General features: G+C 43.9%; 1 pseudogene; it reads left to right on the top strand.

Annotated features, from left to right (window-relative positions):
- The first annotated feature begins 50,919 nt into the window (after positions 1 to 50,919).
- On the top strand, positions 50,920 to 134,443 carry LOC142859201 (glyceraldehyde-3-phosphate dehydrogenase-like; annotated as a pseudogene).
- The last annotated feature ends 9,736 nt before the right edge of the window (positions 134,444 to 144,179 follow it).

The raw sequence follows: 144,179 nt of genomic DNA, 5'->3' as shown, positions 1-144,179 counted from the left end.
TTTGTTGCTATTGTGAAGGGTGATGTTTCTTTAATTTCTTTCTTATCCTCTTTGTTGTTTGTATATAGGAGGACTACTTTTTTTTTAGAGTTAATCTTGTTTCTAGCTACTTTTCTGAAGGTGTTTATCAGATGTACGAGTTCCCTGGTAGAATTTTGGGGGTCACTTATGTATACTATCATATCATCTGCAAATAGTAGGAATCTGACTTCTTCCTTTCCAATTCATATCCCCTTGATCACCTTTAGTTGTCTTACTGATCTAGCTAGATTCTCAAGTACTATATTGAACAGATATGGAGAGAGTGGATACCCTTGTCTTATTCCTGATTTTAGTGGAATTGTTTTGAGTTTCTCTCTATTTAATTTGATGTTGGCTGTTGGCTTGCTATATATTGACTTTGTTATGTTTAGGTATGTTCCTTGTATCCCTGATCTCTCCAGGATTTTTATCATGAAGGGGTATTGGATTTTGACGAAGGCTTTTCAGCATCTAATGAGATGATCATGTGGGTTTTTTTCCCTTCAGTTTGTTTATGTGGTGGATTACATTGACACATTTTCATATGTTGAGCCATCCCTGCATCTCTAGAATGAAGCCTCTTGATCATGGTGGATGATCTTTTTGATGTCTTCTTGGATTCTGTTCGTGACTATTTTATTTAGTATTTTTGCATCAGTGGTCATGAAGAAGATTGGTCTGTAATTCTCTCCTTGTTTAGTTTTTGTGTGGTTTGGGTATCAGGGTGACTGTGATTTTATAAAATTTTGGCAATGTTCCTTTGTAGTAATATGGGCGGCGGGGCTGCGGGGTTGAGTCCCCAAAACCCCAGCCGCCTGCCCGGCTAGCTTTTGCCCCGAAATAATTACACAGACACTGTATTCATTTAAACACTGCTCTGGCCCATTTCTACCTAGCCTCTTCTAGGCTAACTCTCGCTCCTGGACTAGCCCATTTCTTATCATCTGTTTAGCACCGGTCTTACCGGGAAGATTCTAGCCTAAGTCCATCCTGGGTCGGAGCTTCATAGCGTGCGTCTTCCCTGGAGCAGGTAGCATGGTGTCTCTGCTTGCGTCTGCTCTGGAGAGCAGAGCTGTGGAGTCTGACCTCACTTCCTCTTCCTCCCAGCGTTCTGTTCTGTTTACTCCACCCACCTAAGGGTGGGCCTATCCAATGGGCCTAGCAGTTTCTTTATTGCTTAGCCAATGAAATCAACAGATTGATATAACACTCCCACATCACTTCCCCTTTTTCTGTTTAAACAAAAAAAGGAAGGCTTTAACCTTAACATAGCAAAATTACATATAACAAAACAGTTATCAAGTAAAAGTTATATCAGAAACATTTATACATATAACAAAATTGACCGTAAATCTCTATCAATAAAGCAAAATCTATACTAATGCAAATTATTCATGTCTATATCATATCCCCCTTTAAATGTAAAAGAACGTTTATAAACATTTTTTGGGAATATGGGCGTAGTTATTTCTCTCCAAACTGCTTCCTGCTGAATGGGGGCATCGTTAATTAGGTCTTTCATGGTATAACCTGTGTGCTAGTTTCATCTCAGTTGGCAGTTGAGCAAAGCAATTTTCTGAAGATGTTCACAGCAACCCTTCAGGAGGACGTGGTCCATCATACCAAATCGGAATAGAAGAAATCCATAGAGTCTCATCCTCTGTGAAAACAAAAGAAGAATCTCTTTTCCAAAGTATCATATACTTAGATCCAAATTCTGAAATCATACCCTCATGATATCCGTTCTGGTTCCACTTGGCAGCCCATATAATGAAATGTCTCTCTGTACTTAGCTCCTTCACAGTCAAAAATTTTAAAGAAAACACAATGTACATAACCCTGGTACTCAGAGGGCCACTACAGCTCCAACCCTGAAAAATTTTTGTTTTGGTTTCATTTTTAAATTCTGCTTTGCTTTGTGGAGAGGTTGAAAAGGCAGAGGTCGGAAGTGAGTGAGGGATGGGAGGGTGGAACTGGGGTGCATGGGGTGAAGTCCACGGAGAATCAATAAAAAGGTTTTTTGTTGTTTTTTTTTGTTTTTGTTTTTACAAAAGAAGGGAAGAAAGGATTGTAAGAGCTAGTGGAGTCAAGGACACCACAAGAAAATCCACAGAATCAGCTAACCCGGATGCACGGGGGCTCACAGGGACTGAGGCGACAACCAGGGAGCCTGAGGGAACTGACTGACGTCGGCACGCTGCATGTGTGTTATAGATGTGTAGCTTGGTCTTCCTGTGGGACTCCTAACAATGGGAGCAGGGAATGTCTCTGACTCTTTGGCTGGCTCTTGGGAACATATTCCTCATACTGGGTTGGCTTGCCCAGTCTTAATATAAGGCTAGGTACTTAGTCTTACTATAACTTGATATGCCATGTTTTGTTGATACAAGAGGCCTGCCCTTTCCTGAACAGAAATGGAGGAGAAGTGGATTGAGGGTGGGAACAAAGGGGGATTAAGGTAAGGAACGGGGGGGGGGAGACAAGGGAGGGGAAACTGACTGGGATGTGAAATAAATAAATAAATAAATTAAAAAAAATAAAATGAAAATGTTTTCCAAGGTGGCAGGCACTTTAGTGCTAACTTAGCCATCTGGCATCTAGTTTGGTGCATATAGAATGTTCTACATAGCTCTTTGTCTTAGCCCTTTGTTCCAACTCCATTTATTAAATGATCTTTATTTTTAAAAAAAGAGTGTAAGATCCCCCATTTTCAGAGGCTGGAGGTCCAAGATGAAGGATCACCTGGGGCAAATTTCCTTTGAAATGTGTAGGGGAATTTTTCTTATTTTCAGATAACGTCTTGTTCACAGACTTTATGGATTACAGCTTCAACATGGGGTGGAAGTGAGTGTTGATGTTACAGTTCAACACGTCCCAGTGACCATCTTGCCTGATATCTGGATCAGGTCTCTTCTGTTCCAGCCAACTGTCAGAAGAGTGTTTTGAGGATGCGGTGATTGGCTAAATGCAGAGACAGCTCGCTCATTCAGCAAAGACATGGACTTAGGAGACTCTGGGAACACAGCTTGTAGTAGTAAGAGCGGCGGGGCTGCGTCCCCGGCACCTGGCCGCCCGCATGGCTAGCTTTACCCAAAATAATTACACGGAAACTGTATTCTTTTAAACACCGCTTGGCCCATTATATCTAGCCTTTTCTCGGCTAACTCTCGCACCTGGACTAGCCCATTTTTAATAGTGTGTGTAGCCCACGAGCTGGCTTACCAGGAAAGATCTTAACCTGCATCTGTCTGGAGTGGGAGAATCATAGCGACTCACTGATTCAGCTTTCTTTCTCCCAGCATTCTGTTCTGTTTACTCCACCCACCTATGTTCTAACCAATGAGGGCCAAGCAGTTTCTTTATTGCTTAACCAATGAAATCAACAGATTGATATATGACACTCCCACATCACTTCCCCTTTTTCTGTTTAAACAAAAAAAGAAGGCTTTAACTTTAACATAGCAAAATTACATATAACAAAACAGTTATCAAGTAAAAATTATAATATTTATATCTATTTTATCTTTTATCATAACTAAGAAAAACTATAACTATAACTAACCATTCTTCAACCCCATCAAAGACTCCAGAAGGATATAATATTACCTAAGCAAACAAGAAATCCAAACTCTAGAAATGACAGAGACATCTCGCTGCCTGGACAGTCACCCAAAGTTACTCTGCATCGTTGGGGCATGCATCTTTGGCCTACAGGTCCATAGTTTCCAGCAGACATTTCCATGAAGCAGGAAGTTCCAAAGACAGTTCAGTCACTATCTGTTGTGTCCTGCAGAATGTCTTGCAGACTCCTTCATGAATCAGGAACCCCAAAAGATCATCTCACCTTTAGGCAAGTTCAGTAGTCCTCTCTCTGCGGGTTCTCTGTGTCCAGTTTATGCAATAGTCCAGGCAAGAGCAGTTTCTTGCCCAAATGGCTATCAAACTCCATAAGGATCCTCTTTGATGCCCATCTTCCTCTTGAAGTAGCTGGTGCTGCCAGGAGCAGACGTGTCTCTTTGTCATGAAAAGCCCTAAGTTATTAAAACATTTAAAATGCCATATTCTGCAGTCTTTGAAAGATATGAAGAATGTCTATCTAACTGAAATGTATCTTTATATATCTAGAAAATCTAACTAACATGACTACAAGCTTTACTATTATCGATAATTATCCATTAGCAACCTATATTTCCTATTATACATTACATTTTAAATGAACTACACAATTGCAATTCCTTAATCAATATCAGAAATACATATACATATAACAAAATTGACCTTAAAATCCATACCAATGCAAATTATTCATACCTATATCATTTCCCCCTTTAAATGTAAAAGAACATTTATAAACAAGATTTTGGGAACATGGGCACAGTTTTTTCTCTCCAAACTGCTTCCTGCTGAATGGGGGCGCTGTTAATCAGATCATTTAGGGTGTAACCTGTGTGCCAGGTTTATCTCGGTTTATCTCAGTTGGCAGTTGAGTGAAGTAATTTTTGAGGGTGTTCACAGGAACTTTTCGGGAGGTCGTGGTCTATCATACCATATCGGGATAGATGCAATCCACAGGGTCTGGTCCTCTGTGAAAACAAAAGAAGACCCTCTCCAAAGCATCATATTCTTAGACCCAAATTTTGAAATCGTAATACCATTATATCCATTCTGGTTTAGCTTGGCAGCCCATGTAATGAAATGTCTCTCTGTACTTAGCTCCTTCACAGTCAAAAATTTTAAAGAAAACACAATGTACATAATCCAGACTCTCTGAATTTTCTATTTTTACGTGGCTTATTTTTCTTTATTTCTTTTAATCTCTTAACTATCTGTACTCTGTCTCTTTAAAGACTTTACCCTTTTTTTAAAGACATTAAATTTATTCTTTATATTCTTTTTCTTCTCTCTCCCAAGGCTACGTACATTTATCCAACACTGTGACTCATTTAGTGGTCTGAATCTGTCCTAATGTGAATCTGCAATTTTTTACTATCCAGGAGCACTTTTGATTTGCGCCTTTAAATCACTAAGTGCTTAAGAATCTAAACTGTGACAATTCCTAGGTCAAAAACAGGTACTGCCTGCTGGCCCCGCCCAGTCCAACATGGCAGAGCCGCTCATGCCTCTGAATCTTGCACATTGCACCACTAGCATGGCGGAGCTGCTTGTGCCTCTGAGCTGCGGCAAGCAATGTCCCCCTTTTAGGCACACAGCAGTCTAGTTGCCATCAAACAAATCGTAGCACTTTACTCCAAATGCTCCATTCAAAAGCTCTGTCTTCCACAGGAGCCAGGCAGAGATCGCAATGGCGGCACAGCCCAGAAAGCCGGCATTTTAAAACAGCCAGTTTTTTCCTGCTGCTGAGTCAGGAAAATTTCAAAATGGAGCATGTACCATTTTGTGCTAGCTCTGGGGCCGCCAGGTAGGAGCAGCACTCAGCACTTTAATTCTGAGACTGAGCGTGCAGCACAGAAATTCTTTTCATCCAAGTTACAGCCAAATCTGACACGAGGAGCATTGCGCAGTCTGAAAACACGCCATGCCCTTCCGCCTGCCTAAGCCTGATTCTGCAGTCTGCCCAGGTGCAGGCGGGGAGCACTGAGCCATTGGCAAGGTCTCAGAGCACTCTCCTTCTGATCCCGAGTGGGAACACAAACATCCAGTCCCATAAAATCCATTGAAATGCTTTAAAGCCAGCGTTCACAATGGCAGCACAGCCCCAAGAAGCCGCACTTTAAAATGACGCAGCATTTTTTCTGCTGATGATGCCGAATCAGGAAATCTCTCTACAGCATGCTACCAACTAACAGCCAAAAGCTGTGTTAAACTCTGTTTTTTTTTATTTATTTTTTATGTAATTTTATTGATAAAAGGAGAATAAAGAAAAGAAAGAGAAAAAAAAACAAATTTCCACCTCCTCCCAGCCTCCCATTTCCCTCCCCCTCCTCCCATTCTTCTCCCCCTCCTCCCACCCCTCTCCACTTCCCCCCACTTTTCTCCCGCTCCCTCTCCAGTCCAAAGAGCAGTCAGGGTTCCCTGCCCTGTGGTAAGTCCTAGGTCCTCCCCACTCCGTGCATATCTAGGAAGGTGAACATCCAAACTGGCTAGGCTCCCACCAAGCCAGCACATTGCATTGGATCAAAACCGCGTGCCATTGTCCTTGGCGTCTCATCAGCCCTCATTGTTCGTCATGTTCAGAGAGTCCAGTTTTATCCCATGCTTTTTTTGGTAACAGTCCAGCTGGCCTTGGTGAGCTCCCAGTAGATCAGCTCCACTGTCTCAGTGGGTGGGTGCACCCCTCGTGGTCCCGACGTCTTTGCTCATGTTCTCCCTCCTTCTGCTCCTCCTTGGGTCATTGGGAGCTCTATCCAGTGTTCCAGTGTGGGTCTCTGTCTCTGTCTCCATCCATTGCCAGATGAAAGTTCTAGGATGATATGCATGATATTCGTCAGTATTGCTCTAGGATAGGGTCATTTCAGGTTCCCTATCCTCATCTGCCCAAGGAACTAACTGGGGGCCTCAGCTTGGGCACCTGGGATCCCCTCTAGGGTCAAGTCTCCTGCCCATCCTAAAGTGGGTCCTTTAACTAAGAAATGGGGTTCCGTGCTCCCCTATCCAACCTTCCTTTATCCCGATCCTCCTGTTTCCCCAAGTCCCCCCTCCTTTCCTTCTACCTTTTCTCTCCCCATCTCCCCTTACCCCCATCCCACCCCACCCCCAACATCCCACTTTTCTCCCCGGCAATTTTGTATACTTCCCTTATCCAAGAGGATAACTACATGTTTTTCCTTGGGTTCACCTTCTTACTTAGCTTCTTTAGATTTGCCTATTGTAGACTCCGTGGCCCCTATTTATGGCTAGAAACCAATTATGAGTGAGTACATCCCATGTTCATCTTTTTGGGTCTGGGATACCTCACTCAGGATAGTGTTTTCTATTTCCATCCATTTGCATGCAAAATTCGAGAAGTCATTGTTTTTTACCGCAGCGTAGTACTCTAATGTGTATATATTCCATACTTTCTTCATCCATTCTTCCATTGAAGGGCATCTAGGTTGTTTCCAGGTCTGGCTATTACAAATAATACTGCTATGAACATAGTTGAACAAATGCTTTTGACATATGATAGAGCATCTCTTGGGTAAATTCCCAAGAGTGGTATTGCTGGGTCGAGGGGTAGGTTGATCCCGAATTTCCTGAGAAACCGAAACACTGACTTCCACAGTGGTTGCACAAGATTGCATTCCCACCAGCAATGGATGAGTGTACCCCTTCCTCCACAGCCTCTCCAGCAAAGGCTATCCTTGGTGTTTTTGACTTTAGCCATTCTGACAGGTGTAAGATGATATCTCAAAGTTGTTTTGATTTGCATTTCCCTGATCGCTAAGGAGGTTGAGCATGACCTTAAGTGTCTTTTGGCCATTTGAACTTCTTCTGTTGAGAATTCTCTGTTCAGTTCAGTGCCCCATTTTTTAATTGGGTTAATTAGCATTTTAAAGTCTAGTTTATTGAGTTCTCTATATATTTTGGAGATCAGACCTTTGTCTGTTGTGGGGTTGGTGAAGATCTTCTCCCAGTCAGTAGGTTGCCTTCGTGTCTTAGTGACAGTGTCCTTTGCTTTACAGAAGCTTCTCAGTTTTAGTAGGTCCCATTTATTCAATGTTGCCCTTAATGTCTGTGCTTCTGGGGTTATACCTAAGAAGCGATCACCTGTGCCCATCTGTTGTAGGGTATTTCCCACTTTCTCTTCTATCAGGTTCAGTGTGTTCGGACTGATATTGAGGTCTTTAATCCATTTGGACTTGAGTTTTGTGCACGGTGATAGATATGGGTCTATTTTCATTCTTCTACAGGTTGACATCCAGTTGTGCCAGCACCATTTGTTGAAGATGCTTTCTTTCTTCCATTGTATACTTTTAGCTCCTTTATCGAAAATGAGGTGTTCATAGGTTTGTGGGATTAAATCCGGGTCTTCTATACGATTCCATTGGTCGACTTCTCTGTTTTTATGCCAGTACCACCCTGTTTTCATTACTGTAGCTCTGTAATAGAGTTTGAAGTCAGGGATGGTAATGCCTCCAGACAATCCTTTATTGTATAGGATTGTTTTGGCTATCCTGGGTTTTTTGTTTTTCCATATAAAGTTGATTATTGTCCTCTCCAGATCTGTGAAGAATTTTGATGGGATCTTGATGGGGATTGCATTGAATCTATAAATTGCCTTTGGTAGAATTGCCATTTTTACTATTTGATCCTCCCAATCCAAGAGCAAGGGATGTCCATCCATTTTTTGGTATCCTCCTCAATTTCTTTCTTCAATGCCTTAAAGTTCTTATCAAATAGATCTTTCACTTCCTTGGTTAGATTTACCCCAAGATATTTTATGCTGTTTGTGGCTATCGTGAATGGAGAAGCTTCTCTGATTTCCCTCTCTGCTTCCATATCCTTTGTGTATAAGAGGGCGACTGATTTTTTGGAGTTGATCTTGTATCCTGCCACATTACTAAAGGTGTTTATTAGCTGTAAAAGTTCTATGGTGGAGTTTTGGGGGTCGCTTATGTACACTATCATATCATCTGCGAATAACGAAAGTTTATCTTCTTCCTTTCCAATTCGAATCCCCTTGATCCCATTATGTTGTCTTATTGCTATTGCTAGAACTTCAAGCACTATATTGAAGAGGTATGGCGAGAGTGGACAGCCCTGTCGTGTTCCTGAGTTAAGCGGGATGGCTTTGAGTTTCTCTCCGTTTAATTTGATGTTAGCTGTTGGTTTGCTGTATATAGCTTTTATTATATTTAGGTATGACCCTTGTATCCCTAACCTCTCCAAGACTTTTAACATAAATGGATGTTGAATTTTGCCAAATGCTTTTTCAGCATCTAATGAAATGATCATATGGTTTTTTTCTTTCAGTTTGTTTATATGCTGGATTACATTGATAGATTTTCGTATGTTGAACCAGCCCTGCATCTCAGGAATGAAGCCTACTTGATCATAATGGATAATTTTTCGGATGTGTTCTTGGATTCGGTTTGCCAGTATTTTGTTGAGGATTTTTGCGTCGATATTCATGAGTGAGATCGGCCTGTAATTCTCTTTCCTGGTTGAGTCTTTGTGTGGTTTTGGTATCAGAGTAACTGTAGCTTCATAAAAGGAATTTGGTAGTGACCCTTCTGTTTCTATATTGTGGAATACATTGAGGAGAATAGGAATTAGGTCTTCTTGGAAGTTCTGGTAGAATTCCGCATTGAACCCATCTGGTCCTGGGCTTTTTTTGGTAGGGAGGTTTTTGATAACCTCTTCTAATTCTTCGCGACTTACAGGTCTGTTTAGATTGTTCACCTGGTCCTGGTTTAATTTTGGTAAATGGTATTTATCTAAAAAAGTGTCCATTTCTTTTACATTTTCCAGTTTAGTGGCATACAGGCTTTTGTAGTAAGATCTAATGACTCTCTGAATTTCCTCTGTGTTTGTGGTTATGTCCCCCTTTTCATTACTGATCTTATTAATTTGCGTGTTCTCTCTCTGCCGTTTGATTAGTTTGGATAGGGGTTTATCAATCTTGTTGATTTTCTCCAGAAATCAGCTTTTTCTTTCATTGATTCTTTGGACTGTTTTCTGTGTTTCTATTTTGTTGATTTCAACCCTCAGTTTGATTATTTCCAATCTTCTACTCCTCCTAGGTGAGTCTGCTTCTTTTTTTTCTAGAGCTTTCAGGTGGGCTGTTAAGTCTCCAATATGTGCTTTCTCTGTTTTCTTTAAGTGGGCACTTAGTGCGATGAACTTTCCTCTTAGCACTGCTTTCATAGTGTCCCATAAGTTTGAGTATGTTGTTTCTTTATTTTCATTGAATTCAAGGAAGACTTTAATTTCTTTCTTTATTTCTTCCTTAATCCAGGTGTGGTTCAGTAGTTGACTGTTCAGTTTCCATGAGTTTGTAGGCTTTCTGGGGGTAGCATTGTTGTTGAATTCTAACTTTAATCCATGGTGATCTGATAAGACGCAGGTGGTTACTAATATTTTTTTGTAACTGTGTAAGTTAGCTTTGCTACCGAGTATGTGGTCAATTTTCGAGAAGGTTCCATGAGCTGCAGAGAAGAAGGTATATTCTTTCCTGTTCGGGTGGAATAATCTATAGATGTCTGTTAAGTCCATTTGCTTCATTACCTCCATTAATTCTCTAATTTCTCTGTTAGGTTTCTGTTTGATTGACCTGTCCATTGGTGAGAGAGGAGTGTTGAAGTCTCCTACTATTAGTGTGTGTGGTTTGATGGCTGCCTTGAGTTTTAGTAATGTTTCTTTTACATACGTGGGTGCTTTTATATTAGGGGCGTAGATATTCAGAATTGAGACTTCATCCTGATGAATTGTTCCTGTTATGAGTATAAAATGTCCCTCTCCATCTCTTCTGATTGATTTAAGTTTGAAGTCCACTTTGTTAGAAATTAGTATGGCCACACCTGCTTGTTTCTTAGGCCCATTTGCTTGATAGGCCTTTTCCAAGCCCTTTACTCTGAGTAGGTGCCTGTCTTTGTGGTTAAGGTGTGTTTCTTGTAGACAGCAGAATGTTGGATCCTGTTTTCGAATCCAATCCCTTAGTCTGTGCCTTTTTATAGGTGAGTTGAGCCCATTGACATTAAGTGATATTAATGACCAGTGGTTGCTAACTCCGGTCACTTTTTTAGTAGTAGGGTTTGTGTGTTTCCCTTCTTTGAGATGCGCTGGTGAAAGGTCTCTAGATGACTGAGTTATTGTGGGCATTGTTGGACTCCTTGGTTAGTGATTTTCCTTCTATAATTTTCTTTAAGGCTGGATTTGTGGCTACGTATTGTTTAAATTTGTTTTTATCCTGGAAAATTTTGTTTTCTCCATTTATAGTGAACGAAAGCTTGGCTGGATATAGTAGTCTGGGCTTGCATCCATGATCTCTTAGTTTTTGCAGTACATCTATCCAGGACCTTCTGGCTTTCATGGTTTCCATAGAGAAGTCAGGTGTAAGTCTGATAGGTTTACCTTTATAAGTAACTTGGCCTTTTTCCTTTGCGGCTCTTAATATTCTTTCTTTATTCTGTATATTTTGTGTTTTGATTATTATATGGCGAGGGGATGTTTTCTTTTGATCCAGCCTATTTGGTGTTCTATATGCTTCTTGAACCTTCATAGGTACCTCTTTCTTCAGGTTGGGAAAGTTTTCTTCTATAATTTTATTAAGTATATTTTCTGTACCGTTGAGCTGCACTTCTTCTCCTTCTTCTACTCCAATTATTCGTAGGTTTGGTCTTTTTATTGTGTCCCAAATTTCCTGAATGTTTTGTGATGAGAATCTGTTGGTTTTGCTGTTTTCTTTGATCAGTGTGTTTATTTTCTCTATGGTATCTTGAGTGTCTGATATTCTCTCTTCTATCTCTTGTAATCTGTTGTTAGTACCTGTCTCTGTCATTCCTGTTCATTTACCCAGATTTTCCATCTCCATTCTTCCCTCGGTTTGTGCTTTCTTCATTGCTTCCATTTCATTCTTCATGTCTTGAACCGCTTCCCTAACCTGTTTGATTGCTTTTTCTTGTTTCTCTTGGTTTTCTTGCGTGTCTTTGAGCGATTTATTCATTTCCTCTACCTTTTTGTTTGTAATCTCTAATTGTTTATGGCAGTTTTTCACCTCCTGTTTAAGGTCCTCTATTATTTTCATATAGTTAACTTTTGAGTCGATTTCTTCTATTTCTTCAGGAGTAGGGTGTACAATTCTTCTTATTTCGGGATCCCTGGTTTCTGGTGGTGTCATGTTGCCTTTCAGGTTGTTGGAGGAATTCTTGTATTGGCGCCTTCCCATCTCTTCCTTCAAATGGAGCCAGGAGAGGCCTGGTCTCTTGGTCCAGTCTTTGCTGTGATTGACTCTCTGGGTATATCTCTTCAGTGTAGAAGTAGGAACCGTTCCCGCCCCTGGATAGCACACACTCACCTGTCCTGATGGGATTCCTCAGCAACTAAACAGGGCCGCCAGTAGCCCAATGATCCAGGGCCAACAGGATGAATGGAGCAAGGGGGGGATGGTATCCAGGAGCGCGCAGGAAGCCTGGCGCCAGAGCTGAAGGTGCCCGGCTCCCTTACAGGGGACCCTAAGGTCTGCCCGGTAGGCAGGCACTCACCGCTCTGGGTGGGTCGCCTTAGTTTAGGAGCTTAAAACTGTACTTGAGCACTGGTCCTAGCATACAGCAGGGCCGGGTTGGGGAGGGGTGCTGGGGGGGCTGGATCGTGGGAAAGAAAGACAGCCCTGCAGAAGGAGCTGGGGGAGGGGGTTTGTGCTCTCTTCCGGGACAGTCCGCCCCTGGATAGCACACACTCACCCGTCCTGATGAGATTCCTCAGCAACTAAGCAGGGCCGCCAGTAGCCCAATGATCCAGGGCTAACAGGATGAATGGAGCAAGGGGGGGATGGTATCCAGGAGCGCGCAGGAAGCCTGGCGCCAGAGCTGAAGGTGCCCGGCTCCCTTACAGGGGACCCTGAGGTCTGCCCGGTAGGCAGGCACTCACCGCTCTGGGTGGGTCGCCTTAGTTTAGGAGCTTAAAACTGTACTTGAGCACTGGTCCTAGCATACAGCAGGGCCGGGTTGGGGAGGGGTGCTGGGGGGGCTGGATCGTGGGAAAGAAAGACAGCCCTGCAGAAGGAGCTGGGGGAGGGGGTTTGTGCTCTCTTCCGGGACAGTCCGCCCCTGGATAGCACACACTCACCCATCCTGATGAGATTCCTCAGCAACCTAAACTCTGTTTTTTTCTCTGATTAAAATTAAGCTCTTTCAGGTTTTACGTGGAGTTCATTACCACACTGGGCAGCACTCTGTAGTAGTAAGAGCGGCGGGGCTGCATCTCCGGCACCTGGCTGCCCGCACGGCTAGCTTTACCCAAAATAATTACACGGAAACTGTATTCTTTTAAACACTGCTTGGCCCATTATATCTAGCCTTTTCTCAGCTAACTCTCGCACCTGGACTAGCCCATTTTTAATAGTGTGTGTAGCCCACGAGCTGGCTTACCAGGAAAGATCTTAACCTGTGTCTGTCTGGAGGGGGAGAATCATGGCGACTCACTGATTCAGCTTTCTTTCTCCCAGCATTCTGTTCTGTTTACTCCACCCATCTATGTTCTAACCAATGAGGGCCAAGCAGTTTCTTTATTGCTTAACCAATGAAATCAACAGATTGATATATGACACTCCCACATCAACAGCTCCTAGAACATGCTTCAGATACACTCCCACTTGGGGCATAAACACAAGGCTGGAAAACTCTGCTCAAAACCCCCTTTACCTCTTGCCCAGATACAGTAGAAAAGCAAGGCCATTTTGATCCAGCTGTTCATCACAAAATCTTTCTCTCCTCATTGTAAGATCCCTTCCAGATATCTCTCTCCATTCTTCAGCCACACACTAAGTCATGTGACCACAGCCCATAGAGATACTCTGCAATCACGAAACAAGAACTGGATCTCTGCCTTAGCAGAAAAGACCCAGCCTCTCCATTAGGTCCCGGTCCCACAAACTCCAGTGGTGCCAGGGACAACATCATTCCTGAGACATGTCACCAACCAGTTCTGACTCCTTTGGATTCTGCCCAAGGCTCACAGCATGGACTGCCACCCTTCTTAGACTGCCACTGTAGACAGGGGCAGAATTGGAAGTTCTCATGTGACCTCTCAGGAATCCTTTGTTCAGTGTGACTTCTGGAACTTCTACCTGCTGGGAAGTTGTGCCGCATGTCATCTTGTGCTCAATTCACAGGGGGGTGCACTGACTTCCCAGCTCTATTCAGGTTTTGTCATTAATTGAAGGACCAACTGTGCCTGCAACCTTTGACTAGTGTGACGTCCCCGTTTTTTATTTGGCTATAGACTTTAATGATGATATAGCCCCTGCAGGATCTCTGTACACTGCCTGCAACCTTTGACTAGTGTGACGTCCCCTTTTTTTATTTGGCTATAGACTTTAATGATGATATAGCCCCTGCAGGATCTCTGTACACTGCCTGCAACCTTTGACTAGTGTGACGTCCCCTTTTTTTATTTGGCTATAGACTTTAATGATGATATAGCCCCTACAGGATCTCTGTACACTGCCCTCAACTCCCACCCTCATGTCTACTGCTGAATACTTTTGCTTCCCTGTGTATCTGGGTTAGGATACTCTTTTGAAATATGAGCTCTTATTTCAACAACTGGGCCACAAGATCCAAGTCCCACGGCCTTAACTGCCTAGCCACACAGACTGGCCTCCCTGTTGGTAGGGCACCCTTGATAGCCTGCCAGCTATGGGTTTTTCCTCCTTGGTCTGATATTGATATATTGCTTGACTGTGGGCTAGGAGGTTTAATCATAACAATTGTGAGTGGGGCAGACCCTGTGAACACACGCTATGTTACAGGAAATTCAATGACATTTGAAAGTAAACCTGGACACTTCAGCTAGCTGGGAAGTGCTCACGGGGACACACCTTCCCCTGAGGGTCCCTCAGGTCTCGCCTGCTTTCCCAAACATGATCCCAGTGAAAACAAGCCTGCAGTCTGGCTTTAGGGTCTTCACCTAACGAGAGGCAAGCAGAGTTGGAGACAACATTGATCTGGTTTGTTCAGGGTTGAAAGGCAAGACTAATGACCTCATTTCCTAACTCCAAGCTCTATTCAGACCCTCCAGCTTGCTGTCTGGCACAGTTCTAACATACGTATGTGTGTGTTATTCTTTCAGGAGAGGAGGACATTTACACGTGCCTAAGAAGGTCACCTGGCTTAGTCCTCAGGTTCCCTGGCTCCCTGACTGTTTCATCCTCATCTTGGTAGAAATTCACTTGGCTTTCTTCTTTCTCGTTATGTATTTGTTATGCTAGAGGAGGAGGGAGGGGAGAGAGGGAAGGAGGCAGATGAAGAATTAACTTCAGACTCTGCCAGTCCTTTGTCTCAAGCATCGCCCAGAGATCAAACTCCTCTGTCCCCCTCTGCTCCCCTTTGATGCCTGCTTGTCTGCAAGGATGCGTCGTTCCAGTTGCTGCTCTAAAGACCCCAGGTCATGTCCGTCCCTCTCTTAGTGAGAGGATGGACTTCGAGGGAAGCAGCCCACCAACGTCCCTTCCTTCCTTTAGCTTGTTTGTGTTTGCATAATCCGTTTTTGGCAGTAATTGTCCTATATATGAAAATATGAGACCTTATGTTGACAGCTGGCAGTGTCTTTGATATTGGAGGATGTCATTTGGAGAAGAGGGAGCTGAGACAGATCGGAAGCAGCTGTTCTGGGCAGCAGCAGCCTGGGATCTCAGCTGTGGGGGTCTGAGGGTGAGGGTGAGGGTGGGGTGTGGGCTTGGGTTTCTCTGTTTCTGCTTTGTGTTTGGCCTGGACATCATTAGGCTCCAGGTGCTGCACATGTTTAGTTATAACCAGGAGTTCCCTGCACTGAAAAACAGGAAGAAGGTAGAGCAGAGATGTGAGGAGGAAAAGAAAGACAGGAGAAGTGCTCAAACGGGAGGTAACAGGAAGTGGAAGCAGTGAGCCTGGGAGGGAAACCTGGGAGAGAAGGCAGATGGGGCTGAGGGATGGCTCAGCTGGTGGAGTGCTTGAGTTTGGGTCCCTAGCCACATATAAAGACAGACATAGTGTGTGCTGCAATCACAGAGCCAGGAACAGGAGGGCACTTTGGGCTTCAGTCTAGCTGAATCAGCTCCAGGTTTAATGAAGACCTTGCCTCAAAAAACAAAGTGTAGCATGAGAGAGGACATCTCACATCAACCTCTGCTTTCAACACACATGCACACATGTACACAACACAAGCAGGTACTCACAAACACATGCACACACATGTTCACACATGTACACAACACAAGTAGGTATGCACATGCACACACACATACATGCACACATGTACACAACACAAGAAGGTACTCACAAACACATGCACACACATGTTCACACATGTACACAACACAAGTAGGTATGCACATGCACACACACATACATGCACACATGTACACAACACAAGCAGGTACTCACAAACACATGCACACACATATTCACACATGTACACAACACAAGTAGGTATGCACATGCACACACACATACATGCACACATGTACACAACACAAGAAGGTACTCACAAACACATGCACACACATGCTCACACATGTACACAACACAAGTAGGTATGCACATGCACACACACATACATGCACACATGTACACAACACAAGCAGGTACTCACAAACACATGCACACACATATTCACACATGTACACAACACAAACAGGTATGTACATGCACACACACATACATGCACACATGTACACAACACAAGCAGGTACTCACAAACACATACATACATGCATGTACACATGTACACAAACAGGTGTGTGCTTGCACACACATGTACACAACACAAGCAAGTACTCACAAACACATACATACATGCATGTACACGTGTACACAAACAGGTATATACATGCACACACATATACATGCACACAAACACACAGAAGACAGAAGAACGTGGTGTTTGGCAAAGGGGCTGATTGCCCATGTCGGGCCCTATCTGAGATCTTCACATTTTCTAGCCGCTCGCGTTTTTGCTGGTCAGAATTTCATGGATGACCACTGCCTTAGAGAAGGGGATCTTAGGCATATCCCTGTCCTAGCAAACTGCAGACAGCAACCCTTATAGGCCCTTTCATCTTGTGTCTAGACCAAGGTGAGAAATGCCAGCCGCTCCAGCTGGCCTGCTCTGTGGTGGCCTATCCGTGTTCACACTCATGGGAAACATGACTCTTGGTTTTTCTTGGGGTTCCAGGACAGCCAGTGACCGAGACTGACTGAGGTGCTGTCCGGGCTAGAGCTGCCCTGGGCGTCTCCTGCTTTTTCTCCTCCCCCCTTCCCAGCTCAGCGTTCTCCTTGCCATCAACACCACCACGACATCCTATTTATTTACCTATTTTTGAGACAAGGTCTAGCTATATGGTCCAGAAAACCCTGTGACTCGCTCTCTAGCACAAACTGATCTTGAAGTCACACGAGTCTTCTGTCCTTCATTTCCTAAGTACTGGGTCACAGCACATGCCACACGCCCAACCAGTTCTAACCCTCAGAAAAACCAGCTGTCTGTGGGAGAAGCAGGCACATGCCTTTCCTTCTGGTGTAGATCCAGCCCAGAAACCCCAAGAGAACTCCTGCAGTGAGAAGCCCTGAAGTACAATTGGATACAGAGGTAGAACTGGAGAACCATCATTCTTGGGACCTGCTCAAGTCTAGTTAAACTCGGGTTTACTAAGCCAGGGCAGGTTCAGCCAGCCTTTGAGCTCAGGGGAAAATTAGCTCTGGGTACTGTGAAAAGGCCTTGGGGTCTACTACCTTCTCCAGCAGCCCTCTTATGGAATGGGGATGGCTTCCCTGGGAAGTCCCCTTTGGCCCTGCAACTGGCTTTTAGCTTTCCTAGGAAGGCAAGTGTCGCATGGTTCCATCAGAGGACACTCACAGGGACAGACACTTTGAAGCTCTCTGCTTTCCTTGGTGTGTGTGGGTGCATCTGAGGTGCAGAGGAACACTTCACAGAGAGGATTTCCTGCTGGGGAAGATTTCCCATCTTATAAATCGTGCAGCTATCAGGTTTTAATACAGCCACTTCTATTTTGCGCTGCAGTCTCCCAGAGTCTAAACTACTTGCTCTAAGGATTCAAGGGATTCAATGCCTTGTCAATTTTGCCAGATTACTAAAAGAGAAACCCATTTTTAGTACAGCTAGTAACCACTTTCCTTCAGCTTAACACACACTTTCTTTCCTTTCTCAGTTTCATAGATACATAATTACTTTAAAGAGGAAATGTGTGTGGTGTGTGTGCATGAGTGTGTGTGTGTGCGCACGCACGCATGTGTGTGTGTGCAGATTGAGCCCATGTGCATGCCAAATATGTATTTTACCACCGAACTATCCCAGTCCCTAAAGAACTATTTTATATTTATATTTAAATTTGTGCCTCTGGGTTAGCATGTTTGATGGATAAGGGCACTTACTGCTACATCTGACAACCTGAGTTGAGCTCACATGAGGAAAGGAGAAAAGCGCTTCCTGCTACTGAGCCTCTGGCTTCTACATATGCATCATGACATACACACCCTTCCCACTGTCTCAGGGAGACAATTGCTGCAATGAAACACCATGACGACCAACAGCAAGCAAGAATTTATTTGGCTTATACTTGTACATCCATAGGCCATTGCTGAAGGAGTCAGGGCAGGAACTCCAGCATGGCAGGAACCTGAAGGCAGGAGCTGATGCAGAGGTCACAGAGGGGTGCTATTCACTGGCCTGCTTCCTTATAGAAGCCAGGACCAGCATCCCAGGGATGGTCCCCACCTACAACAGGCTGTAAGTTTTCCCCATCAATCACTAGTTAGAAAAGTGCTCTATGGGTTTGTCTATAGCCCAATCTTCTGGAGGTATTTTCTCAATTGGAGTTCACTCTCATGATGTGGGATTCCCCTCTGTATGCTATGAATACCATTGCTTAATAAAACATTTGTCTTGGGCTTGGCAGGGCTGAAAAGAGGTAGGCAGAGAAAACTAAACTGAATGCTGGAAAAAAGAAGGAGGAGTCAGGAGACACCATGTAGCCACCAGAAGGGAAAGACTTGAGCTGGAACCTTGCTGGTAGGCCACGACCTCATGATAAAACATAAAATAATAGAAATGGGTTAGCCAAAGATATGAGAGCTAGCTAGCAATATGCTTAAGTAATTGACCAAGCAGTGATTTAAATAATATAGTTTCTGTGTGATTATTTCGGGGCTGAGCAGCCGGGAACAAACTAACAGCCTGCCCACTACAGTCTCAGACAACTACTCTAGCCTGAGTCCAGCTGATATGCAATTGGCCATCACACCAACCATAAATAAATGAGTAAACAAATAAATAAGTGTAAAAATTAATTTAAGATTTGAAAAATAGGGACTGGAGAGATGGCTCAGTCAGCAGTTAAGAGCACTGGCTGCTCTTCCAGTAGTCCTGAGTTCAATTCCTAGCAACCACATCTATAACAGGACCCGATGCCCTCTTCCGATGTACAGCTGTACATGCAGACAGAACAAACAATAGTTGTAAAGTACACAAATAAGTTTTAAAAGTATTTTAAAAATAAGTGTGTGCTTCTGATATCATGTCAGAGAGTCCCTTTGTTACAATGGCTTCCCTGCCTACATAACTGAACCCAAAGAGGGGGCTTTTTTCTAGACTCAGCTCTAGATAGCCAGTTCATAGATGCATACACATGACTGGTCCAAAGAGAAGAGTGGACAGAGAAATGCCCAGAGTATGTGAGATCCTGGGTTCCATCCCCAGCATTGAGGGAAAAAGGTGTGTGTGTGTGTGTGTGTGTGTGTGTGTGTGTGTGTGTGTGTGTGTGTGAACCTGGCCTGACATTTATCACAGTCACTGTTTTAAAGGGCAGAGTGTTGAATATCACCTTGGGAGGATTGAGGTATGACCTTATAAGCCATCCTCCTGGGAAGCTGCATAGCAACCCTTGCTCTGTTCCCGTGCCAAGTCTGCTGAGACTGCAGATGTGTGCCTCAGTTGTCCCTTTGGAGGCCGTGTGTGCTCAGAGTACTGCTATTGTGGTACACTGGTCTCACTCATCGTGGCTGCGAGATGATTAGGAGGAAAGGCTACATCTATTCCTCATTTCTCATCACGCCACCTTTCCTGCTGCCTAACTCATCCTTTAACTACAAAATCATCTTGCTTGCTCTTTGTTCCTGAGAATGACTGCTCTGTAGAACACAGGCCCTAAAATAGCTCTTATTCCTTTTTGCTCTTCCAAGCTCTGTGTGTGTGAAAATGAGTTCCAAAAATACAGTCCTTCTTAGTGTGCTATGTGACACCACAGGAACTAGATGTGATAACGTGTCCAGCAAATGATGCCTGTCGGATTCATTCGTCTGAACATGTCCTTTTCCTGCCAGCAACCAAAGGGAGGGGTTTAAGTCGCCAGTTTCCCTCCTTGCACTCAACACACCAGTTAGAGTCAGCATGGCCTTGGCAGATGTCAATTAGGAGTGTCAGCCACAGGAAAGCTCTGTGCGGCGGTGTGAAGAGCTGGTCAACCAATGAGAAGATGAGAATAGCATCTTAAAAACTGCGTACCAGCCCAGCATATCCACACAGCAGATGTCAGAGAATGAATCCCAGCAGATGTTTTGTGTCTAAATCCTTGACGTTCCACTAAGTTCATCTAAGACCCCAGTCCTTGTCGTCTTCTCCCGGGCCCCTCCACTTCTTCCTGATTCTCCAGGAGCCGGTCTTGCTGAATGAAATGACACAACTGTCAATGAGCTAGGGACCAGAGCCACCCTCCAGCTATAGCTCAAAATCAAATCAAATGTTTGCTGTGAAGCCAAAGCCTCTTAATGGTAGGGAGCATCTTCTTTACAACATAGTAGGTTTCATTTGTCAAGAGCTGTTTTTCATTGACATATTAGGAATATTTAAAAATCACATTTGGCTGTTTATCTATGTTGGGGGTTACTTGTGTTGGGGGTCACTTGTATTGGAAGTCACTTGTATTGGGGTCACGTATTGGAGGTCACTTGTGTTGGCGGGGTCACTTGTATTGGAGGTCATTTGGTTGGGGGTCACTTGTGTTGGGGATCACTTGCAGGAGTTGTTGTTTTTCCTTTTAGCCTATGGGTCCCAGGGATGGAACTCAGGTCATCAGGCTTGGGAACAAGGGACTTTACCCACTGAGCTGGCTCACCATCCCCACTGGATCCCCTCCCTACCACTAAATTTGAAAATCAAATTCAGCACCAATGAGGAAATAGCAGAGGTAAGTATCCCTCATCAGACCCACCTGTGGACTCCCAAGACAGCTGTATGATTCCTGGGCAGTGCCAACCTCTGTGCCCCCATCTCTGTCACACTGGGCCCCAAGCCTAGACGTGTTGACACTGTAGAGCTTGCTGCTGCTGCTGCTGCCGCCTGGCGTCAGCAGTGCTTCTCCGTACACGGCGCACAAAGCTGCAGATCATCAGGGCACCGGTTCCCAGCCCGACACACATGATAATGGAGCACTCCACAGCTTGCTCAGGGCTAACTCCAGAACATTGTCTCCAGCTAAGAGCTCCCTGGCATTGAAGCTGGAGGTGGGAAATAGGAATTGACAAAGTCCCGAGGAGGAAGAGGTGTGTGTGTGTGTGTGTGTGTGTGTGTGTGTGTGTGTGTGTGTGTGTGAGATAGAGAGAGAGAGAGAGAGAGAGAGAGAGAGAGAGAGAGAGAGAGAGAGAGAGAGAGAGAGAGAGAGAGGCTGAGCCTGTAATTGGCCATGAGCCTGGAAAAAGCAAGGGACCAGGACCAGGCAAAATATCTGACCTGAGGGGAATAAAATGTGGGCTGTGGGATCCCAGGAGGGATGCTAAGCTGAAAGAACAGACTCACCCTGCTGAAAATAAAAACTATTCTGAGTGAAAGAAGCCAATCACAGAAGAACTGTATGATCCCACAGACATGAGGGGCCTGAAACGTCACAGGAACACAGTGTTTCATTCTGAACAAGGGCATGACAATGGGTGCATTCATCACCTTGAAATGAAGGGGGCGCTATTGTCTCATGTGCAGGTTCAGTTTGACGAGCTTGTGAGTGAGGTTGGTGGTCACAGTGATGCCAATGCACTGTATCAGTATCATGGATCTACAAAAGTGTTAAATGGTAAATTTTCTGTTAGGCTAATTTTAGCAATACTTTTTAAAGTGCCTTAAAACAAAACTCTTCAAGTAATGTTCTTTTGAAAGCAGAATTTGGGGGCTGAGAAGATAATCAAGTTGCTAAGAATGGGTACTTTTCTTATAGTAGGACCTGAGTTTGGTTCCTAGCACCCGCATCAGACAACTCACAGCCACTTGTAAGCTCCAGGGGGCTTGGATGCCCCTGACTTCTGTGAGCACACACACACACACACACACACACACGCACGCACGCACGCACGCACGCACGCACGCACGCACGGGGAGAGAGAGAGAGACCTTTAAAAAATAAAAGGAGATTTGTTTTTTGTTTTTTTCCTCAGGCTCCCTTCTCCACATAGTACGTTAAGGCCTCGAAGTTTAGACAATGTCTGAGAATAATTATGTTCCCCAAGAGAGCAGCAAACCATAACCGGAAGGAGGCAGAGGGGGGACATGGACACGACAGTAGACAGGACAACTGGCCTCACAGCTGACACCTTTCCGACCTCAGCCTTGGGCAGGGGTTCCCGAACTTTGGAACTTTGGTACTCAACAGAATGCCTTGGGGGCGGGGGCTTGGTAAAACACAGAATTTTAAACAATGTCCCACTCAGTGCTGGTGCTCTGTTCAGCGCACATCACTGTCTCTGGGAACTGACGACTGACCGACCTTAACCCCCTTAGAGAATTAAAAGCGTAGCTGAGGAGTTGGCAGACTTCAGCAAGCCTCCGGAATGTTGTTGCCACTGCAGGTTGGTGCAAAAGTGCGCATGCTTCTAAGAGCCCTCCCTGCCCATTCTGATGAGCAGGTTCTCAGCCAACAGCTAATAAGCGCTGCCGGATGATGCATTAATTAGCCCAGTGGCTCTCGGTGTGGGGTGTGTGGGGTCACAGCCTACAGATGCATCACCACCACCTGGGTACTAATTAAAAGACCAAGTTCCCAGGCTCCACCCAGCCCTTCTGAGTCAGGTACTCTGAGGCTGAGACCTCACTATCTGGTGTTTAAGTCCTTTGGTTGTTCTGATCCACACTGACTTTGAACTAGGTCTTTTAACAATTGCTTAAGGAAATTTTCCATTAGTTTTCAATGGCTCAACCAGAGCTTCTGGACAACTGAATATGTGTTCTCACAATGTAGGCAACCAACTAGTGGAGAAAGAAATTTTTATTCTCTTTTGTTTTTCCTGTGTGTCACAGGAGTGCCATTGAGGAGAAAGAGAAAGGTCATTCCTTTAGCCTCAGGATTTGGGTAGCTGAGGCAGGAAGAATGCCAAAAGATCAGGCTAGCTACCGAGTGAGACTCTGTCTCATAAAACAAGAACCAAGTGGATGTGGTAACACATGCCTGGGACATGCAAATCTTTGCCATTTTGACATCAGCCTGATGCACATAGGTAATTCTAGTGTGTCCAAGGTTCCACAGCAAAACCATGTCTCAAAAATCCCAAACGAGCTAATCAACCAATGAAGCAAGCAACAAAAGCAAAAAACAAAACCTGCAGAGAAAGAATGACCAAACTCCAGCAGCGGAGCCATGGCCGATGGAGTGTCCAGTAGGTGGACCTTGCTTCAGCCTAAGGAATCACATGAGTGGTGGGTAGGGGCCTGGGAAGGCTTTTCTCAGGATGTGGTGAGTCCCTGTTAGACTACAAGTCTACAGGTCACAGGAGAACGGAGAAGGAACTAGCCAGAGTCAAGGACACCCAGGTACCTGAGGGAGAGCATCACTGTGAGCATTGTTACAAACTGCCCACCCGGAGCCGGCTCTCAGTGACGCTGAAGGAGTCATGCTGACTCTCAGGAGGATTTGAAATCTTCCGTCTAAAAACTACTGCACTGGATACAGTTGGTATTCTTTCTAATTCTAGGAGTGTTCAACAAGAGAACAGAAAGGCTAGTGTCTAGGGGTTGGAAATGGCAAAAAACAAGCAAACCAATCAAGCAACTTTCTTCCTCGGGTGTGGAGTTTACATTAAGTAACAGAGAGAAAAGCACAAAGGATGTCTGGGAAGCAGGACTCCAGCCCCTAACCCCATAGTCCTGAGGACACAGACTGCAGAGACCACAGTCCCCTTCTCTCTGCCATACACACAATGGGACCCACTAGAGCCAGGAGGATCTGACGGCTTCTCCTTTTGCCCCTGCAGTAGTGGCACAATTCATTCCAAAAGTGTTCTCGCTCCCTCTGGTCTCCTGCTCTGATGTCTGCCCCCCATTTGTGCCTCATGCTGGTTTGGCTTCTGTGTGAGTGTTGCCCAGTTGGAGCTGGGGATTGTTCATGCTTCTCCACGGTGTCAGACACCATCCTTCCACACTCAGCAACATCTCACATATTCGTCCTTTTCCTATGTCTTTTCTTTTCTTCATCCTTACCCTCTTCCTTATGTCTCTTTGTTATAACCTTCTACAGCTTAATAAGCCCTAAAATATACAGCCCCTAACAGTATCCCAACTTCCTTTTCTTAGATATTTTATTCAACTTGATTGTTTTGTTCAGAGTTGATCTAATAAATTTTTAAGGTGGGAGAGTTCACTATGTAGTTCTGACTGTTCTAGAACTCACTATGTAGACCAGGCTGGCCACAGAATCAGCAGCAGTCTGCCTGCCTCTGCCTCCCAAATGCTGGGATTAAAGGCTTGTGCCTCTAAGCTCAGCAAAGTTCATCTAATACTTAACCCTTATTCTAAATCACTGTCTTTTCAGCATATACCTAATACTTAATCCTTATTATTTACTAAAAAGTAGCATGCTGGTGGACTCTCTGATTCAGCTGAGGGCACCCATTAAAAGTAAACAGTTAAAACTGTAGCAGAAGGCTAGGGATGTGACCCAGTGGGTAGAGAGGTTGCCTAGTATACATAAAGGCACAGGGTTCCATTCCATGCTACACAGGCCGTCTCTGGGGGACTTGCCTTTATTCTCGGGGCAGAGGCAGGAGGGTCAGGAGTACAAGGTCATTCTTGGCTAATGAGTTCAGGAGGAGCCTGGGCTGCAGGAGCCCTTTTCTTCGAAAGGGTTTGCATTAAAGGAAGACAATGTCAGGACAATGAGTTATCAAGCACTCGGCAGACTAAAACAGCTGACTGAGAGTCTTAGCTAAAAACTACTCAACTCCCCTGCAGCTAGGGTTTCACACCCCAGTGTCCACAAAAGCACTTTGCACTGACACAGGCACTGTGCCCTCACACTTACAAAACAGACGTGATGGGAGCTTCCTTCATTACTAGATCGTCACTAAAACACAGCCAGCAAGAGGCAAATAGGTAAGAGAGTAACATACTCTTCACTTGGTTCAAAGAGACGGAAAGCCCAACTCCTTTTTTATTGTCACTTAATCCCCTGTGGATGAGTTGAGGAGCATTAGCTTCTGACTGAGCCTTTATTTTTTGAGGACCAAGCCCCAGTAAAGAAGAATGGGAAATAAGCTTCGGCTTGGGGCATTATCTGTGGTTTGGATTTGGGGTTATGCTTGAAGTTAGACATCCAAGCCAAAGCCGCCTAGAAGGGAAGATCTTGAAGTGAAAGGGGAACCAGGAAGGAAGCCCATGAACAAATATAGATATGAATAGCAGCTGAGAGAATAGGCCTCCACCCTGGGTGTAAGACAGCAGCTGACAGGGAGCCAGGACACAAGGCACAAGATCACACCCCAGAGCGGATCCCCAGAGACCACTTCAAGGGAGCCAGACCCAAGGGGGCCGACTCACTTAAGCATTTTTGTTTGAAGAAAGATACTCCTAGTGTTTGGAAGATGGCTCAGAATTGAAAGTACTTCCCCTGAAAACATGAGGACCGGAGTTCAGAATCTATGTACGCTAGGTGGCTGTGCTGACCTGATTATAATCCAGGCATTTGGGAGACAGAGACAGGGGAATCCTAGAGAAAGCTGGTGAGGTACAGTAGTCTAATCTGCAAGCTCCATTTTCAAGGGAAACACCCTGTCCCAGTATAGAAGATGGAGAGTATTTAAAAAGACATCTGCTGTGAACCTCTGGTCTCCACATGCATAGGCACCTACGCCCCTCACACACACACACACACACACACACACACACACACACACACACACACACACGAAGGTTTTAGGGTGATTCTTGTCCTTTTTTTTTGATGTATACCAAAAATTCATAGACAGTTTAAAAACCCTTTCCAAATTGTCTAGATTCTAGATCCAGAACATCTGGGTTCCACATACCAAGAAGCAAGTTTTCAAGATGAAACATAGTGGTTTAAACCCTGGCCCCAGAGCCATGAGTTCTGTACTAAAATCTTCTAACCTCAATTGTGGGAAGGCTTCTTAACATCCCTGAGCCTTATTTGATTTCTCTTCAGACAAATCTCATGTATTGCTTGCTGCATAGCCTTTAACTCGATACTATTGTTATTACAAAGAATGCCTTGGACTTCTGCTCATCCTGCCTCCAGCTTCCGAGTGCTAGGGTTACAGGCCTGTGCGGCCACCTGGGTTGCAATGAGCTCTGTGTTTTGTGCACACTAAGCGCGCACTCACCAACGGAGCTGCATGCCTATCCTTGAGCCTTAGTCAAAACCTGGAACACAGGAACCCAGATTGGATCTTTGAGCTTGTCTTAGGGTTTTATTGCTGTGAAGATACACCAGACCACAGCAACTCTTTAAAAAGAAAACATTTGATGGGGTTGCCTTACAAGTCAGAGGTTGTATCTCTTGTCATCAGGGGCAGGAAGTATGGTGGCATGCAGGCAGACATGGTACTGGAGAGGCAGCTGAGAGTTTTACAAATGGATCCAGAGACAGCAGGAAGTCACTGTCCCACTGGGTGTGGCTTGGGCATCTGAGACCTCAAAACCCACTCTCAGCAACACACTTCCTCCAACAAAGCCACACCTACTCAGCACAGCCACACACCTCCTAATAGTGCCACTCCCTATGGACTAAGCATTCAAACTCATGAGTCCATGGTTGTCATTCCTATAGGCAAGTGAGGACAGTGGTTAACACATTCTCAGTGAATGACTAGCTTATTTTGCTGTTTTCCTACTGAGGTACCTGGCTGAACTATCAATACACTGACGTATTGCTTCCTGGATGCTAGGATGAGACCTGCCACACGCCTGTGACAGAGTCTTTAGCATTTCCATGATGTCTCGGTCCACTTTCTAAGGCTTTAATAGGATACTTGGGTGGGGACAACTTTTAAGTAGAAACAACTTACTTGAGTGTGTGGTTCTAGAGGCTAGGAAGTCTGCTCCTTAGCATGGTGGAAGGAAGGAAACTGGAGAAGGGCAGAGCATGAAGGGGTGTCCTAAAGCACCCACTTCTATCTTACACTTATTATTTTGTGTGTGTTGTGTATATACACCTTTGCACGAGTTTACAGCTAGAGGAAGTGTCAGCCAGGTGTCCTGTTTAATCACTTTCCATCTTACTCCATTGAGCTTGAGTCTCTCATTGAGCCCGACTAGGCTGCCAGCCAGCAAGCTCAGCAATTGTTTCTCCCCCCCCACAGCACTGCGGTTAGACTGTGCCATCATTCCTGTCTCTTTAAATGGATGCTGGGGATTTGAACTTGGGTCCTCATGCTTGCACAGCAAGCTCTTACCTACTGAGCCATTTACCCAGTCGCTAGAACAAACCACTCTTTATTTATTTATTTATTTATTTATTTATTTATTTATTTATTTATTTATTTATTTTATTTTATTGAGAAAAAGAAAAAAAAGTTTCAGCCTCCTCCCAGGCTCCCATTTCCCTCCCCCTCCTCCCTCCCTTCTTCCCCACCTCCCACTCCTCTCCCCCTCCCTCTCAAGTCCAAAGAGCAGTCAGGGTTCCCTGCCCAGTGGAAAGTCCAAGGTCCTCCCCCCTCCGTCCATGTCTAGGAAGGTGAACATTCAAACTGGCTAGGCTCCCACAAAGTCAGTACATGCAGTAGGATCAAAACCCCGTTCCATTGTCCTTGGCTTCTCATCAGCCCTCATTGTTCGCCATGTTCAGAGAGTCCGGTTTTATCCCATGCTTTTTCAGTCACAGTCCAGCTGGCCTTGGTGAGCTCCCAATAGATCAGCTCCACTGTCTCAGTGGGTGGGTGCACCCCTCGTGGTCTTGACTTCCTTGCTCATCTCCCTCCTTCCACTCCTCATTGGGACCTTGGGAGCTCAGTCCAGTGCTCCAGTGTGGGTCTCTGTCTCTATCTCCATCCATCACCAGATGAAGTTTCTATGGTGATATGCAAGATATTCGTCAGTATTGCTATAGGATAGGGTCATTTCAGGTTCCCTATGCTCAGCTGCCCAAGGAACTAACTGGGGACTTCGGCTTGGGCTCCTGGGAGCCACTCTAGGTTCAAGTCTCTTGCCAACCCTAAGGTGGCTCCCTAAACTAAGATATGTGCTTCCCTGCTCCCCTATCCAACCTTCCTTTATCCCAATCATCCTGTTTCCCCAAGTTCCCCCCACCCTCCCCTTCTCCCTTTTCTCTCCCCATCTCCCCTTACCCCCATCGCACCCCACCCCCAAGATCCCAATTTTCTCCCCAGCAATTTTGTATACTTCCCATAGCCAGGAGGATAACTATATGTTTTTCCTTGGGTTCACCTTCTTATTTAGCTTCTTTAGGTTCACCAATTGTAGACTCCGTGACCCTTATTTATGGCTAGAAACCAATTACGAGTGAGTACATCCCTTGTTCATCTTTTTGGGTCTGGGTTACCTCACTCAGGATAGTGTTTTCTATTTCCATCCATTTGCTTGCAAAATTCGAGAAGTCATTGTTTTTTACCGCAGCGTAGTACTCTAATGTGCAGATATTCCACACTTTCTTCATCCATTCTTCCACTGAAGGGCATCTAGGTTGTTTCCAGGTTCTGGCTATTACAAATAATACTGCTATGAACATAGTTGAACAAATGCTTTTGTCATATGAACGGGCATCTCTTGGGTATATTCCCAAGAGTGGTATTGCTGGGTCCAGGGGTAGGTTGATCCCGAATTTCCTGAGAAACCGAAACACTGATTTCCAAAGTGTTTGCACAAGATTGCATTCCCAGCAGCAATGGATGAGGGTACTCCTTCCTCCACAGCCTCTCCAGCAAAGGCTATCATTGGTGTTTTTGATTTTAGCCATTCTGACAGGTGTAAGATGATATCTCAAAGTTGTTTTGATTTGCATTTCCCTGATTGCTAAGGAGGTTGAGCATGACCTTAAGTGTCTTTTGGCCATTTGAACTTCTTCTGTTGAGAATTCTCTGTTCAGTTCAGTGCCCCATTTTTTAATTGGGTTAATTAGCATTTTAAAGTCTAGTTTCTTGAGTTCTCTATAAATTTTGGAGATCAGACCTTTGTCTGTTGCGGGGTTGGTGAAGATCTTCTCCCAGTCAGTAGGTTGCCTTTTTGTCTTAGTGACAGTGTCCTTTGCTTTACAGAAGCTTCTCAGTTTTAGTAGGTCCCATTTATTCAATGTTGCCCTTAATGTCTGTGCTGCTGGGGTTATATGTAGGAAACAATCTCCTGTGCCCATGTGCTGTAGAGTACTTCCCACTTTCTCTTCTATCAGGTTCAGTGTGTTCGGACTGATATTGAGGTCTTTAATCCATTTGGACTTGAGTTTTGTGCATGGTGATAGATATGGGTCTATTTTCATTCTTCTACAGGTTGACATCCAGTTGTGCCAGCACCATTTGTTAAAGACGCTTTCTTTCTTCCATTGTATACTTTTAGCTCCTTTATCGAAAATAAGGTGTTCATAGGTTTGTGGGTTAAAATCCGGGTCTTCTATACGATTTCATTGGTTGACTTCTCTGTTTTTATGCCAGAACCACCCTGTTTTCATTACTGCAGCTCTGTAATAGAGTTTGAAGTCAGGGATGATAATGCCTCCAGCAGATCCTTTATTGTATAGGATTGTTTTGGCTATCCTGGGTTTTTTGTTTTTCCATATAAAGTTGATTATTGTCCTCTCCAGATCTGTGAAGAATTTTGATGGGATCTTGATGGGGATTGCATTGAATCTATAAATTGCCTTTGGTAGAATTGCCATTTTTACTATTTGATCCTCCCAATCCAAGAGCAAGGGATGTCCATCCATTTTTTGGTATCCTCCTCAATTTCTTTCTTCAATGCCTTAAAGTTCTTGTCAAATAGATCTTTCACTTCCTTGGTTAGATTTACCCCAAGATATTTTATGCTGTTTGTGGCTATCGTGAAAGGTGATGCTTTTCTGATTTCCCTCTCTGCTTCCTTATCCTTTGTGTATAGGAGGGCGACTGATTTTTTGGAGTTGATCTTGTATCCTGCCACATAACTAAAGTTGTTTATCAGCTGTAAAAGTTCTATGGTGGAGTTTTGGGGGTCGCTTATGTACACTATTATATCATCTGCGAATAACGAAAGTTTATCTTCTTCCTTTCCAATTCGAATCCCCTTGATCCCATTATGTTGTCTTATTGCTATTGCTAGAACTTCAAGCACTATATTGAAGAGGTATGGCGAGAGTGGACAGCCCTGTCGTGTTCCTGAGTTAAGCGGGATGGCTTTGAGTTTCTCTCCGTTTAATTTGATGTTAGCTGTTGGTTTGCTGTATATAGCTTTTATTATATTTAGGTATTATCCTTGTATCCCTAATCTCTCCAAGACTTTTATCATAAAGGGATGTTGTATTTTGTCAAATGTTTTTTCAGCATCTAATGAAATGATCATATGGTTTTTTTTTTCAGTTTATTTATATGATGGATTACATTGATAGATTTTCATATGTTGAACCAGCCCTGCATCTCTGGGATGAAGCCTACTTGATCATAATGGATAATTTTTCTAATGTGTTCTTGGATTCAGTTTGCCAGTATTTTGTTGAGGATTTTTGCATCGATATTTATGAGTGAGATTGGCTTGTGATTCTCTTCTTGGTTGAGTCTTTGTGTGGTTTTGGTATCAGAGTAACTGTAGCTTCATAAAAGGAATTTGGCAATGACTCTTCTGTTTCTATATCGTGAAATACATTAAGGAGTATAGGTATTAGGTCTTCTTGGAAGTTCTGGTAGAATTCCGCATTGAACCCATCCTGTCCTGGGCTTTTTTTGGTAGGGAGGTTTTTGATAACAGCTTCTAATTCTTCATTACTAACAGGTCTATTTAGATTGTTCACCTGGTCCTGGTTTAACTTTGGTATATGGTATTTATCTAAAAAAGTGTCCATTTCTTTTACATTTTCCAATTTTGTGTTATACAGGCTTTTGTAATAAGATCTAATGATTCTCTGAATTTCCTCTGTGTTTGTGGTTATGTCCCCCTTTTCATTTCTGATTTTATTAATTTGCATATTCTCTCTCTGCCGTTTGACTAGTTTGGATAGGGGTTTATTAATCTTGTTGATTTTCTCCAGGAATCAGCTTTTTCTTTCATTGATTCTTTGTATTGTTTTCTGTGTTTCTATTTTGTTGATTTCAGCCCTCAGTTTGATTATTTCCAGTCTTCTACTCCTCCTAGGTGAGTCTGCTTCTTTTTTTTCTAGAGCTTTCAGGTGGGCTGTTAAGTCTCCAATATGTGCTTTCTCTGTTTTCTTTAAGTGGGCACTTAGTGCTATGAACTTTCCTCTTAGGACTGCTTTCATAGTGTCCCATAAGTTTGAGTAGGTTGTTTCTTTATTATCATTGAATTCAAGGAAGACTTTAATTTCTTTCTTCATTTCTTCCTTGATCCAGGTGTGGTTCAGTAGTTGACTGTTCAGTTTCCATGAGTTTGTAGGCTTTCTGGGGGTAGCATTGTTGTTGAATTCTAACTTTAATCCATGGTGATCTGATAAGACACAGGAGGTTACGCATATTTTTTTGTAACTGTAGAAGTTTGCTTTGTTACCAAGTATGTGGTCAATTTTCGAGAAGGTTCCATGAGCTGCAGAGAAGAAGGTATATTCTTTCCTATTTGGGTGGAATGTTCTATAGATGTCTGTTAAGTCCATTTCATTCATTACCTCCATTAATTCTCTTATTTCTCTGTTGGGTTTCTGTCTGATTGACCTGTCCATTGGTGAGAGAGGAGTGTTGAAGTCTCCTACTATTAGTGTGTGCAGTTTGATGGCTGCCTTGAGTTTTAGTAATGTTTCTTTTACGTACATTGGTGCTTTTATATTAGGGGCATAGATATTCAGGATTGAGACTTCATCCTGGTGAATTGTTCCTGTTATGAGTATAAAATGTCTCTCTCCATCTCTTCTGATTGATTTAAGTTTGAAGTCAACTTTGTTAGAAATTAGTATGGCCACACCTGCTTGTTTCTTAGGTCCATTTGCTTGATAAACCTTTTCCCAGCCCTTTACTCTGAGTAGGTGCCTGTCTTTGTGGTTAAGGTGTGTTTCTTGTAAACAGCAGAATGTTGGATCCTGTTTTCGTATCCAATCTCTTAGCCTGTGCCTTTTTATATGTGAGTTGAGTCCATTGACATTAAGTGATATTAATGACCAGTGCTTGTTAACTCCGGTCACTTTTTTAGTAGTAGAGTTTGTGTGTTTCCCTTCTTTGATTTGCACTGGTGAAGGGTCTCTAGATGTCTGAGTTATTGTCGTCATTGTTGGACTCCTTGGTTTGTGATTTTCCTTCTATTACTTTCTGTAAGGCTGGATTTGTGGCTATGTATTGTTTAAATTTGTTTTTATCCTGGAAAATTTTGTTTTCTCCATTTATAGTGAACGAAAGCTTGGCTGATTATAGTAGTCTGGGCTTGCATCCATGGTCTCTTAGTTTCTGCAGTACATCTATCCAGGACCTTCTGGCTTTCATTGTTTCCATAGAGAAATCAGGTGTAAGTCTGATAGGATTACCTTTATAAGTAACTTGGCCTTTTTCCTTTGCAGCTCTTAATATTCTTTCTTTATTCTGTATATTTTGTGTTTTGATTATTATATGGCGAGGAGATTTTTTTTTTGGTCCAGTCTATTCAGTGTTCTGTATGCTTCTTGAACCTTCAAAGGAATATCTTTCTTTAGGTTGGGAAAGTTCTCTTCTATAATTTTATTAAATATATTATCTGGACCGTTGAGCTTTACTTCTTCTCCTTCTTCTATCCCAATTATTCTTAGGTTTGGTCTTTTTATTGTGTCCCAGATTTCCTGAATGTTTTGTGATGAGAATTTGTTGGTTTTGCTGTTTTCTTTGATCAGTGTCTTTATTTTCTCTATGGTATCTTCAGTGTCTGAAATTCTTTCTTCTATCTCTTATAATCTGTTGGTAGTACTTGTCTCTGTAGTTCCTGTTCGTTTGCCCAGATTTTCCATCTCCATCCTTCCCTCGGTTTGTGTTTTCTTCATTACTTCCATTTCATTCTTTTTTTTTTTTTTTTGGTTTTTCGAGACAGGGTTTCTCTGTGGTTTTGGAGCCTGTCCTGGAACTAGCTCTTGTAGACCAGGTTGGTCTCGAACTCACAGAAATCCGCCTGCCTCTGCCTCCCAAGTGCTGGGATTAAAGGTGTGCGCCACCACCGCCTGGCCATTCTTCAAGTCTTGAACCGCTTCCCTTATCTGTTTGATTGCTTTTTCTTGTTTCTCTTGGTTTTCTTGGGTATCTTTGAGCGATTTATTCATTTCCTCTACCTTTTTGTTTGTGATCTCTAATTGCTTATGGCAGTTTTTCTCCTCCTGTTTAAGGTCTTCTATTATTTTCATATAATTCACTTTTGAGTCGATTTCTTCTAATTCTTCTTGAGAAGGGTGTACAATTCTTCTTGTTTCGGGATCCCTGGATTCTTGTGATGTCATGTTGCCTTCAGGTTGTTGGAGAATTCTTGCATTGGCACCTTCCCATCTCTTCCTTCAAATGGAGCCAGGAGACTCCTGGTGTCTTGGTCCAGTCTTTGCTGTGACTGACTCTCTGGGTGTATCTCTTCATTGTAGAAGCAGGAACCATAGACCTCAGCACCGAAACATAGACGCCTGGTAGTCCAATGACCCGCGGACAAAAGGGAGAACTTGGAGGGCAGGGCGGTTACGAGTAGAACACAGAACACCCTGCTGCAAAAGCTGAAGGTACGCGTGCTCCCTTTCTGGGGTCCTTGAAGCCTGCCCTGTAGGCAGGCACTCATCGCTCTGGGTGGGCAGCCCCAGTGTAGGAGCAGAAAACTGTTCCCTATCAAAGGACCCAGCAGAAAACACAGGCTTGGGGGGGGTGTCGTGTGCAAGAAAGACAGCCCTGCAGAAGAAGCTGGGGGAGGGGGGACTGTGCTCTCTTCTGGGACAATCCGCCCCTGGATAGCACACACTCACCCGTCCAGATGGAACTCCACAGTATCTAAGCAGGGCTGCAGGGTAGCCCAATGATCTGGGGACAAAAGGAAAAACGGGGCAGGCAGGGGGAGATCCAGGAGAGCACAGGCACCCCTGGAGCACAAGCCTAAGGTGCCCAGGCTCCCTTACAGGGGTCCTTGAGGCCTGCCCGGTAGGCAGGCACTCACCGCTCTGGGTGGGTTGCCTTAGTGTAGGAGCTTAAAACTGTTTTTGAGCTTTGGTCCTAGCATACAGCAGGGCAGGGTTGGGGGGGAGGTGCTGGGGGGCTGGTTTGTGCGGAAGAAAGACAGCCTTGCAGCAGGAGCTGGGGGAGGGGGGGTTGTGCTCTCTTCCGGGACAGTCCGCCCCTGGATAGCACACACTCACCAGTCCAGATGGAAGTCCTCAGCACCTAAACATGGACGCCTGGTAGTCCAATGACCCGCGGACAAAAGGGAGAACTTGGGGGGCAGGGAGGGGATGAGTAGAACACAGGACACCCTGCCATCAAAGCTGGAGGTGCGCGTGCTCCCTTTCTGGGGTCCTTGAGGCCTGCCCTGTAGGCAGGCACTCACCGCTCTGGGTGGGCAGCCCCAGTGTAGGAGCAGAAAACTGTTCCCAAGCAAAAGACCCAGCAGAAAACGCAGGCTTGGGGGGGGGGGGTGCTCGAACAAACCACTCTTGAAGAATACAAATTCACTCCGTTAAGAAAGGCACTGATGCCCTCCTCTTAGTGCCCTAAGCAGCCCTCAGGCTCTACCTCCCAGCTCTGACACAATGCAGTGGAATTCCAGCATGAGCTCTGGAGGAGGCAAACTGTATTCCACCACAGTGCTCAGCAGGGTGGGAGAAATCCAGACGCTGCCATGGTGTCCAGGTGCAGCTCTTACAGCTTCTCGGGAAGCCGCAGCTCTTGTGTGATGTCATACAATGTGTTTTGTGTTTAGAAAGGATGATCTTAATAGAAGGGACAGAAGCGACTTTACATTTTGTGCTATTTGCAGCCTTAAGTTAGTTTTTTTTTTTTTTAAAGTTCATGACATCTAGGGTCCATTCTTCTCAAGGATCTGAGAAGTACAAGGAGAAGTGGTTAAGGCTGTTTCCGGTGGGCGTTCCAGGATATAAACTTCCCTTCGTCTTGTCCACGTTGTCCATTCTCGTGTGTTTGTTCCTTAGTCAACTGTCAGTTTCTCCCTGTCTTTCCATATATTTATAAAATTATTTCCCCTGTCCCTCTATAGAAACTTATGTGGCCAAGACTGGTCCCAAACTCCCTAAGTAGACGAGGGTGACTTTGAACTTCTGATCCTTCACCTCTAACTCCCAAGCTCTGGGACTAGAGGTGTGTGCTACCCTGCCTTATTTATTCGCTGCTAGGGATCAAATCCAGAGATGTGTTCATGCCAGGCAAGTACTGCCACTGAGCTGCCTCGCCAGCCCCTACTCTCTGTCTTGTTTCCGCACCAGGCTCTCCTCTTTTCTAGGACACTCTTTCCTCGTCTTTCCCATTTCTCATCCCTCTCAAATATTTCGTATTTGCCCCATGTCTTGCTCCTCTTTTTCTAACTGCCTCCGATGATGTCAGGAGACATGTGTGCTGCATGAGGAGGGGAGGACATTCTGTCTGTCCCCTCCACATGGACGTATGGGCTGAGAAGAGAACCACAAACACTTATCAAGACTGTCTCCCTGCCTCCAGATCCAGGTTAGTAGCACAGTATTCCTTGAGATGGCCCCTCCTGTCTTGGGATGGTCCTTCATCCACTGGAGCTTTTCTCTTCTAGAAACAGGCAGCAGAGCCAACACACATCCATTTATCTGAGACTTCCCTTGCTTTAACACTGAAAGTCCTACATTTTGGCATTCAAACCAGGAAGTCTGTGTCACACTGGAACAGTTGATCACCTTAAAACCAATAGACACAGTTTAAAGGTGAGGCATGGGTGGATCTGGGCTCAGAGAGTAAGAGTCAAGAGAAGAGATAAAGGGAGCTGAGGCCACTGATCCTGAAGCGGAGAGGCTGGGACAGGATGGACAGGGGCTGTTTTGGTGACAACCTTCACATGTGTTCACTGGGTGTGCTCCATCTCCCCCAGAGATCAGAGTCAGAGGAAATGGGTGTGCGACGAGTCTGAATTTACTCACAAAGCTGAATTTCCTGACAGTGAGTATTCTTAGACACCAGAATGAGTCTCTGAGACAGATCAGGCATTGTCCTTGAAGGTCTTCAAGCACAAGGAATTCCCAAGGGCTTTGAGAGTGTGGGTGTGACTCGACCTGGGAGCATGAACAAAACATGTAAGCGAGATCCCTTCCGACCCCAGAATTCTTTTTCTACCTCCCCAGACCTTTTGTGGATATGATTTTACTTCTTGCCCTTGTTTGTCTGCAGGTAGCCTTACCATGACCTAGACAAAAGTAGATTCATCATGGTTTCATGGGAAATCTGTCCAGTTTCTCTGCTTTCTATAAGGAAATCTCTCACTCAGAAAAGGTTACGTATGGCTGCTTTGATGAGAACAGTGTTAGAAATGCTAAACGGGGGTGTTGGGGATTCAGAGTCTGACTACTGCCACCCCACTTCTTCCTGCTAATTGTCCTGAGATTTCTTTAGGGAACCATGATTTAATCTGGTACCACATTTTACCCATGGAGAATTTTTGTCAAGGGTATTAAGCCTTGTTGAGTTTATTTTCCATTATGGAACTATCACTCATCCTGTGAAAGCTAGTTGTGGCTCCAGTGAATCATTGTGGTTAAAAGGAATGTGTATCGGTGTTGGGGCTGGTGTTAGTGTTTGTGTTGGTGCTGATGTTGGTGTTTGTGTTGGGGCTGGTGTTGGTGTTAGTGTTGGTGCTGGTGTTGGTGTTTGTGTTGGTGCTGGTGTTAGTGTTAGTGTTTGTGTTGGTGTTGGTGTTAGTGTTTGTGTTGGGGCTGGTGTTAGTGTTTGTGTTGGTGCTGGTGTTGGTGTTTGTGTTGGGGCTGGTGTTAGTGTTAGTGTTTGTGTTGGTGCTGATGTTGGTGTTTGTGTTGGGGCTGGTGTTAGTGTTTGTGTTGGTGCTGATGTTGGTGTTTGTGTTGGGGCTGGTGTTGGTGTTTGTGTTGGTGCTGATGTTGGTGTTTGTGTTGGGGCTGGTGTTAGTGTTTGTGTTGGTGCTGATGTTGGTGTTTGTGTTGGTGCTGATGTTGGTGTTTGTGTTGGGGCTGGTGTTGGTGTTTGTGTTGGTGCTGATGTTGGTGTTTGTGTTGGGGCTGGTGTTAGTGTTTGTGTTGGTGCTGATGTTGGTGTTTGTGTTGGGGCTGGTGTTGGTGTTAGTGTTTGTGTTGGTGCTGATGTTGGTGTTTGTGTTGGGGCTGGTGTTGGTGTTAGTGTTAGTGTTGGGGCTGATGTTGGTGTTTGTGTTGGTGCTGATGTTGGTGTTTGTGTTGGGGCTGGTGTTAGTGTTTGTGTTGGTGCTGATGTTGGTGTTTGTGTTGGTGCTGATGTTGGTGTTTGTGTTGGGGCTGGTGTTAGTGTTTGTGTTGGTGCTGATGTTGGTGTTTGTGTTGGGGCTGGTGTTGGTGTTTGTGTTGGGGCTGGTGTTGGTGTTTGTGTTGGGGCTGGTGTTGGTGTTTGTGTTGGGGCTGGTGTTGGTGTTTGTGTTGGTGCTGATGTTGGTGTTTGTGTTGGGGCTGGTGTTGGTGTTAGTGTTTGTGTTGGGGCTGGTGTTGGTGTTTGTGTTGGGGCTGGTGTTGGTGTTAGTGTTTGTGTTGGGGCTGATGTTGGTGTTTGTGTTGGGGCTGGTGTTAGTGTTTGTGTTGGTGCTGATGTTGGTGTTTGTGTTGGGGCTGGTGTTGGTGTTAGTGTTTGTGTTGGGGCTGGTGTTGGTGTTAGTGTTTGTGTTGGTGCTGGTGTTGGTGTTTGTGTTGGGGCTGGTGTTGGTGTTAGTGTTTGTGTTGGTGCTGGTGTTGGTGTTTGTGTTGGGGCTGGTGTTAGTGTTTGTCTTGGTGCTGATGTTGGTGTTGGCGCTGGTGTTGGTGTTAGTGTTTGTGTTGGTGCTGATGTTGGTGTTTGTGTTGGTGCTGATGTTGGTGTTTGTGTTGGGGCTGGTGTTGGTGTTAGTGTTGGTGCTGGTGTTGGTGTTTGTGTTGGTGCTGGTGTTAGTGTTAGTGATTGTGTTGGTGTTAGTGTTTGTGTTGGGGCTGGTGTTAGTGTTAGTGTTTGTGTTGGTGCTGGTGTTGGTGTTTGTGTTGGGGCTGGTGTTAGTGTTTGTGTTGGTGCTGATGTTGGTGTTTGTGTTGGGGCTGGTGTTGGTGTTTGTGTTGGTGCTGATGTTGGTGTTTGTGTTGGTGCTGATGTTGGTGTTTGTGTTGGGGCTGGTGTTGGTGTTTGTGTTGGGGCTGGTGTTGGTGTTTGTGTTGGTGCTGATGTTGGTGTTGGCGCTGGTGTTGGTGTTAGTGTTTGTGTTGGTGCTGATGTTGGTGTTTGTGTTGGGGCTGGTGTTGGTGTTTGTGTTGGGGCTGGTGTTGGTGTTTGTGTTGGGGCTGGTGTTAGTGTTAGTGTTTGTGTTGGTGCTGATGTTGGTGTTGGCGCTGGTGTTGGTATTGGTGATTGTGTTGGTACTGGTATTGATGTTCGTGCTGGTACTGGGGCTGGTATTGGTGTTGGTGCTTGTGTTGGTGCTGTGCTGGTGCTGGTGCTACTATTAGTGCTGGTACTTATGTTGGTGTTGGTGCTGGTGCTGGTACTGGTGCTGGTGCTGGTATTGATGCTGGTGTCAGTACTGGTGTTGGTGCTCGTGTTGGTGCTGGTATTGGTGTTGGTGCTGGTGCTGGTATTGGTGCTGGTGCTGGGTTGATATTGGTGTTGGTGTTGGTGTTGGTGCTGGTGCTGGTGTTGATATTGGTGTTGGTGCTGGTGCTGGTGTTGATGCTGGTGTCAGTACTGGTGTTGGTGCTCGTGTTGGTGCTGGTATTGGTGTTGGTGCTGGTGCTGGTATTGGTGTTGGTGCTGGTGTTGATATTGGTGTTGGTGTTGGTACTGGTGCTGGTATTGGTGTTGGTGCTGGTGTTGATATTGGTGTTGGTGTTGGTGCTGGTGCTAGTATTGGTGTTGGTGTTGGTGCTGGTGTTGATATTGGTGTTGGTGTTGGTGTTGATGTTGGTGCTGGTGCTGGTGTTGATATTGGTGTTGGTGCTGGTGCTGGTATTGGTGTTGGTGCTGGTGCTGGTATTGGTGTTGGTGCTGGTGCTGGTATTGGTGTTGGTGCTGGTGCTGGTATTGGTGTTGCTGCTGGTGCTGGTATTGGTGTTGCTGCTGGTGCTGGTATTGGTGTTGGTGTTTGTGGAGGATTCTTTTTCTAGGGATTTTCCCCTTCATGTGAACAGCTTAGTTGGTTGGAAACTATAACATCTGAGATCTATTTCCTTTACATGATGTTTGTATTGTCATTGTCATGGACCCTGGGCCACACAGCCCTAAGTCAAAGGCAGAGCAATTGTAAACCCTGGCTCATCTGCTTCTACTCACTCCCCTATAGAAGTTCCTTTGATTCTGTCCACATACCTGCTCAGCATAGACACTCTTGCTGGCTCTGATGCTGTCCTGCACACCCAGACTCACTGCAACTCACTCTGATAATGAACCAACTCAAGTAACAAGATCAGGTTGCAGCCAGGAGAAACCCTGAAAGGACAATTGGCTCTTGCAAGAATAGTTTTTCTAAGTAAGAACATGCACATACACACATGTACACATGCTCATAAGCAAACACACAAACACACAGAGAATTTAAGGACATTGGGTTTTGTATTTGGATATAAACTAAATGAAATGAGTTACCCTTTAGTGTTATGGGCAGTTTAGGCAGCAAGTCCCTAGGAGAGGCCACCACATGGATTCTTCCTGTATGATGGAGAAGCAGTCCTGTGACGTTACTTGTTCCTTTGGGTATCTTCCTGCCTTATAAGACAGCATCTCTAGCTAACTAGCATGGCACTGATGGGAGAAAAGAATAGCTTGAATGGGTAAGTAAGGGACAATAATTTTGGACAATAGTTTTGCAAGAGTACCTTCTGCTTACAACCTCAAGAGTCTTACTGATGAAGTTGTGATTCTAAAAGCCAAGTAGAGAAAAGCATGAACTGCAGGAGTCTTCTGTCCATAGAATGTAAAACAGGTTTCACCAGCTATGGCATGCAGCAGCATCCCTATCCATCACAACTGCCTCCTGCCTCCTTTATTTTTCTCTCTCTCTCCCTTTCTCCCTCCTTCTCCCTTCCTCTCCCTCCTTCTCCCTTCCTCTCCCTCCTTCTCCCCCCCCTTTCCATCCCTCTCTCTTCTATTTCTCTCTCTTATCCCAAGTTAGCCCCAAATCTGCTTTGTAGACAAGGTTGACTTGGAACTCCTGTTTCTCCTGCCTTCTCTCAAGTGCTGGGGTTACAGGCATGCAGCACTTTGCTGAGTTACACCATATATGTAATTAAAGCCAGGACTTCATACACACTATGTAAGAACTCCACTGACTGAACTACATCCCTAGGCTGGGATTAAATACCTTCCCGGTCAGGTGTCATGGTGCACACCTGTGGCCATAGCACTTCTGAGGTGGAGTAGAACCAGAAGTTCAAGATCCTCGTCTACTACATGGTGAGTTTGAGGCCAACCTGGGCTACATGGGACTTTCTCTCCACAAAAAGTTGAGGAAAATATAAACAGCAACTTTGTATCATTTATTTTCAGTGGCAGATGATGCCACTATATGCTGACCTGTGTCTCCAGTAGTCTATTGTAAAGATTATCTAGGTGTCATCAGTATTGCTGGACTGTAGATAAACCTGTGCATGTTGTCACTACTTCCTGACTCTCTCAGAACAATGGCGGGCAGCTCCTACCTATCGTGTGTCATGACCCATCCCCGTATCACACAACTGTTATTCCTTACCGGTCGAGTATTTGTGAAGCACTGCCTCGTTTTTACCATGCTCTGCGCTTCTCTGACTGCAATGAGTCTCATATTATTAGCCACTCCAGTGTTGTATCAGTGGGTGTTTCAGCCATGTTTGGCTGCTCTTCTCCCTAGTTTGTAAGAGATCCTTAGGTATCTCTTCTCCTGAGGGGACCTTGTCCTCAGCTCTACCCATCATTCCTCTGAGATTCACTCCTTCTATGACTCTATTTGAATCTAGTACTTTTGCTATATGATTACCGAGGCCTGGTAACTTCTGCCAACACCAATTCCTGCCAGGTGATGGCAGGTGCTTCTGCTGAACTGGTCTTGATTGGTTTGTGCTGGACAGTGTTGAAGGTCCTTCCCTCTCTGGTACGGACCTCATCTGGGATGGGCAAGGCTCTCCCTACATTACCTTCCCATCATGCCTCTGGGGCGCCTGCACTAAGAGGATGCTGCATTTGCATGCTCTTCACGGACTTCACCTCTTCACATTTGCTGGTGCTCAGTGTTCCTGAGCAAGTCACAAGGCCATGCCCACATTCCAGAAAGTGACCAAAGCATCCACTTACTGATGGAGGATTTGCCACCACTTGCTCAGTGTCTGGATTTCGTTTGTTGTTTAATTCTAATTCAGTGAACCATTTCATGTTTATATTTTTCCACTGAAATTATTGGATGCAATAATCTTTTAAAAGTATTTTTATTGAAGGGAGAGGAGTGGAGAAAAATATATAGCTCAATAAAAGCAATTTTAAAAAAGTATTTTTATTAAAAATCTATAAAAAGAGACTTTTTTTTGTTTTCTGACCACCGAGACCCGAATAATCACAGAAAAGCTATATTAATTACAGCACTGTTTTGACCAATGGCTCAGGCATATGTCTAGCTAACTCTTACATCTTAAATTAACCCATTTTTATTAATCTGTGTATTGCATGCAATTACCTCATTTTCTAAAGGTCTTGTTTCTTCAGTGGCTGCCAGGAGTCTGATTCTGCCTTCTTTCCTCCTCTATCTCTGCTTGGATTTCCTACCTTCCTATATTCTGCCTGCCATAGGCCAAAGCAGCTTCTTTTTTGTTGTTGTTGTTGTTTTGTTTTTTCTGTTTTTTCGAGACAGGGTTTCTCTGTGGTTTTGGAGCCTGTCCTGGAACTAGCTCTTGTAGACCAGGCTGGTCTCGAACTCATAGAGATCCGCCTGCCTCTGCCTCCCAAGTGCTGGGATTAAAGGCGTGCGCCACCACCGCCCGGCAGCAGCTTCTTTATTAACCATGGTAAAAAAAAAAAACATATGCATAGCATACAGAGGGGAATCCAACATCAAAAATGTGCCTCATACAACAAATTTAGATCATGTTTCCTTCCCCCAACTCCCTCCAGATCTTCCCCATTTCCCTACATATCCAACTTTATTCTTTGTCTCTCTCAAAAACAATGAAAGCAAGAAGCAAAAACAAAAACAAGCAAACAAAAAGAAACAAGCCCCCGCCCATCCAAAAAATCCAAACAAACAAACAAGAGACTATAAGATAAAAAAAAAATCAAAAGAAAGCAAAATGAAACAAAAAGTCCACAAGAATATCACTGAGTTCATGTTCTGTTGGCCAAGCACTCCCGGACATCTGATCTGCCCTGAAGTAAGGTTGATACACTCAATGAGATGCCATTGAAGAAACATATGTTCCTTTTGTCAGCAGGCATCAATCACAAACAGTGTCTGGTTAGGAGTGGGACCCAATGTCTGCTTCCTCCTCCCAGTGCTGGGACCCATCTGGCTTAAACTTGTGCAGATATTGAGAACGCTGCCAGTCTTTCTAAGTTCACGTGTGTGTATCAGTCCCGTTCTGTCTGGAAGATGCTGTTTTCTTGGAATCATCCAACTTCTCTGGCTCTTAGACCCTTTCAGCATCCTCTTCCAAAAAGACCCTGAGCTCTGAGAGGAGCAGTTTGCTGAAGACATCTTGTTTAAGACTGAGTGCTCAGCCTGGAGTGGTGGAGTACACTTTTAATCCCAGCACGGAAGGTTGTGCCAGCCTGGTCTACAGAGTGAATTCTAGGACAGCCAGGCCTCACAGAGAAATCCTGTGTCAAAAAACAAAACAAGCAGACAAAGACTGAGTGATTCAAGGTCTGTTACCTCTGTACATTGTCTAGCTAGTTGTAAGTCTCTGTATTAGTTCCCATCTTCTGCAAGAAGAAACGTCCAATGACAACTGAGTGAGACATTGATCTATGGGTGTAGTGGAATGTCATTAGGAGTCATTTTCTTGCTATGATCCTTAAGAAGAACAATAGTAGTAAGTTTTCTCCTAGGCCCATGGTATATCTTGTTTCAGCTCCTGGTCACTTCAGCAGTGTCAGATACAGGGCCATCTCATGGAATGGTGCTTTAAATCAATAATGATAATAATAACAAAACCCTGTGTTTGGTTACTCCCATACCATTTGTGCCACTATTGCACTAGTATGTCTTGCAAGCAGATTGCATTGGTGGGTGGCAGGGTTGGTAGCTGGGTAATATTGGTGATTACCTTTCTCCTCCAGTATCTTCCAGTACCAAGACTGGTAATCAGTAGGAGTGAAGCTTCCAGGTTGGTACCATCTCAATTTCTCCATGTTTGATGACATTAGTGTTACCTTCAGCAACAGAGCCTTACCATCAGGTTGTGGAGGGCAGCAGTAGCCTTGGTATTAGCTTGTGATGTATGAGGGCCCCTTTGGCCAAAGACTCAACAAGTTGTAACCCATTCCTGGCACTGGAGGTTTTAGTTGCTGACATGAGATGCTTGTTGGGGCATTCTCTTCTCTATTATTTAATGACACCATTTATACATATATTTCATATATTTATATGTTTTATGAAGCTTTTACTATAGTAGGTTTCCATATGGTTTTTTAAATGGGCTTTAGTATTAGCTGTCCCTGCCCATATTCACGCTTTAGCCTTCTCTCTCTTTCCCCTCCCTGTTTAATCCCCCTTTACTTTCCTTAGCACTTTGCTCTATTTCCCCTTCCTTGGGAGATCCACTCCTTGGCCCTGGTTCCTTCTGACTAGGTACTAACTTCTGTGGTTGTATGGATTGTAGCACACACATAAAAAGCTTAGGTGGTAACATTCACATTTAAGAGAAACATACACAATATTTATTACTTAGCAACGAACATCTAAGCTGTTTCCAATTTCTGGCTGTTATGATTAGAGCAGCAATGAGCATTTTCGAGCGAGTGCCTCTGTGGTAGGATGTAGAGTCCTTTTGGTATTTTCCATTCCGACACTGATTTTATAGCAGCTGTGTAAGTTTGCAGTCTCATCAGCAATGGATGAGTGCTTCCCCTACCCCACATCCTCACCGGTATGAGCTGTCACTTGGGTTAGTAATCTTAGCCCTTCTCACTGATGCAAGACGAAATACCATAGTAGTTTTGATTTTCATTTTCCCAATGACTAAGGATGTAAAATATTTTTTAAGTTTTTCTTGGCTATTTGTGATTTGTATTTAGAGAACTCTCTGCTTAGTTCTGTACCCCATTTTTAATGAATTATTTGTTTTCTTGATGACACTTTTTTCATTTCTTTATATATTTTAAATACCAACCCTCTATTGGATGTGTAATAATGTAAAACATGAAGAAGAACTTTTCTTATTCTTCAGGCTGCTGCCCTGCAGGAATGAAGGTGACCTTCATCATACAGAAATTTTTCAGTTTCATAAGGTCCCATTTATTAATTGTTGATCTTAGTGTCTGTGCTATTGGTGTTCTGTTCAGGAATTCCTTTCCTGTGTCAATGTGCTCAAGACTACTCCCTACTTTTCTTTTCTATCATATTCGGGGTATTTGGCTTTGTGTTGATGTTCCTGATCCACTTGGAGTTGAGTTTTGTGCAGGGTGATAAGCATAAATCTATTTGTATTCTTCTACAGCACTATTTGCTAAAGATGCTCTCTTTTGTTAGTGTATTTTTGGCTTCTTTGTCAAAAAGCAGGTGTCCATAAGTGTATGCCTGTGTCTTCAATTCCTTTAATTTAAGTTTCTTTTAATATCCCAATAGCATGATGCTTTTATTGCTGCTATACCTATGTCATACAACTTGAAGTTGGACATGATGGTACCACTAGCAGTTCTTTTATTATTCAGGATGTGTGTGTGTGTGTTTCCATATGAAGCTGAAACTTGTTTTTTTTTTATTTATGTGAAGAATTGTGTTGGAACTTTGGTGGGGATAACATTGACTCCATAGATGTTGTTTGGTAGGATGGCCCTTTTTACTGTATTAATCCTACCAATCTATGAGCATAGGAGCTCTTTCTATCTATTGATGTCTTCTTCAACTTCTTTCCTTGATATCTTAAAATTTTTATTTTACAAGTTTTCACTTGCTTGACTAAAGATATTCCAAGGTTTTTATTTTGGAGGGATATTGTAAAATGTTTTATTTCTCTGAATTCTTTCTCAGTCTGTTTGTCAACGGTATATAGGAAGATTACAGCTTTAGTGTTTTAATTTTGTATGCTGCTACTTTTCAAAAAGTATTTATTAGCTGTAGGAGTTTCCTGGTGGAGTTCTTAGAGTCTTTTATACACACAATCATTTCATCTGCAAATAAAGCCACTTTGGCATCTTCCCTTCCTATTTGTATCCCTTGGTCTCCTTCAGCTGTCTTATTGCCCTAGCTAGGACTTCACACACTACTCTGGTCAGGCATAGAGTGTTTCTGATTCCACTGGAAATTCGGAGCTTCTCTTCACTTAGGTTGATGTTAGCTGTGGGTTTGTTGTAAATCACCTTGATTATATTGAGGTATGCTCCTTATATCCATAGTGTCTCCAAGACTTTTGTCATAAAGAGGTGTTGAATTTTGTCAAAGGTCTTTTTGTACATCTAATGAGAGATTATCATGTGAATTTTGTCTTCCAGTTTGCTTATGTGGTGGGTTAAGTTTATTGATTGTATATGTTGAATCATCATTCTATCTCTGGAAAGAAACCTATTTGATCATGGTGGATAAGCTTTTTTATGTGTTCTTGAATTCAGTTTGCAGGAGTTTTATTGAGAAATTTTGCAGTTTTGTTCATAAAGGACATTGGCCTAAAATTTTCTTTGTTGTGTTATCAGAGTAATAATAACTTCATGAAAAGAATTAGAAAATGTTCATTTAATTTTTGTTTTGTAGAATAATTTGAAGCATATTGCTGTTGATCTTATTTGAAATTCTGATAGCATTCTGTGTGGGGGTCTGTCTAGTCCTGGGTTTGTTTGTTTATTTGGGAAATTTCCAATTAATACTTTTATTTCACTGATAGATATGGATCTGCTTTTGCTTATTTGTTTTGGCAGGATATGTATGTGTGTGTGTATATATATATATATATATATATATATATATATATATATATATGTAACATATATATATATTTGATTTAGATTTTCCAGTTTGGTAGAATGTAGATTTTTAAAGTATTTCCTTGTAATTCGCTAGGTTTCTCCAGTCACTCTTTTCTCATCTAATTTTATTAATCTTGATTTTTTATCTCTTTTTTATATCTATTTGGCTAATGGTTTATCAATCTTGTTAATTTTCTCAGATAACCAACTCTTCTTTTATTGGTTCTATGTTTTATTATTTGTTTCTTTATCATTACTTTCAGTACTGAGTTTGATTATTTTTTGCCATTGACTCATTTGGGGTATCATTTCTTTTTGTTGTCCTAGAACTTTCAAGTATGTTGCTAAGTTACTAACATAAGATCTAAAAGTTTCTTTGTTACAAGCACTTAGAACATGAACTTGGCTCTTAGAACTGCCTTCATTCTGTCTCACAGGTTTGAGTATGCTGTGTTCTCATTTTCACTCAATCTTAAAGGGGTTTTTATTTCCTTCTTGATTTCCATTATGAGCCATTTTTTAAATTCAGTAGTGAGTTGTTCAGTGTCCATGAGTCTGTGAACTTTCTGCTGTTGCTGCTGTGTTGGTATCCAGCTTCAATCTCTGGTGGATCTGATAGGATGTAGGATGTTGTTTTGGTTTTCTTGTGTCTGCTGAGACTTGCCTTTTGTCCAAGCATGTGGTCAATTTTGGTGAAAGTTCCATGAACTGCTGAGAAGAAAGTGTATTCTTTTGTGTTGGGTGAAATGGTACATGGATATCTTCTAGGTCCATTTGAATTATGATTTTATGTGACTCCAGCATTTCTGTTACTGTCTCGATGACCTGTCTATTGGCAAGAATAAGGTGTCAAAGTCTCCTGTGATTGCTGTGTCAATATGGGATTTTTTTTTAGCCATAATAGTGCTTCTTTTATGAACTTGGGTGCCCTGGTGCTTAGTGTGTAAACGTTTAGAATTGGAATATCTTCTTGGTGGATTTTTTTTAAATGAGTATGTAGTGTTCTTCCCTATCTCTTCTTGTAAGTTTTGGTTTGAAGTCTATTTTGTCAGATATTAAAATAGTTATGTCTTCTTTCTTGTTTCTCCCATCTGCTTGGAATACCTTTACCTGCCATTTTGCTCTGAGGTAATGTATGTTCTTGGTAGTGAAGTGTGTTTTTGGATGTAGCAGAAAGACAAATCCTGTTTTATAATGCAACCTGTTAGTCTGTTTCATTTTATTAGGGATTTGAAACCACCAACATCAATAGTTATTAATAGGTGGTATTTATTGATTCCTGTTATTTTTGTTGTTATGGTAAGAGTGTTCTCCCCCTTCTTTTAATTTACTGGATTTATGTATATATGTATGTATTTATGCATATAAGTATGCGTGTATGTATTTGTTTATTTAGTGAGTGAGTCTTTTTGGGTCTAGTTAACCTCTTAAGACTGAAAGTTTTCTTCTAATATCTTCTGTAAAGCTGGATTGAAAGATATAAATTGCTTAAAGTTAGTTTTACGGTGGAATATTTGTCTTTCTCTGCATACTGTGATTGATAGTTGCAGATAAAGGTTTCTGTCCCACCCAGTCTAGCATTCAGAGAAGCACACAGAGGCCTATATTAATTATATACTGGTTGGGCTATTAGCTCAGGCTTCTGATTAACTAACTATTACATCTTAAATTAAGCCATAATCTTGTCTGCGTTAGCCACATGACTTGGTATGTTTTATCAGTGAAGCATTCTCATCTTTCTTCCTCTGCATCTGGGTGATGACTGCAGACTGAACCTTTCTTTTTGTCCAGAAATCTCCTACTCTGGTCACCCTGCCTATACTTCCTGCCTGAATACTAACCAACTAGTATTTTATTAAACCAATATAAGTGACAAATCTTTACAGGGCAAAAAACCATTGTCCCACAGTACTTCTTTTTTTTTCTTTTTGAAATAAGAACTCTGAATCTAATCTCATTTGTCTAGGTTTTTTTTTACTGACTATTATCCATAACAACCTGTAACCAACACTCTAAACAAAGACAAACATCCATAATCCATTATTTTGGGAATGTGGGCATAGTTTTATAGGTGGCTTCTTGTTGTCTGGGGGCACTGATAATCTTATAAAAACCTAAAGAAAATTTAGGATTATGGTCAAGTCCTGACTGGAATATTCTGTGAGGCTCGATCATCTCAGCCAGCAGTCTTGAGGCTGTTCTGGATGCAGAACTCAGAGGACGCTCCAACAGAGGTCCTCTGAAATGCTGGATCATGTGGGCTATCTGCTCCTATTGGAGATTCTTCAGGGGGTCTTCCTTGATCAAACCTGATTTTTCCTAACCCTGAATGAATCCACAGCCTCTCATTCCTGTACAAACAAAAGTAAAACCTCTTCTCCAAAGTAACATATCTTTTGACTTAAATTTTGAAGTCAAGCCATTTTCAAAATATATATGTTGGATTAATTCAGCAGCAACTATAATCAAATGTCTTTCAGCAGCTGTTGCTCCTTCCTCAGCAGTCAAACAATTCAAAGACAACATAATAACTTATGGTATCCAGATTCTCTGTGTATTTTCCATCTTTACGTGGCTTCATTTTAACTCGATTTATTTTATTTTTAATTTTTGGCTTTTTGAGACAGGGTTTCTGTATATCTTTGTCATGGAACTCACTCTGTAGACCAGGCTGTCCTGGAACTCACCGAGATCTACCTGCCTCTGCCTCCCAAATGTTGGGATTAAAGATGTGTGCTACCACATACAACTACTCTCTTCCTTTTTTAAGGACTTTATTCTTTTTCTTTTCTCTCCCAAGCCTACATAAAATTTTAGACACACTGTAAACCATTTAGAATTTTTTGGTCTGAATCTATCTTTACTGTATATTTCTCTTTTTTTCTGACCATGTGAGTCTTTAATTTGCTAAACAATATGGCTAGGATTAAAGCTGTGGCCTTGATGACTGGATCCACCCCATTCCTTGGCTTTCAGAGTCTAACTTCATGACTGAGGTACTAGTGGGAGACATGTTTATTGTCACAACTCTGTGAAGTTTCAAGGTCTCTGCCACCACCAAGAAGCCTGTTGTGGATTACTAATAAACACATTTATGTATTTGGTAGTGGGACCTCTTAAAAGAGCTGCAAGGTTTTTGTGGCTAACGCTGAGTCACGAAGCCTCTCTTAAATAAGATGTGCTTGCCTCTAGCAAACAGAGCCCATCTGAGAAAATACTGCTACCAAGAAGCCATGCTTAACTCTCTTCTTTTGTGTCTAGAATTACTTCCCACGCTCTCTCAGGTTTTATGTGGATGTAATTGGCCATGTTGGTAACATTTTGTAGACAGAGGTTTCTTTTATACCCAGTCCAGCAGCTGCCAGTCCCAAAGAAAGACACAGGGGCCAACATTAATTATATACTTGTTAACATATTAGCTCGGGCTTCTTATTAACTAACAATTACATCTTAAAATAACCCATAATTCTTGTTTGTGTTAGCCATGTGGTACCTTTTTTTTTTTTCTAAAGATTTATTTATTTATTATGTATACAACATTCTGCCTCTATGTATGCCCGCACGCCAGAGGAGGGCGCCAGATCTCAGTACAGATGGTTGTGAGCCACCATGTGGTTGCTGGGAATTGAACTCAGGACCTCCGGAAGAGCAGTCAGTGCTCTTAACCTCTGAGCCATCTCTCCAGCCCCATGTGGTACCTTTTATCATTGAGGCATTCTAATCTTTCTTCCTCTGCATCTGGGTGACCCCTATACTTCTTGCCTGGCTACTAGCCAATCAACATTTTATTAAACCAATACAAAAGGCCAGCAAATCTTTACAGGGTACAAGACCATTGCCCACAGTAGATAGTCTTTCTGGAATAGTCGTCTGGGGTGGCATTTGTGGTCTCTGAGTTTGTAGAACATCTGTCCAGGCCATTCTACCTTTTAGAGTCTCCATTGTGAAGTCAGGTTTTATTCTACTGGGTCTGACTTTATATGTTACTTGGTCTCTTTCCCTGGCAACTTTAGAAGCCTTTCTTTTTTCTGTACATTTGATGTTTTGATTAGGGAGTTTCTTTTCTGGCCCTGTTTATTTGGTGTTCTGTATAGTTTTTGTACCTTGATAGTGTCTTCTCCTTTAAATTGGGGAAATTTTCTCCTTTGATTTTTGTCAAAAATACTTTCTTGGCTCTGTGTTCCTACCACTCCATAGAGAGCTACATCATCTCATGCAGTGCTAGCCTGGTCCCTGAGATACAATGATGAAGGTTTGAAGTGAATGGGTTTTGCCATATTGGGTGCTTTGGCAATGGATTGCCTTAAACTCTGGCAAAGTAGATATTGTTGCCAACAATGACCTCAACTAACCTCACTAACCTCAACTACAAGATATACATGTTCCAATATGACTCTACCTACAGCAAGTTCCACAGCACAAATGAGGCTGAAAACAGAAAGCTTGGCAATGGGAAGGCCATCTTCATCTTCCAGGAGTGAAATCATGCCAAGATCAAATGGGATAATGTTGGTGCTAAGTATATTGTGGAGTCTACTAGTGTCTTTACCCACCATAGAAAAAGCCAGAGACCAATTAAAGGCTAGAAGCAAAGGGTCATCATCTCTACTCTTTAAGCATGAACCATAAGAAGTATGACAACTCACTCAAGATCCTCAGGAATGCTTCCTGCAGCATTTATCCTCCTCAGTCAATGTCTTTTATGACAACTTGTGCATCATGGAAGAACTCAACCATGATCCACGCCATTACTGTCATTCAGAAGACTGTGGATGGCTCCTTTGGAAAGCTGTGGTGTGATGACTGTGGAGCTGCCCTGAACATCATCCCTGTATCATGGTGCTTCTGAAGCTGTGGGCACGGTCTTCCAACACAGAGCCGAATGGGACGCTCACTGGCATGGCCTTCTGTGTTCCTACCCCTAATGTGTCTGTTTTGGATCTGACAGGCTACCTGAAAAAAGCTGCCAAGTTCAATGATGTCAAGCAGGTGTGAAGCAGACTCAGAGGGCCCACTAAAGGGCATCCTGGACTACACTGAGGACCAGCTTGTCTCCTGAAACTTTAACAGTGATGTTCACTCTTCCACCTTTGATGCTGGCACTGGCTTTGTTCTCAATGACAACTCTGTAAACTCACTTTCTGATGTGACAGTGACTATGACTACAGCATCAGGATGGTGGACCTCATGGTCTCCAAGGAGTAAGAAATCCTGGACCACACACCCCAGCAAGAACACAAGAGGAAGAGAGAGATGGGTGGCTGCTGAGGAGTCCCTGTCAACCCCCAACCCCAAGTATCTCCCTTCACAATTTCCATTCTGGTTGTCCCAAAAGAAGCAGAGTAACTTAGGAACACTTCCTATTTTGAATAACATCAATAACATTCACAGCACCCATTCAAAAATATTTTTTTCTGTGCCTTTGACCTGGGTTTCTTCTCCTTCCCTGAAGCTACTTTTCATAGGGTTGATCTTTTCATAGTGTCCCAGATTTCTGTGGCTGGAATTTATTTTTTTAGATTTAACATTTTCTTTGACTGAGCCAACCATTCCTTCAACCTTGTCTTCAGTACCTGAAACTCCTCTTCCTTGTGGCTTTGGCTGTTAGTGAGGTTTTACCTCTGAGGTTTTGTTTAACATCCTAAGTTTTTCAGGTTCAGTTTTGTTTCAGTTTAGGCTTTCTTTGGTGATTTTATTTTTTTTTTAAATTTTACTTTTGTGTCTTAAAATGTTTTCACTATTTTACTCAACTGTTTGTGTTTCACAGTCTTCATTAGACCTTTGTTCATATCCTCTTTAGAGTCCTTGAACTTACTCGTGACTATTGATGTGAAGTCCTTGTCCTGTGCTAAACTGCTTTTCTGAGGGTCTGTTTCCCATAGGGCTGCTGTCTGCTGCAGGAGGCAGATTGTCTTGGTTGCTTATGTTTGGGGTTTTGTGCTGGGATTTCAGCATCCGGAGTTGTGATGTTTGAGGTGGTCTTTAGTGTAGCTATCTGGTCTTGCATTTGTTGGGTGATAGGTGATTTAATCTTTATTTGTTGTTGCCCACTCTGGATCCTACTTAGTGTGGTGGCTGTGGAGTCCCTATTCAAGGGTTTCTATGGGTTGGCAGGTAGAACAAACAAATGAAGATAGACTAAGAGGGAGAAGTGGGAATAAGCTATGGGGACCTGAGTCTGCACCAAGAGATGTGGACTTAGGGTGGGAGGAGGGGCCTCTGCAGGCAGGTTGCTCCAGAACTCCAAGTAAATCTGGAGAGACTGGAATGAAGGACAAAAGGAAAGTGAAAATTGTGTCCCTGAGTCCCAGACCAGTGTACTCACTGGGGGTCTCTGCTGTACCCACTGGGGGTCTCTGTGTACCTACTGGGGGTGTCTGCTCTACCCACTGGGGGTCTCTGCTCAATAGTGTTTCTGAAGATGGCAGGTGACATAAAGAAATGGAGATGTGCTAGAAGGAAAGGCTGGGAGGGTTGGCAGGAAGTGCTAACGGACCTGAAGCTCATATAGACAGTCTTAACATTTCTCTTTAGAAGCTTCATGGTCTTATGCAGCATATCTTTCTTTATGTCATGTGGTTTTAGTTTATTTAATCGAGATTTTAAATATTTAATATATGAGCATATATATTGTTGTCTGAGTTTTCTGTCCTGCCCGGTTCCTGCAGTTGTTAAGTCCCAAAGAAATGCACAGACGTCTACATTAGTTATAAACTGATTGGCCCATTAGCTCAGGCTTCTTATTAACTCTTACATCCTATATCAGCCCATTATTCTTATCTGTGTTAGCCACGTGGCTCAGCACCTTATTCAGCGAGGCAGTTACATCTTGCTTCCTCTGTGTCTGGGTCACGACTGCAGAATGTAGAATCTTCTTACCAGAATTCTCCTGTTCTCATTGCCCCACCTCTACTTCCTGCCTGGTTGCCTTGCCTATACTTCCTGCCTGGCTACTAGCCAATCAGCATTTTATTAAACAAGTACAAGAAACAAATGTTTACAGGGTAAAACTTTTGTCCCACAGCAATATATCACATTTATGAGAGAATTGCCATATATTTTACAATATAATTATAAAAATAAATTATAATGTTCAGTTTGTGTATATGTGCATGTTTGTGTGCAACTGGGTGTGTGTGCTTGTGTGATTGGGTGTGCATGCGTATTTGTGTGTGTGCATGTGTGATTGGGTGTGCATGCATATTTGTGTGTGTGCATGTGTGATTGGGTGTGCATGCATATTTGTGTGTATGCCTGTGTGATTGGGTGTGCATGCATATTTGTGTGTGTGTGCTTGTGTGATTGGGTGTGCATGCATATTTGTGTGTGTGCATGTGTGATTGGGTGTGCATGCATATTTGTGTGTGTATGCCTGTGTGATTGGGTGTGCATGCATATTTGTGTGTGTGTGTGCTTGTGTGATTGGGTGTGCATGCATATTTGTGTGTGTGCATGTGTGATTGGATGTGCATGCATATTTGTGTGTGTGTGCTTGTGTGATTGGGTGTGCATGCATATTTGTGTGTGTGTGCTTGTGTGCTTGGGTGTGCATGCATATTTGTGTGTGTGCATGTGTGATTGGGTATGCATGCATATTTGTGTGTATATGCCTGTGTGGGGACATTTGTATATTCTTCAGTCGCTTTTTTGCCTCATTATTTTGAGATGGGGTCTCTTACTGAATCTAGAGTTTATTGATTTAACTTTGCTGGCTGGCCTGCAAACCCAGGGTTACAGGCCTGTTCTGCCTTGCCCAGCCTTTTACATGGCTGCCAGGGATCCCAACTTGCTAGGCAAACAGATTGCCAACTGTGGTATCTTCCCACCTCTAAACTCTTGAAATTTCTATAAAATCTACTTCTGTTTTGTTCTTGGAACAAGGTTTCACACAGTCCAGGCTGTACTTGAACTTTGCGTTCATACAAGATGCCCTTGAACTCAGACTGCCCGCTCTGCTGCTAGAGTGACAGGATTGTTCCCCTCCCTCACCATGTCCTGCTCAGATCTGCTTTTCTGTAGCTGGATCTGAATTCCCTAAGCTGTGATTGGATAAACTTTTACCCACAATTGTGATGCCTACCCTGCGATATAACAATTCCTGTCGTATATGTAGTTCTGTTTCTAAGTTCTCTGCTCTCTCTGTTCCTTTGTCTCTTTTCCTGGTTAAGTTGATGTTTGTTTGTGTGGTGCTGGGATGCTGAGCTGGGTCTTGCTCCCACTAGGTGACTGCTGCCCTGCTGAGCTGGGCCTCCTGTCCTGTTTCTACTGTGACTCCTTGTTCTCACTCTGGTAAATATAGTCCTTTTTTGCTTTGCTTTTATTGGTGCATTTTTATTCTTCTTAATACCTTTCACAAATAAGTTTTTTTTTAACATTTTTTTATTGATAAAAGAAGAATAAAGAAAAAAAAACAAATTTCCACCTCCTCCCAGCCTCCCCTTTCCCTCCCCCTCCTCCCACTCTTCTCCCCCTCCTCCCACCCCTCTCCCCTTCCCCCCACTCCTCTCCCCCTCTCTCTCCAGTCCAAAGAGCAGTCAGGGTTCCCTGCCCTGTGGTAAGTCCTAGGTCCTCCCCCCTCCGTCCATATCTAGGAAGGTGAACATCCAAACTGGCTAGTTTTGATCCTACACAAATAAGTTTTTAAATTTGAAATTCATCTTGAGATTTTGGTGACTTTAGAGATTCCTTACCCTCTTTTTATTGAAAATTGGCTCTTTTCCCCATGTAATATATCCTGATTACAGTTCCCCTTTTTTCTACTTTCTTTAGCTTCTCCCTGTCTCCCCTCCATCCAGAACTACTCCCTTAAATCCCTCTCTCTCATTAAAAAAGAACTGCCTTCTAATGGATAGCAACCAAAGATAGCAATAATAATAATAATAATAAAAAGCAAAACCCATCACATTGAAGCTAGATAAGACAAATTGAAGGAAAAGGACACAAGAATCAAAGACCCACTTGTTCCCACACTCAGGAACCATAAAAACACTAAAGTGGGAGCTATAATCTATACACAGTGCAAATGTATGCATGCTGCCGCAGTCTCTGTGAGTTCATATGAGCTTTGCTAATATTGACTTAAGGAGCCTTGTTTTCTTGGTGTCCTCCAACTCCCCTAGCTCCTACATACTTTTTGCATCCTCTTTCATGGGGTTCCCTGAGCCCTAAGGGAGGGATTTGATGGAGATGTCCCACTCTGGACTATGCATTCCAAGGTCTCTCAGTCCCTGCTTAATGTCTGTCTGTGGGTCTGCATATTTGCTCGCATCTGCTGAAGGAGGAAACTTCTCTGATGATGGCTGAACAAGGCACTAATCGAGGAGTAGAGCAGAATATCATTAGGAGCCATTTTATTGCTACTTTTTTAAAAGACCAGTCGTTTTTGGTTTTACCCTAGGTTCCTGGGCTATCTAGTCTCTTGTTCTTGCTCACCAAAGCAGCATCGGGTATGGGTTCCACCTTGTGAGGTGGCCTTAAGTCAAATCAGATATTAGTTGGTTACTCCCACAAAGTTTGTGCCACTATTGCCCTAGCATATTTTACAGACAGGATGGCATTGTAGACCAAATGGTTTGTGGCTGACATGGTGTTTATGTCTTTCTTTTGCAGCCCACAGATTACCTTTTTGTACCAAATACATTAACACATAGTGGTGCAGGTTCTGTGTGTGCACAATCTCACCATCTCCATATTTGATGAGTTGTGTGGGTGTTGTCTTCAGCAATGGGACATTGATGTTAGCTTGTGGAAAGCAACCTATAGTCTTGGTAACCACCTAGGTTGTTTGGGATTCCCATGGGATCACTTTGGCCAACAACTCAATATAGATGTAACTCATTCCTAGTACTGGACACTTCATTTGGTGACAAGACATGTCCGGTTGGGACTCTATCTGCCCCATTACTGGGCAATTTCACTTAAATTGCCTTCATATATTTCAGAAGTTTCTACTATATTTGGTTTCTGTATCACTCCTGAAATGGCCCTTAATTTTATCTGTCTCTCCATCATCCCCTCCCCCTTCCTCATTTGATCCTCTAGTTCCAGCCCCACCCCATCCATCCATAGCTATCTATTCTAGTTCCCTTTCCAAATGAGGTCTGTCTGTACCTTCTTGTCCCTCAGTCTAAACCTACCTTCGGTGTCTCTACAGATTGTAGCTTGTTTATCATTGACTTAACAGATAATATCTACATACAAGCAAATACATACCATAATTGACTTTAGAGATTCTTCTAGTGTAGGACCCAGCCACAACAAGCTCAATAGAGGCCAGAGTCTCAGTAGTTTACCCTGGTTCCAAGAAAGACCACAAACTGAGACTATACAGGCACCACCCAGGAATAGACCATCCAAAGGAAATTCCTAACATTCCAACCATTGTAGATAAGATTACCTGCCAGCACACATTCACCAGGACACCCCTAAACAAATGCCAGACAATCAGGGGTTCCAAACCTTAGAAATCCCACACCCCCACCTTTGCTACAACAAAAGCCCAACCCCAACTGAGCTGGGGGGAGGGCTTCTGATCACTCCAATATGCTGGACACATGGGGAGTCTGAGTTTGTAAACGTGTGTAAGAATAAAGACTCTTTGCTTTTATATATGGGACTAGGTCTCCTTGATGTTTTTTGGGGTGATCTGGGCATAACATTAGGAAAAAATAAAATTCAATTTTTTGCTCCATTGACCCATTCATAAATCAATATGTATGTTTCTACTTACTTTGTAGGTCTTTTTTTTTTGTATTTTATTAGAAAGAAAACATTTTTATTGTTTTTATCTACAGTTCCATGTGATTGGGGGGCAGGTTAACCAAAGATGCGTTATAGTTTGGATGATATTTACTCAATACTATCAAACAATGTTGCTTTTATCTGACTATATATTATCAGATCCCAAAGGAAATGATGTAAATGTGGTCTGATGGGATTATTAAAATGCTATAGTAAAATTCTGAATCTTGGTAAAAAGTGATCTTAATATTTGAGATGTCATCATTTATGCCTTCTAAGTTGTACCAAATGATTAGGTGCAAATGAAACTGGCCTGTTGAAGTATTCACCCAAGAGACTTTAGTAGAGTTTTCTATGCCAGTAAGTGCGGGTTAGATCTCAGTAAAAGGCACAGAAGCAAAAAAAAAAAAAAAAAAAAAAAGGTCATGAACTACCATCTCTGAAATATCTTTTATTTCCGTGGCTCTTGAGTGTTACAGAGAACTAATCACTCAACTGTAAAAGCTGGGTCTCAGGGAAGTTTCAAAAAAATAAAAAACGCAGCCAGATGGGAGAGAGTGTTTTGTGGCCCACGTGGTCTTAAACCCTAGCAACGAAAAGCCAGAGTGGGGGAAAGCTTGCTCTCCCACCGTCAGCACAATGCCTATAATTTTCCTTTGTTCTGGGGGATAAAAACAGAGTGATGAAGGCTAAGCTTCGGTTCCTGAATTCTCACAGTGTTCTCACAGTGTTGGATGCGTCGGGTTGTCACTGCTTGCTCAGATATGGATTATAACTGTTTGTCATTTTGCAGAGGAAAAAGAATGTGACAAACCTTTTGAAAAACACACATTTAGGCGTTTGGAGAGGGTTTTGATTTGTTGTACATAAATGTGTGTTTCTCAGAACGAATACTTGGTCTAGGTGCAAAAATATGCTTTTTTTTTGTCAAAGATTTTTTTCCTCCTTAATTTTACTTTTCTATTTTTTTTCTTTTGGGGTGTTTTAATGCTCCTTCTTTCACATTCCTTCCCAATATCTGAAACTATTGCCAGTGTTCTGTAGGTGAGGAGGGATGACTGAAGAGCCTGGAGTGCGCTCTCAAAACTCTGGCATTCCATCCAGCCCTGAGTGCACACTCAAACCGCTGGCATTCCATCCAGCCTAAAGTGCACACTCAAACCGCTGGCAATCCATCCATCTTAGAGTGCACACACAAACCGCTGGCATTCTATCCAGCCTGGAGTGCACACGCAAACCTCTGGCATTCCATCCAACCCGGAGTGCACACGCAAACCTCTGGCATTCCATCCAGCTGTAAGCGAGCCGCAGTCCTCCACACCTTGGTTTACTCATCTGACAGAGTTCAGGTAACACGGAAGCCCTCTCCCTAGGACTCTGAGTATCTTCTTGGACTCAACCCCTGGACCATTCTGTTTTTTGTTTGTTTGTTTGTTTGTTTGTTTGGTTTTCGAGATAGGGTTTCTCTGTAGCTTTTGGTTCCTGTCCTGGAACTAGCTCTTGTAGACCAGGCTGGCCTCGAACTCACAGAGATATGCCTGCCTCTGCCTCCCGAGTGCTGGGATTAAAGGCGTGCACCACCACCGCCCGGCCCCTGGACCATTCTGGAAGGCTTCATAAATAAAAGTGGAATGAGGTGTGATTATGGGGGTGGGGGCACTTGCCTTGAGGACTTGAGTCTGATCCCCAGAACCCATATTCTTAAAATATACAATCATAGCGGTTCATATGTGTAATCCCAGAGATGAGGAGGTGCAGGGAGACAGATCCCTAGGACTCTCTGGCCAGCCAGCAGAGCCAACTTGGCTAGTTCCGGGCCAGTGAGAGAGACCCTGTCTCAAACACCAAGATGGATGGCATCGAAGAACAACACTGGAAGCTGTCCTCTGACATATACACATATGCACACACACGAACACAGACACAGAGAAAATCAGCCACCTCCTCAAAGCTGGGAGCTTGTGAAGCCCAGTAATCTCCATGCTTCTGTAATTCCCTCAGAACCACATCCGAAATTGCAAAGTTACTGCAGCACTCTTGTGATTTCAGGGAGTAAACTGCACACTTAATGTCCTTTCCCGTAGTCCACGTTTCTAGCAATTTCTTAAATTTCCATGAAAATTAAAGTAGATGAGAAATTTGGTTTGTCACAAAGATAAAATGCTCACAGATATAGTGAGTAATTGCTCTCAGCACAGACCCAAAGGTATCCTGAACAGCTGAGGGACTAATCGGGCTGAGGGAGCTCAGCTTGCCAGTGAGATGCTGCTCCAATGCCCTTCTAGGTCCCAATACTGAGATGGCAGTCGCTCTCATTTACTGAGGCAGGAGCATCCTTATCCATCTTTCCTTCTGCTTAAAGAAGGCTGGATGTTTGGACTGATAGGAAACTCGGGGAACATAAATGTCCACTGATGCCAATCTCTCTCCTCTTCAGAGCTACCCTGCACTATGGAACCATGAGGTACAGTGGGCTGCAGCAGCGCAGGCAGGGCAGAGCACATGGGCATTAAAAACCATCCTGATGCCAATTGTCATGAAGGGCACTCATTCTTGTGAGGTCCCTTTTCTCACAGAGAGAAGCTACATCTTCAGCATCAGCGGAACACGGGCGAACTGCAGTCCCTACTGCCATTGTTTCTCTTAGAGGAAAGAGGCTGAGGAAGCCCGTGTGCTCACCAGCTGGTGAGCATAGGTGATTGCTGGTGCTGTCCAGGACGCCAGAGGCTGTGAAGTGAACCCTGTAACATACATGATACTTCTCAGCTTTCCCAGGACTTAGAAGGTCATTGAATAAAAGGCCTCATTTCTGTTTATCTCAGTATCAACAGCTTGATCTGCTTGTGAGACTGATACCCTGTTGGCTTCGTCAACCTGGGGAACCTGGGCTATTGGCTTTCTCCCCCTGGGCATGACATCACTGTGCTGGGAACCCCAAGACAGGCATGTCATGGGTCAAGGCTGCTCTTTCTCCACTGCAATGAGTACTTCTGAGGACACAGCAGAGTGCTCCTGTTCTTCAGCAGGCCCCACACTGGGGCCGGATGGCTCCTTGCTTTTTCTTACTGTTGTGCCTAGCATATTTCACTCTGCCCTGTGAAAAATCTATAGAAGGTTCTAGATTATTCAGGGTCAAGTGGAGATCCAGGTCCCAGGAGGAAAGGCTAACTAGTGGGTAAAAGCTGAGCTGCAACTCCAGAATCCCCCAGTCCAGTTGACTTGGAGGTCCTTCTCCAGCTCTAGTAACCAACTGACCTATCTTTACTAAAGAAACATGGAAAGGAAATAGCCCGACATCACAAGAGGGGGGCAGGGACCTTCATGGAATTGCTTTGTCTTGAAGAACTTGGAAATTATGATAGATTTTAGTCAGCCCGGGGTGGTTGACATAGTTCTTCAAATAAACTGAGAGACTTCATCTTCCTCTGAACATTTCGCCAGCTCCGCTTTCAGGACAAGGGAGTTTCCTGCTTTTGCCTTCACCTGGCCCAAGGAATCTGGTCCTTTATCCACTTTCCTCCTGAGCACACTGAGATATGAGCAACACCATGGAGCCCTTTGGTAAAAATGTAAAACTACTCCAATCTCCATTTCAGGCCCACTGCCTAGCCTTTTGCAGGTTGGTGATGGCCAGCTTTGGTGCAGAACATCTGCTTATTTTTCACATTATATTTAACAGCCAGAAGTGGGGGTCACACCTGTAATACCAACATTTGAAAAGGTGAGGCAGGAGAATAGCCATAACTTTGAAGTCAGACTGGGCTACCTAATGAGTTCCATGCTAGTCTAGGCTACAGACTGAGGCCCTGTCTGCACAAAACAAAAATACAACAACTGCCTAATTAAACATAATTATGTATAAATAATAGGATGTTTCCAGGATCATATGTTTTTTTTTTGTTTTTTTGTTTTTTGTTTTTTTTTTTTTTTTTTAGAATTTGAAACTGGATCAGGAATCTCAAGACATAAAAGATTATACAGGCTAAGGATATGGACTATGTTCCCCAGCCCACGTGTTAGATTTTTGGTAGCCTTCCCAACCAATCGCTGTGGGTCCTTTGGTATCCTGTCCCCCAGACAGGAAGGTGAAACAACGGCTTTTTATTTTGTTCCTGCTTCCTCACCACAGTTGAGATGTTGACATGAGCTACTGGAGCATTAGTGACAGACAGGTGACTTCTTTATTGTATTGTTTTACTCTCATGTTTATTTATTTTCTAACACATCAGAAAAAAATTAATCAAAGGTATATACTTCAAAAAAGAAGTGAAGAAAGGCTGAGGATAAGAAGAACAAAGGAACACAACATGCATTTGCAGCTTGTCAACCCTAACTGTTGAGAAAGTGTCACAAGGGGACTGAAGAAAAAGGTGAAATGAGTTTAAATAGAAACATGAGGAGTCTTGGCTGAAGATGCAGCAGAATATTTATCGAGCATCCATGAAGTCCTGTGTTCTATAGCCTGGATACCACATAAGCCCATGACAGGTATGGCAAGATACCCTGCTCATGGGTGTTACAGGGTAACCAACTGCTTTATGATTAAACTTAAGGCCTGCTCCACAGAAGGAGACTCAAGCCTGTACTGCAAAGCTAGCCACGAGCCCATGGTTGGGGTATTCATAGGACCCAAAATTGAAAATATTACTATTATTTTGCTAAGCAAACATAGTACCAAACCATCCTCTAAATTCATGTCTCTCCACCCGCAGATTAGTGCAGCTCTCAGATCTCAGAGGAGTTTCTTTGGGCAGTGAATGATGGGGGACACAGGAACTCAAAACTGGTCAAAGAGGAGAGAATAAGTAACCATGGAGGACTTTGCCACAAAAGGGACATCTATAGAAATCCCCTCCCCAGGCTCTGAGGCCACTGCGAAGAGAGAGCACCCAGACTGTAAGACATCTGTAGAGCATCCCCTCCCCAGACATCTATAGAACATCCCCTCCCCAGGCTCAGGATCCACTGCAGAGAGGGAGCACCCAGACTGTAAGACATCTGTAGAGCATTCCCTCCCCAGACATCTATAGAACATCTTCTCCCCAGACATCTATAGAACATCCCCTCCCCAGACATCTATAGAACATCCCCTCCCCAGGCTCAGGATCCACTGCAGAGAGGGAGCACCCAGACTGTAAGACATCTGTAGAGCATTCCCTCCCCAGACATCTATAGAACATCCCCTCCCCAGACATCTATAGAACATCCCCTCCCCAGACATCTATAGAACATCTTCTCCCCGGGCTCAGGATCCATTGCAGAGAGGGAGCACCCAGACTGTAAGACATCTGTAGAGCATTCCCTCCCCAGACATCTATAGAACATCCCCTCCCCAGACATCTATAGAACATCCCCTCCCCAGACATCTATAGAACATCCCCTCCCCAGACATCTATAGAACATCTTCTCCCCGGGCTCAGGATCCATTGCAGAGAGGGAGCACCCAGACTGTAAGACATCTGTAGAGCATTCCCTCCCCAGGCTCAGGGGCCACTACAGAGAGGGAGCACCCAGACTGTAAGACCCAGAGACCAGGTAGGAGCAGAGCAAAGCAGTGAACTCTGGAAATGATAGGGCTGTTGAGTTCAAACTCAAAGCAGCTGTGGCCAAGTGTACAAGACCTGCCAATCAGCATCCTAGCATGGAGGGGAAGGAGTTCATGTGCCTCATCCCTAGCTGGGGAGCTGTGGATGGGCTGGCTTCTGAAGGAGAAAAAGTCAGTTTTCTTTAAGGGTATTGCTCCAGTAGATTGACCATGCTCCCCATACCTGCACATACATTGGCAGCAAGGTTGTAGTAGATGGATTTTTAAATTAAAAATAAAAAGAGAGGACACAAAATTCAAGGGTATGGAGATGGGTGCAGATCTTGGGGTAATTTAGTGTGGTTGGATGAAAATGATCAAATATATTTGAAATTCTCAATAAGCTAATAAAAATGTTTCTTTTTTTGAAAAAATAAGTGTAATGGCACACATTTGCATGCTGACTAAAGAACTGAGTGGTGTAACAGGAGGAGTGGGCTGCTTTTCATCCTGGCTACCCGGCTGTCTTACACCAGAAATAATCACACAGAAACTGTATTCATTTAAACACTGCCTGGCCCATTAGCTCTAACTACTTATTGGCCAATTCTTACATCTTAATTTAATCCATTTCTATTCATCTGTGTATGGCCATGTGAATGTGGCTTATCGGCAAGATTCTAACCAGCGTCTGTCTCAGGCAAGGGATCCATGGTGTCTGCCACTCTGCCCTTCTTCCCAGAATTCAGTTCTGTCTTCTCCAGGCCTACCTAAGTTCTGCCCTATCAAAAGGCCAAGGCAGTTTCTTTATTCAACCAATGGAAGAAACACATAAACAGAAGGACCTCCTACACCAGAGCAGTGGAGGCAGGAGGACTAGAAGGTAAGATTCAACTTTTGCTACATAACTATTTCAAGACCAGCCTGGGCTACACAAGAATCTGTCTTTAAAAAACAGAGAAAAGGAAAGGTGGAGCCTGCCAGGGGAGCCCTCAAGCAACAATAAATGCAGTAAAGAGCATATTAGCTGCAGAACAGGGGCTGTGGAGCAAAGGATTCCTAAGGCTGAGCTGCTGGACTTGGGATACATTTGTGGCTTTTTTTTTGCTGACAGGAAATGGGATCCTGGTGATCTATGGGTTGTGGTGGCGTCACTGGTGGTAGCTATTCATGTGGCAGCACCTAAATTGGCTACTTTGTATCGAACTTGTTTCAGAGAGCAACCGCAGAGCAGGCCTACGTAGAAAACATTTTTTTAAGACCCTGGAAAGCCACTGAGGAATTGAGAAGCTGCAATATCAAGGTTTTCCCAACCACAGTGAGGTAAAGCTACAAATTAATAAAAAGTCAAGGAGAAAAGTCTCCAAACATTTGGAAATGATGAAATATACTGTAACTTCCACAGACCTTAAGGAAACTTAGACTACATAGCAAGACCCTGCCTCAGAAACCTAAAAAATTGGGAGGGCAGCATGATTTTGTGGGTAAAGGGCATGTGCTGCCAAGCCTGACAGCCTGAGTTCAGTTCTCAGGACCCACATGACATCATAACACACATGCCCTCCAGTTAAATAAACAGATGAACACAATTTAAAATTCTCTTAAAAACTAGTAAGTAAGTAAGTTAGAGTTAACCAACAAAAATAGGGAGAAAACTCAGAAAAGATAAAAAAAATAGGTAAGATACTGGCCAAATCTACAGTTGAACAAAATATAATGCTCAATGTATGTATTACCAAGGCTAATATAAAAAAAGACACAAAATAAAATATTAAAAGCAACATCATTATCAAATGTCCATTTAGAAAATTGTAATAATATGATGATAAACCCATGCCTTCAATTTTTATTTTATTTTTTTAATATTTTATTTATTATTTATTTATTTATTTATTTATTTATTTATTTATTTATTTATTATGTATACAGTGTTCTGTCTGTGTGTATGCCTGCAGGCCAGAAGAGGGCACCAGACCCTATTACGGATGGTTGTGAGCCACCATGTGGTTGCTGGGAATTGAACTCAGGACCTTTGGAAGAGCAGGCAATGCTCTTAACCACTGAGCCATCTCTCCAGCCCTCAATTTTTATTTTTAAAAAATTAAATAGACATGCTGTTTTTAAAAACATGCTTTGCAAATACTGACAGAAGAATTTTTAAAAATACAAATACTCTTATAGCTAATGAAGACACCAACCCTCAAATAGTGTCACTGGCAAATTTTCCAAACAGTTGATCCCTTCCAAAGAATAAGAAAAAAAGGCAAGTGTGATGGTTTACGCCTGGAACCCAGCACTGGAGAGGATGAGGCAGGCAGATTGAGTCAAGGCCGCAGTATTAGGTAGACCCCGTATCACACACAAGAAAAACAAAACAAAGCCAACATGAAGTGGAGAGGAGCCTTCTCAATATGTTTCATGAAAACAGCAAATTGTTATCAAGAGATTTAATTTTCTTTATCTTTTCAATGAACTGACTTTAGATCTTAACCATTTTCAACCTTTTAAAAAATATTTTAAGTGCATGAGTGTTTTGCCTGCATGTATACATGTGTACTACCTACATATGTGCCCTTGGAAGTCAGCAGAGGACATCACTGGACACCCATAACTGGATTGGTGATGAGCCACCATGTGGGTTCTGGGAATCCAAACCAGGTCCTCTGCAAGAACAGCAGGTGCTTCTAACACTGAGCCATCACTCCAGTCCCTTAATGGTTTCTACTTCCCTGATTCTCATTCTTTATAATTTTTATTGTTCCACTTACTTTTGGTTTGATTTGTCCTATTTCAGTTTGTAAGATAGACCTTCTCCACTTCCTTCTTTTCCCCCTCTTTCCCCCACCTCATTTGGAGAGGTTTTGCCATTTAACCTATATTGTCCTGGAACTCACTATACAGGTCAGGCCAACCTCTAAGGAGGCTTGGTCCTGCCTCAGTTGGTACATATTAACCACTGAGCCTAATCCTAACTCTAACCCTAATCTTAACCCTGTCTTAGGCCTCTTAAGGCTGAGTGAGAGTATATATATTTTAATTTGTTGTAATTATGTGTCTATGTACATGTGAATGTGGGTTTGTACATATGAGTTCAGATGCGCACAGAGGCCAGAAGTCCAACAAAAGGGCTGGGAATGGAACTCAGTTCCTTTGTGAGAGCAGGATGTGGTTTTAACCACGGAGCAAGCTTGCCAACCCTTGATTTCCAAAGTATTTAGTGCAAATCCCCTCTAAGTCCTGTATTGGAATCACTCCATAATCTTGAAATATTGTTTTTCCATTTTTATTCAGTTCAAGAAATTTTGAATTTTTCTTGAAAGTTCCTTGTAAATATTGGTTTGCACTAAACTCAGGAACATCTAGACACTAAAAATAGCATCATGGGAGCGAAATGACAAGCCAGAGTAGAAGAAGGTATTCACAAGCATATATAAATGACAATGGGCTTGGATTCTGGATATAAGGATGTTCTTTTTTGTTTATTAAAAAATTACTTTTCATTTTACATACCAACCACAGTTTCTCTCCCTCTCCTTCTTCTGACCCCCCTCGCTCTTACCCCCATCCATTCCTCAAAGCAGGTAAGGCCTTCCTTGGGGAGTCAACAAAGTCTGGCCTACCAACTGAGGCACGACCAAGTCCCTCCTCCCATACCAAGGCTGAGTGAGGTATCCCATCAGAGCGAACAGGCTCCAAAAAGCAAGTTCATGCATCTGGGATAGGTCCTGGTGCCACTGCCAGGAGTCCCCTCCCCCCAACAGATCAAGCCACACAACTATCACATGCATTCAGAGGGCTTAGGTCAGTTCCACACAGGTTCCCCAGCTGTCAGACCATAATCCATGAGCTCCCATCAGCTTAGGTCAGCTGTCTCTGATTTTCCCTATCATGCTCTTGTCAGCCTCTTATTCATATTATCTTTCCTCCCTCTATTCAACTGTACTCCAGTAGCTCAGCCCAGTGTTTGATTGTGGGTCACTGTATCTACTTCCATCAGTCACTGGATGTAGGTTCTATGATGACAATTAGGGTAGTTACCAATCTGATTACAGGGACAGGCCAATTCAGGCACCCTCTCTACCTTTGTTAGGAGTCTTGCCTGGGGTCATCCTTGTGGATTCCTGAGAATTTCTCTAACCCCATAATGGCTCCTTCTATCAAGATATCTCTCTCATTGCTTACCCCCTCAGTCTCTCCCCAACTCTGTCTTCTTAATCCCTCATGTCCCATCCCCCATCCCCATCTTTCTATACCCCTTCTAGTTTAACCAGGAGATCTTAACTATTTTTCTTCCTGGGGACTCTTAGGGTCCTCCCTTCTTTACCTAGCTTTTCTGGGATTGTAGATTGTAGCTTGGTTATCCTTTGCTTTACATCTAATATCCATATAAGAGTGAGTACTTACCATGTGTGTCTTTCTGAGTCTGGGTTACCTCACTCCGGATTTTTTTTCTAGTTCCATCCATTTTCTTGCAAATTTCAAGATGTCATTGTTTTTTACCACTAATACTTCACTGTGTAAATGTGCCACATTTTCTTTATACATTCTTTAGTTAATGGGCATCTATGTTTTTTCCAGCTTCTGCTATTACAAAAAATGCTGTATGAATATATAGTTGAGCGAATGTCCTTGTGGTATCATTGTATTTCCTTTGGGTTTATGCCCAAGAGTGTTACTGCTGGGTCATGAAATAGATTGATTTCCAATTTTCTAAGAAACCACCATGCTGCTACACTATCTAGATATTCAGCAGGGGCTTCTCTCCCCAGTTACTGCCTCTCTCTCTTCCTATCCCATCCCAGCTTGCACCCAGGCACCCCTTCCCTTCTATGGGGACATAGGATCCCCCAAATCAGCCTGCTCTGGAGCTGAGGATCTGGGGGAAAAATGAGGAATGCAAGGGCTCAGGAGTTCCTTTGTTTCACTGAGCCTGCATCCTGCAAGCACACCCTTTTGTGTGCGAGGTTCCTGGTCAGCAAGTGGCCCTGGTTCTGTACCAGAAGATCCATCAGAGAGCATTTGAAGGAAGAGATTGGCAGGCACCAATGCAAGAATTCCTCCAACAATCTGAAAAACAGCATGATAACACCAGAACCCAGCGAACACACAACAGGAAGACTTGAACACCCTAATCTAGAAGAAGTAGAAGAAACAGACATTATGAAAGTCCTAGAGTCCCTTAAACAAAATGTGAAAAACTCCCTTTAAAAAAAAGGATGAGAAGAATAACAAAAAGTTCGAAAAAATGAATAAATCCGTAAAAGATACCAGAGGAAACAAAAAAAAATCAAACAGATAATGGAAACAGTTCAAGATTTGAAAACTGAAATGGAGGCAATGAAGAAAACACAAACTGAGGGACGGCGGGATATGGTAAATCTAGATAAACTAACAGGGACTACAGAGACAAGCATAACCAACAGAATACAAGAGATAAAAGAAAGAATTACAGATGCTGAAGGCACTATAGAGAAAATAAGTGTACTGATCTAAGAAAACAGCAAATTCAACAATTTCTCATCACAAAACATCCAGGAAATCTGGGTCACCATAAAAAGACCAAACCTAAGAATAATAGGGGGAGAAGAAGGAGAAGAATTACAGCTCAAAGTCCCAGAAAATATATTCAACAAAGTTATAGAAGAAAACTTTCCCATCCTAAAGAAGGATATTCCTATGAAGGTACTAGAAGCATACAGAACACTGAATTGACTGGATCAAAAAAAAAAATCCCCTCGCCATATAATAGTCAAAATACAAAACATGCAGAATAAAGAAAGAATATTAAGAGCTGCAAAGGAAAATGGTCAAGTAACTTATAAAGGTAAACTTATCAGAATTACACCTGACTTCTCTATGGAAACCATGAAAGCCAGAAGGTCCTGGATAGATGTACTGCAGAATCTAAGAGACCATGGATGCAACCCCGGACTACTATACGCAGCCAAGCTTTCATTCACCATCAATGGAGAAAACAAGATATTCCAGGATAAAAACAAATTTAAACAATACATAGCCACAAATCCAGCCTTACAGAAAGTAATAGAAGGAAAATCACAACCCAAGGATCCCAACAATGCCCCCAATAACTCAGACATCTAACAACCCTTTACCAGCACAACTCAAAGATGGGCAACACACAAACTCTACCACCAAAAAAAAAATATCCGGAGTTAACAACCACTGGTCATTAATATCACTTAATATCAGTGGACTCAATTCATCTATAAAAAGGCACAGGTTAAGAGACTGGATGCAAAGACGTGATCCAAAATTCTGCTGTTTACAAGAAACACACATTAACCACAAAGACAGATATCTACTCAGAGTAAAAGGTTGGGAAAAGGTTTTTCAATCAAACGGACCTAAGAAACAAGCAGGTGTGGCATACTAATATCTAACAAAATTGATTTCAAATTAAAATCAATCAGAAGAGATGGAGATGGACACTTTATACTCATAACAGGAACAATTCATCAGGATGAAGTCTCAATCCTGAATATCTATGCCCCTAACATAAAAGCACCTACTTATGTAAAAGAAACATTATTAAAACTCAAGGCTGCCATCAAACCACACACACTAATAGTAGGAGACCTCAACACTCCTCTCTCACCAATGGACAGGTCAATCAGACAGAAACCTAACAGAGAAATAAGAGAACTAGTGGAAGTAATGAATCAAATGGACTTAACAGACATCTATAGAACATTCCACCCAAATAGGAAAGAATATACCTTCTTCTCTGCAGCTCATGGAACCTTCTCAAAAATTGATCACATACTCAGTAACAATGCAAACTTCCACAGATACAAAAAAATAGTAGTAACCACCTGTGTCTTATCGGATCACCATGGAATAAAGTTAGAGTTTAATAATAATTCTACTCCCAGAAAGCCTACAAACTCATGGAAACTGAAGAGTCAACTACTGAACCACTCCTGGGTCAGGGAAGAAATAAAGAAAGAAATTAAAATCTTCCTTTAATTCAATGAAAATAAAGACACAACATACCCAAACCTATGGGACACTAAGAAAGCAGTGCTAAGAGGAAAGTTCATAGCTCTAAGTGCCCACATTAAAAAAATGGAGAAAGCTCACATTAGATCTAGACTTAACAGCCCACCTGAAAGCTCGAGAAAAAAAGAAGCAGACTCACCTAGGAGGAGTAGAAAACTGGAAATACTCAAACTGAGGGTTGAAATCAACAAAATAGAAACACAGGAAACAATCCAAAGAATCAATGAAACAAAGAGCTGGTTCTTTGAGAAAGTCACAAGATTGACAAACCTTTATCCAAACTAATCAAAAGGCAGAGAGAGAACACAAAAATTAACAAGATCAGAAATGAAAAGGGGGACATAACAACAGACACTGAGGAAATTCAGAGAATTATTAGGTCTTACTACAAAAGCTTATATGCCACAAAGTTGAAAAATGTAAAAGAAATGGACTTGTTTATAGATAAATACCATTTACCAAAATTAAATCAAGACCAGGTGAATAATTTAAATAGACCTATAAGTCATGAGGAAATAGAAGCTGTAATAAAAAAAAACCTCCCAACCAAAAAAAGCCCCAGACCAGATGGATTTAATGCAGAATTTTATCACAACTTCCAAGAAGACCTAATACCTATACTCCTTAATGTGTTTCACATAATAGAAACAGAAGAGTCATTGCCAAACTCTTTTTATGAAGCTACAGTCACCCTGATTCCAGAACCACACAAAGACCCAACCAAGAAAGAGAATTACAGACCAATCTCACTCATGAACATTGATACAAAAATTCTCCAAAAAATTCTGGCAAACAGAATCCAACAACACGTCAAAAAATTATTCATTATGATCAAGTAGGCTTTATCCCAGAGATGCAGGGCTGGTTCAATATACGAAAATCTATCAATGTAATCCATCACATAAATCAACTGAAAGAAAAAAAAACATATGATCAATTCATTAGATGCGGAAAAAGCATTTGAAAAAATTCAACACCCCTTTATGATAAAGGTCTTGGAGAAGTTAGGGATACAAGGATCATACCAAAATATAATAAAAGCAATATATAGCAAGCCAAGAGCTAATATCAAATTAAATGGAGAGAAACTCAAAGCCATTCCACTAAAATCAGGAACATGACAAGGCTGTCCATTCTCACCATATCTCTTCAACATAGGGCTTAAAATTCTAGCAATAGCAATAAGACAACATAAGGAGATCAAGGGGATTCAAATTGGAAAGGAAGAAGTCAAACTTTCGTTATTTGCAGATGATATAATACTGTACATTACTGACCCCAAAAACTCTACCAAAGAACTCCTACAGATAATAAATACCTTCAGTGATGTGGCAGGTTACAAGATCAACTCAAAAAAAAATCAGTAGCCCTCCTATACACAAAGGATGGAGAAGCAGAGAGGGAAGTCAGAGAAACTTCACCTTTTATGATAGCCACAAATAGCATAAAATATATTGGGGTAACTCTAACCAAGGGAATGAAAGATCTATTTGACAAGAACTTTAAGGCATTGAAGAAAGAAATTGAAGAGGACACCAGAAAATGGAAGGATCTCCCATGCTCTTGGATGGGTAGGATAAACATAGTAAAAATGGCAGTTCTACCAAAGGCAATCTACAGATTCAATGCAATCCCCATCAAAATCCCAACAAAATTCTTCACAGACATTGAGAGAACAATAATCAACTTTATATGGAAAAACAAAAAAACTCAGGATAGCCAAAACAATCTTATACAATAAAGGAACTTCTGGAAGCATTACCATCCCTCACTTCACACTCTATTACAGAGCTACAGTATTGAAAACAGCTTGGTATTGGCATAAAAACAGAGAAGTCGACCAATGGAATCGAATAGAAGACCCAGACTTTAACCTACAAACCTATGAACCTGATTTTCGATAAAGGAGCTAAAAGTATACAATGGAAAAAAGAGAGCATCTTCAACAAATGGTGCTGGCATAACTGAATGTCAACCTGTAGAAGAATGAAAATAGACCCATATCTATCACCATGCACAAAACTCAAGTCCAAATGGATTAAAGACCTCAATATAAATCTGACCACACTGAACCTGATAGAAGAGAAAGTGGGAAGTAGACTGCAACACATGGGAACAGGAGACCACTTCCTATGTATAACCCCAGTAGCACAGACAATAAGGCCAACAGTGAATAAGTGGAACCTCCTAAAACTGAGAAGCTTTTGTAAAGCAAAGGACACCGTCATTAAGACAAAAAGACATCCTACTGAATGGGAGAAGATCTTCACCAACCCTGCATCAGACAAAGGTCTGCTATCCAAGATATATAAAGAACTCAAGAAACTAGACTTTAAAATTCAAATTAACCCAATTTCAAATGGGGCACTGAACTGAACAGAGAAATCTCAACAGAAGAAGTCCAAATGGCCAAGAAACACTTAAGGTCGTGTTCAACTTCCTTGGCAATCAGGGAAATGCAAATCAAAACAACTTTGAGATACCATCTTACACCTGTCAGAATGGCTAAAATCAAAAACACCAATGACAGCCTTTGATGGAGAGGATGTGGAGTAAGGGGAACACTCATCCATTGCTGGTGGGAATGCAAACTTGTGCAACCACTTTGGAAATCGGTTTCTCAGGAAACTCGGAAGCAACCTACCTCAGGATCCAGCCATTTCACTCTTGGGAATATACCCAAGAGATGCCCTATCATATTACAAAAGCATTTGTTCAACTATATTCATAGCAGCATTATTTGTAATAGCAAGAACCTGGAAGCAACCTAGATGCCCCTTAATGGTAAAATGGATAAAGAAAGTGTGGAATATATACACATTAGAGTATTACTCTGTGGTAAAAAAAAAAAACAATGACATCTTGAATTTTGCACGCAAATGGATGGAAATAGAAAACACTATCCTGAGTGAGATAACCCAGCCCCCCCCCCAAAAAAATGAATTTGGTATGTACTCACTCATTTGTGGACTCTAGCCATAAACCAGGTTCTTGCACAGCTTCACTGGCACCAATTTAAAGATGGTGTTCTATACCTGTGTCCTCAGTGCTCATCCAGCAGGAGGAGTTGCTCTGTTATAAGGTAAATTCTGACCTGTGTTTAGGACCCAGCTATGACAAGCTCAACAGAGACCCGAGTCTCACTCAGTATTTTATCCTAAGGCAATACCTGGTTCTAAGAAAGACTACAAACTGAGACCACCCAGGCACCACTCAGGAATAGACCATTCAAATGAAATCCCTAACATTCCAATCATTATAGATGAGGTCACCTGCCAGCACACACCCATTGCTCTTCACCAGGACACCCCTAGACAGATGTCAGCCAATTGGGGGTCCTTAGAAATCCCTCACCCCCACCCTTGCTACTATAAAAACCCAACCCTAATTGAGCTTGGAGCTCTGTGATCATTCCAATATGTTGGACATATGGAAAGTCTGAGTTTGCAAACTTGTGTGAGAATATAGGCTCTTTGTTTTTACATACAGGACTAGGTCTCCTAGTTGGTTTTGGGGGACTCTGTGATCTGGGCATAACACTGTGGTGGCCTCAGAAAGAGGCCTCACTATCAGTCGGGTATTTGACAGCTCTAACCATAAGAATGAGACACTTGGAGCATGCACTATCTGGAAATTCTGATTGATGTTGGCTTATTGCTTCCCTTGGACAGCATCTGTGTCCAGAGACAGCTCTTCATAAAACTGGGAATAGAATGGCTGGTAGGAAGGCCACTTGTAATGATCTGTCCTGTCCCTTTAAGAGACAAGCCCTGCTCACTCCCTCCCCTGTCTGCTGAGGCAGGCAGATCTTCCTTCCTGCTTGCATCCTGAGTCTCTCCCTTTTCCATCTCCCTCTCAAAGAGGCAGCTTCTGTCTCTCCCCACTTCTCCCCACCTCCACTCCTCCCTTTCCCCTCCATAACCCCCTAAATAAATATCCAACCTCACTCTGCATGGCATGCCTATCCATGTCTCTGTCTCTTGCCCATCACATGGCTCCCTTCCTGGACCAGGCACCTTTGGAGACCTGTGGTGTGGTCTGGTGGCATGCCCATCTGCTTGTCTCTCCTTATGGTCTGCTGCAGTCACTCGGGGAACTGCACCGTCCCTGCCTGGGACTGGCTGCTGTTGGGACCTACTGTTTGCTGCCTGCCACCACTCAGAGACCTGCTGTGTTTCTGCCACTGCAGCCTCCAGGGATCCACAGCATTTTATTTTAACCCATTATGCCACTCCCCTTGAGAGGAAAGCTGATGTCTGGCTTTGTTTACAAATTGACAAGTAGGAAGCAGTCCTGAGAGCAGGGTTGGGGCTTCCTTGAATGAGACTTTCAGGGAGGAATTTGAGGGTATTTTGGTTCTTTTACTGTTGTAATAGGAGCGGCAGGGCTGCGTCCCCAGCACCCCGGCCGCCTGCTAGCTTATGCCCCCAAATAATTACATGGACACTGTATTCTTTTAAACACTGCTTGGCCCACTAGCTCTAGCCTCTTATGGGCTAATTCTCATATTTTGCCTAACCCATTTCTAATAATCTGCATAGCACCACTAGGTGCGCTTACCGGGAAATATTCAGCATGTCTGACCTGGCGGCTTGCTCCATCGCATCTGCTTCAGAGAGCAGAGCTATTGCGTCTGCCCGGGAGAGGGGAGCATGGCGTCTCTGAGCTCACTTCCTCTTCCTCCCAGCATTCTGCTCTGTTTACTCCACCCACCTATGTTCTAACCAATAAAATGGGCCAAGGCAGTTTCTTTATTTTTTAACCAATGACCTTCCTCCATCATTTTACAAGTCTGAAGTCCTAAGAACTGTCCCTTAGGCTGTGGTAATTGAGCACTGGCTGTGCAGGCTGTGGGCTATGGAGATGACCCTCCTGGGAAAGCAGGGCTACTGCAGACAGGGTGGCAGGCCCCACTCACCTTGTTACCGAATCTGAGGAGAGTGAAATGCCTGAGAATGTGGTGCTTCTTTCTGGGCCACTTCACAGGAAAGCAAGGCTGGAGCGTGAGCTTCACCCAGTCACATGATGGTCTGTCTCACCTCAGTGACCAGCTCTAGTAAATCCCACAAGCTCACCTGTTGCAGGAGCTCCTTCCGCTCCTTCAGCCAATAGCCCCTGAGATACCAGCCTACTGAGGCAGTCTCTCTCCCTTTAAATAAGTGGCCACTTCCCTCTGCTCATGCTCTGACTTCTGGCTCCACTTCCGGCAAGTAGGCTCCATTCCTGATTGCGCAGAGGGCTGTTTGTCTGGGACGGTGATCTGTAAGATTTTCCCCTTTAAAATAAATAACCTCTCTAATAATCATAATTCCAAACTGGTATGGGATTGTTTGTGACTTATGCCTTCACTCACCTGACACAAAAATGTTCTCACCCAGCAGCCCACCTCCAGGCCGCCAATATTTTGTGCTGGACTCCCCTGTTCACTCTTGGGCTCTGTGTTATTTAGGGTTCTCCAAAGAGACAGGACTGAGAGAATAGAGTTCTGTGTGTGTTATTTATTAGACCGGTTTAAAGGATGTGGTCTGAGTAGACCAACAATGGCTCTCATGTTTGGAAGGCCAAGAATGCAGCCATTGTTCAGTCCATGACAACAGAGATCTCATCAGACCCCATCCAGCACTGGAATGCTGGGGGTTCCTGGAGAGCTGCTGGTTTGCATTTATGTTGAGATCCTGGAAAAGTTGGTTTTAATACCGGACGCAGAAATAGGACAGATGAACTGGACAGTGACAGCGAGGACAGGAAAGCAAAAAGCAAAGGATTCCTTCTCCCATATCTACTATGAGGGTGTGTTAGACCTCAACTCTGGGATGCTAACTCCTCAGGAGGGTAGCCAACCACTCACCAGTCCAGTTGACGCAAAAGCAAGAGGAATTTTATTCTTGTTTGCACAGACGGGCTCCTCAGCCAGGCGAGGAAGAGAAGCCATGAATAGCTATTACAGGCTACTTTTAAAGGCAAAAAAATACATATTCAGGGAGGGGCTACAGGAGGTTGTTTGTCAAACGCAGGGATTGGCTCATTTTAAGGGCATTTACTATGATTGGTTATGTCAAAGGCAGGATGGTTGGTTGCTAGGTCAGGCGAAGGACAGGGAAGCACCTGCAGGCTGTTGGAAAACACCTAACGTTCTAGTCAATAGGCAGGGTGGGGTCACGACTAGTTCACAAAAACACGTTTTCTCTAGTTTGCAAAAACATGTTTTCTTCAGGTGTAAGGTGAACCAGATGAAATCACCTGGCGAAGCACGAAACACGCAACAACCCGGCTTAGAAGTTTATTAGAGAAGATGCGAACAGGCCTGGGGAATCGGTGTGCAGAAAGAGAGGGCTGAAGATGGCGTGTCCAGCTTTTAAAGGCTGCCTAACGCATGCGCGCAAGGGCTCACGTAGCTGTGTCTTATGTAGGTGGTGCAACCATTCCGTACGTGGGTCACGCAGGGCCTTTTAAGGTCCCTGGGGCAACTAGGAATTTTTGCCCGGGAACCCAGAAGTGCCAGGCACGCTGGTTTGGCTAAAATCATAACACCAGAAGGTGTAGCCCAGACTTAGGTCATCCCCCTCCAGTAATCCAATTGAGGAAATCCCTCAAAAGAGTGTGCAGCAGGTTGGGTTTTAGTGACACCGTCTGCAGTCAATTGACAAACAAGCACAGACTTTCTCCTCTGTAAACTCAAGGTCACCTTACAGTTTGAGGCCATCTTGGGCTACAAGAGATTCAGTCTAATAAAACACACTTACAAGCAAGAAAGCTAAAAAAAATTCCCCTCAAGCTAGAACCTCAAATCAAGTCCTATAGTCACTAAACTTCAGATCACAGTCTGCACCCTGGCAAGCCAGGCTCAGCCACCTGTCCCAAATAAGCCAAGCAGAAGAGCCAACTTAGTAGGAAAATACAAGAAAGGGAGATTTATTTAGTGGGGTCACATTGGGAAGAGGGACAAAGAGATCCAGTGACACCCTCAGGCCATCTCTGGGTTCTTAACACAAAGTTTAGGTGAAAGCAGAGGATTGGTTACTCACAGCTAGCCAGGCCTGGTCAAGGTGTCATTGTCTCTGTGCCAACCTCTCTCGAACGTTGTCTGGCAGGTCTCCCACGCTGTGCAATCCCTTTCCAGAGACGAGGTCCTCCTCTACCTTGCGCCACGCTTGAGACGTTCCTTTTCCCACCATGAGATTCCTAGAGGAAATTCTAGCTCTCTGGGGTGTTTTGTTTCACAGACTGATGATAACAGAAAGAATACAAATGTCCTTTTAGATCTCTTCACCCCTGCCAAGCCAGCTATAACACCAAGTGTGACCAGCAGTTTGCTTGGCTAGCTGGTCTACCATTTTGATAGAGTCTGTGGTTGTATTTACTTGTTAACACGGGTGTACATGTGGGTGGGTGTGCTTCTCTTTTCTTTTTCCCCACCCTCTATCTTGAATGCAAAAGGGTATCATGGACCAAAATTGGAAACCTTAAGAAACTATAAGCATGTGACAGTTTATAGCTCAAAGAAACTTTCCTGGTACCGCAGAAATTACATTAAAGAACCAAATGATGTCTCTAATGTTTCCCACATCCCTCTTTTAGTATCTTGGAATTGGCAAATGGGGATTTCAGACAACAATGACCACTGATTCATTAATGGACTCAATTACAGCTTATAGACATTGTAAGTCCTCCCTTAGCCCTCAATAAAACAATGAGAAATTTGAACACCATATTATTTAACCATCAAATCCTTCCTTATGGGAAAAAGTTTTATTTATAGAAGAAATGAGAGTGGTTTCTTCTTCTTTTCTTATTCTGTTCTCTGATGTATCCACAGTGAATTGAACCTCAAAGGAATTTAGAAACTGTAGTAGTTACATAATTTAACTGATACTTATATCAGAATATTATCAACAATGGGTTCTCAGCCAGCTTTGTGCTTGTCTCATAGGTGAGTAAGCATACATCATGAAGCTGAGCATGGTGGCACATGACTATAATCCCAGTACTCAGAAGGTGGAGGCAAGAAGATCAGGAGTTCGAGGCCAGAAACACTAGAATCCATGAGCTTGAGCCTTTGTTGGGCTGTGGTTGATACTGCCCCAGAAACCAGAAAGAAATAGCAGCAACACCAGGGCCCACAGAATTGGCTCTACCAGGCAGAGGACCTGAATTCAGATCATGTCGAGACACCCTCTTGTGACTCCTGCGCTTGGGCAGTGGTGGAAGCAGACAGATCCAAGAAGCTCATTGGCCAGCCAGCCTAACCCAGTCAATGAGCTTCAGGTAAAAGGGAGAGACCTGACCCTTTCTCAAAATATAAAGATAAAAGAGGGGCTGGAATGTTGACTCCGCCCTTAAGAGCACTTGCTTCTCTTGCAGGGGACCAAGGTTAGGCTTCTAGTACCCACGTGGTGACTAATAAAATCCGCTCTGAACTCTGTAGTCATCAGGCATGCATGTGGCATACATACATACATAAAATTTGAAATAAAATTTATGCCCTGGCAATGCTGAAGCATACATGGGCAGCCATATATGGTGGTTCTGTTGAACTTGTCCATATTGGGTTTCAGGGTCTAAACTGATAAGGACAACTGGTCAGGTTCCTTTCTCAAGAGGGCACCATATCTCATTACAGATACTTGTGAACCACCTTGTCGTTGCTGGGAATTGATCTCAAGACCTTTGGAAGAGCAGGCAGGGTTTTTAACCACTAAGCCATCTTATACATACACACAGACAAAATACTCATGCACATAAGTAATAAAATAAATCTATAAAAAATAAAGAGTAAGACAAGTATGGACGAAAGATAAAGGGTGATAAAAAGAGAAGAGAAGCACATACATCCACATGTATGCCCAAGCCAACAAGTAAATACAATTATATCACACATATCACACATGCACACAGACAAATACTAATAAGCTGATATACCATAAACATACAACACACATATCACACACATATACCACAAACTCAGAACACACAAACACATACGTGCATACACACACATATATACATACCCACACATCACACATGCACACATATACATTCCCACCACACAAACATTGTAAGCATTACAGCTCAGATGGAAAGGTATCCTGGCAGTGGAGAGCCAAAAAATACCACAAAGTCAAACCTCACAGCAAACACCACACAAGAGATTTATTGGAGGGGGAAAGAATGGGACAGTGGCTGCCTCAGCTCAGGTGAGAAAGAGCAGCAAGCTGAACAGGATGCAGGGTGTTTACAGAATTTCTTGGGAAGGGCTGGGACTCTTCAGGGTGAAGCTTTCCAGGGTAGAAATTGGTGGGATTTCATGTCCAGAGATGAGACTTTTTACTATGTAGGATGGGGCAGGGTCCAGCAGTTAGGGCAGTGAGAGGACTCTGTGAGTAGAACCTGTCATGGAGGCCCTTGAGAGAGGGGCGCAGATACTGGTGTGGCTGGATGGGCTTACAGACACACACACACACATGAACATACACACATACCATACACACACACCACACACATATATAGACATATGCACACACAGACCATGCACACCACACACACATACATGCACATACATACATATCATACACACCACACACATACCACACACATATATAGACATATGTACACACAGACCATGCACACTACACACACATACAGGCACACACACACTCCGGTTGAAATTGAATCTCATTTTGTCTACATATTTACCAGAATATTTTGAGAAAGTAGATGTTCATCAATTCTTACTAAAAGTTTGAATATTTTCTCAGGAAATCCAAGTGTCAGTTTATCTAGACTAGTTTAAAACTTAGCACTTTTTAATTCAACCTGATGTACAGTCTTGTTTAGTGTTCTTCTTAAGTTGACTGAATTAGCAATTTTCTTCCAATTTCTTATTTTTAGCAATGACAGTGCTCTTTTTTTCTTGCTGTTTGGGAAATGTTAGTGATGACAACATTCCAATACATATTTATGCCTTGAACTCTGGTGTTATTTTTAGATCTTCTAAGTCTCCACGCTCATTATTGATTTATGCACCCACCCACATATCCATGGGATAGCAAGAGGGATAAGAACTGATGTCTGTTATAAAGACATAGGGTGCATAAGCTGCTCCTCCTAGCATAGTTTCTGAAGGGGTGGAGAATAAGGTACGGTTGCACAGGTAAAAAGGGGTACCAAAATTTGCCCCCTCCCCTTTTTGAGATTTCTAAAATTTAGCTTGCTCCTTATCAGCCAAATACCCATGCATTTTCTGAGATGGATATGACCTAAAATTTTAAAAATATCTGAAAACTTACTTTAGAATTTTTTTAAAATTACATTTACTTGTTTCATATGTAAAGGGCACCATGGCGTACTTTGGGGGGGCAGGGGACAAGTTGTTGGAGTTGGTCCTCTTGTCCCACTGTATGGGCTGGGAAAGGAGCTCAGGGATTAAACTTGTCAGCGAGCAACTTTGCTGGCTGTTCTGTCCAGCCAACTCCTTGACTGTGAATTTTGAAGAAAGGGCTTGAGTGTCATAAACAAACAAACAAAGACTAGCACAAAGATGAAGATGTGATCACACGCTCAGCCTCTTTGACTGTCCCTGACTTCTTGCCAAGTCTTGGGAGCTCCCCGGGCTGTGTCTGCACACTCATGATGCCCATTCCCTCCCTGTTTCTACATCTCTGATTTCTAGCATTTGAAGCTGGGTCAATTACATGCAATTATATATCCCCAGAAAATCTCCCCTGTAAGGCAAAATTAAAAAGCCCAGAGCACTTCAAAGTTACTTAGGAAGGGATGACATAAACTTCCATATTGTGCCTGTAACTCAGCAGATCAAAAGTAGATGTGTATGGAACACTGTCAGGTTTATATCTGGTTACAACCCTCACAAAGTCCTATCAGAGCACATTGCCCAAAGGGAGCATCCATCCCTTGCTGTGAAGCACCTTGACAAAGCAACATATGCAAATTGTATTTAAGCACTCAGCTTTCTGGAGACTGGAGTTCTGCTAGGCTCGGAGTTAGCAAAAAACAAAAACAAAACTAAAGAGGTTTTCATGTCATACAGTAATCCCACTCACTCCCAGAATCAGATCTTAAGGAACACCTTGTAGAGGACAAATGTGACTAAAAGGGACACAGAAATTATCCAGAATTAATAGAACTATCTAAATTATATTTAATATGCATATTATCAAGTATGTTGCAATTAAATATTGTGATTTCAAAACAACATAGGCAGATGTTAGTGATAAAATGCAAACAAGAACACAAAATTGTACAAGTCGGAGTGAGCCCGCCACACCTAGTTTTGTTCAGGTACTCCCCAACCCCCAGCTCTTACAATCTTCCCACCTCCTCTCCCAAGATGGTCCTTGAGTTTGGGGAGAGGGCCCTATAAGGTCACTTATTCTCTGCCCAGGACCAGCTGTGAGCTGATTGTTCTCATGTGTTCCTACGAGCTCACAGCAGCTGTGTCTGCCCACACAAGACCCACACAAGATCAAGCCAGTCAGTGTTCCAGCATGGAGTGGGAAGGGTTTGTGAGGCCCAACCTTTAACTGATCTGTTTTGGGCAATTCATAGCTCCTGGAAGAGGAAGAATCTTTTAAGGGTGTGGCTCCTGTATGGGTGACCACACTCTAGTTTATGGTCACAAATATACATACATACATATACATATATTGTACATGTGAACCGTAAAAATGGTAATGGGTGGGTTATTATTTTTTAAAAGATATGAGGTTGGGGTGCGTGTCTGGAAGGAGTTAAGGGGAGGAGCTAGGGGTAAATGTGCTCAAACACATTGCACAAAATTTTCGATAAATTAATAAAATATTTATACTTTAAAAAGCAGACAAAAAATACATAAAACCTGCTGCTGCCCTGTAAGGACACAGAAAATCATGACAAACTCATCCAGATGCTGGAGCTGAGGACTGGGGAGGAGTTCTTCCAAGCCACCCCTCCGGTGTTGTTTTTTTGGTATATGGCTTCATGTAGCTCTGGTTGGTTCTGAACTAACTCACCATATATGCATACAGCTGAGGAAGATCTTGAACTTCTGATCCTCCTAAGTGCTGGGATTACAGGCAAGCACCATTGTTTATTTGGTTCTGGGGATCTACTAGATAGTACAATAAGTGGAAATAGAATGCGGCACTGGTACTACCAAGGAGAGTTCAAACAAGGAGGTGACACAGTCAGTCTGGGATGGTTTTGGCTGTAGTCACCTTTACGACATGAGAGACAGTGATATGCCATTTTCTGGTCCCACATGCTTAGACCACTCTGGCTCCACAAACTAGCCCTAGAGTGAGCAGACAACATGGTTGTTTAATGTGGAAAGAATCCTCAGCCGCTGATGGCTTTAATAAAGGTGTGTCATGTATTCTTTCCTCTCACCACATATGCCAATGACTTGTACCACCTTGGGATCAGTTACAGGACAATCCTGCACCGTGTAGCAAAGCTCAGGCAACAGCATACTGCGTGATGGGGCTGTAAGATTGTAGTGTTGGGACACCCTGCTGCCTAGTGACAGAGCTGTTAGGACACCCTGCTGCCTAGTGACAGAGCTGTTGGGACACCCTGCTGCCTAGTGACGTGGAGCTGTTAGGACACCCTGCTGCCTAGTGACAGAGCTGTGGGACACCCTGCTGCCTAGTGACAGAGCTGTTGGGACACCCTGCTGTCTAGTGACAGAACTGTTGGGACACCCTGCTGCCTAGTGACAGAGCTGTTGGGACACCCTGCTGCCTAGTGACAGAGCTGTTGGGACACCCTGCTGCCTAGCGACATGGAGTTGGGACACCCTGCTACCTAGTGACAGAGCTGTTGGGACACCCTGCTGCCTAGCGACATGGAGTTGGGACACCCTGCTGCCTAGCGACATGGAGCTGTTGGGACACCCTGCTGCCTAGTGACAGAGCTGTTGGGACACCCTGCTACCTAGTGACAGAGCTGTTGGGACACCCTGCTGCCTAGCGACATGGAGCTGTTGGGACACCCTGCTGCCTAGTGACAGAGCTGTGGGACACCCTGCTGCCTAGCGACATGGAGTTGGGACACCCTGCTGCCTAGTGACAGAGCTGTGGGACACCCTGCTGCCTAGTGACAGAGCTGTGGGACACCCTGCTGCCTAGCGACATGGAGCTGTTGGGACACCCTGCTGCCTAGTGACAGAGCTGTGGGACACCCTGCTGCCTAGTGACAGAGCTGTGGGACACCCTGCTGCCTAGTGACAGAGCTGTTGGGACACCCTGCTGCCTAGCAACATGGAGCTGTTGGGACACCCTGCTGCCTAGTGACAGAGCTGTGGGACACCCTGCTGCCTAGCGACGTGGAGTTGTTGGGACACCTTGCTGCCTAGTGACAGAGCTGTGGGACACCCTGCTGCCTAGTGACAGAGCTGTTGGGACACCCTGCTGCCTAGCAACATGGAGCTGTTGGGACACCCTGCTGCCTAGCGACATGGAGTTGTTGGGACACCCTGCTGCCTAGTGACAGAGCTGTTGGGACACCCTGCTGCCTAGCGACAGAGCTGTTGGGACACCCTGCTGCCTAGCGACAGAGCTGTTGGGACACCCTGCTGCCTAGTGACAGAGCTGTTGGGACACCCTGCTACCTAGTGACAGAGCTGTTGGGACACCCTGCTGCCTAGTGACAGAGCTGTTGGGACACCCTGCTGCCTAGTGACAGAGCTGTTGGGACACCCTGCTGCCTAGCGACATGGAGACGTTGGGACACCCTGCTGCCTAGCGACATGGAGACGTTGGGACACCCTGCTGCCTAGCGACATGGAGATGTTGGGACACCCTGCTGCCTAGCGACATGGAGACGCTGGGACACCCTGCTGCCTAGTGTTCCCAGCAGGAAGCATTACTTGGGTGTTTCTGGTGCTGCTGGTACAAGCTAACCAGCTATGCTGCCAGTCCCAGAGAAGCGCAGCCCATTTAATCGTGTGCAGCATACACTTGATAATGATACTGAATGGCCATATTAGTGGTTTATGTCTTACTGTGCTTCTTTTTTCCAATATTTTAGACTGTACTCATACTTATTCATTATAAATATTTTTAAAATTTTTATATACAATATATAAAACAATATATTTATTATTTTGAAATAACACAGTGCAGCAGTCTTACACATTGGGCTTCTTACAGCCCTAGGGTGGCAATGTCCTATCATCTGTGTTTATATAAGTGTACACAAAAGTGTTTGCACAAGGACATGATATCATAAAATGGTGTGTCTCTTAGAATATGTCTTTGCTAAGTTATGGAAAACTGTACTGTTGTCTCTTTCTACTCTTCCAGCTATAAATCAATTCTAGAGGGATCATATAATGTGAGAAATACCATACTAAGTCCAGGGCCCAGCCATGGTCCAGAAGCAGACCCCTGGGCCTGGAGAGATGGGTTTGCAGTTAAGAACATATCTCTTCTTCCAGAGGACCAGAGCTCTGTTTTCAGAATGTAAGTTAGTTCATAATGTCTCTAACTCCAGCCCTTTAAGCATCTGTAGGCACTGTACTCACAGGCACAGACCCACACTTTGATATATACATATACATGTAATAATAATAATATCAATAATAATAATAAAAGCAGACTGAAGCTGGCACTGGTGGCATGTATCTTTAACAATAGCACTTGAGAGGCATGGGCAAGAGAGTTTAATGTCAGCCTGGCAAAGACTAGACCCAGCTGAGCTATAAAGGGAGACTGTCTCTCAAAAGCCACGATCTGGGGATATGCCCAGTGGTAGAGTGCTTGCCTAGCATTGCAAGGCCTAGCGTGAGCTGCAGCCAGAAGTACAGACCCAGTATTGTCAAATAATATAGAATATGGACTCCTCCGGTGTGTTTTGTATTAAAGGGGACATTCATGGGCATTGGAGAGCAGAGATAGACAGCAAGACTGCATAACACTGAAGCTGAAATGAGACTTCAACAGCAGTGGAGAGAACCTCCCTGGATGATGCAGAAACCATGAAACCATGTGGGCTCCAGCTCCACAAGAGAGCCCAGGGCACCTCCAAGGCATGGCTGGTTCATGGGCAAGAGGTAATCATACTAATGACCTAAAGGACCAGGGGGCTTGAGGGATGGTTTACTGGGTCAAAATCTTGCCACAGAAGCATGAAGACTGAGTTTGGATCCCTAGTACCCATATAAAAGTGGACACAGTGGCACATGTTGGTAGCCCAAGTCTTGATAGTATGGGAATAGAACGATCCCAGAAGCCTGCTGACGAGACAGACGTGGCAAATCACTGAGCTCCAGATTCCGGGTGAGACTCTGTCTCAAAATATAAGGTGGAGAAAATTGAGGAACACATCTGTTGTTGACTGTTGTCCTCCTTCTCCCACACCCCAAATGCTAAATAAATGAAAAGATATTTGTTTGTTCCCTACTGTGCTTAGCACAAAGTAGTCCATGTCTTAGTTAGCACAAACTAGTCCTTGTCTTAGTTAGCACAACCTAGTCCATGTCTTAGTTAGGGTTTCTATTGCTGTGAAGGGACGTCATGATCACAGCAATTCTCATAAAGGAAATATTTAATTGTGTGACTTACAGTTTAGGGATTCAGTCCATCATGGTGGGGAGCATGAGGGCATGCAGGCCAAAATGGTGCAGGAGAAATAGCCAGTGTCCTACATCTTGCAGGCCAACAGAAAGTTGACTGACTAAATGTGCTGTATCCTGAACATAAGAAATCTCACAGTGACATACTTCCTCCAGCAAGGCCATATCCACTCCAACAAGGACACACCTCCTGATAGTGCCCCTCCCTATGAGATTATGGGGGCCAGTTACATTCGCACTAGCACACTACTGAGCTTCCAACAGCTGACACTGAATGTACATGGGACAGGAACGTAGCATGGACCTGAACCCAGGCAGTGCTAAGAAGTGGTTTTAAGACTGAAACCTGAGAAACTGGGACATTATAACTGTGACTATAGTCACCTGCAAAGCACCTATCAGTGACTAGGCCAGTGGAAAAGAAAGAACCTACCAATCCTGTCATAGGCAGTGAAATGAAGAACGGAGAGGAAGCACCCAGGACTGTAGGATGGAGAGTAATCTCACAGGATGGAGAATAATCTCACAGGATGGAGAGTAAGCTCACAGGATGGAGGGTAAGCTCACGGGATGGAGGGTAAGCCCACAGGATGGAGGGTAAGCCCACAGGATGGAGATAAGCCCACAGGATGGAGGGTAAGCCCACAGGATGGAGAGTAAGCCCACAGGATGGAGAGTAAGCCCACAGGATGGAGAATAATCTCACAGGATGGAGAGTAAGCCCACAGGATGGAGAATAAATCTCACAGGATGGAGAGTAAGCCCACAGGATGGAGAGTAAGCCCACAGGATGGAGAGTAAGCCCACAGGATGGAGAATAAGCCCACAGGATGGAGAGTAAGCCCACAGGATGGAGAGTAAGCCCACAGGATGGAGAGTAAGCTCACAGGATGGAGAATAATCTCACAGGATGGAGAGTAAGCCCAAAGGATGGAGGGTAAGCCCACAGGATGGAGAGTAAGCCCACAGGATGGACAATAAGCTCACAGGATGGAGAGTAAGCCCACAGGATGGAGAGTAAGCTCACAGGATGGAGAGTAAGCTCACAGGATGGAGAGTAAGCTCACAGGATGGAGAGTAAGCCCAAAGGATGGACAATAAGCTCACAGGATGGAGAGTAAGCTCACAGGATGGAGAGTAAGCCCACAGGATGGAGAGTAAGCCCACAGGATGGAGAGTAAGCTCACAGGATGGAGGGTAAGCCCACAGGATGGAGAGTAAGCCCACAGGATGGAGAGTAAGCTCACAGGATGGAGAGTAAGCTCACAGGATGGAGGGTAAGCCCACAGGATGGAGAGTAAGCTCACAGGATGGAGAGTAAGCTCACAGGATGGAGGGTAAGCCCACAGGATGGAGAGTAAGCTCACAGGATGGAGAGTAAGCCCACAGGATGGAGAGTAAGCTCACAGGATGGAGGGTAAGCCCACAGGATGGAGAGTAAGCCCACAGGATGGAGAGTAAGCTCACAGGATGGAGAGTAAGCTCACAGGATGGAGAGTAAGCCCACAGGATGGAGAGTAAGCTCACAGGATGGAGAGTAAGCCCACAGGATGGAGAGTAAGCCCACAGGATGGAGAGTAAGCCCACAGGATGGAGAGTAAGCTCACAGGATGGAGAGTAAGCTCACAGGATGGAGAGTAAGCTCACAGGATGGAGGGTAAGCCCACAGAATTGAGAGTAAGCCCACAGGATGGAAAGAAAGCTCACAGGATGGAGCGTAAGCCCACAGGATGGAGAGTAAGCTCACAGGATGGAGGGTAAGCCCACAGGATGGAAAGAAAGCTCACAGGACTCTATTTAGAGACACCAGTATGGCCACATGGGATGCAGGAAACTGAGAAGATGGAAATAAAAAGAAAACCATCTCCAAGGCACACAGCCATTACTCGGGTGTGGTAGGGAAGGAATGCTGTTTATGGAAGTAAAGGAGTCCAGGAGCCCTAAAAGTCACTTACTGCACTGACCACAGTTCCCGCGGACGATTTCTTTGCCCTCTCAGTCTGTCATCATAGCTATTGATCCAGAAGGGAAAGTTACTTCTGAAACAACTGATTCCACGGCTTCAATTAGCCTGGAAACATAAACAGGGCCTCCTGGGACTTTGTTCTGTTTGGTCCGGGTTTGAACACGCTGACATGTGACTTTTTGCCCTGACTAAGGGATTCTGTGTGACCTATGAGCTTCTTCAAAAGGTGGCTTCCAGACTTAATGGACGTTCCCTATACATCTCGACATTATTTACCTTGCCAGAAGGGTGTTCTTTTGAAAACAGTCTTCTAGCTCTACAAGACTAATGGCCAGCCACAAGCAGGTGATCTTTTTCACAGGGTAAGGAATGGTCATGTTTTATTTGCTGGTAGAATAAAATACTCACCAAAGTATCTCTTTCTGTCTTTTAAAGGTAGAACTCAACTTGAACTTGTGTGAACTGTGTGTGTCACAGGCACATCAGAGACCTTTGACCTCTCTCTCTGGAGTAGGCTAGCTGAGTCATTTGACAAGGTATGGCCAGTGATGGCAGGCTCATCAGATGAATGTGCTGGAAGTACAGACTCACCAGCCTGCCCCAGGGCTTTTGAATCGAGACCTCTAGAGCCAGCCTCTGAGAAAGTAGGCAGCCTCCGCGACAGGCTCCAGTTTGAGAACCACCCAGTCTCAATTGGGTAACTAAGCTTGTTTCAGCCTCTGCCTCAGACAAATCCTCTCATGCATGTGATACTGTGTCTCGAGGTATTTGTTGGGGAGCTTGTCATTTGTCACCCCTCAATACCCTTCACCATTTCTCTCTGGGGCAATGAAAAAGAGTAGCAGATATCGGCTAACTCACAGCTCCCATTTAAAATCAAGATGCCAGTGGACCTCAAATCCCAAAGCAACAATGAAAATATTTTCCAGTACAAGTATGTCCTAAATAACATTATAAATAATATAACAAAATACAAGAATGACCACTTGCTTTAAAAACAGAGGTCATCAAAAAGGACAGAGTTAGTGCAGGTCAGGATCCTATCATGAGTTGGCAGAAAAAAAAATAGCAAAAGAGTAATAATGGTAAGTAGAGGTACCCGTTATAAATAACTCTTCAGGGAAGTTTTACTGAGGATACTAAGAATGGTAGACTATCAGCTGGTGGTGAATTTGTCACAAAGGGAAGAAACGGTTAAGGGATGGAAAGTGCTGTGGCAGACACAATTGTGTTGATGATGACAGAAAGAAGTTTGAGCTGGGGATGTAGTTCAGTTGGTAGAATCCTGTGGAATAATCTCTGTACACAGTAAAGATGTATTGCTTTCATTGTTAATAAAAAAGCTGATTGGCCAGTAGCTAGGCAGGATTTTGAGGGCAGAGAGAATGCTGGGAAAAAGAAGGGCAGAGTCTGGGGAGTCATGAGCAGGCACAGAAGAAGTAATATGAATGTGCCATGTTGAAAGAAGGTACCGCTACATGACAGAGGGTAGATAAGAAATACAGATTAATTTAAAATGTGAGAGTTAGCTAGTAACAAGCCTGAACTATTGATCGAGCATGTATAATTAATATTGTCTCCATGTCGTTATTTGGGAACTGGCAGGTGGGAAGGAAAACTCAGCCTACAGGGCAGTGCTTGCATGCATGAATCCCTGGACTTGATCCCTCTAACCACATAAACAGGTGTGAGGGCACACAGGGACTCCGAGAACACAAAATTCAGGTCATCCTTGGTTCTATATTGAGTTCAAGGACAGCCTTGCTACAGGAGACCCGGAGGAAGGAAGCAGGAATGAGTGAGAGTAAGACAAGAAGAGCCCTGTAGAAGTGACGTCCTTGAGAACCAAGGCAGCATAAGCACAGCACCAGGGCTACAGAGGCCCTTGTCTACAGAAAGGACATCTTCTCCACTGTAGTGAGGTAGAAGACACAGGCTATGGTTACAGCTCAGATGTACCTAGATCAAGGCATGATGAAGTTCCAGGCAAAAATACTTTTATCTACAATCAACTTCATCATAAGTTTATGTGTGCAGAATTGTGCATTTCTGCAGTTTGGTCTTTATACACATATATTTACACTTTATAGCTACTAATGTTTCTTTTTAAAGACTCTTATAGCTTGATTGGGTACAAATGATGTGTATGCCACTGAACAGCTCTAAAGATATTTCTGCCCCATTTGACTTTCAAAATTCTTCTTAACGAACAAGCATTTAAAAAGCAGAGGCAGAAGGATTGTGTGTTAAAAACCAGTCTTGGCTACCTATGTAGTAGTACCTAAGTTCAAGACCACCCTGATACATGAAGCCCCCACCACCAACCCCATAATGTAAACAGAAGTTTCACAACCAGTTTTAAGCATCCCATTTAGTAATGCTAACTGAACACACAGTTATAAATATCTGGAATATTTTTATGCTCTGTGACTGTAAAGTCTTTGAGTAGCACTGCCTTGTTTTTGCCTTCTCCCAGTCTAAGTAAATGTCATTTTAGTTTCTATTCTATGAGTTTGGCTGACTTAGAAATCCTACTTTAATGGAGTTGTGCAGTCCTTCTGAGTCTGGCTTAGTTCCCTCTGCATGTCCTCAAGGCTTGACCACATGGGAGTGTATTGCACATGGCTGTTGTCCATTGCCATGTCTCTTTTGGAGAAATATTTATTTGATTTATACTTGTTAACTTATTTTCTGGGTTAGGAGCACATGAGCACCACGGCGCACAAGGCAGGAAGAGGACAACTTTCAGGGGCTCTCTCCTCTAAAGGGATTTATTACATTCTTTGTAATGCGTGTGCATGTTGCATTGTGCATTTTGCATACTTTATAAATTGGTTTCTTACTTGATTGTTTATGGGTATTGACTCACAGGTTCACTTATTTATTGCACACATGTGTTGTGTGTGTGTGTGAGAGAGAGAGAGAGAAAGAGAGAGAGAGAGAGAGAGAGAGAGAGAGAGAGAGAGAGAGAGAGAGAGAGAGATGGGGCACATATATCATGGAATGCATTGCCCAGCTCGGTTACCAGTCTTGCATAGATTAGCATCCAGTCTTCACCCACCGAGCCCCTTAGACGTCTGTACATACATTCATGATACTTTAGGCATACGTTCTGCAAATATTTCCTCCCACTCTATAGTGTCTTTTCACTCTTGTTTCTTTTATGCTTCAGCAACTTCTGTGTTTGACGTCTCCCCTCTTGTCTATTTCTCCTTTCCTTAGCCATGTGGCAAGCATCCTCAAGACATCCCTGCCAAGACCATTTGGGTTCCCAACAGTATTAAGAGTGTGTGATTTCTCCCACAGTTCAATACTCCTCCAAAAATCATATTTAAATTACTTCTGTGAAATGTTTTATTTTTAACAGTGTGTGGAAACTGAATCAACAACATAGCTAGCAATAGTATCAAATATTTCATCTATGACAGAATGCACTTGGCTATACCGATTCCATAGACTGTGTGAAGACAAAGAGCCATTATTGGGCAGGGTTGAGTTTCTTTCTGAAATGCCTGATGACATTGTTAAACCACCATCATTAACCACTTGAACATTTCTGCTGCTCATAGTAGAGCTAACATAGGTATTACATATTTTTCATCTTTGCAAGAAAACTAGAAATGAAAAAGCAAAATTCATTTAGAAGTGTTTTTGTGTGCATTTTATTTTTGAGATGGGTTTTATTATACAGCCCACATACTGGCCTTGAACTCACAACCCTCCAGCTGCAGCCTCCCAGGTGCTGGGTGTAGAGGTGTGTGCTACCACATGCGGCATAACACACAGCAGGAACAGACACTCACAACACAGAATGAAATAGGTATAATTACGTGCTACATGCCAGATTATTATCTTTGAGAATAGCCACCTAGGATGTCTTCCCCAATAAACATTGACAGCACATTTTGTATAATATGAGCCCATGCATTTGATCATATTTGTAACTCCTTACTGTCTCTTGGCACCACCCTCTTGTTGCTCATTTTCTCTCCCATTAAAGCAATCCCCTTCTAGCTCCTTTTGAGTTTCTTTTTAAATTTTTGGACACAGGATTTCTTTATATAGCCCTTGCTATCCTTGAACTCACAGAGATCTGCCTGCCTCTGCCTCCCAGGTGCTGAAATTGAAGGCATGAGCCACTATCCCTGGTCTCTTCCATTTCAGTCTAGACTGCGTCTCACAGAAAACATGTAATTGCTTGTCTTTATGAAATAACCTACTCATTCAGTGTGATTTCCAGCTCTGTCTTCCTAAAGAGGACATAATTTCACTTTTAGTGTTGAATAGTTTCCTGTTGCATGTATGTGTCCCTATACCCATTCCTTCATTGCTGAGCACCTGTGCTGTGCCCATGACTTGGCAGTTGAGGATAGTGTAAGAGTGAACATAAGCGTGTGAAAGTTTCTGCTGTATGTTGACATAGGTGCCTTCAGGTATATGTCTAAGAATGCTATAATAGCAGGTCTATTCGTTACTGTTAAGAACATAGCTCATAGGAAGCAGAAGCAGGCAGATCTCGGGTCTACAGAGCCAGTTCCAGACAGAGTTGTTACACAGAGAAGCCCTGTCTCAAAAAAAACAAAAAACTGAAACATTTAGCTTGGTTCACAGTTTGAGGGTAAGCCCGTCGTAGCAGGGAAGTCATGGGAGAAGGTGCTTCATTACACTGGCCCTTGGTCAGGAAGCTGCAGAGAGATGAATACTGGCACTCTGCTTACTTCTCCTTTTTATGCTTACTAGAACCCACCCTATAGGATGATGCCACCCACCCTTAGAGCAGATCTTCCCACCTCAGTTAACCTTATTTAGAAAACCCTTCACAGTCACACCTAGAGGTGTGTTTCCATGTTGATTTCAAATACAGTCAGGTTGATGATCTGACTTAAGCCTCAAAGTAGAGTCATGGAGATTCTAGGTTTAGGCTTGCTTCTTTTAAAATCTCAGTGTGTTTGCCATGGTAGCTGAATGAATTCACACCCCACCATCAGTGTATAGCTCTCCCTACCCCAAATATCTCATTTCACTGGCCGGTCACTTTAACTAGGATGAAGTGAGATGGCTTTTGTTTGCTTACTTTAGCCCTCACAGAGTGAATCCAGGGCCGCCTGCTTGCTAGATGTCCGATGTGGCTTTGTCATCTTCACACTGCCTAGAGCCATCTGAAGTGCTGACTGAGGAGCTGTGTAGACCAGGCTTGCCTGTGGTGTCTGGGGTTGTCTTCAATTAACTGATACAGAACAGCCCAGCCCATGCTGAGCACCATCCCTCAGCGGTTAGTTAAGGATGAGGCTGGAGTCAGCCAGCAAGCAGTCTTCTTACATGGTTTCTTTCTTTTTTTTTATGGAGAGAAGTATAATTTTTATTTTTATTTATTTATTTATTGAAGATTTCTGCCTCCTCCCCGCCACCGCCTCCCATATCCCCCCCCATCAAGTGCCCCTCCCTCATCAGCCCAAAGAGCAATCAGGGTTCCCTGCCCTGTGGGAAGTCCAAGGACCACCCACCTCCATCCAGGTCCAGTAAGGTGAGCATCCAAACTGGCTAGGCTTCCACAAAGCCAGTACATGCAGTAGCGGTGGTGGTGGCACATGCCTTTAATCCCAGCACTCGGGAGGCAGAGGCAGGCGGATCTCTGTGAGTTTGAGGCCAGCCTGGTCTAGAAGAGCTAGTTCCAGGACAGGAACCAAAAGCTACAGAGAAACCCTGTCTCGAAAATCCCCCCCCCCAAAAAAAAACCCACCACATTTATCTTACATGGTTTCTACTTCAAATTCCTGTTTGAAACCTTGCCCTGACTTCCGCCAGTGATGAATTGTGACCTGGAAGTGTAAACAGTTTCCTGTGGCTTCATATGAAATGCCTTCCTCAGGTGCCCGGTGATCTTTGGTTGTGTTCATTGGTGCATATGCTCAGCTACTGGGCTTGCCAGCAGGGGGACTTTTACCAAAGGATGAGGGCAGAGCACTTGGCTTTTTCTCATGAACTCCCCAGACTCCCAAGGGGACGTTCACACTGAAAAATCTGTGGACTGGTAGTTCCCCAGAGCTCTGCAAGGCACCATCTAGCAGAGAAGGGGCATGCCAGGACAGTGTCTCGGGATAAGGCCTGTGCCTGTGACTTGTAGGGGCCCTGCTGGGCTCTTGTGCCACACACCCTGGATCAGGGCATCTCTGGTTCACCCTCTGTACAGCAAATCTCTGTTACCTGCCAATGATAAAGTGTGAGTAGCCCCTGGTGTGTGAGCAAGGGACCATCTTCTGTGCACTTCAAATGAATCCTTGTTCTCATCCTCTCTCTGTCCTCTTTGATTCAGACAGGCCTGTTGTTATTCTTTCGGTCCCTGCCCTAGCCACGCCCACTCCTTTTTAACCTCTGACCTCGCCCGCCATATCTCTCTCTCTCTCTCTCTCTCTCTCTCTCTCTCTCTCTCTCTCTCTCTCTCTCTCTCTCTGTTTTTTCTCCTGGTGTACACAAGGGGCTTTGCCTCTCTCCTCCTCCTCCTCCTCCTCCTCCTCCTCCTGCTCCTCCTCCTCCTCCTCCTCCTCCTCCTCCTCCTCCTTCTTCTTCTCTCTCTCTCTCTCTCTCTCTCTCTCTCTCTCTCTCTCTCTCTCTCTCCCTTTTTCTCTTTTTCTCCTTTTTAATAAATACTTATATGGCTATTTCCTGTGTTTCTATGTCTGACCCGCCGCCACCGCCAGCGCGGCACGTTCCCTCCCGCTGGTGGGAAACTGTAGCCGCTTGCTCTGGTGCTGGACCCGCCGGAGTTTGCTGCTGCTCTGTGAGCCCGCTGGGCGGGCAAGGGAACCCCACATTTATTTTTTTAAGAATAACACCTGTAGCTTCCAGTTCCTAAGACTTTTGAGGATCCACACTAGACTCAGTCTGCTTTTTATTGCCTTCCCCAAGATGGACACTTAGCAGAATTGAAAAGGCTGACTTGAAATGGGAAGTCCTGGGTACAAACACTGAGCTGCTGGCAAAGTCATGCTGACGCCTTTGGATCGCCTCAGCTTCCACGCCTCTTGTCGCTTGGAAGGGGAGTCGAAACGTCTGGATGTGTTCAGCTATGAAAGGAACATCCGGGTTCCGGTTCCAGATGGGAAGTCAAGCCTAACTGAAGCATATGCCACAGAGCGCTGGTCCTGGGAATCACCAGTGCCAACACGTTCACTTAAGAAAAGTGAAGACCTAGAGAGTTGGTTTGCTCTGCGAGAATAAGGACCCGAGTTCGGATCCCTAGAGTTCTCATTTTTTTTTAAAAGTCAGATGCAACAGTAACTACAGCATCATGTTGGGTGTAAGGAGCACAAGCAGGCAGATCTGGGCAGTCATAGTCTAGGCAAAATAGCAGTGCTAAGTGCAGTGAGAGACCCTGCTTTAGAAAATAGGCTGGAGGGACTTGTGAGGTGGCTCAGGAAAAAGTGCTTCCCTCCCCATGACCCCAGTTAGATCCCCCAAGATCCACATCCTAGGTACAAGGAGAGAACCAGCTCCCCAAACTGAACTCTTTCCTCCACAGCACATGCGCACACACACTAAATGTAATTTAAAAAGTTTTAACGTATGGCTTCCACGTGGACACACACACACATGGATGAGCACACTGGCACACATGTGCATATGGATGAACACACGAGCACACATGCACACACACACATGAACAAATACACTGGCACATATGCACATGTTTGCACACATATACACAGAGCACAGAAAAAGTAAGACTATCAAGTCTTAAAATTATTAAGCTACTTCATGATTTTATCTAGAGATGTCTACAAACAGCCACGAAGCCTCCTCTTCAGTACTCCATAGGCAGCTGTATATAATATATCCAGAACCATCTCTTTCTTACAACCACACATATTGGTTAGGCCATTCTGCTTCTCCCAGATGCTGCTGATGCTAATGACACTAATGAAGCTGACAATTGCACATAGTGTCCTAGTTAGGGTTTCTCCTGCCACAGCGAAACACCCAGACCAAAGGCAAGTTGGGGAGGAACAGATTTATTCAGTTTGCACTTCCTCATTGCTGTTCATTGCCAACGGAAGTCAGGACAGGAGCTGAAGTAGGACAGGATCCCCGGAGGCAGGAGCTGATGCCGGGGCTGTGAGGGGAGATGCTTACTGGCTTGCTTTCCATGGCTTGCTCAGCATACTTTCCTATAGAACCTAGGACCACCAGCCCAGGGATGGCACCATTCACAGTGGACTGGGCCCTTACCCGTTGACCACTAGTTGAGAAAATGCCTTAAACTGGATGTCATGGAGGCATCTCCTCAACTGAGGCTCCTTCCTCTCTGATGACTCTTGTGTCAAGCTGACAACAAACCAGCCATACACATCTCATGTCCAAATACTTTGCATTGACATTTCATCCTCACGCATAGCATTGCAAGCAGTGTACACTGACATCTTAGCCCCACAACTGCCATTTCCTAAAGTCACCATTTTTCCCAAAGAGGACAATATGGTACAGAGCAACGGAGTGACCTGTGCAGACAGGTCCGTGCAGCCAGAATCATTCAAATGAGCGAACACCCCGGAGTGCAGAACAGGGTGGATGGGGATGGCATGGATGGATCAGGGACCATGGAGACGGCTCGGGGACCGTGGAGACAGCTCCGGCCAGGAAGTGCTTGTTGTTCATATTGAAGGACCTGAGTTCAATCCTCCAGAACCCACATTAAAAAGCCAGGCAAGATGATGCACCTTTGCATTTCCAGCACTGTAGAATGGGAGGCAGAGACAAGTAGGTCCCTAGGACTTTCTGGACAGCCAGTCTAGCTTACTGAAGAGTTTCAGGCCAATGAGACATAATGTCTCAAGATACAAGTCGATGACTCCTAAGGAATGATATGCAAGGTAGACTTCTGGCCTTCATATGCGTGTGTGCACACACTTTCTCCCTCCCTCCCTCCCTCTCCCTCTCTCTCTCTCTCTCTCTCTCTCTCTCTCTCTCTCTCTCTCTCTCTCTCTCTCTCTCACACACACACACACACACACACACACATACACACCAGAAGAAAGGTTCAAAGTCAGACTCTGAACTGAAGAAACCTTTCTCTAGTGCCTCTGTTCATATGACTGCACTGTACACAACGATACTTGAATTTATACACCACTTTATAATTTATTTCCATCACTGTAGCTACAATTTTTGGTTATATTGGGTCACGTGAGCCATTGTCCGACATATATGGGCTGCACTTGGAGCATGCTCTCCTACACCCCTTTCTTCTCTTCTCCCATTGGTCTCCTTTCCTCGCGGTTTTGCCTCTGCTTCCATGTCATGTCTGCATCCCCTAGTTCACTTCTGTTGCTGTGATAGAGTACTTTCACCAAAACCAACTTTGGCCAGGAAAGGACTTGTTCAGCTTTTAGCTTCAGGTCACACTACTTTGTTGAGGGAAGTCGGAGAGGCTCCAGCAGGAACTGTAGCAGAGACCATGGAGGTACGCTGCTTCTGCCGACTCCACACAGCCAACTTGCTCCCACAGCCCAAGAACACTTGCAGCGGGCTCTTCCTCCCACATCAATCAAGCCAGTTCCCCACAGAGAAGGCCACGGGCAAATCTGATTGGGCAGTCCCTCAACTGAGACTCTCTCTTCAACTACTTAAGTGCAAGTTGTAAACTGCTCATGAAAATTAGGAATTATTTTCCCCTAGAAATAGCATGAATCTAGAGAGTAGCTGCATAGATGAGGCCAGAGATGCCAGGGCATCTCTGCTAACTACAGTAACTGCAACTCTCGAGGGTTTACTGTGGACAGGAGCCAGACGAGAAGCAGAAGGCTGGTGGCCATGGCCGCATGAGTGCTGTGCCCTCTCCCCCCCACACACACACCAGAGGGACAGGCATGGGGAAGAAGGGATCTCTGTGGGTCTGAGGGCTTGGAACATGGGACTATCTGGCTATAGTTCTTTCATAACACCTGCCACTCACACACAAGGGAATTAAATTTGCCAACAATCAGAGAGATTTTCTGGAACAACAGACGTTTCGCATCTGAGGGACACAGGAGCCCTAGCTCCTGCTTAACAAGGGTGAAGAGGGTCTAACGCCAGTTCTGGAGCAGCTGACAATCATTTCCAGAGATAACACGTGTCCAAATAAGAATGATTCCCCAGAGGAAAGGGCCTCATCTTTAGGCTCTTGGTCTCACTGTTAACCTCCAGTGACTTAGTATAACCTAGGATTAATCTGTCTTTGAGAAAATATCCTCATTCCTTCCTCTCTCTCTCTCTCTCTCTCTCTCTCTCTCTCTCTCTCTCTCTCTCTCTCTCTCTCTCTCATCTTGGAGTCCTCGAAGTCAGAAATCTAACCTGGATATTAAGGGGATACAATTGGAGTCACGGTGGTTATAGAGCTGTGCTCCTTCTCCAGGCTCTAGGCTCTACTAGAGAGGTAGGCTCCTGTTTTCCCAGTTTCTGAGGCCACCTGCATAACTCAGCTCAAGTTGTCTTCTGTCTTCACGGCAAGTGTGCATGATACACAAGGCTCCTTCCAGCCCCAGCGCCTTCCCTGCCTAGCATCTTCCCCCCCTTTCTCTTCCACGGGCTGTCACGGTTCTGTTTAGGGTGGACCTGGATAATCATCTCAGAATCTCTACTGAGTCACACCTTCACAGTCCCATGTGGCACATAGGGACTGCATTCACATGGGGATTAATTAGGACGTGGGCATTATGTGTGCCGTTCATTCCACCCACGTGGTTTTCATTTTCCTCAAGCTTCTATACTTTATCAAGGTGACACAGTAAGATTTTTACCCAAGCATTTATTCATCTTTTGCTCTTCTCCAAAATGCTTTTAATAAGTATTTTGAAATGACATTCTTTTTTTCTCTACTGCTCATAGCTTCTTACTACCACCATTATTCTTCATCCACTTGTCTAGCCCTGATTCTATGAGAGGATTTTGCAATGCAGTAACTAAAGATGTAATAGGACTTAGTATAACCTAGGATTAACCTGCCTTTGAGAAAATATCCTCATACCCCTCATGTATTTTGGAAATCCAAACCATAAAAAAATGAGGCTTCCCTCTTACCGATTGAGCAAAGAACGATCTGATTGTGATGTAGCTTAGTAGAGAAATGCCGTAAACAGAGCCCTGGGGTTTGTCCCGAGAACCACTTATATATAAAACAGTTCAGAACAGCAATATGCACAAAAGAAAATTCATGAAATAAAGTTGTCTTCTCCTTAAAAACCAAAATGGTGGCTAGAAAGAGAGTTCATGCCTCAGCAACTATGAGCGATTGCTGTTCTTCCAGAGAACCAAAGTTTAGGTCTCAGCACCCAGGTCAGTTTAGGACTGCTTGAAAGTCCAGTGTCAGGGTAGCTGATGCCTTCTTGTAGCCTTCTTGGGTTCCTGCACACATATGGCACACAAATAAAAATAAAGCGATTTATCACATTTATTTAGTTAGTGGTGGTTTGGGACAGAAGGAGGACACATTCATGCCTGGGTGACACAGTATGAAAATGGGGGTCCAAGGACAACTTTCGGGAGTCAGTTCTCTCCTTCCACCAGGTGGGTCCCAGGGATGGGTCATCAGTCAATGGCAAGCACCTTTTATGAGGGTGCCACCTTGCAAGCACTTCTATTTTTGATGTGCAACTGATCGAATATAAAAACAAAAGATGACATAGATGGCAACATGAATGAACATTTTGCATGGAAATGTGGTAGAATATTTTGCATGATAAACATCTATTTAGGCAAAGACAGTCACAACCACCTCCTCTTCCCTGTGAAAATTCAGGAGCCCACTGAAGGATTTCACGCCGAGGTCCTATTTGCTCGTCCAAATGACCCCTATGTGTGTTTCTCTGGCCATGCTGGCTACTAGTCTTGCTGAAGGATTCTGAATTTGAAGAAAGCATATTTTTCTTAGATTACTGGGACAATTTAACAGCCGCCCACCTTTGTCCTCAGGAGATACTCTCCAAGGTCCCCAGGGAATGTCTAAAACTGAGGACTGCATCAAGTCTTGCACCCAAGTCCTCAAGGATACACATTCTGATAAAGGAGATAGCTCCTGATTGACTAACACGCAGTGGCTCAGGGCAGACATCCTGGACAAATCGATTACTCGCTGCCACAAGGGATGTGTCAGGACGGCTACCCAGAATGGGGTTTAGTTTAAAATATGTGAACTACTAACTTCTGCAATTTTCCATTGACCATTTTTGAAGTGTGGTTGCTCACACAGGTGAGGCAATTAAAGTGGTGGAAACAAAACTATAGAGGGCTTGTGTACCACACACTGGGTAGTTCAAAACAACAGGATTTCATCAGTCTTAGCTGTAGGAGGCTGAGAGTCTGAAACCAAGGCATGCATAGAGCCTTCCCTTTGAAGGCCCTGAGAGACATTCAGCCCGTGCCTCTCTCTAGTCCTTGAAGCTCCTGGGCTCATGGGGTCCCAACATCTTAGTCTTGTCTCCTCTGTTATTGGGCCTTCTTCTGTGTCAGAATGTCACAAATATCTGTCACTTCTTTCTTATCTTTCTTATAGGAATAGCAGACATCGGATTTAAGGCCCACTTTAGAACCGGGATGACTCCATTTTTATAGATTCTTGACAGGATTATACCCACAAAACTCTTATTTACAAGTAACTTTCCTATTCATAGGGATTGGGAGTCAGGACTTGACCACAATTACCTTTAAAAATATTTTTTTGAGATTAAGATATAATTAAATCATTTTCCTCTTACCCTTTTCTCCCTCAAGCCCCTACCATGGACCTCCTCCACTTGCTTTCTCTCAAATTAGTGGCCTCTGGCCTATTTTTCTTCAATTGTTATTATATATCTACTTACTATATATGTGGATATATATATATATATATATATATATATATATATATATATATATATATTCAAGTGTGTGTGTGTGATTTTAGAATTTCCTCACTTGCCTGTGGTCCTTTGCTGAGCTTTCCCCCTCCCGTGTATTCACAGAAGAAGGCCCAGTGACAGTGGAGACAAGACTAAGATGTTGGGACCCCATGAGCCCTTGTGCAGATCTTGTTTATAGCTTTTTGGCAATCGCCATTCAATCTGCACTGGAATCATGACAGTATCTAGCCTTGGTATATGTATGTATACATACATGTTGGCACACGTATGTGTGCCTATAAGTGTAGGGGAGTGTGAGTGTTACAGGTCTGGAGCTACAACGATACCCTAACTTATCAGGAAGCCAGGCTACACTTGGAGCCGCAATAGGACAGCTCTGGAGGGGTAGAACCATAAGACAGCTCTGGAGGGGTAGAACCATAAGACAGCTCTGGAGGGGGTAGAACCATAAGACAGCTCTGGAGGCTGGAGCCATAGTAGGACAGCTCTGGAGGGGTAGAACCATAAGACAGCTCTGAAGGCTGGAGGAGTAGAACCACAATAGGACAGCTCTGGAGGCTGGAGCCACAATAGGACAGCTCAGCCTTGGAGGGAAGGTGTCCTGACTTATCTGGAAGCCAGGCTATGCTTAGAGCCGCAATAGGACAGCTCTGGAGGCTGGAACCACAATAGGACAGCTCTGGAGGCTGGAACCACAATAGGACAGCTCTGGAGGCTGGAGCCTCAATAGGACAGCTCTGGAGGGGTAGAACCATAAGACAGCTCTGGAGGCTGGAGGAGTAGAACCACAATAGGACAGCTCTGGAGGCTGGAGCCAAAATAGAATAGCTCAACCCTGGAGGGAAGGTGTCCTGACTCATCTGGAAGCCAGGCTACCTGAAGCTGGGGTACGGTGGGGGTTGGTCTCCCCACAGGATGTAACAAACCTGCTCCTCTTCTGGAGAGCAACTGACACTGAACTCTGCTCTGTTCCCCTAAACGAACGTCCTAGCAGAGCTATCAGCTTCTTCTCTGACCCAAGATGTTACTTGTCTTGATAACTGCTAAAGGGGACGTCCCTACAGAAATGTAGCAATCTCCCCGGCTCTGGTGAAAAGTTGTTACTTTTTCTGCTCAGCCTTTTTCGGGCCCCCCTCCCAAAGGAGCATCTCAGCAAGGTTTTTCAGCTCAGTCCCCTAAAAAACGTACTAGCCAGGTTTGTCACCGAAACTCTTGAGAAATATTTATTTTGATAGGAGGAGTCCAGGACAGTGGCTGCCTCTGCCAGAGAGATTAAGAAGGCAGCCCCCAACTGAACAGGCAGAGAGGCTTATATAGGGCTTCTTTGAGGCAGATTTTTCCCAGGGAGAAGAGGGATTGGTTAGTTTTCTATGCTCAGGGATTGGTTAGTTTAATTGGTCAGGGGCAGAGATGGCTCTGATCTCAGGGCCAAACTGTGTTTTTTACACTGGTTCTTGTCAGCATTTAGGTTCTAGTCTTAGGACTAGGGCATATTTCTTTCACTGGCTCTGATTTTAGGGACAAATTTCCTTGGTCCTGGTTTCAAAGTCTGGGCATGTTTCTTTGGTCCTGGGTTCAGGAATAAAGATGTTTCTTTTCCTGGCTCAGGTCTCAGATCCAGGGTGTGTTTCTTTCACTGGCTCTGTTTTCAGAATCAGGGTGCTCAGTGATTGGTTGGTTTTTTCTGCTCCAGTTGGCCCTTTTACCCTACAATATGTCTCTACACAGAGATACATGCTAGGGTATCTTTCTCTACTCTCTATCTTACATTGTTGAGACAGGGTCTCTTGGTGACCCTGGAGCTCACCATATTGGCTACACTCACAGCTAGCACACTTTTGTATCCATCTGTCTCCACCTGGCCAACACTGGGATAGAAGGTACTTACCATGGTGCCTGGCTTTTCTGTGGATGTCAGGGCTCTAATCTCAGATCCTCCTGCTGGTACACAAAGCCCTTAACCCATTATGTCATCTCCCAGGCATCACTGCTTTGGTTTTTAGAGATGGGATCTCACGCTGTAATACACGCTGGCCTGGAACTTATCGCAATCCTCCTGCATCCACCTCTCACGTGCTGAGCCCTTGCTCTTCATGGTATGTAATCATCACACCGGCCTGCATGGACATCCCCCAGAGAGTTCCAATTGTTTTGGCCTGATTTCTCACAGAAATCATTCAGGGACAGTATTGAACTATCTCAACTGGTCTTCTCTGTATTACAGGACAGCTTTTTTCAAAAACAGAGTTCTGCAAATGAGCATCTGGTACTCTACTACCCTTGAAAGTAAATTGGAGAGGCTGTTAACAAGTTCCTCCTTTAAGAAGGCTCCTGCAAACACAGTGGACCACGTGCAGATGGGGCTGCAGGAAGCCAGAGCTTCCTCAGAGGACTGAAGAGGGAGTGCAGAGCAGAGAGCATGTGCTCAGGCCCTAGCCAGGGCTGGTCAACGTGAGCACTTTCCATCTGAAGAAAACCAAGCCGACTGTTCTCGATGGTAACAGACAGGCATTAGGTCTGACAGGAGGAGGATGGAATCCTAGCTGTCTCTCTATAATCTGAAAAGATCCTTAATCTCACCAGCTCTCTTTTTTCCTTATCTGTACATTGGATCTAATAATGGAGTTGCTACCTAGTGGGGGCTGCAGATTGGCTCAGCTGGGAAAGTATTTGCCTCATTTGCACCATGTGCACCACCACTGGAAGGTAAGGTCGCAGGGTCAGAAGTTCAGTGTCATCATCCTTGGCTATATATGCAATGGGATAGTGACATATGGCATAGACTGTTTTTTACCTGTGCCTTTTACCAGAACTTAGAGGAATGCTAAGCATTATTTTGGGTCTCCAATGCCTGTATGTCACCATCATTTACAAAAGCCACAGGGGTGACTATTAACTGATAAATATCCGAGCTATCAAAGATGCCTTTCCCTTCCCTCCCTTCCTCTTTCTCCTTTCTCCGTTTCTCACCCCTCTCTCTTTTCTTCTTTTTCCTGTTTCTGAGACAAGGTCCCATAATATAATCCAGCTGGAACTGAACTCACGGCAATCATCCTGCCTCCACATTTTCAGTGCTTGGATAACACACATGAACCATGGCCTGCTTCATGTTCTTTGGTTTTTTTGGTTTGTGTTTTTTGTTTCATTCTAAAATTCATGCAATGTTGTAGGTGACCCTTGAGGGAGGGGTGAGAAGGCACAGAGTCAACGACGCAGACACCAGGAGTTGGGTGAGCAGCAAAGAGTGCTGCAGACTGGTTTGTTATGGAGGTTGGGCAGGCCTATATACCCCCTCCCAGGGTTCCATTGGCTCAGGCGACTGACTCTGCAGCACTGTCCTTTCCTCCTTGGTGTCTCCAGTCAGGTGACTCTGTCAGTAGTCTCTGGGTGTAGCGGTAGGCCTTAGGTTGGCTCAGAGAGAAGGTACCTGCTGTGTATGCTCATGCAGGTTGGTTTGGTAGGGCAACTGTGGCTTGGGTTTCTGGCAGTTTCTTGGCTGGCAGTTTCTCTTACATATCCACCCTTTATTTAGATATTTTGTTTGTTTGTTTCTCTATTTATTTAAGGAACGTAGTTTAGTGGGAGATGAAGTTCTAGCTCACCTCAGAGAGCATCCAACATAATAGACTGTGCCTATCTTAGGTTGGCCTGCCTCGTGGGTCCTCTCTGGGAAGCATGCCTGGGTGAGAGGGGCACCTGTCAAACTGATGCCTGACAAATTCCCGTGGGCCAGACCGGAACAACCTCCCGAGGAGGTCCATGCTCTGGGCGTTCCGTGCCTGAGAACCTGGAGTGTGCAAATACACTGTAGGAGACACTCAAGGAGAAGACAAAGTCCTCAATCAAGGCATGTGAAGGGGGGGGGGGGTAATGCAGCCCGGGGTGCATGCTGCATTAGCAATCTGTGTAACAGGGCTTTGGTCCCATTACCCCAAAGTGTTGTATGTAGAAGGGTGTCAGTAAAAGAATAACCCCTTCGGACGAAGGCAAGGGGTCAGAAGTCTGGGGGGTTAAAAAGATCCCAATTTCCAAGTGTTGCATCAACCAGGTTAAAGTGGGAGCACAGATCTGATACAGGGGAGTGAAGGAGGCATTTGACGACTGGTGGGAGGGAAATCAGGGCCTAAAGATCCCCCCGAGAAGCAAAGGCAGGATCATAACCATTACCCAGTGCTGGAGGACAGGACCTGAGAATCAGAGTCCTCCATCACAGGCCACACATCTTGTGCAGGGATCCATACTGGCAATGTTGTGTCCTGTAGAAAAACACATGCATATCCTCACTCCCAGGTCAACACTGGTGCAGGCCTTTGGCACTGAAGGATGATAGGGTCCCACCATTGGACCAGAGGAAAGGGTGTACTTCACATCAGAAAGGCCCAACACTTATATTCTGGGCTGAGACCCTTCTCATCGGATATGAGGAAATTTAGATGAGATAGGGTCTCAGTTAGGACCAAACTGAGGGTCACATTTAGCATCTGGTGCAGTCACCTTGGACAGAAGATCTTTGAGGTTTCTGATAGCTCTTTCAACAATGACTTGGCTCTGAAGATTGTAGGGAATGCCAAAGGTATGACTTATCTTCCAGGAAATGATGAATCCACTAAATCACGGGGAAGTATGGCTGGGCCATTATCAGTGTTTAGGGCCCAGGACACTCCCATGACCAGCATTGCAGACTTTGGGAGGCCTTTTCTCCTGATGGAACAGTGGCACAGATGAAGGAAGAGCAGGTGTCTACAAGTACATGGACGTAGCAGAGATTACCAAAGGGGGGAGTGGGTGACCTTCATTTGCCAGTTAGCCATTTGATAAGGGGCTGTAGAGGCTTGCTCCATTCCTGTTAAGGGATCCTAAGGGAGCAAGGAGGGCTCAAGTTGCACAGGACCAGGCTAGATGCTTGCACTGAGAGATGGGAAGTTCAGGAACGAGTTTATGTAAGCTCTGAGCGGACAGTGGAATTGTTAATAGAGGGCCCTGACTTGTTCTAAGAGGTCAATATCAGCAGCCTTGATCATGGAGCATCCTAAAGTGACCTCATGGTGACATAGAAGGGGTTTATGGACTTTTTAATGTGAGAAAAGGACAATACATGGACCACCCGAACAGTATATTGGCTGTCAGAAAAGATGCTGGGGGGTTCTGATTCATATGCAGTAAAAACTTTGAGCAGTGCCAATAGTTTACCCAACTGTACCGAGCCCAGGTTAGGGACAATGTGTGCTATGTCCTGGGCATCCCTGCATTGGATCAGGGTGCCACATCTGTCTTTATTGGAGTCTGCGAAGGCAGAGTCGCTCAGGGGATAGGTGTAGAAAAGGGAGCACTAACAGGTCTTATTTCAATGGGGAATGAAGATAGGGTGGTAATTCTTTTTTCCTATGGGGGGTGGTTATATATAGCACCTATAGATATAGCATCTATAGAATCCAATAACCATTTCCTGAAAGCTGATTGAGTCTGCCCAAAATGGTTGGAAGTAATGGAGAAAGGATGGGAGAATAATCTTATCAAGCTCACAGTTATGGGTCCTAGGGGCTAATATTTGAATCTTTAAGCTGGGGTGGAAGGTTTGTTCAGATTTAGAAATGATTTTATGGTCAGAAAAGGCATGGTGTAACACATCAGAGGTCAGGACTGTCAAAGGGCTTTTAAAAAGTTAGTTAGTGCCCACAGAATAATGGTCATGTCAACCCAGAAAGGAAGTAGATATCAGAGAAACAATTTTATTAAGAAATGTAATAACTTTGGGCATTTACTGAATTTTTGTGGAGGGAAATGTAGGGCCCTCCAACAGAGAAAAAAGATGGCAAATCTCTTTTATTTTTTTTTATTTTTTATTTTTGTTTATTTTTTTTAGTTGTTGAAAAAAATTTCTGCCTCCTCCCCGTTTCCCATTGCCCTCCCCCTCCTCCCACACATCGCCCCCTCCCTCCTCTCCCCTACCCAGATGGCAAATCTCTTGATCTGTGATTGGGAGGAACGGTTTGAGGCTGAGGCAATTCACCGTGCCACATAGTTGTTGGAGTTTGGCCAGTGTATATTGGGTTTGGCAGGCTAAGCTGAATGAAAGCGGGTGTTTTTGTTTGGAAAGAAACCCAAAAATGCAAGGGGAAACAAACTGGAATTTTCCAGGGTGACCTGTAGGTCTAAGGATGCTAGGTTACACAGGAGAGTATGGAATGTCCTTTTTAGGTAGTGAGCATCGGAGTGGGCAGTGAGAATGTCATTTATATAAAGGAAAAGCAGGATATCCCCCAGGAGGTTTTGAAGTGCCTTCAAAACATATAACTGGCAGATAATGAGGCTACTTTCCATGCCCTACGGCAGCATGGTCCATCGGTATCTCTGGGCAGGCTTATGTATGTTGGGTTTCCAGATCTGGGAATGCTGGGGGTATTTGGAAGAAACAGTCCTTAACATCTAACACAACAGTGTAGTATGAGGAGGGTATGGCACTAGGGTGCAATAGGCCTGCCTGTGTGGTCCCCATCATTTCCATTTGGTCATTAATGGCACATAGGTCTTGGAGGAGTTGGTAATGGCCTGACCTCTTCTGAATGACAAAAAGGGAGTATTGTGTCTTCTGGTAGATGGCTCCAAATTCACCAAGTCTAGTTGTTCTTTGACTAACTCTTTAAGTACTGATAATTTGGGTTCAATGATGGGCCACTGCTCCACCCAGACATCACCATCAGAGAGCCACAAGAGGTATAGAGGGTCTGGTAATAGTTTTTGCATGGTCTCTAAGTGGGCAGTGGCCTCTACATTTGGGGGTGTTGTTCTGTTGGAGAACAGGGTGGCATGCATCTCAAGAGGCCTATTTTATCATTGGTCATAATGTCATTGAAAAATACATGGTCATGCATGGTTAGGGTGATCCCCATGTCTTCCAAAATGTCCCTTCCCCAAAAGTTATGAGGGACGTTAGATAGTATGGGAGAAAAGGAGCCCTGGTTGTCATCAAGATCCTTCCAGTGGACTGGCCATTTGGTGGCTCAGAAGTACTGTCTTCCACCCAACCCACTGATGAGGGGGCAGTCTGGAACTTCCAGTAGGGGAACCAGAGACCTTGGGTCTGTGAGGATGATAACATCCATCAACCCTTTAACAGGTTATCCAGATATATAGACATCATAGGGGAGTGGGGGAAAACAGTCAGGGTCCAGAAAACCTTGGAGGTGGGATCACTCCCTCTTACTGGCAGGGCTGAAGGATGGAGTTTAAGGAGCAGGTCGTCTTAAGGCTGCGAATGGTAGTCCAGCCCAGTGGAAGCCTTTGTTGTTTCTGGGACAGCATGTTTTGTACATGTGTTAAGGCAGTCAGACTACAGGTGGCTGGGCTTGCCACAGCCCTGACAGGATTGGTCTGGTGGGTAGAAGGGCCTCATCAGTCAGAAGACCATTGCCTGACAACAGGGCATTGATGGAGGCAGTCAGGGCAACAAGAGGCCCAGCACCAGGGTCAAGGTCCCTGGTGGCCAGGACCCATTTATGGATCTCATTACCCAGAACAGCTACTGCATTCTGGGTAGGGGCATTAAGCCTCTCCTATGTCAATTGTTTATTCAACATTTCCCAGGTTGGGCCTGGATCTACCAGATGTTCCACCGCCTCAGTGACTCATGTGAGAAAGTTGGTAAACGACTCTCCAGATTGTTGAACAAAGCTGCAGAAATAAGCAGAAGGGTTGTGCGGAGTGCATACCTTAAGGACCTTAAATGCCGGGTCTGAGACCTGCTGGAAATAAGCGTATTGGCCAACGGTGGATTGGAACACTGGATTAATATATTAATCTGAAGAGCGTGTCTAGGGTGATGTCAAACCTGTAGCCCAGGTTAAGGCAGGCCTGTGCCTCTGCCTGATCATCATAGACAGAGTGCCAGTTAAGGAAGACCGCAGACTCCAAAACAGTCTTAAGAAGATGGTACCACTCATAATAAGTTTATAGTTATATAACCCATTGGTAAAGGACTTGTTGAAAGTCAGGAGAGTCTGAGCCATATTCCTTAACAGCCTTGTGGATAAGAGAAAAGTCAGTAAAGGTTGTGGACACCCATGGTTGGTTGGCTGCGGCTGATCTCATGTTAATAGGGAAGGTCATGGTTGAACACTTATGCAGGCATGTGGAGGGTCAGGACAGATGCTGCAACTGGGGAGCAGTGGGGGAATGGGTGCCATGGGCTGATGTTGGTGCAAGCAAGGTGGAGGGGAGGGGGTCGCGAAATTCCTGCCATGGGTACTATGGTAGAGGAGTGAAGACCAGAAGGGGAGTGGGAGCCATAGAACATGGCAGTTTGGGAGGCACTGCTTGTCATAAGTGGTCCAATTCCTCCTTGTCTAAGGAGTAAGGGGCCTCGGCCACAGGTGGCATCGAGGTAATAGAGAGGTTAACATTGGTCTGATCCTGAGAGGATTTGAGGCTGGCAGAGATGGCAAGTGGGATGGGTACAAAGAACACAGAGGGGTCATTCCTGAGCTGACTTCATGCTTTCTGGCTAGAAAGAACCCACACATCCAGGGGTCAGGCTTCCACATGCTTTCGGGAGAAATCCAGGGAGCCAATAACACGGCCTCATCCCCCAAATCCTCCAGATCAGCAGTTTTAACCTTATGGCCCCTGGTGACCAATATTGATTTTAAAGCCCTCCCCTGAGGCTTCTTACGGGGGGAGGGTAACATCCCCATTCTCTTAATGGCAGGAGACGTGGGGCAGGCAAGAACAAAGTCTAAAACAGACAAAGACAGGCGCAAACAAAAACAGGAAGTATAGTGGACCTAAGTGTAATAGATGTTCCTACCTAGCATATCAGGGGTACCAGATAGACACAAAGAGAAAGAGAAAAGAAAGAGGGTCCCCACACTCACTTTCACGAGGATCAAAGACATGAAACACGCAGGGCCAGCTCACCAGATGAGTCACTGAAGAGGGGACACCATAATATGCTGTGAGCGTGAAGAGGAGTCTGAAAAGGCTCTGATAAAGAAAGCAAAAATATAGTGACACAGGGATGGCAGGTGCACCACCAGCAACAAAGCGCAAAGATCAGGGTCCCCAAAACAGCCACAGCAATCAAAATGTATACACCCCGATTCAAGTGGGGTCAAGGCCCATGCCAGGTCGGGGTCCACGAGCCCCATGTCTAGGTGACCGATGTTACAGGTAACCCTAAACCGACACCCCTTAAGGGAAAGATGAGAAGGTGCAGAGTCAACGATGCAGACACCAGGAGTTCAGTGAGCAGCAGAGAGTGCTGCAGACTCCTTTATTACGGAGGCTGGGCAGGCCTATATACCCCTCCCAGGGTCCCACTGGCTCAGGTGACCGACTCCACTGCACTGTCCTTCCTCCTCGGTGTCTCCAGTCAGGTGACTCTGTCAGTAGTCTCTGGATGTAGCGGCAGGCCTTAGGTTGGCTCAGAAAGTAAGTGCCTGCCACGCATGCTCATGTGGGCTGGTTGAGCAAGTCACCAGCTGCTTGGGTAGGCTGGCCCTACGCTGTAACATGGAACGGGTCATTTTAAAGTCAATCATTTGGTATCACTTAGGACATTAGCAAATATAAGCAACAACTACCTTGATCTAGTTCAAACATTTTCATCACCCTAAGATGAAAATGTTTGCTGTACAAAAGTCATTCTTTATAATCACAGTACTTGGAAGGCCAAAAGAGGAGGATCTCCAAGGCAGCCTGGGTTACAGAATAAGACCTGTCCTCAAAAAGCCAGAAAAAAAGACAGTGAGATGGCTCAGCAGGCCCTATCACTAAGCCTGACAACCAGAGCTAAGACCCTAGGACTCTGCTACTCACCTGACTCTTAGTGTCTGTGTTGTTGATTCTGGTCTACTCATCCCTCCCCCAAGGGGTGTCTGATTAAGGTCACCTGCATCATCTGGCACCTGAATATGGAGCTCATGGACCCCGTGCTGGCATGGGCCTTGATCCTTCTTGAATGGGGGTGTATGTTTATTGATTGCCTGGGCTAGTATAGGAGAGAGTCAACTCCTGCAGGCTGTGCTCTGACCTCCCTTTGTGAGCCACAGTACAAACATGCCCATGCCCAGACATACAACATGCACAAAATAAAAATGTTTCATGTTTTCTATAATTTACTTTATTTTTAATTGTGTGCTGTGTTTGTAGGTGCTGGGGGTGGGGGCGTGTTGTGTGTACATGTATGAAATGTCTTCAGAAGCCAGAAAAGGATGTTGGATTTTCTGGAGTTGATGTCACAGACGGTTGTAAGCTGCCCAGCACAGGAACCAAAATAGGGTCCTCTGGCAGAGCAGCAGCTGCTCTCAACGACAGAGCCATCTCCCTAGTCCCTGTCCTGTTTTGAAATGACATTCTTCATTTCCTTCTTCCCCATCATCATCATAAGCATGCATGGGCAGCCTGTTTATGGCCGTTCCCCGATTGTTCCTGTCCTGGGCAGTCCTAGATGCTTGTATTATTGTCACGCCCAAGTGTTGTGAGAGCTGTGGGCCTCTTCCCACAGCCCAGCTCCTGGCCGCCTGCACGGCTAGCTTTACCCAAAGTAATTACACAGACACTGTATTCTTTTAAACACTGCTTGGCCCATTAGCTCTAGCCCTTACTGGCTAATTCTGATATCCCGATCAACCCATCTCTAATAAACTGTGTAGCACTGGTCTTACTGGGAAAGTTTCAGCATGTCTGACCTGGCGGCTTGCTTCATCGCGACTGCCCGGGAGAGGGGAGCATGGCCTCTGAGCTCACTTCCTCTTCCTCCCAGCATTCTGTTCTGTTTACTCCTCCCACCTATGTTTTAATCTATGAGGGCCAGCCAAGCAGTTTCTTTATTTTTTAACCAATGACCTTCCTCCATCACCCAAGGTTCCACAGTCTTCCTTGATGCTGTCTATCCAGTGTTTTGGGGCCCTTTTCTTTACCTTATCCTGTGCACTCCTCCAAGTAGTGCTATCTTTGGGTAGCTGCTGTCATTCATTATCATAACATGGCTGAAGTATCTCAAGCGCCCTTGTTGTATCCTGTAGTTTACTTCCTTCTGTAGATGAAGATGTTTCTTAATGTCATCATTGTGCATATCTCTTCATGTGACACCTAGAATCCTCTGAGGCATGCCATCTGGAACACATTCAGTCACTGTTCTGAGATGCGTTTCATTGTCAAGGTTTCAGAGTTGCAAAGAAGGCATCTCAGGAGAAGTGTCTCATATACTTGTAATTTTGTTGTCGTCGTTATGTCTCTTGCTGACCAAACCTTTCCTTAGTGCCTGGAATGCAGCCCTCGCTATCCCTATCTACCTCTTGACATCTGAAATAGTTCCCTCCTTTGAACTGAGGTTTCCTCCCAAACAGACCAAGTTGACTGTTTCCTTGAGGTTCTTATTCTTTATTACAATGTTAAAGTCCTTGTGTGCCCTTCCCGTGTGTTACATCTCAGTCTTCTCAATGTTTACTTTTATACCAAGGTTTTCACTGACTTCCACCCCTCTGTTTACCATGGCCTGCAGCTCATTTGGACTTTCAGCAAGCAGTGCTGTATCATAGTCAAAATGCAAGTTATTGATTCGCACACCGCCTAATGAACACCTATCTCCTCATCTTGCAGGATTATTGCTATTATTAACTCCAGGAACATATTAAACATCAGTGGTGAGAGGATGCATCCCTGACACCCCTATGGTTGTCTTAAACTGATCACTTAGTTCTCCACAGACTTTGACAGATGCAAAGCTATCTTTATAGATTCTTATGGTTTTCTCTGGGTACCTGTAGAACCTCATTGTTTCCCAAAGTCCTTTCCTCCAGATGCTATCTAATGCTTTCCTGAAATCGATGTGACAGACAGATAAGTGTTTTCCAGTTGCCTCAAGGTGAAGATCTTCAACTTGATCCTTCTTCCCCAGGGTCTGCAAACACCAGTCTCCTTTCTGTGCTTATGGATTTACCCATTCCAAGTGTTTTATATAAATGGAATCTTTTATGATTCATCCATCCTCAGGTGGAACTATGGACACTATGGCCCCACCTTTCGAGCTAGTGTGGATAGAGTTGTGGTGAGCATTTATGTGTGGGTTTTTAGGCATTTGTTTCAATCCTTCGAGAGATGCTCCTGGGAGTAGAATACTGGTCACCAGATGAAAATCACTGAGAACTTATAGAGGCCGGATTCTCCCACAGACCCCCATGAGCAGTATCTGAGAGCACTGACCTCACTGTCACCACGCTGGGTGGCTGCCATTGCTGTGCCCGGTTTCAATCTCCTTTTAGTTATTTGTATCTTCTGGGTTTTGCTCAGTTTCTGTAAGGCTTACCAGTTTTGTTGATCTTTTTAAAGAACCGCCTTTTGGGTTCACTGATTATAGTGTTTTTTTGTTGTCTATTTTGGGGATCATTTGCTATAATCTTCTCACTTCCTTCTGCAAGCTCAAGCTTGATCTGTCTATTGTCCCTACTTTTTGAGATATGAAGCTAGGTTGTTGATGACAGCCAGCAGCTCCTCTGCTGTAGACATTTGAAGTTATAGCATTTCCTCTGATCACTTCCTGGCATCTTGTGATTTGTTCCAACTCATTTTCAAGTATTGTAATTTCCTTTGTGATGTCCTCTTTGCTTCCTTTGTTTTTAAAGGTGTTTTGTTAGCTGGGCATAGTGTCTTATGCCTATAAAATTAGCACTTAAGAGACAGAGGCAGGAGGATTGTCACAAGCCTAAGGGCAGACTGAACTACAGACTGAAACCCTGTCTCATATACATATATACATATATACATATACACACATATGTATATGAGACCTGTGTAGGCTATAAATTTCTACATATGTATGATATTTGCAGTTTCCCTCCTATTCTTGATACTTTCCCATCTGTGTTAGCTCAGGAAACTACCTTTACTCTTTCAATATGTAAGACCTGCAGGGATTGGTTTTTGATACAACATGTGGCCCGTCCTGTAGCTTGTTTTGTGTGCACTGGGAAGCATGGTATTCTGCTAGATTTGGTGTCATTATTTGCAGTGATATATATTTTTAGCCCTGCATTTCTTCTCAGCTCTTGGTAGGACGTACCATCCATTACTGAAGGGAGGGAGAGTCATTTAATGATTGCAGACTTGTTTATTTCTCTCTTTGATTCTGAGAGTAATTTCTTCTTGTATTTTAGGGCTTGGTCACTAGGTAAAAACACACTTTAGTTGTCGTATCTTCTTGATGATTGGCCCTTTGTGTGGAGGGGTGTTCATACGGGTGTGTGCACCTATGGAGGCCAGAGACCAGCTTTGGGTGTCTTCCTCTTCCACCCTCCATGTTGTTGTTGTTGTTGTTGTTTTCGGCCAAATCTCTCACTGGACCTAGAGCTTACCTCATCTACAAAGCTGGCTGACCAGCAAGCCCTGGTATCTATCAGTGTCTACTCTACCCCACAGCACCCAGATTACAGATGCACGGTCCATACCTGGTTATTATGTGGACCCTGAAGACCCGAACTCATGCTTGCACAGCAAGCACATAACCCACTGAGCCATCACACTAGTACCCTTTGTATTAATATATTGACTTTGTCTTTTGAAACAGTTTTAACCTGAAGTTCACTTTGTAACTACCCAGCCTTCTGTGGCTCCTGCTGAATCTTCCTCCTCCTCTTCCTTCTTCTTCTCCTCCTTTTTCTTTTCTTTCCTTTTCTTTTTTGCTTTCAACATATTTGTGTCTTTAGATTAAAAGATGGCTTTGTAAATATTTCAGATACATGTATTAATAGGTTTTCTTTATCTATCATTTGTAGGTGTGTGCAGAAGTATAGTGGAAAGCACAGGAGTACCCAACCTATGCTGCTCCCCACTCCCCTTTGTACAGCTTTTACTGTGACCTTTATTTTTAGAAAAATATGCCGTGTTAGTATAGTGCATGAGGACCTTCTCTGAGTTGCACCTCCTATGGGTTTAGCAATTGAGTGGTATCTACGTCGATCATCACAGCTCATACAGAACAGCTGCTCTGCTTTTTAATTAGCGCACAACTTAAGGGAAGAACACTTTATTTTGTCTCACAGAAAGAAAGAACAGTTTATCATGGCGAAGAAAGCATGGCAGCTAAACACTCTTGGTCCCTACGGAAGGAGCAGAGTTGCTGCTTGTTGCATGGTGCTGCCTAGGAAGAAGCAATCTCTACAACACTCAGGACCTCCCTCCCGGTCACCCACTTCTTCCGGTGGCTTCACCTCCTCATGTCCCACCACCTTCCACGCTCGAGGACCAAGAGTTCAAACAGTTGGGGACATTTTACATCCCCACACAACAGTGAGTGTACTAGTCATTCTCTGCTGCTGGGATAAAGCACCATGACCAAAAGCAACTGAAGGAAGAGACCTGGTTTACAGTCCCAGAGCTGGGGTTCCTAGCGGCAGGAAAAGGCACGGTGGCAGGAGCAGGAAGCTGAGAAATCACACCTCAGCTGCACACACGGAAAGCAGAGACAGAAAACTGGAAGCAGAGCAAGACTATAAATCCTCAGAGCAGCGCACCTCTGCAGCCACACTTCCTCTAGCGAGGTTCACTTACTGAGGGCAGCATAATCTCCCCAGTGGGGAGCGAGTGGAAGTATTCAAATACATGAACCTGTGGGGGGAGATTTCTCATTCAAACTACCGCAGTCAGTTTAACTTCTTTGGATTTAAAGTACTGCTGTTTGATATACATACATTAATATATGTCATAAATACTTGTGTGTTGATATACATGCATTAATATATGTCATAAATACTTGTGTGTTGGGTGTGCTGTGTATTATCTCTAAGACTCTACCTCTGCCATTTTCCTAGTTATTTTCTATGTAATTTTTTTCCTTCAGTGCTGCTTTGTTTTGTGTTTGGCTGATTTTTCTTATAGTCCACCATTTTATTTTGCTCTTCTCCTTGATTCCTGTTCTATAATTTTGGGCAGTTATTTTCTAAGTGATTGCCTTGTGCGGGGAAGGACAGACAAAAGAAATGTTAAGAGAAACAACTGGAAATGATTGTGAGAAACACTTCAAACAGAAAATGTCACACTGTTGTTATCATGGCCTTTTTTAAAGGTGGGATTGGTGTGTGTTTACTGGTTTTATTGAAGTAAGTTTCATGTAGTTCAGGCTGACCTTGCTTATATACTTCACAGACAAAGCTAATTGTGAGTGCTGTTCTCTTGACCCTTTTCATATTTTAAATGCTGGGATTATAGGTGTGTGCTGCCACACCCAGGGAAAAGTCCTGGCATTTAAAGCACATTTTAAGAGTAATATTTAAATTTTATGTAAAATTTAAACTGGAAGGGGTAGCAAAAGTTGTCCATGATGACTGAACAGAGGGAAATGCTGCTTTACATGATAAAATGATGGTTTACATAATGAGAACTTTTTTAAAGAGTAAAATGTACTATCTAAAGAAAAAAATAGATGGTTATTTTTCAAGAAACTTTTTAAAAAGAAAAAGGGGAGTTAATAAGCCAGTTGTGGTGGCACACACCTGTAACCCCATTATTTAGGAGGTAGAGATAGAACAGTCTGAAGTTTGAGGTCATTTTCAGCCTGGGATGTAGGAAATCCTGAATAAATAGGCAAGTAAGCACCAGCAGCAGCAAAACAAAAGAAAAGGATTTCCACACACAGTATCATGGAGCATCGCTGACCGTCTTCCAATAACCTCAGATGCTGCTCCGGAATTGTCTTGCTCAATACTGAAATGAGCTCAGAAGAAAGCACTAAGTAGAAGGCTAGGAATTTGAAGACAGGGGTTGCCTAGTTACCACTCAAGGTGGCACTCACTGTAAGTTTCTCCCTAATGACATCCTAGGCAGCCAGGAGCAGGTACCCAAATATCTGTAACCAAGCAGATCCCGAGTGTACTTGCCTTCACTGAAGCCGCTTAACCACTTAACTAACCAAGATTTTAAACTGCCACAGACTGTGCAGATAATCTTGGTTTTGTTAAGTGAGGTCCATTTGCGCAGCGTGGGTGTAGTTTCTGTGCAATGTGCAACAGATTAAAAGGGCTTTTACAACATAAGGAGATAGCACCGGTTATTGCTTCTTTAAAGCTTGGGGCACAAAAGAGCGGGATTGCAGAGTCTAGCCCCCTGCATTTCTTAATCTAAAGAAAGAGGAAGACAGCATGGCGTCCACCCCTCCAAGCGTGGCGAAGAAGGAGGAGCAGTGACACCCAAGCAGGCAGAGGGAGTGAAACGCTGAGACGTGTAAATAGCATCCTCAGCTAAGGTGCCCCTGTCAAAACCAGAATCTGGCACACTGGCTGAGGCCATCCAAGCCTAGGCAGGGCCAATGGGGGGAAGAAGGCTGTCAGAGTTAGAGCTGTGGGATGTAATTAAATACCATACAGGATAGACATGAATAAAAATTCGAAACATCAATCCGAAGAACTGAAAGGGTCCAATTGTAAAGTGCTGATTCTTAGCCAGGAATGGGTTGCCACATCTGGAGAGAAGGGGATGTGCTCTCTGTTGTCTGTGTTACAGAGGGAAGACCCTTCCCATTCTAGTCTCAGCAATGCTACCTTCCAGAAGCTCTCATGTTAACAAATTATGCAGCCTGATAAACATCCCCCAGGAGGTCTGCTTGGGCTGGGCCCTGTTCACCACACAGTTCTTCTCCTGAATCTCACTGAGTGGGTGCACTGGAGCCCACACTTGCCACCTTGCAATGTTGTTAATCCCATCAGGCAAGAATAAGGCCACTACTACAGCTTTTGAGCCAAATTTGAAGTAAGCTTTACTAAATACTAGCCAGGGCCACGGACACTGGTCAAGACCTTATGAGGGATTCCCAGAGTATGGTACCAAATTATATTAGTCAGGGACTTATAAAGACAATGTCCACAAGGCCATGTACTTCATATCTTTGTCCAATCATGTGCAAGCATACATCCTGACATACTTCCTGTCTATGTATCTCCTGCCTACGTGTGATCAAGTACACACCCTGTGCAGTTGGTGCAATCAACCTTATTTACAGAAGCAAAAACACAAGGTTTGCTATCTTACATGAACAGTTCCCAGCATTTCAGGAAGTTTTCTGTACTGGGCAAGTGGGGCCTACAGTTTAGAGGCATTTGTGTTGTATAGCTCTCTTAAGCATAGTAATTTAAACTTAAAACATAACGTTAGCCATAACAATGTCCTAGTCCTACTTCATGTGTCTAGGTTTAGAAGGTTGAAGTGGCAATATAAACACAATGGAAACTGGCAAATGTGGCAAAGCAGGGCTTTGTAACCTAGTGTCTCACATCCTAGAGAGCTGGGTTTAAACATTGTGGCTATACTAAGGCTCCTCAGTCACTGGAAGAATGAGACTATCTCTTTTTCCTGTCCTTCCTTTCTCCATCTTCCCTTTCCCCCTCCTCTTTCCTGATGTGGGAGTCCCCTCTGTGTGCTGTGATTACCATTAATGAATAAAGAAACTGTTTTTGACCTACAGCAAGTCAGAACTTAGGTAGGCAGGGAAAGCTAGGCTGAATGCTAGGGGAAAGAAGGGCGGAATCTGAGAGACACCATGGAGCTGTGGCCAGAGTAAGACATACCGAAACTTTGCTGGTAAGCCACTGCCATGTGGCGATACACATATTAATGGAGATGGGTTAAATTAATATGTAAGAGTTAGTCAATGCGAAGTTAGAGCTAATGGGCCAAACAGTGTTTTAATTAATATAGTTTCTGTGTGATTATTTCTGGTCTAAGCTAGCTGGGCAGGAACCAACAAGGAGCCCCACCTCAAAAAGACTGGCATCCACGTGGCCAACTAAAATCCATTTAAAAACCTCCTATGGAACAGCACTACTCTTGGGTTGGTGGGTTGGCTGAGTAGGAACAATGTTTATATGAAGCATGCAGATCAGAGTTTGGGTCCTTTGGACTCACATCCTTACCTTGGCAGACTATCTGAACTGTAGGGCTCAGAAGGCAGAGGGGATTCCCAGAGCGAGCTGGTTAGCTAGTCTAGCCAAATTGACAAGCTCTGTGTTCAAGGGCATGGTAGAAGATACTGGACGTCAGCCTCCAGCATCAACACATACAATGCTCATGTGTGCACACACTAGAAGTCTACCTCCAGCATCAACACACATAATGCACACATGTGTACACACATGCACATGTAAACCAGAAAAAAAGAACAGTTCTCTCTCTCTCTCTCTCTCTCTCTCTCTCTCTCTCTCTCTCTCTCTCTCACACACACACACACACACACACACACAGAGAGAGAGAGAGAGAGAGAGAGAGAGAGGTAACTCCTTACCTTTGATCCTTCTGTAGTCAGTCATTTTTTAACCTGAAGAAAACAAAATGATCACCCGGAGGGTTTGGTAAGTCATAGATTGTTGAGCTTCATCTTCAGAGTTTCTAACTTAGCAGGTCAGAGATGGGACCAGGAACTTGCATTTCTCTCAAGCACTACAAGTGGTTGTGGTGCACCACTCCCAGGGGGGCAGATTGCGAGAAAAACTGCTTTATGCTGTCTTGAGGAATGGCCAGGCTGAGCGACTCCACTTGGGACGCAGCTGCGTGGTAGAAAGGGTGCTGCCATGTCTCTCCACTACTTGCCTTACTGTGGCACTGCAAGATGCAAACCATCCCTTATGCAGGGTGCTTCTGTTCTTTACTTTTATTTTATACTTGTGTTTCTTGTCTTGGATTCTCTGAAGATAGATCATAGAGTCCCTGTGCACTACAGCCGTGCTGGTCAGGTTGAAATGTCCACTTGCCGCAGCCCAGAGTCACTTGGGAAATAGGTCCCAAGTGAGGAATTGTCTAGATAGACTGGCCTGTGGGTGTATCTATGGGGGACTGTTGTAGAACATTATTTTAAGATGTGTTACATTTGTTTATGCTGTTAAACAACTGTTTAATAATATAAAAATGTGTTGCATTCTTTTATGTTGCATTTGTTTAACTCTGTGTAGCTGTATTAGACTGTCTAAAACACCTGATTGGTCTAATAAAGAGCTGAATGGTCAATAGCAAGAAACAGAAATAGAGAAAGGTAAAAGCCCAGAGGCAAAAGGTAGACAGGATAAATTAAGAAAAGCTGGCAAGAAACAAGCCAAGCTAAGGCGAGGGATTTATAAGTCTGTGTGTGCATTTATTTGGGAGCTGGGTGGTGGGGCTCCCAAAGAGTAAAGGATAAAATAGTAAAACAAATAGCTACAGGGCTTATCTTGACTGTTAACTGATCTAGCCATTGTGGCTGGCACCACACCCTAGGCAGGGGTCTTGAACTCCAGAAATTAGGGAAAGTTACATAAAAGCTGCAGGCAAGCAAAGCTCTGTCTACTCTCTTTGCTCTTGACTGTGAGTATATGACTAGCTGCTTGAGCCTCTGCCTTGACTTCTCCTCTTCTCCCCCATGGTGCCGTCTGTCAGGGTTATTACCACACAACAGAAATGAACTAGGACAGACAAGAACCAATAAATAGATAATGATCACCACTGAGGCAGGCTTAGTAGCAGGGTAAATTCTCAAGCCAGAGCTTCTCAACGTCTCATGCCTAACGGTCCAGGAACAGACATATTTCTTCTTCTTTTTGAGACAGGTTCTCACTATTTAGCCCAGGCCGGCCTTGAACTCATGACCCTTCTACAGCTGCCTCTCAAATCAAATCCCATGGTTTTGTGTATGCACCACCACACCCAGTCTTAAATATTTTTTAATGAGCAAAATTTTCTTTAAAAATAAGAAATTTAATACTCTAAAGAGAAATTATTTTCAGATTTTATTTGGTGTTTGTGTGTACACTCCCGCGTGTATGCAGGAGCATGCAGGCCATGAAGCCCGTGTGAAGGTCAGAGTAACTCTCAGGAGTTACTTCCTACCACCCATGGGACCTAGGAACTAACTTAGGTCATCATGCCTGCTCACTTCTAGCCACTGAGACATCTTGCCAACCTAGGAAATGGGGTTTTATAAAAAGCTTGTTTTTAAGTTGTTTTTCAGGAAAATGAAAATTAACAAAGTGAACACTCAAAGTACCAATAAGAAACTTTGATTTCCCATGGGCAAATACCACTGGACCTCATTCATAACTGTGCCTGGGCATTCCTTCATTTATGTTCCAGAGTAACTTCAAAGCAGGGCTCTGTTCTTTCTCGACGACCCGAGGCTGGAGAGAAGAGAGTGGGTCTTATGGAGTGTGGGTTTCTTTGCACACCACTCAGCAATTCGTTCCCCAGATCTTAAAGTGATCAGCTCCCAGACCTCTCTCAGGGCGGCCACTGGGGAACCTTGCTCACTCTGCTCTCTTTGTTCCCTTCTCTGACCAGCAGCCAGGAGGAACCAGCAACGCCTCTTCCTTTGCCATGGTAAACAGTTAAGCCCAGCCTGAGCTTTCCAGAGTTCAGCCTAACACCGGCTCTGCTCAGAAAGACACGTGACTGTAGAGCCGATCACATGACCACACACTGAAGGCTTTACCAGATGAGGTCCAAAGGAACACAGAGGGCTATTTGGGGTGATGTGAGGAGAATTTCTTGGAGAGACAGCATAGGCTGGTGTGATGTTCATATTAATTATCAACTTGACAGGATCGGAAGTCATTTAGGAAATGACATTCTGGGCATGCCCATGAGGAGCTACCTGGAAATGGTTGATTGAGTGGGAAGACCCATCTAAAGCAGAGCCTGGAGGCAGATCATTCATTCCATAAGAGAGACTCTTTAGTGCTGTTGAGGAATGGCCAGGCTGAATGACTCCACTCAGGATGCAACTGTGTGGTAGGAGGACGCTGCCTGTGGGCAGAAAGTCATTTCTATGTTTCTCACCCTTGAGTTATTTCCCCGGAACTCCACTGTCTTAGCGAATTTTTCTGTAGCTGTGATAAAATATCTTGACAAAGGCAATAAAAGGAAGGAATCGTTTATTTTGGCCCACAACTCAAGGGTTCATCGTGGTGGGGAGTCTTAGGCAGCTGTCCTCAGATATACCCACAAGCCAGTCTATCTAGACAATTCCTCACTGAGTGACTCTGGGCTGTGGCAAGTGGACATTTCAACCTGACCAGCATGGCTGTAGTGCACAGGGACTCTATGATCTATCTTCAGAGAATTCAAGACAAGAAACACAACTATAAAATAAAAGTAAAGAACAGAAGCAGCACCTTGCATAAGGGATGGTTTGCATCTTGCTGCCGCAGTAAGGCAAGTAGTGGAGAAATATGGCAGCACCCTTCCTACCACACAATTGTGTCCCGAGTGGAGTCGCTCAGCCTGGCCATTCCTCAAGACAGCATAAAGCAGTTTTTCTCACAATCTGCCCCTAGGAGTGGTGCACCACAACCACTTGCAGTGCTTGAGAGAAATGCAAGTTCCTGGTCCCATCTCTAACCTGCTAAGTTAGAAACTCTGAAGATTAGATTCAGCAATCTATGAGTTTTGAGGGAGTCAGCCACTGTGTTTCGAGAACCTCATAAAGCAGACACATATAGATCCTTCTAAGAACTGATAGTTTCCCTCAGCCAACAGCCAGAAAGAAAGTAGAGTCCTTCTTACATTCACAAGAATTCTGCCAATAACCTTGAAAACTCAGAAGAGAACCCCATGCTCCAGGAAGGAATGCAGTCTGGCCAGCTCCTAAGTTACAGAGACCTTGAGCAGAAGAATCTGCTAAACCATTTCCAGCCTCCTGACGCAGAGAAAGAACCAGGCTATCAATGCATCTTGTTTAAAGTTACTGAGGTAATTTGTTATGTGGTAAAGGAGAGGATTATATACCCTCAGGTCCCAAGTCCCCAAAGCATAGGGAAAGAATCCTTACTTGAACCAGAGCAAGACAGCAGGACAGAAGTATGTGCTGCCTCTGGGAAAGCCAATCTGTAGCCTGAGAAGAGGCTGGAGAGTAGAGATCCTAACCTGCCAACTGCCACAAGGGACACACCAGGGAGCCCTGCTGAGGCTGCAAGGAGGGACCAGCTCGTATGACCCATGCATGAACTTCTCCTGCACAGAGGAGGGCACAGATTTGAAGAGACCAGTGGAATACACATCTGGTGTGTGTACATTCATAGAGAAGCTGTAAGAGAACTGAACATGTGCCTTCCTCTTGTTAGCTACAGAAATTGACAGTGATATCTGACGCTTTGGTTTCCATAACAGACCTGAGTAAAAGTCCCCTAACATGCAAATGACTTAAAATGACTTTTTGCTTTGATAAGTGAGTTGGTCAAAGCCTATGTTCCCTTATCTCCTCCAAGAGCCTCTGAATTATTGTCACCTTGTGGCTCCCAGCATGTTCTGAGGCCTAGAGTGAAACAATTCATGCCTCGAGGCTGACCACAACCCAGACAGCTCTGCAGTTGATGAGAGGTGAGATGGTCTTTAGAGACAGTCTTGCTATGATGTTTTCCTAGCTATTCCTTAACAGAGACAATTTATTCACTGCTCAGATGAAAATGGATTTGTTTAAATATGCTGTATCTAACTTTATGACCCTGGGGTTGAATATTTTGTATTAGGTTGCTAGGGCACATTAACAAAATGCCAGTAACTGGGTTAAACAACAGAAATTTATTGTCTCATAGTTCTGAAGGCCAGAAGTCCACATTCAAGACATTGCCAGGTTTTTTTTTTTAAAGGGCAGAGTTATATTGGATACGTGTCAACTCCAATGACGCTATTTTAACTGGATTGTCAACAAAGATTATTTCCAAATAAGGTCTGTTGCAAAGATATTGGGAGTTAGTATTTGAAATGTTTCTGTAAGGGACGCAATTCAAACTAGAATGATAAAGCAGTTCAAAAGCTGGGTTGTCATGACAGCAGCACAAGCCACAGGAGGTGGTAGCCATGTCTATAATCCAAGCACTTGGGAGGCTGGGGTTCACTACAAGTCAAGGCCAGCCTGGGCTATAGAGTGAAACCTTAATTCAAAAAGTAAACACCACCAAGACTTAAAGTTAGAATTCAACAACAACACTAATTGCAGAAAGCCTATAAACTCATAAAAATTGGACAATGCACAATTGAATCACCCCTGAGTCAAGGAAAAAAGAAAGAAATTAAAGACTTCCTAGAATTAAATGAAAATAAATATACAACATACTCAAACCTATGGGATACCATGAAAGCAGTGCTAAGAGGAAAGTTTATAGCACTAAATGCCCCCATAAAATAAAGTTGAGAAATCTCACACTAGTGACTTAATGGCAGACCTGGAAGCTCTAGAACAAAAGAAGCAAACTCACACAGGAGGAGTAGAGGACATGACGGAATTGTGGGCTGAAATAAAAAATAATAGAAGCAAAGGAAACAATACAAAGAATCAATGAAATAAAGATCTGGTTCTATGAGAAAATCAACAAGACAGGCAAACCCTTATCCAAACTAACTAAAAGGCAGAAATTAACAAAATGTGAAATAAAAAAGGGGACATAGCAACAGACACTGAGGAAATCCAGAGAATCATTACGTCATTCTTGAAAATCTATACTTCACAAAATTGGAAATTCTAAAAGAAACGAACAATTTCTGGATAGATACCACATACCCAAATTAAATCAAGACCAGATGAACAACTTAAATAGACCTAAGGAAATCGAAGCAGTCATCAAAAGTCTCCCAACTTAAAAAAAATAAAAAGCCCAACGCTGCATGGTTTCAGTGCAGAAGTCTACCAGAACTTCAAAGAAGAACTAATACCTATAAAACTCAAAGTGTTCCATATAACAGAAACAGAAGGAACATTGCCAAACTCTTTTTACGAGGTTATAGTGACCCTGATACCCAAACCACAGAGAGACTCAACTAAGAAAGAGAATTACAGACCAATCTTCCTCATGAACATTCATGCAAAAATACTCAATAAAAAGCTGACAAACTGAATCCAAGAAAACATAAAAAAAAAACCAAGTTGGCTTTATCCCAGAGATTCAGGGTCGGCTAAGCATACAAAAATCTGTCAGTGTAATCCACCATTAAAATAAACTGAAAGAAAAAATGCCACACGATCATCTCATTAGATTTTGGAAAAACCTTTGACAAAATCCAACATCCCTTCATGATAAAGGTCTCGGAGAGATCAGGATACAAGGAACTTATCTAAACTTAATAAAAGCAATGTACAGCAAGGCAACAGCCAACATCAAAATAAATGGAGAGAAACTGAAAGTGATCCCACTAGAATTAGAAACAAGCCAAGGCTACCCCCTCTCCCCATATCTATCCAATATAGTACTCAAAGTTCTAGCTGGAGCAATAAAAAACTAAAGGAGATCAAGGTGATACAAATTGGAAAGGAAGAAGTCAAATTCCTAGTATTTGCAGATGATAGAATAGTATACATATGTGACCCCAGAAATTCTACCAGGAAATTCCTACAGCTGATAAACACCTGTGGCAGGATACAATATCAACTCAAAATCATCAGTAGCTATACACAAAGGATAAACAGGCTGAAAAAAATCAGAGAAACATCACCCTTTATAACAGCTCAAACAGCATTAAAATATCTTGGGGTAACACTAACCACAGAAGTGAAAGACCTTTACGAAAAGAACTTTAAGTCATTGAAAAAAGAAATCAAAGAAGATATCAGAAAATGGAAAGATCTTCCATACTCATGGGTTGGTAGGATTAACATAATAAAAATGGCAATCTTTCCAAAAACAATCTACAGATTCAGTGCACTCCTCATCAAAATCCCAACACAGTTCTTCACAGACCTCCAAATAACAATGCTCAACTTCATGTGGGGAAAAAAACAAAACAAAAAAAAAACAGGAGAGTCAAAACAATCCTATACAATAAAAGAACTTCCAGAGGCATTAGCATCCCTGACATCAAGCTCTATTATAAAACTACAGTAATAAAAATAGCTTGGTATTGGCATAAAAACAGACATGTGGACCAATGGAATCAAATCAAAGACCAGGATATTAACCCACAAACCTATGAACAACTGATTTTTGACAAAGAAGCTGAAATTATACAATGGAAAAAATAAAGCATCTTCAACAAATGGTGCTGATAGAACTAGATGTAGAAGAATGAAAATAGATCCATATCTATCCCCATGCACAAAACTCAAGCCCAAGTGGATCAAAGACTTCAGCATAAATCCAGTCACACTAAACCTGATAGAAGAGAAAGTGGGAAGTACCTTAGAGGCATGGGCCCAGGAGACCACACCAGTAGCACAGACACTAAGAGCAACAATTAATAAATGGGACCTACTGAAACTGAAAAGCTTATGTAAGGCAAAGGACACCATCAATAAGACAAAAATTGCAGCCTACAGAATGGGAAAAGATCTTCACCAACCCCACATCAAACAGAGGACTAATCTCCAAAATATATAAATAACTCAAGAAACTAGACTGCAAACTATCAAATAATCCAATTTAAAATGGGGTACAGATCTAAACAGAGAATTCACAACAGAAGGATCTCAAATGACTGAAAGACACTTAAGGAATTAATAAACACCCTTTAGCCTTTAGAAAATGCAAATTAAAACAACTCTTAGATACCACCTTACACCAGTCAGAATGGCTAAGATCAAAAATACCAAAGATAGCTTATGCTAGAGAGGATGTGGAGTAAGGGGAACACTCATCCATTACTTATGGGGGTAGGGCAGGTGGAAGGTGAGGGGAACAAGAGGAGGAAGAGGGAATTGGGATTGTGGTGTCAAATGAGAAAAGACTGTTTATTGAAAAATGAAAAATACTAGGTTAAAAAACAACAACAAAAAGTAAACACACCCAGGAGCTGCACAGGTTCAAACCAGACAAATTCCGGTGGACAAAATCTCATTCCCTAACCAAGAGGAGATGGGGTTGACGGCAATTTGCTACAGATACCTGGGAAAGGAAAAATCAGTTTTCTCCAATAGAGTGTCACCGGATATGTCAACCAATCCCAGGGCATGCTCCATGCCCAGGAGCTAATCCAACCAATCCCAGGGCATGCTCCATGCCCAGGAGCTAATCCAACCAATCCCAGGGCATGCTCCATGCCCAGGAGCTAATCCAACCAATCCCAGGGCATGCTCCATGCCCAGGAGCTAATCCAACCAATCCCAGGGCATGCTCCATGCCCAGGAGCTAATCCAACCAATCCCAGGGCATGCTCCATGCCCAGGAGGCTAGCACAAAACAGACTCCATAGTTCTTTTTGTGATTTGTTGTTGTTGTTGTCGTTTTCTTTTGTTTGGGTATTTTTTTCTTTTATTAGGGTTTTTTTTGTTTGTTTGAGAAAGAGAAAGAGAGATCATGAAGTTGAGTGAGCAAGGAGGTGAAGGGATCTGGGAGAAGTCATTGGGGAAACAAATATGATCAAAATATATTATATAAAAATTTTTAAATCAAAAACCAAAAACAGTCTTCAAAGTTATTTGATTGTACATTCAAAATAAAAGAATACTTTTATATGTATGGGTGTTTCCCCCACATTTATGTCCATGCACCATGTGTGTACCTGGTGCCCAGAAGAAGGTATTAGATCTCCTGGAACTGGAGTCATAAACTACTGTGAGCTACCATGTGCTGGGAATGGAACCTGAGTTAATCAATGAACCATCTATCTAGTCCCCAGATGGGTAAATTTTATGGTTTATGTAATATTTGGCAATAGTTTTAGAAACAGTATGGTTACGATAAAAAAGTCAAGTCATTTTCTGTGTTGAGGTTCGACATCAGTCTGTTAAGTAGACCAAAGTCCATTGTCTGTGCAAGTGTGGAGGCATGGTCAACATCAGGAGCAAATGAGAGGAAGACAGCACAACTGGGACCGCTATCCATGGAAATCTCTGTGAACAAAGTGACAGAAACAACAGACTTTCCCTGGAGAGAGGGCCTTTCCTGGTAATTCCTTTAGATTTTTTTTTCTTTTTTCTTTTTTATTGATAAAAGGAGAATAAAGAAAAGAAAAAAAAAACAAATTTCCACCTCCTCCCAGCCTCCCATTTCCCTCCCCCTCCTCCCACTCTTCTCCCCCTCCTCCCACTCTTCTTCCCCTCCTCCCACCCCTCTCCCCTTCCCCCCACTCCTCTCCCCCTCCCTCTCCAGTCCAAAGAGCAGTCAGGGTTCCCTGCCCTGTGGTAAGTCCTAGGTCCTCCCCCCACAGTCCATATCTAGGAAGGTGAACATCCAGACTGGCTAGGCTCCCACCAAGCCAGCACATTGCTTAGGATCAAAACCGTGTGCCATTGTCCTTGGCGTCTCATCAGCCCTCATTGTTCGCCATGTTCAGAGAGTCCAGTTTTATCCCATGCTTTTTTGGTAACAGTCCAGCTGGCCTTGGTGAGCTCCCAGTAGATCAGCTCCACTGTCTCAGTGGGTGGGTGTACCCCTCGTGGTCCTGACTTCTTTGCTCATGTTCTCCCTCCTTCTGCTCCTCATTCGGACCTTGGGAGCTCAGTCCAGTGCTCCAGTGTGGGTCTCTGTCTCTATCTCCATCCATCGCCAGATGAAAGTTCTAGGATGATATGCAAGATATTCGTCAGTATTGCTCTAGGATAGGGTCATTTCAGGTTCCCTATCCTCAGCTGCCCAAGGAACTAACTGGGGACCTCAGCTTGGGCACCTGGGAGCCCCTCTAGGGTCAAGTCTCCTGCCCACCCTAAGTGGGTCCCTTAACTAAGAATTGTGGTTCCGTGCTCCCCTATCCAACCTTCCTTTATCCCGATCCTCCTGTTTCCCCACGTCCCCCCTCATTCCCTTCTACCTTTTCTCTCCCCATCTCCCCTTACCCCCATCCCAGCCCACCCCCAATCCCACTTTTCTCCCTGGCAATTTTGTCTACTTCCCTTATCCAAGAGGATAACTATATGTTTTTCCTTGGGTTCACCTTCTTACTTAGCTTCTTTAGATTCGCCTATTGAAGACTCCGTGACCCATATTTACGGCTAGAAACCAATTATGAGTTAGTACATCCCATGTTCATCTTTTTGGGTCTGGGATACCTCACTCAGGATAGTGTTTTCTATTTCCATCCATTTGCATGCAAAATTCGAGAAGTCATTGTTTTTTACCGCAGCGTAGTACTCTAGTGTGTACATATTCCATACTTTCTTCATCCATTGTTCCATTGAAGGGCATCTAGGTTGTTTCCAGGTTCTGGCTATTACAAATAATACTACTATGAACATAGTTGAACAAATGCTTTTGACATGTGATAGAGCATCTCTTGGGTAAATTCCCAAGAGTGGTATTGCTGGGTCTAGGGGTAGGTTGATCCCGAATTTCCTGAGAAACCGAAACACTGACTTCCACAGTGGTTGCACAAGATTGCATTCCCACCAGCAATGGATGAGTGTACCCCTTCCTCCATAGCCTCTCCAGCAAAGGCTATCCTTGGTGTTTTTGACTTTAGCCATTCTGACAGGTGTAAGATGATATCTCAAAGTTGTTTTGATTTGCATTTCCCTGATTGCTAGGGAGGTTGAGCATGACCTTAAGTGTCTTTTGGCCATTTGAACTTCTTCTGTTGAGAATTCTCTGTTCAGTTCAGTGCCCCATTTTTTAATTGGGTTAATTAGCCTTTTAAAGTCTAGTTTCTTGAGTTCTCTATATATTTTGGAGATCAGACCTTTGTCTGTTGCGGGGTTGGTGAAGATCTTCTCCCAGTCAGTAGGTTCCCTTTGTGTCTTAGTGACAGTGTCCTTTGCTTTACAGAAGCTTCTCAGTTTTAGTAGGTCCCATTTATTCAATGTTGCCCTTAATGTCTGTGCTTCTGGGGTTATACCTAAGAAGCGATCACCTGTGCCCATCTGTTGTAGGGTATTTCCCACTTTCTCTTCTATCAGGTTCAGTGTTTTCGGGCTGATATTGAGGTCTTTAATCCATTTGGACTTGAGTTTTCTGCACGGTGATAGATATGGGTCTATTTTCATTCTTCTACAGGTTGACATCCAGTTGTGCCAGCACCATTTGTTGAAGATGCTTTCTTTCTTCCAATGTATACTTTTAGCTCCTTTATCGAAAATGAGGTGTTCATAGGTTTGTGGGATAAAGTCCGGGTCTTCTATACGATTCCTTTGGTCGACTTCTCTGTTTTTATGCCAGTACCACCCTGTTTTCATTACTGTAGCTCTGTAATAGAGCTTGAAGTCAGGGATGGTAATGCTTCCAGAAGATCCTTTATTGTATAGGATTGTTTTGGCTATCCTGGGTTTTTTGTTTTTCCATATAAAGTTGATTATTGTCCTCTCCAGATCTGTGAAGAATTTTGATGGAATCTTGATGGGGATTGCATTGAATCTATAAATTACCTTTGGTAGAATTGCCATTTTTACTATGTTGATCCTCCCAATCCAAGAGCAAGGGATGTCCATCCATTTTTTGATATCCTCTTCAATTTCTTTCTTCAATGCCTTAAAGTTCTTGTCAAATAGATCTTTCACTTCCTTGGTTAGATTTACCCCAAGATATTTTATGCTGTTTGTGGCTATCGTGAATGGAGAAGCTTCTCTGATTTCCCTCTCTGCTTCCATATCCTTTGTGTACAAGAGGGCAACTGATTTTTTGGAGTTGATCTTGTATCCTGCCACATTACTAAAGCTGTTTATCAGCTGTAAAAGTTCTTTGGTGGAGTTTTGGGGGTCGCTTATGTACACTATCATATCATCTGCGAATAACAAAAGTTTAACTTCTTCCTTTCCCCTTGATCCCATTATGTTGTCTTATTGCTATTGCTAGAACTTCCAGCACTATATTGAAGAGGTATGGCGAAAGTGGACAGCCTTGTCGTGTTCCTGAGTTAAGCGGGATGGCTTTGAGTTTCTCTCCGTTTAATTTGATGTTAGCTGTCGGCTTGCTGTATATAGCTTTTATTATATTTAGGTATGACCCTTGTATCCCTAATCTCTCCAAGACTTTTAACATAAATGGATGTTGAATTTTGTCAAATGCTTTTTCAGCATCTAATGAAATGATCATATGGTTTTTTTCTTTCAGTTTATTTATATGCTGGATTACATTGATAGATTTTCGTATGTTGAACCAGCCCTGCATCTCAGGAATGAAGCCTACTTGATCATAATGGATAATTTTTCGGATGTGTTCTTGGATTCGGTTTGCCAGTATTTTGTTGAGGATTTTTGCGTCGATATTCATGAGTGAGATTGGCCTGTAATTCTCTTTCCTGGTTGAGTCTTTGTGTGGTTTTGGAATCAGAGTAACTGTAGCTTCATAAAAGGAATTTGGTAATGACCCTTCTGTTTCTATATTGTGGAATACATTGAGGAGTATAGGTATTAGGTCTTCTTGGAAGTTCTGGTAGAATTCCGCATTGAAACCATCTGGCCCTGGGCTTTTTTTGGTAGGGAGGTTTTTGATAACAGCTTCTAGTTCTTCGCGACTGACAGGTCTGTTTAGATTGTTCACCTGGTCCTGGTTTAATTTTGGTAAATAGTATTTATCTAAAAAAGTGTCCATTTCTTTTACATTTTCCAGTTTAGTGGCATACAGGCTTTTGTAGTAAGATCTAATGACTCTCGGAATTTCCTCTGTGTTTGTGGTTATGTCCCCCTTTTTATTTCTGATCTTATTAATTTGCAAATTTTCTCTCTGCCGTTTGACTAGTTTGGATAGGGGTTTATCAATCTTGTTGATTTTCTCCAGGAACCAGCTTCTTGATTTATTGATTCTTTGTATTGTTTTCTGTGTTTCTATTTTGTTGATTTCAGCCCTCAGTTTGATTATTTCCAGTCTTCTACTCCTCCTAGGTGAGTCTGCTTCTTTTTTTTCTAGAGCTTTCAGGTGGGCTGTTAAGTCTCCAATATGTGCTTTCTCTGTTTTCTTTAAGTGGGCACTTAGTGCTATGAACTTTCCTCTTAGGACTGCTTTCATAGTGTCCCATAAGTTCGAGTATGTTGTTTCTTTATTTTCATTAATTTCTTTCTTTATTTCTTCCTTAATCCAGGTATGGTTCAGTAGTTGACTGTTCCATTTCCATGAGTTTGTAGGCTTTCTGGGGGTAGCATTGTTGTTGAATTCTAACTTTAATCCATGGTGGTCTGATAAGACACAGGTGGTTAGTAATATTTTTTTTGTAGCTGTGTAAGTTAGCTTTGTTACCGAGTATGTGGTCAATTTTCGAGAAGGTTCCATGAGCTGCAGAGAAAAAGGTATATTCTTTCCTCTTTGGGTGGAATATTCTATAAATGTCTGTTAAGTCCATTTGCTTCATTACCTCCATTAATTCTCTAATTTCTCTGTTAGGTTTCTGTCTGATTGACCTGTCCATTGGTGAGAGAGGAGTGTTGAAGTCTCCTACTATTAGTGTGTGCGGTTTGATGGCTGCCTTGAATTTTAGCAATGTTTCTTTTACGTACGCGGGTGCTTTTATATTAGGGGCATAGATATTCAGGATTGAGACTTCTTCCTGATGAATTGTTCCTGTTATGAGTATAAAATGTCCCTCTCCATCTCTTCTGATTGATTTAAGTTTGAAGTCAACTTTGTTAGGAATTAGTATGGCCACACCTGCTTGTTTCTTAGGTCCATTTGCTTGATAAGCCTTTTCCCAGCCCTTTACTCTGAGTAGGTGCCTGTCTTTGTGGTTGAGGTGTGTTTCTTGTAGACAGCAGAATGTTGGATCCTGTTTTCGTATCCAATCTCTTAGCCTGTGCCTTTTTATAGGTGAGTTGAGCCCATTGACATTAAGTGATATTAATGACCAGTGGTTGTTAACTCTGGTCACTTTTTTAGTAGTAGGGTTTGTGTGTTTCCCTTCTTTGAGTTGCGCTGGTGAAGGGTCTCTAGATGTCTGAGTTATTGAGGTCTTTGTTGGACTCCTTGGTTAGTGATTTTCCTTCTCTTACTTTCTGTAAGGCTGGATTTGTGGCTACATATTGCTTAAATTTGTTTTTATCCTGGAAAATTTTGTTTTCTCCATTTATAGTGAACGAAAGCTTGGCTGGATATAGTAGTCTGGGCTTGCATCCATGGTCTCTTAGTTTTTGCAGTACATCTATCCAGGACCTTCTGGCTTTCATGGTTTCCATAGAGAAGTCAGGTGTAAGTCTGATAGGTTTACCTTTATAAGTAAGTTGGCGTTTTTCCTTTGCGGCTCTTAATATTCTTTCTTTATTCTGTATATTTTGTGTTTTGATTATTATATGGCAAGGGGATTTTTTTTTTTTGATCCAGCCTATTTGGGGTTCTGTATGCCTCTTGAACCTTCATAGGTACATCCTTCTTCAGGTTGGGAAAGTTTTCTTCTATAATTTTGTTAAGTATATTTTCTGGACCGTTGAGCTGCACTTCTTCTCCTTCTTCTACTCCAATTATTCTTAGGTTTGGTCTTTTTATTGTGTCCCATATTTCCTGAATGTTTTGTGATGAGAGTTTGTTAGACTTGCTGTTTTCTTTGATCAGTGCGGTTATTTTCTCTATGTTATCCTCAGAATCTGAGATTCTTTCTTCTATCTCTTTTATTCTGCTGGTTATGCTTGTTTCTGTAGTCTCTATTCGTTTACCTAGATTTTCCATGTCCAGCCGGCCCTCTGTTCGTGTTTTCTTCTTTGCCTCCATTTCAGTTTTCAAGTCATGAACTGTTTCCATTATCTGCTTGATTGTTTTTTCTTGCTTTCCCAGGGTATCATTCACTGATTTACTCAATTCCTTGAACTTTCTGTTATACTTCTCATCCATTTCTATAAGGGCGTTTTTTATATGCTGTTTAAGGGTGTCAATCAGTGTCATGAAGTCAGTTTTTTCTACTTCTTCTTGATTAAGGTGTTCATATCCTCCTCTTGTGAGGTCGCTGGCTTCTGGTGATTTCTTGTTGTTTTTCAGATTGTTGGGTGAATTCTTGCATTGGCGTCTCCCCATCTCTTCCTCCCAATATTCTCCTATGGATCTTCTTTTAAAGGATCAGGTCTTCTTGCCAACTGATGTACCTTCCCAGTGATGTCACTCCCCAGTGATGTTTCTCCTGGAGTCCAGTTCGGATCTCCTTGCTGCTTGGTTAGCTGGCAAACAAAGGGCCCACCCTGCTTGCTGCAGGCAGGCTGTGGAGACAAAGGAGCTACCGCCCTCCCCTTTGCCCTCCGCTTCGGGTTCGGTCCCAGCGCCCAAGCAGGCTGAGCAGGGAGGCGCTCTGCCGCCCAAGAAGGAAGGGATGGAGGGAGACAGGGGGTGGGGGGATCTGGATGTAAGCCGGATGAGATAGGAAGAGAGAGGAGGTACCGGGCAGTATAGCCCCTGTAGGATGACCAGGAAGTGTAGGCGGGCTGTTCCCAGGTGCCGCAGCACTCACTCACCACAATGATGTTTCACTAGGTGCCCGGCTGGAAACTTCGTGCTGCTTGGTTAGCTCCCAAACAAAGGGCCCACCCTGCTTGCTGCAGGCAGGCTATGGGGACCAAGGAGCTACCGAGCTCCCCTTTACCCTCCGCTTTGGGTTAGGACCCAGCGCCCAAGCAGGCAGAGCAGGGAGGCGCTCTGCCACCAAGGAAGGGAGGGGGGGAGAGAAACAGGGGGTGGGGGGATCTGGATGTAAGCTGGATGGGATAGGAAGAGAGAGGAGGTACCGGGCAGTGTAGCCCCGTAGGTTGATCAGGAAGTGTAGGCGGGCTGTTCCCGGGTGCCGCAGCACTCACTCACCACAATGATGTTTCACTAGGTGCCCTGATGGAAACTCCCGTGCTGCCTGGTTAGCTCCCAAACAAAGGGCCCACCCTGCTTGCTGCAGGCAGGCTATGGGGACAAAGGAGCTACTGAGCTCCCCTTTACCCTCCGCTTTGGGTTAGGACCCCTCCTTTAGCATTTTTTATGAATTCTATGGATGCATCACCTTTTCCAAAACAAGGGTAATTACACATTTATAAAGTGTCAGCACACACAAGCCAAAGTAGACATTCAGTGCTGGAGATCGGTTTTTAGAAAATGAAGTGATTTTTCCCTACCATGGGCGAGGTCATTGGCTAATGAAGGAGCTGCCAGAGCTCGTACTTCCCCTCAAGTGCTGATAACAGTTCAGTGCCTCCCAGTAATGAGCCAGAGCCCACAAGGGGCATTTCTATTTCATAGCTGTGTTTGAGATGAGAGACTTTGTGCTCTTTTGGATTACCTCACCCCTTTACATGGGGGTTGGAGGAGGAGTCTTCCACATAAATTGTTCCAGGGAAAAGGGACAGTGTAAACATTAAAGCAATAAATGGTATTAGGAGCTGGGCAACGAGGTCCTATTTATACATTTGTACTTATTTTGAGCACTTGCTGGACTGTGGTTAAATGGAGGAACGTGTGGCACCATTTGATTTTCCTTTAACAGTACTGACCATCACACATGGGGTACACTACCGTGTACTGCATTGTGAGCATTACACAGGGGGCACAGTACCGTGTACTGCATCGCGAGCATCACACAGGGCACACTACCGTGTACTGCATCGTGAGCATCACACAGGGGGCACAGTACCGTGTACTGCATCGCGAGCATCACACAGGGCACACTACCGTGTACTGCATCGTGAGCATCACATGAAGGGCACAGTACCGTGTACTGCATCGTGAGCATCACACAGGGGGCACAGTACCGTGTACTGCATCGCGAGCATCACACAGGGCACACTACCGTGTACTGCATTGTGAGCATCACACAGGGGGCACAGTACCGTGTACTGCATCGCGAGCATCACACAGGGGGTACATTACCGTGTACTGCATCGTGAGTATCACACAGGGCACACTACCGTGTACTGCATCGTGAGCATCACATGAAGGGCACACTACCGTGTACTGCATCGTGAGCATCACACAGGGCACACTACCGTGTACTGCATCGTGAGCATCACATGAAAGGCACACTACCATGTACTGCATCGTGAGCATCACACAGGGGGCACAGTACCGTGTACTGCATCGTGAATATCACACAGGGCACACTACCGTGTACTGCATCGTGAGCATCACATGAAGGGCACACTACCGTGTACTGCATCACGAGTATCACACAGGGCACACTACCGTGTACTGCATCGTGAGCATCACACAGGGCACACTACTGTGTACTGCATCGCGAGCATCACACAGGGCACACTACCGTGTACTGCATCGTGAGCATCACACAGGGCACACTACTGTGTACTGCATCGCGAGCATCACACAGGGCACACTACCGTGTACTGCATCGTGAGCATCACATGAAGGGCACACTACCGTGTACTGCATCGTGAGCATCACATGAAGGGCACACTACCGTGTACTGCATCGTGAGCATCACACAGGGGGCACAGTACCGTGTACTGCATCGCGAGCATCACACAGGGCACACTACCGTGTACTGCATCGTGAGCATCACACAGGGGGCACACTACCGTGTACTGCATCGTGAATATCACACAGGGCACATTACCATGTACTGCATCGTGAGCATCACACAGGGCATACTACTGTGTACTGCATTGTGAGCATCACATGAAGGGCACACTACCGTGTACTGCATCGCGAGCATCACATGAAGGGCACACTACCGTGTACTGCATCGTGAGCATCACATGAAGGGCACACTACCGTGTACTGCATCGCGAGCATCACACAGGGCACACTACCGTGTACTGCATCGTGAGCATCACACAGGGGGCACAGTACCGTGTACTGCATCGTGAATATCACACAGGGCACATTACCGTGTACTGCATCGTGAGCATCACACAGGGCACACTACCGTGTACTGCATCGTGAGCATCACATGAAGGGCACAGTACCGTGTACTGCATCGCGAGCATCACACAGGGGGTACACTACTGTGTACTGCATCGTGAGTATCACACAGGGCACACTACCGTGTACTGCATCGTGAGTATCACACAGGGGGTACATTACTGTGTACTGCATCGCGAGCATCACACAGGGGGTACATTACCGTGTACTGCATCGTGAGTATCACACAGGGCACACTACCGTGTACTGCATCGTAAGCATCACATGAAGGGCACACTACCATGTACTGCATCGTGAGCATCACATGAAGGGCACACTACCGTGTACTGCATCGTGAGCATCACATGAAGGGCACACTCCCGTGTACTGCATCGTGAGTATCACACAGGGCACATTACCGTGTACTGCATCGTGAGCTTTTTTGCCCTTTCACTTCTTCTAATTTCCTGAAGGCCAATGTTGAGGTGATTCCTTTTCTAATTTCAATAAAATTGCGTCATGGAAGTGATTCCTATGATGGAAGAGTTGGCGTCTACAAAGCAGGGAGCCAGGCACATGATCCCAGTGCTGGGGAGTTGGAGGCAAACCTTAGCTACCTGAGTGTGCATGGACACACACACACACACACACATACACACAAAAGGGAGGATTAACACAAATAACAGTTCCTTTCTTAATAACTTCAAAGACTTAAAATACATCAGACATCAGTTTTTCTTGTTCTTCTTATTGGACATGTGTGTCCTGGTTGTTGAGACCCTTCTACAAAGATAAGCTCACTGTGGATGGACTTCTCCTCAGACATTCTATTACACATACAAATGTGGCTGTGTGAGTGTGTGTGCGTGAATGTAAGGAGGACAGATGATCACTTGCAGGATTCCATTATCTCCTTCTACATTGTGGGTCCCCCAAGTATTGAACTCAAGACAGCAAGGACCTTTACTGGCTGAATTGTCTTGCTGTGCTGTAGTTATGTCTTGTCACTAGGTAGTCCTGGCAAACTTAAGAAGCTTTCTAGACATCATAACCAGGCCTCGGCATTCTGGTAGCTCAATGAGGCAGGCAGTAAAAAGCATTCAGGTATTTGTGTGGCCACTGTCATGCCAAGAGGCATCTCCTCTCTCTCTCTCTCTCTCTCTCTCTCTCTCTCTCTCTCTCTCTCTCTCTCTCTCTCTCTCTCTGCTTTGGAGTATGGTTGTGAAAACAGTCTATGATTTTCTCAAATATATCTTTCTTGGGGCTGGAGAGATGGTTCAGGGATTCTGTACTTGCCTTACGAGTCTGAGGACAGGAGTTTGGACTGTCAGAAATCTACATAGATGCTAAGTATGTGTGATGGTCTGCCAGTAATTCCAGTTCCAGAATGAAAGGACAGGCCATTTCCAAAACAAGCTGGCTTACACAAAGGATTATTGAGGAGCTGGACGACTAAGGTAGACAAACGTCAGTCTTAGATCTCTACATGCACATGTGTGCGCTCACTCACATGGAAACCTGCTTATTCATACATATGGAAGTTACATATACACACTTATGAAAATAGAAAGAGTTGTTTCTTTAATTCAATAACTTCCTAATGAGATTGCTATTTGAATTGGTTGTAGCCAAGAGAAGTTGAGAGAAAATATTCATTCATGCCAAGGTTTCCTGTGACTCCAAACATATCTGTTTGCAAATGTGTGTAGAAGTACATCTTTTCTCATGGTATGCATCCCGGTGATGTGGGTAGGGAATTATTGACTAGACATACAGCTCTCCCCTGCTCAGGCAAGGGTGCTGTTCACTAATCACTGTGTGTTCTCAGCTTTATTGTAGAGGATGTGGGAAGAATGGGCAACATTAGATAAGACTTCTGATCTAAGCATGCCTTACTTCCTTTGAAAGCAGTTTCCAACTCCCTAGAATTCCTGCTAAAATAAATCTTTCTTGGAATAAATTGAGGTATCAAAATAGGTGAGTGTACATGTGTGCGTATTTGGTCATCTGCTTTTCCATAAAATGAAGCCTATTAGCCCTGCTGAGCTGAAATAATTTGGCAGATTGTGTTATCTGCACATTTATGTTCGTGTGTTTGTACACAGTGATATCTGAGTGTGTTTGGTCTTCATCTCAGCAGTGTGTATAAAAGAGAGGAACAGGGTGCAGGTGGATCAGCTATTGGAGGCACTGCTGTGATTTTATTTATGTGTGTGTATACATGTATGAGTGGGTGAGTGTGCACATGTGTGGATGTGGAGTCCAGGCAACCCTGGGTGTCGTTCTTCAGGAGCTATCCACCCTTTTGTTGAGACAGGGTGTCTCAGTGGCCTTGGGTTTGCTGAGTATGGTAGACAGGCAAGTTAGGCAGCCCCAGCATCCTCCTGTCTCTCTCCCCATCGCTGCGATTACAAGCTTCTGTCACTAGGACTGGCTTGCTCTTTCTTTCATTCTTTTGTTCTTTCATTCTTTCTTTCTTCTTTCCTTTTTTCCTTTTCTTTTTGAATTCTGTGGATCAAATTCAAAATCTTCATGTTTGTAAAGCAAGTTCTTATCTTACTGAGCCATATCCACAGCCTAGAACTGTGGTTTTCTTCTTTTTATGCTTTTTTTCCCTCCTGGTAATGTTGGGAATTGAACCCAGAGCCTTCCTTGTGAAGACTGGATAAGACTGCTAACTTTCTTTAGTAGAGTCCAGAATTATACCAGCACAGAGAAAGAAATCATTGGATCTGACTGATACTTATAACAGAAAATCCTGTTTGACATAGTAATAAAAAATATAAATGCTCGTACAAACAGCAAGTACCGAGGTGTAGACTAGGTCAGCATAGAGCTGAGAAAGCTCCCCTAAGCCCCAGAGTAATAGTCCTTTAACCCCTGTGTCTCTGCAGGGCTCACAAAGCATGTGCACGTGTCCTCTGCTTTGGTTCATGTACTAACCCTTAACACGCTGTCCCCACAGGGTGGCTGAGGAGAACAGGCCTTGCTTGAATCATTTCCAAAGCTAAACAGTTCTTAACTCCTTTCTTGATTAGACTTCAGAGCCTTTACACTCCTGTGACATCTCGGGAGTTCACACTTGGATAGAAGGGACTCTCATCTAGTCTGTGGCCCTCACTAGGTGTCTTAGGGTTTCTATCGCTGTGAAGAGACACCATGACCATGACAACTCTTATAAAGGAAAACATTTAATGGGCTGGCTTACAGTTTCAGATGGTTAGTCCATTATCATCATGGCGGGGCATGGTAGTATGCAGGCAATAGGAAGTAAACCGTCTCACAGAGTGCAGCTTGAGAAAAGGAGACCTCAAAGCCTACCCCCACAGTGCCACACTTCCTCCAACAAGGCCACACCTACTCGTTCAAAGTCACACTTCCTAATAGTGCCAACCCCAATGGGGGGCATTCTCTTTCAAGCCATCACATGAGGATGCTGTGGTTTAAGTTATTAATCTCAGTGAATATTTTCAGGCAACAGATCAAGCAGTGACTAAAACATCTCAGAAGTTGTTAGCTGCTATTTCTGGAGTGCATACACCCTCGGGCTATGGTGTGTGTGTGTGTGTGTATATACGCACACGTGTGCATGCACAGGCACACAGGTGCACACACGTGTGCACACCTCCCCCATGAGATTGTTTTTCTTTTGCAGTTAGGGGAGAGATAACATAAAGAACATAGACTTGACATTAGGAGGCTCAGATAAGGGCCCCAGTGCCCTGCTCATTTGACGTCCCCAAAGAACTCTCTCTCTGCTTCAACAACTAATGGGACCACAGGGGACCATCTTTAAGAATCAAAAATACTATAGGAAACTAACTTCTCTTTCTTTGTATTAATTTCTTTGGCTAGCATACTGAATTTTTTCTTTTATGTCCTGCCTCCTCTTCCCTTCAGGAGACCTATGCCACGATGTCGTTAACCCTTCCTATGTCAGAGAACAAAGTAACTCCTGTGATCTTCATCCCTGGCTTCACATTTCATCATTAAAAGTTCCTTTATTTCAAGAATTTCAGAGAACACTGAGTTCTGGCCTTGCAAATTTGTTGTCACTAATCTGGGCGTGGTGGCACCTACCTGTAATCCCAGCACGAAGGAGATGGAGGCAAGAGATTCAGAAGTTCAAGACCAGTTTAGGCTATATATATAGTAAATTTGTGGCTGGCTTGGAGGCATGACACCCTGTTTCAAACCAAAACAATAGGTAAAAGAAAAGGAAAACTTTGGGGACTGGCAAGGTATCTCAGCAGGTAAAGGTTACTGCCACTGAGCTAGCAACCTGAGTTTGATCTGTGGGACCCATATAGTGAATGGGGAGAACTGACTCCCAAAATTTGTCCTCTGACATCTACATTTACATTATGACATGTGCATGTGTGCGGCACACACACCCACTATACACACACACACACACACATACACACACACACACACACACACACACACACACACACACACACATATATATATGTAATTTTTGCAAAGGAATTTTTGGTAAGTTGCTCCTAAACTGAGGCAGATATTTAGTTTATATTATTTTATAATATTTCTCTTGTGCCAGCACAGTCACTTTCTGTGTGGCCATAGGTCTGGTGGTGAGAGGCATGTGTTGTACATAACTGACCTTTCACTTGGCCACAGTTATGGGAAGGTTGGTCAGGACTGAGAAAGAGCCCAGAACACACTGTATCCTGGGTTCCTCAGGCTGCTATAATGAAGGACTACAAATTTAGCAGCTTGAGACACAAATGTATAATCCTGCAGTTTGGGAGGTCCCAGTTCTAACAGCAACATGTTGGCAGAACTGCCTTCTTTTCTGGAGGCTCCCGGGGAAAGTCCCTTCCCTGCCTGTTCCAGCTCTAGAGAACTGCCTGGATACCTTGGCCCCACTTTCCTCCCATTTCCAAAACATTGCTTGCAGCCAGTAAACTCCAGCAAGGGACCTTAGCAAGGACTCATGCCAAAGGACCTACAGAACAAGTGCAACTGCCTAGGACAGACACAAACCACTTCCACTGTCTGTCCTCGCCCCGACTGACCTTGGAGAAGTTTCTGTCCTGTCTGCCAGCTCCAAAGCAGAGTTCTTATTGACCTATAGTGGGTTTTAAATAAACATTGGCAAATTCCTAATTAGTCTATTTCCATTGCTCCTTCATCCATCTTCAACGTTATTTCAGGTACCTGCTTGCTCTGTGGTTGGTCCTGTGCAATTCTATGGCATTTCAGCTACCTGTGGTACAGTTCTACAGCCAGGATTGACCTGTGCTGTGTGCTCAACCCTTGGATGTGGGACTCAGGAACTGCCTCTCTGCCCCTTGGAGACTACTCACTTTGTTTACATTTGTTTCAGAGGGAAGCTGCTCGACACACTGGCACAAGCATATCTGCCAATTCAACACTTTGGGTGTTGTTAACAGACTTGGATGGACTCTTATTTCCAAATGAATGCCCTTCTTCTAAGCGCCTTTTCTATAGTATGTCTGAAATAGAAGTCACAAGGGCAGATGGGAAAACCAGCACTAAAATGTGATGGTAGGCTTTAATAAAATAAGAACTAGATTGTTCTGTTCATCTTGCATCTGTTTGGAGGGTGTGAGACAGTGTAGCACAAGCCATGTTAGGAAGCAAAGCAGAAAAGAGTGTGTGGGGAGATGAGGCAACATTTGCTAGCAATTATGCTTTGGGTCTTGAAGCCAAGTCCTGAATTCGAATCAGCAAAACGAATAAGGAGTCTTCCAGGAAGTTCATTTTCATTTCAAGATGAAATTTAATATAACATTTGGTGGTTTGAATGTAACCCTTTTCATCAGCAGAAAAAAGCAGCTTGCTTGTTTGTTTCCATGGGCTGACATCTTGTTTGGGTGTCAACAGTGCAGAGGCTGTGACAAGCAGTTGATCTCTAGGGAAATGCAGCCAAAAGGAAGGTCCCAGCCAAGCCAGGAACTTCAGCTCAAACCCTCTTCTCAGACAGACAATGCCACCCCTTGTGTGGCTAAAGAACAGGGACAGGGCTTTGTACCAGGGCAGGAATGACAATATGCCCTAAGATTCACTGTGTTATTAATGGGGGTTTGTGCTACTGTTCCATGAAAGACAACTGTGTATCTTCTGAAAACAGAATCATATTCTTGTGTGGTGTCCTGGAAAAATACACAGTCATTCTAAAACACTAAATCTTTTGTAAAAATTACACACACACACACACACAATTCATTAAAGGATGTGAACTTAATTCTTATATTCTAATACTGCTCAGAAATGCCTGTAATGAGTGTTCTAGTGATCTGTGCCTCTTTGCTGACCCCTCCCATCATTTGGCCTTGATTGCCATCTCAGTCCAATTACTGAACCATCTATTATCCTGGGAATTCTTGACTGCTCTTTTAATGGTGTGCCTCTCCTGACACTCCAGATGACACTTGTGAAATGTTTCTTTCCAAGCCTTCTTTGGTGATTCCTCAATGCCAACTTCTTTATCTGCAGAGCTAATAACCTTCCAGCTTCAATAATTATAAAATCTCCTTGTTCCCTCCTGCCTGAGAGCCGTTTTGCTGGTGTGATCACCTCAATATCTTGCTCCTGCAAATGGAATTTGGCTTTACAGACAGCTCATACAGTTCTTCCTCCTACCAACCTAAAAAAGAAAATTGCAGATTCATCGCTGGTGGCACATGCTTGTGACCCCAGTACTTAGGAGTCCGAGGCAGGGGGATTGACGCAAACTCAAGGCCAGCTTGGGTTACAGTAAGTTCCAGGCTAGTTAGCACTACACAGTGAGACCCTGACTCACAGTCACAAAAATAGAAAAGAAACTTTAATTTTATGTGAGCACTGTGCATTTGCTTTAAACATGCAGAGGTTGGCGTAATCATCAGTGCACACGTTAAACAGCGGGTGCAGCTTTAATTCCGAACAGCAGCTGTCTGCTTCCCAGTTTCCTTCTCCCTACCCCTTAGCTATTGGGTGTTTCCTCCACAGCACACAGACCCTGTCTACACTGATGTTTCTCTCCTTCACACTGTAACCACCCTCTGTCTCCCCATCCAGACTCATATAAGTGTTCTGTGTCCACTCATTTTCTGAATTAGTGACATAACAAATTTAGTTCAATCAATTTTCAGCCATAATTTTGGTCATTTTCCTCCATCCGTCATACAGTATTTTTAACTTTTCTTCTTGTAAAACTTTGTCGTTGCCAGGCGTTGGTGGCGCATGCCTTTAATCCCAGCACTCGGGAGGCAGAGGCAGGCGGATCTCTGTGAGTTCGAGGTCAGCCTGGTCTACAGGAGCTAGTTCCAGGACAGGAACCAAAAGCTACAGAGAAACCCTGACTCGAAAAATCCGAAAAAAAAAACAAACAAAAAAAACCCCTTTGTCGCCCCCCCCCCCCCCCCGCAGTTCATGATTGCTTAGTGTTTTTATTTGGTTGTTTGTTTTCCATATCGCTGAGGAGGCCCCAAACTCCTCACTGGAGTGCCAGTGTACTTGAAATATAGGGATCCCGGGCATTTTCTCTGCGTGTCTGGAGACCTCACCAGAGGCAGTTGGAGTCTATCCCGCTAGGCCCCCAATCGTCACTGTTGACATGGGGATTCTTCTCCTTGTCCTCAATGGAATCTGCTTCCTGGATCTCTCACTTTCTCTTTCTGGTCTCTGAAGTCTCCTCCCGTAGTATCCTGAGATACGGAATTCATCCAACAGTAAGACTTGGTGGTTTATGTAGCCAAAACCAGTCTTTAATCTACCAAACTCCTTCCAGCTTGCTTTCATTCACTCATTTCTTCCCTACTGAATGAGCAGTGTTTTGAGCACGTGTCAAATTTGACTGCATCGAGAGAGCTTTTCCTCGGTGGTGTGAAGGCGAGCACCATCATCTGTGGGACTTGAAACCTCTGAAGAAATTCTGAGTCCTCAAAATTTGAATAGAACTTAATTCTTTTTTCTTCATAGAAGCTTTGTAACTTTTCCCTTACCAGATTATTTTGAATTTGGTGATGGTATGCCTTGCTGTACATCTATTTTTTAATCTCCTATTCTGGCTACTTGATATTTTAATTTCCCCAACAAACTAGAAATGGACCACACCCTTTAATTTGTGAAAATGATCTCTCATGGTTTCTGTCTTGGTTATCTGACACCATTTTCTAATTATTTTCTCTGTTTTTCCAATTTCTTCGAGTTTTCATTTCTAATAGATCTTTCTTGATTTTTCTTTCTTTCCATTGTTTCACGTCATCCCTTCGTAGGACACTGGCCAGTAACTTCCAAAGCTGCCTCAGCTTTTCCAGAGGAGGCTGTGCTCACATCACTGCTCAGCTACCTGCCTGTGGCGGCTGCTGTGGTTTTGTGGTTTCGTCAGTCCACTGTGCCATTGTGGAGTCTGTCAGGGAGGCTTGTGGGAGACCTCTGATATGAGGCTTTCATGCAGATTCTGTTTTGACTGTCAGAGCCCCAGGCCCAGGGGCAAGCCCCATGCAGGCGTTTGTGAATGCTGGAAACAGGCTTCTTCTCTGGAGAGGCGTCCTGCAGGAGCAAGTCTGGTGATTTCTTGGTTTTTCCTGGACAAGGCGGAAACG

The sequence above is a fragment of the Microtus pennsylvanicus genome, chromosome 10, assembly GCF_037038515.1.
Source record: "Microtus pennsylvanicus isolate mMicPen1 chromosome 10, mMicPen1.hap1, whole genome shotgun sequence".
NCBI lineage: Eukaryota > Metazoa > Chordata > Mammalia > Rodentia > Cricetidae > Microtus > Microtus pennsylvanicus.
The sequence above is the reverse complement of the archived record's forward strand: the minus strand, read 5'-3'. Positions and strand labels throughout refer to the sequence as shown.